Here is a 129,688-nt window from a genome sequence, read left to right as displayed (position 1 = left end):
GAAAAAAATTGCGAGTTTAAAACACGTGTTCGTAGTATACGTGTTTGTCATTTGAGGCGATCTAAAGAAAAGTTTTGACCAATAACGAAAATTTATTGGGGATCGTGACCAAAGTCGGTTGTTCAAGCCTCACTCAGAAGCTAAATAACATTCGAAAATGTGTTTGACCTTGACTTGTTCAACAATGGAGTCGATTTTAAATGAGATTCAATAAGTGTCGAGGTTTAATAGCCTGGTTCGTTCAAGAACACCAACCAAATTTAATTAGGGTGTTCAGTGCTATAGTTCACAACTGATTGGTCCAAATGCATGATTTCAAAGATAGTCTGTAGGCCTTGTTCGTTTTTGAGTTTCAAAATTTTTGTTCACGATCCCCAATAAATTTTCGTTATGCTCATTATTTCCAAAAACTTTTCTCAAAACCTAAAAACTTCCCTCAGAGCCCAACATCGGATTTACGGTAATTTTTATCTGTCTATTTTTTTAGGTTGCAGATTTTGTCACTCCTTTTTTTTGTTAACAAGCGTATTTTTGGTGTAAAAATACACTTGCAGTGGAGTGGCGTTAACAAAAAAAGAGAGTGGCAAAATCATTTTCTTTTTTTTATTAAGCTGTGACTCGTGAAAATGTTCAAATAGGTAGGACCCATAATTGAATCCTCTCTCTTCCCAATCTTTACGAACATAATACTGTAAACTAAAAAATCAGATAGAAAATTAATATTCGCGCTCTTTTTTTTGATGCAGGTGCTTCACTTTGTTCATGACACATTGAAAGTGAAGCACATGCATCAAAAAAGAGAACGCGAATATCAATTCCCAATTAGATATTCGAAAATGATATTGGTACCGATGGTACCGTAGGGAAAATGCACCGACGGACACCGGACGGCCGTCTCCGGTCACCGGACGGCTGATCCGAGCCGTCCAAAAATTTTAAAAAACAAAACCGAGTGGGCCTACTCGAGAATCAATGGCATCTGAGGTGTGTAGGGTACTTGATCCAAGTACCCCTTTTTCGTCTATATATGTATATACGTGTATATACACGAAAAAAGGATTCTCGGATCTAGCACTCTACACACCTCGGATGCCGTTGATTCTCACGCAAGCTCACTCGGTTTTGTTTTTTAAAATTTTTGGACGCCTCGGATCGGCCGTCCGGTGGCCGGAGACAGCCTTCTGGTGGCCGTCGGTGCATTTTTCTACGGTACCATCGGTACCAATAGCAGTACTCTTAGATATTTAGTAGTTTCCAATGGCAGCCGAGCTGTGTTTTATTCCTACTAGCCGGTAGCCACAAGCAATAATTAGTGATTTATTGACTTTTAGTCCCAAAGAGATTACAAAATTAAGTTGACCAAAGCAACCAACACAATGCGTCCGGAGTCATTCGATTCACTTTTGGGGTGTCGAGTGAGTACCACGTGGTGCCCGCTCGGTGCGTCCTAGCCGTCCATTTCATTTTTGGACGGCTCAGATTTGGAGAAAGAAAGAAAGGAAGGAGAGAGAGTGGTGGGGTGAGAAGAGAGAGAGGGTTTCAATCTGGGCTGTCTAACACACTTTTGGACGGCCTTGATGGGCTGGTCGTGCACCACGTGGTACCGGTACCCAAAAATTTCCACATGGGTCTACATGAAAAAAACTACCCATGATACAGTTGTATCCGGAATTATATTTTATAATTGTGGTAGTAGACTTTTTGAATTTAGTTCGTACTCCTACTATACTAGTATATAACTGAGAGTCTGCCATGCGTCATCTTGGAGCAAGTTGGTGTAAATGGTGTAATATTCCTCCTCCACATATTCCGCATTTTGCCTGGAAAAGTAACGTGTTGTATTTTCCAACCACCCCTTTGCCTTTCACCGTTGACCGCCTATGGAAGAAGATGAAGATAAGTTTTAGTGTCCCTCATTTGCGAAAAATTATTCAATGTCCCGCGGCACCGCGCATGGGTGTTCCAGCCTCTTTTTATCCACACATTTGACTTGGGCACAAGATATATAGGTTCCGCCCAGATATGGGGGTCGAAAGGACATCACGTGCCGGTGCCTCAAGAAAACTGAATAATCTCTCCTCCTCGTTTGCTAACGAGGAGAGATCAAAATTGAACCCAAATTGTTTATTCTATATGTCTACCTCAATGCATACACAATGAATGCATTATTGGTGTTTAAGAAGAATAAAAAATTGGTGGAAGGTCCACTATAGCATGTTTGTAACACACTAAGTCCACTTCTAAGTTTCATTACCCTTCTAGTCCACTAATATAATTATATAACCTAATAACTCCAATTTACTTTAAAAGACATATTTTTCAAGACCAAAAAATCATCCTATATAACATATAGAAAGAGAAACCCTAGATCACAAAACAGATCTGAGCCTCCCCTCTCTCTCTCCTCCCCTCCCATGGTGAACCGTCCGCCTCCAAGATTATTATCAGGCCGAGGACGGTGCCGGAATATAGTTTATACGATTTGTTTGATTTTTTGTTATTTGTGGCTGGCTTTCCACATCTCATTTGTTTCCTGAATTTGTCATGAATTGACTTTCGCCATTTATATATTCCGAACCTTTTGCTTGCCAGGCCAAGATTCCCATTCGTCTTGCATATAGGTATATATTTGGAGTATAAATTTGTTATTGCTGCGTCAAATTTGATTTAGTTTTTAATTTCCAAAGTTATCTCCTTTTTCTATTTTGATGCTCTGTGTTGTCTTTTGACTGAGTTTGTGAAATCAATTTGTGTTTTTTGTTTGATCGGAGTTCATTAAATCTCGTGAACTGGTTATTTGGATTTAGTTGTCTAACGTATGGTATCTCTCTCTCTCTACTGGTTTTGAAAGATCAGATTTTTTGTTATAATATATTTAGACATTCGATATACTTTTTAAGATTCTTTGCAGCTGTGATTTGTCTTGGTTTTGTAACTCTGTTTCCTGATCTGGAAATTTTATGCATCTATGTACGACATCACCAATTCACCAGGCTGCGAAGGGAGAACATAAGCGAAATCATGGAGAAGAGTCATTCACCCAAACCTCAGAATCAATAATATCATCTTATACATATCATACATGTTCATCATAGTAGTACTTGTTGTTCTGTATCTTGATCTCTTTGGTATTTAAAGTTATAGTCTATTTCTTGCACTAATCTTGAATGAATTTGGATTTTTGACTTGTTATGTGTGTGTAATTTATAGTTTCAGTCAATTATATAGCGTTATTCCGTTTTTTCATAAATGTGCTTTAAAGTTGGTTTGTCTATTATATTAAGAAAGTTGATCCGGTCTTTTATTTATTTTATTGGAGAGAAATTTGGAGTAGTAAAAATAAAAAATATAATATTATAAGAAGGTTGATCCGGTCTTTTGTTTGTCCCGTGTCCGGTTATCATTAGATTTGGAGGTTTTTGAATAAATATATAAGGTTATAAGTGTGCTTTTCCTAGGATTTGAGATCTGAAATTTTTTGAATAAATATATAAGGTTATATTTGTGTTTTTCATCAATCACTTATTGATTTGGTCTACGTAGCGGCCTCTCCGACTTGCTTCTAATCTATTTGGAGTTTTTTGAATAAATATATAAGGTTATATGTGTGTTTTTTCTAGGACTAGACATATAAGGTTGGAACAAGTTGTGTTTTTTGAACAAATATATAAGGTTATATGTGTGTTTTTCGTGTCACACAAAAAATATATTTTTGTGTGTTTTTGTTGTTATTTAATGTCATTTTTTTAAAACATTCTCAATTAGAGAGAGATATAATAATATATAACGTTATATTGTTACATATAACATTCTAGATTAGAAATATTTTATGTTATTTAATAAAGAGAACATATAACGTTATATATGACATTTTGTACCGTGTAATGTTATATATGAGCTTCTGTCATATATAACAGTATATGCTCCATTGTCGATCACTTATTAAATTGATCCACATAGTGGCCTCTCTGACTTATACGTGAAAATATGTGATTTGAAGCTCGGTTAGCAATGTGATTTGGTTATAAATGATCTTCTCTACTGAGACATATATGTTATATGTGACAATTTGCTCTTGGTACCTAATTTTGTCCTGTAAAACTCCAAAACATAGGAACTAATAACATTATATATTCTTTTATTGAATTGGTCAACGCAGCGGCCTCTCAAAAACACATATGGATATATCCCTATATATATATATATATATGAGCTTGTATTGACATAAAAAAAATATTTCAATTTGCGTAGAGGACATATAACGCTGTATATGAGATTTTGTCCTGTAAAATTCAAAAAAAAATAAAAAGAAACTAATAACGTTATATGTTCTCTTATTGAATAGGTTCACGCAGCGGCCTCTCAAAAGCACATATGGATATATCCATATATTATCAATAGCAAGTCGAAGAGGCCGCTGCGCAAACCAATTCAATAAGTGATAGACAACGAAGCAGATAACGTTATATGTGAACTTCTATCATGTGTAATATGTGCTTGTCCTAGGGTTATACATATAATATTATATCTCGTTTTTGAGATATATTAATGTTGTTTTGAATATGTATATATGTAGATTTTGATGAAGAAACGGTGAAAAAATGAAGCTTGACCCCCTGTGGCCTCATCAACATTTAATTTGGGATTTAATGCGCGACTGAAAATAAGGGATAATGGTGGCATGATATGTGAACATGTAATATTATTTTTTGAGATATATAATATTGTTGAAAAGATATGATGTTGTTTTGAGAACATATAATTTTATATGTCATGTTTTGTGAGACTTAGAGCTACAGAAGCTCAGATATAATGTTATATATTCTGTTTTTTTATGAGATTTAGAACTACAGAAGCTCATATATAATGTTATATGTTCTGTTCTATTTTTTTGTGAGATTCAAAGTTGCAGAAGCTCAAATATAATGTTATATGTTATGTTTTTTTTTTAGCGATATTTAGATATTAAAAAACTCACATATAATGTTATATGTTTTGTATGGACCAGCATATAACGTTAAAGACTAAAAACAAGAAAAACCAAAAAGAAATGTTGCATGTTAGAAAATTTTTGCCACACATATAATGTTGTATGTTAAAAAAATTTTATCACTCATATAACGTTAAAAAATCAATACAAGAAAAATAGAAAAAAACAAAAAGAGAAATTTGTTACATATATGACGTTAAATGTTAAGTGTAGTGGGTTCGAAAAAATACGTTTTTTGTTACACATATAACGTTATATGTGGCGTGATGGCAGCGGCGACAGTGGTGGTGGCCGCGGCGGCAGTGGCAGCAGTGGTGGTGGCGGCTTGATTGCAACAAAAACGAAAAAATGGAAAAATATATTTTCGTGTTAGTCAAACAAGACCCTTGTTTCTTAGGTGGGGTATTTTTGTCATTAAAATTATTAGTGGACTTAGTGGGTTATGAAACTTAGAAGTAGACTAGATTGGTTTGGAAAGTGCTATAGTGGACTTATGAAAAATTCTTCCTAAAAAAAATTGATTGACCAGCCATTGGTACTGGATACTTGATCGAATCGTATATATTCGTCTAATAGACTTTTATTCATATAGATCGAGATAGATACCGATGTCGTCGGATCAGCCACTATTTTGTATGTATAGTATATACACGTTGAGAAAATAATGCAGTCGGAGAATTGTCAAATAAAATGGGTCTCAATTGGAAGAATTGGATGTGAAATCCTCATGTGAAAGCATCTTGATTACGATAGCCAACATTCACGAGATTGCGTGGAAGGAAAACAGCTCGTAATTAGGGTCTTATCCAGACAAATTAAGGAAAAAAAAAAAAAAAAAGGCGGCTATCACAACACAAGTTGGCCAGAGTAGTTTGCCTTGTGATCGAAGTTAAGCGCGTTTCAGCTTGGCCGGCTATGAATTTTCCGCGACTCAAAAGCGAGATTGTAAAATGAGATCGTAGATCAGTTTTCTGGGAATTGAAGTGAGAGAGCAAAATGATATCTTTGGACACACTAAGGCCCCGTTCAGTTGCCAGGAAAGTATAGGAAATAATAGAAAAATCAATTTTTCCATAACCTTTGTAGTATTCAGTTGACAGGAAAGTAGTGAGAAACATGTTTTTAAATTTTCCTGCAAAATTTACTTTCTTGCAAAAGTGATCAGGCCAAAAGCATAGAATTTTGTATCACGGGAAAAGTTTCTTCATTGTGGAGCCAAAATAATTGGCGGGTAAGAAAAAAAGTGAATGACACCAATACCAAAAATATACGAATTAGGTTCTTAGAAAGACAATTTAAGATTTACGTGAGCAATAACAATTTTGACTACTATGGTGCTTTCTGAGATAATTGTTGTGGAAAAAGATTGGTAATTTATGTTTTTTAGAAGTATTTATTTATCTTGTCATTAGTCTTCAATTTTGTTTTGTACAAACTAATTTTCAGTGAGTTTTTGCATCAGCAACTAATCAAGCACGGTTGTTTAATATTTATTTATTTAGTTATCATCTACTTATTTTTTAAACTTCATTTGTACGGTTGATTATCAGATACTGTCAATTTTAATGAGGAATTTGCATGACCATTCAGAATATAGCAAATTGAATAGGGAATTGCAAGTTGATTTTTTCGTTTCATGTTAGGGCTTTGCATTAGATAAAATATATTTTCCGTATGTGTTAATTTTTGAAATATTATAGCCTATTTTTTAGCTCTCAAAGTTACTTTTGTTTAAAATTAGCCATGGGAATAAAAATAAAGAAGTTTCTCATAAGTGTCTTTTCCTAGTAAATGAACCACTAAACTTTAGTTTTTCTGCAAAAAAAAAAAAAATTGTCAAATGAATATTTACAAGAAAATAGATTTCTTTTTCCTTTACTTAACTTTTCCTGAGAATAACTTTCCGGTACAACATTCGTGGCAACTAAACAGAGCCTAAAAGGGAATTAAGAACATTAATGCTAGAGACATAGAAAATTTATCCCGAAAGTGTCCCGAAAAAAGCAACTAGTAGTTGAGATTCACTTTGATGTGTTGGACTCAATCATCAAAGTGAATCCCAACCCTGATTGCTTTTTTCGGGGTAAGTTTTCTTTGTACCTAATATTTCTAATAAAAATATCTTCTTTACGTACGGAGGTTTTCGTGAAAATGGGTTTACAGCAAAACACTTATCGTTTTAGCTAGATTGTTCTCTTGAACACCTCCCCCTACACATGGAGCCGTTAGTTTATAGAAAGGTTTGAATCACGATGGTGAGATCTCGGTAAAACGGACCCTCTTGTCCTTAATTTTGGCGAACTTTTCAGAGCCCAAGATGAGTCAGATGACCTAATCTAATTACCTCAGGTCGTGTCTGCATTTAAGGAATTCTATTTTGGATTCATTTTAGTACGAATTGAATATGTACCCGTAAAACAAGCAATGAGTTTTGTTTTGGTGGCGGGTCATCGGTACGTAGAGAGGAAGTTTCAGATTTTGAGGGTTATGATAAAAGTCAAACACTCAACGAATGGCTTGTTTGATGTTTTTGACTTTTGAAGATTAGAAAACGTGAGAGGATATTTATTGTAGTAGAAGCAACAAGGACATTTATTTGCCTTTATTAGTGGATTATGGAAATTTTGAAAAATAAAAAATATAAATTATCAAGATTTTGAAGTGGTCAAACCACTAAATTTCATCATAAATAATTAAAATGCATTTAAAAGAGTTTGGGATTATTCATGAGGTGCTTTTTTAGGAGTTGAACTTTCGCATGTCAGTAGCCAAAGCGATAGATTAACAAAATTACCACCACCCAAACCGATAAGAAAATCGACCAAAAAATAAAAAAGAACAAAAAGAAAACGTACGACCACAGGGCCGTATGCGATTAACAACTTCAATCAACCCCTGCTCTGGTCTTGGATATGGTCTACGTTTTTCTTACTCTAATCTTGGTTAGGGGCTAGCTAGAGAGCGTCTCCAATTGCGAGTTATTTCTCCTGTCAATGCGCATATTACTATCCGGCAACAAGTCTCGAGAAAAGACCTCCAGCCAAACAGAAGAAGGCTTTGCATTACTTGAGTCAAATTGGACGAAAGAAATGTCAAAATCATGTATTGTCACATGAACATTTGCGTGTCGCAATGGTTTTGCTTCAAATCTCTGAGAATGCTCCAAGCAATGCAATGGTCGTGCTAAGATAAGGCCCAGAAACAAGCTTTGACACCACAGGATCAATTTTGTCCGACTTTAGCAAAATGATATTTGGTCTTTCCTTTCCCCATTTTTACACAATTGCTCTGAGCATCAATAAAGCATTGGGATTGAAATGAAAATGAACTTGTATTGTATAAAGATATCCTTCTCCAAATGGTAAAGCAGTTTGATTCAACTTTTCTTATCAACTGGCAATGTAACTGTAAAGTGGTTAGAGAGATAATACACCAGTGCCAATACATTCTCGGAAAATCTTTTCCACCAATGTGATCTGATTCAAATTATGTCTTCCTGGTCCTCAAGGGACCGCTTACGAGCCCTCAGGTTAAAGTCGAGGTTTTCAGGTACAGGTGGAGTCCTCCCTCGGCGAAACAGAACTGCGAGAGCCCCCATTCTCCGGCAAAGATCAAATACCTGTGGAGAAAGTAACATAATTAGAGAGCATAGTGTATGAGGGAGATGTGATGGCATTTCTCACCGATGAGGCTTCTATCTCTGCGATGCCTTCACAACCTTGACCTCCTCCCTCCAGTAAGTCGCAGTAATTGGCAGCTTCTTTCTCGTCTTCAAACACCTGTTAGCAAAATTGTTGTGTTTGGAATTACAGACAGAGATGTAGAATAGAAACTATGACAAGACTATGAAAGTATTATGCATCGTGATCTCGTCGTGTCTTGTATTTTAGGCATAGAATAGTATCGTGATAATATCGTAATCATATCTCTTTGTAATCTTCTATTTTAGGTATAGAATTCTAGACTTTTCTCTATTTAAGTTTATGTTAGCATTGTAACCATTCACTCTCAATATTCAGTAATATAGATCAGTTCTCTCTCCCATACGTTTTGTCACAAAGAACTGAATTTCAAACATTTTGATTTGTCTAAGAAAGTATTCAGGTTTCCACATCATAATACCAGAGTGCTTCCCCGTTTCTATATTCACAAGGTAATCAATATCGAAATTAATACATGTTGTGCAAAGAGACCAGATATTTATCCAACTAAATTACCAGTTCCAGTAAGGTGTGGGGAAAGGAATATTTTCTAACCAAAGAAGAAGAGAGATCTAGTTTCTGGTCTATTTCTGAGACCAAACAATCATTTGTGATCAATTAAGATACTTCAATGATTTGAGTGTATGTGGCTTGACAGTTTCATAGTTCTACACCATAGCTGCTCTTTAACATAAAATTCCCTTCATTTTCCGAGAGTGTGATTTAGCCTACGACTTAGCTATCTAATTGCTTCTTCCTAAGTTCACAAACTATCCAAGCGGATCTTACCGAGTTCACAAATTTCAGAACAGGCTAAGAAAGGAACTTTCTCACCAAGCCATCCAGTTAGCCCGGCAGATGAAATAGCAGCGCTCCATGCAGAATGACAGTAAAGATCTGAAGTTGTCACTTCTTAAACTTAGCCCTTAGCCTCGGTTCCATATATTGCTGAAATCTCTTTGATAGGTGATTAGTCAATAAGTTCAGGTGCAGTGCCATATTGCATGGAGAAAAATTTATTTCCCTAAACCAGCCAAACACACCCCAAGTGGACAAAAGTTCTTCAGAGCTTAATCCAATCTTTTTAAGCACTAGATAGTACATACTATCTAGCCAACGCTTTCATGAGGGGAACCTATTACAGATCTAATCTTACTTTTTAACCTTATGAAAAGATGTCAGGGTCTTGGGCCAGGCATTCAACTTCCAAAAACCATACCAACACAACAGACCTCGTAACATAAGACCACGTGAAAGATTAAACCAAGAACAAGTGGTAGAACTTACTAGCACTCCCTCTCTAACATCCTCAACACGCATCTGATTTTCACCTTTAGAAAACAATAATCCAAGCTCTCTTTCAACTTCACTGCCATGAAAAATATTGCCTGAGCTGGGATAATAGTAACAGCTATGCAATGAAAGTGTTGCATAAAACCATGACAGACCTGTGATTTGTTCGGGTTTTCATTGTGCATAACTGGTTTTCCCTGTGGGTCAGTACATATACAGGCTTTGAAGTTTCTCTCCATGGGTTGGTTTCCAAAACTGAAAAAGATGAAGAAAGGACAAGAAATTGTAAGACGGCCTTTTGGAAGTTTGATCAGCACCTTTCAGATAAAAAATGAACATGACATTGTAAATTGATGAGCAGCCTCGCAACCATAATAGATGACTAAGACAGAGAGAGGGAGAGAGAGAGAGAGAGATACGACACCGCAAGAGACAGAACAAAGCATTTTAAACATCAAGGAGACAGGTGTAGATTGATGAAGCGATGCATCGTGGTATATCTGGCAATCTTATGCCGCAGATACCACGCAAAAAAGTTGTCGCAATAAGGAGTTATGCCATTAAGTGCCAGCTATGGGTGTAGTCATTGTTATAGAGGGAGCTAGACCATAAACAGAGAGGATACAACTCCGATATTTTGATGCAAGAAATGTGGCACTGAAATTCTAACAAGTTTGTTCATTTACACATGTCGTAATGAGGCTTCCAAAAACCAAGCACCTAAGAAAGGTCCATCTAACTACGGCCACCAAATATACAGAAAAATTCCACAAAATCTTCAAACGCCACTCCATGTAGAGAAACAACTTCTCAAGTGCAAACACATGGAAAATTCCATTTACAAACTTTGTAGTCCCTTTCTTGGTTACTAGGCTAAAGAGAACCATCTGCAAGAGAACATCCAATTTCTTTTCCTTCTCATATTATTTTATGTTTTCCTCTTGCAAAAACCATTCATATATAATGTATTATTTAACCACCGCCAACTAATACTCATCGGTCCAGAACATTTTCCATTTCAATGTTTAGAGGTTCTAACTTCTCCCCTGTGATGCTTATACCCAAACTCCGCATGTCTTTATGGAAGCATGCATATATACCAATGGGTGTTTAACTGACATGCCTGAGTCTCATCAAAGGAAAACCACTATTAAAGGTCTCACCTTCTTAACTTTACCGACTTGCTATCTGGAGCAAATAAATGTAAAATTACAAAAAGTTGAAAAAAAAAATCGCAGTAAGGAACTAGTTCCCAATACTTTAAAGCCGTTTTTGTAGTTAATAGTGAAATAAATGGATTCCTGTTGTTCTAAGATGGATTCCTATTGTTCTAAGGCAAAAAATCAAAGTCACTTCTACTTGTGGCCAATAAGGAATGATGCTTTGATTACTAGGAACTCATAAGATCCAAAAATGTTTCAAAAAAAAACTACAATCGACAGCAAAGAAAGTTAATGTATCTGGAAGGACCCAAGTTCAATTTCAACTTTCAGGTGACACAGACAGGACAAGGAACCCAAACTCGGCTGTAGACATTCACCAGGAAGAAAGGCAAAACTGGTAGCAAATTGGTTTCGCCAAATAATTGATACGTGGCAATATAGCATATCAAGAATGGTTCTCTCTAAGAAAAGATATGGCAGAGGCCCCACATAGCGAGAAATAAATCAGGTGTGCAGCCGCACAATCCCCAATCATATACATACATTGTTGAGTTCAGTGCAAATATCGTAATGCCAGAGGAATTCACTTTGTTGAGTTCACGTGACACAGACAAGACATGAAACCCAAACACGGCTGTAGACATTCACCAGGAAGAGAAGGCAAACTGACATATAGCAAATTGGTTTTGCCAAATAATTGATACTTGACAATAGCGTATCAAGAAATGGTTCTTTCTAAGAAAAGATATGGCAGAGGCCCCACATCAAGCGAGAAATAAATCAGGTGTGCAGCCACTGACAGCGCACAACCCCCAATCATAGATGTACATTTTTTAGTTCAGTTGCAAATATCGTAATTCTTGAGGTATTCACTTTGGTCTCCACCTTTTAAACATCAGTGTACACATCAACCACGAAACATTCAGCAACAGATACTGTGAGGCAATTGATCAGGTATGCATGGTTTGCAGAATCACGTAGATCGTCTCTTGTTCTTTTTTGTGTTGTCTCTCTCAAATCACTCCCAGTAAAAAAATTAGCACTCTCTCAAGCACTCAAATGGCTCGGATGACTTTGACTGAACATTGAGATTATCAACAAATAGAGCAATTCACCACCATAAACCACAATAAATCAATAGTTAAAAAAAGAAAATAATAGGCCCAAACTAAATGCCATATGCCCCGTTTGTTACTACTTACAAGTTAGAAGTTAGATTTTTAGATTATCGTTAACATGTATGGTGCAGCTTTTTGCATGCTAGAATAAAAACTAAAACTATTCCATAAAGGGCCCAGCTTCTTGGCAATTGGGCTACAGAGAAGCCTCTGCAATTAAATCTAGACCTTCTATCTCGGCAATCAATTGTCCTGATATTGAAAAGATTCTTTCAACCATTGAAAATACTTTTGGACGGCCCAGTTAACACAGACTTCTCACTGCAGTTGACCTCGGCTTGCAAAGAAGCCTAATTCTTCAATAAATAAGTTGTGTAGAACAGCTTATAATGAATTAATTTAAAGAACCACTCCTAATCGGACACAACAAACCAACAATTAAACCAACTGGGACGCTCGCATCTCACTAGAAGGTCAGGAGTTTGAATCTCTCCACCTGCGTGTGAGTGTTCTTCCCTTAGAGGGTGTTCTTCCCTTAGAGGGGCTTTTTGTTGCTTTGTTTGTTTCTTCTCTATGATGTGCTTATTTATAGTATTGTTTGACTTGTTGAGCTTGATTATCTCGTTAACTCTCAAAATTGATGAAGTGTAATGGATTTGTAATATACGATGCAAAATGTTCTCTTCTATTGATTGAAAAAAAAAAACCAACAATTAAATGCCAAAATTGCAAAATCAAATCATCAGCAATAACAAAATACAGTAGACATGATTCGTATACCATCATAGCTGCTGCTCTCAAACGTCTGCTGGAGACTCCTCCGCATGTCGTAAGCGCGCGACGACACTCTCTCCACGAACTCGTTAGACGTCCCCGGTATTCCCCCCTCCATCCGAAGAGCCCTCTCCACTTCCTCTACCTCCTCCTCGCTCTCGTGCTCTTCCTTTCCACTCTCCACACCGTCGTTTTTGTCCGCTGCCGCTCCTCTAGCTGTGAATCTCCTTCCAGATGGTTCAGGGGAGTAGGAAACGGAGAGGAGAGAGGAGAGAGAGGGGAGACGGTGGGGGATAGGGCTTGGCGAGACGGTGAACCGTCGCCGCCGGCGTTGGTGGCGGAGGGGGTTCGTTGGGGGGAGTACAATTGAAGGGGAAATCAATGAGAGAGAATCCATTGTGTGTTTTACAAATGCAACGGTAACTACAACAGTAATTTATACACAAATCAGTGACCGTATCTGTTTCTATGTGTATACACGTCTACGCAGATAGAGAGAGAGAGAGAGAGAGAGAGAGAGAGAGTTGGGGGAGCCGGGAGGAGTTCTATGCGTGAAGGCGTGAAGGTCTGAGAGAGAGAGAGAGAGAGAGATTTTTCTCTGGTTTTTATAGGTAGGTGGGACCAGAGGGACTGGGGAATCTTGTAGAATCAAACACGGAGCCTCATAATTTACCTTTTCAATTTTCTTATTTTCTGTTTTCTGATTTCCATTTTTTTTTTCTGGTGGAGAAAATTTTTCGTTTTTGTTTTTGATAGGAGGAGCAACTTACTACTATTTTTTGCGGATCAAAAAAAAAAAAAACTTACTACTATTTTTTATTGGCTTTGTTAGAGCATCTCCAGTTCACCGAACTTAGACTCAAACTCAAATTTGAGTAGAACTCATCTCCGGTCCTTCACCAAATCGAGAACCAAATTACGTTTTACTCAATTTTTTCACCAAATTTGGTGAGAACTAAATCCTTCACCAAGTTTCCACGACTACTTTTTTGGGTGAAGCCTCTTTCCACGGCCAGGGTTAAGCCAGTTCGAATTGCTCAAAGTTCTGCACCTATGCTAATACCGTGCCTGATTTGCTGGTGAAAAACTCAGACGAACCGGCTCACATTCTCTTGGCAGGTCATGAATATTCAGACGAACCGGCTCACATTCTTATCTTGGAATATCTCCACAAGAGTTGCTTAATAATTGACCGAAGAAAAAAGAACCGGCTCACATTCTTATCTTGGAATATCTCTACAAGAGTTACTTAATAATTGACCGAAGAAAAAAGAAAAAACTTAAGCTGTTTCTTGGGCTGTTACTCGGTTCTGTTTAATGGAGTATCATATATCCGGGTTTTTGGCGCTTGGCTCTGGCTACAGCTATGTAGTTTCCACGTTCCTGGATTTGTTGTGTAGGTGTTTTTTCTCCTGAAATTAAATGCAACTTAACCCCTTCGAAAACCCAGGATCCACGGACCAAAAGAATCACGAAATCCGCCACATTCAACAAATTTTCTGATGTCAATACAGCAACTAAGTTGAACACAGACACAAATTTCAGTGGGACAGAAAGAGAAAGTTATCGCCTCAGGAAGACCTTGTCCCAAAATCACTGTCACGGTTGCACAATGTGTTCAGAATCTTGCAATACCAGAAATGCAAGTACATTAAGACAAAGAAACAAGAAACCTTAAGGACAGAACGATCATCCCACCCATTTTGACTAGAGCAATCACCGTCCACCCAAATTCAGAGTTACACGAGATAAGCAGGGAATGGAGCAAATTCAGTTTGAACAAAGCCACATTCCATATCAATTGAACTAAAACAAATCTGATATCCCCAGTTCAAACTACTCTTTTGAATCCCAGCCAACTCCATCCCAATGAACATCCACAATTCACCTAGAGTACTTTTCCCAATGGTTTCAAAGCAAGTAGAATATGAAGCCACAGCTTAACCATATAATAGTTGAGAAATGAACCACCCATCAGTCAATGGTTTATAAGCTCATCAAAGATAAATCCGCACTAAAGCATCTTAGTTCGAAAAGCACATCAAAGATAAATTAGTTGTTCAACATCTTAGTTCTAAATAATTGAATCAATCCCCAGAAAACAAAGTACAAGTGCTTCCATCAAGAATATAAAAGATATCGCACCAAACAAACAAGTCATAGAAATGGCAGCTATTAGCTTGAACCTTATGCCATTATCTTCGCAGATCTAACATAAAGGCTATCCACGACCTTACCAATATTTGAAATAGTCTCCAGTGTCGCGGGGTAGATAGCATCTGTCTTGGGATCATCAAAGATGATGAGGCATCCAGCACCTTGATCTAAGGTCCCGGCAAACTTCTTATCAAGGATCATCTGAGACAACTTCTTCTCCACATGGTCCACTGGCAGTTCAATCAGCTCAGCAATATGCGCAATCTCCACCCTAGAAAATGGCTCAATCAACCTGCAAAGGTTCTGCTCCAGCAGCGTATCATAAAGGGACGACAGGTGGCGATGCACAATTGGGTCCTCCTCCAGCTGTGCCTTGAAATCCCTAAGCGCAGTCTCGAACAGCCTCAGAGACCGTTGAGCATGGGCGTGGGCCACGGCCTTCATTGCATCGACTTCCGGACCCTGGTACTGCAAACCCACCTTCGTGGAGGATAATATCCCTGCCACATCATCAGCTTGACTCACCATGATTTTGCACAATAACATATATTTGAGACTGTATACGGCCCTAGGATCTTCAAGAGCATTAAAACCTTCAAATGCTTCATAGAAATAGCTGTAAGCAGTTTTATAGTCCTTTTCTTCCGCGTGAAGAATTCCGCTCTGTAAATCTATTGTTCCCTGCTGATCTGGCGGCACGTAAATAGCATTGGCTGCAGTTCTAGCAGCAGTTAGAGCCGCCTTGGCTTTAGGAAGGTTTCTTAGAGAAAAATGGAGCTTACTCTCCAATAATTCTATGTCCACGAGGAGTAGCTTGTCATCTAATCTTCTCACTTCCTTGATTAAGCTAGAGAGAAGGGCTAGCGCCTCTGAATATTCCTTGCTCTCCATCAAAAGAGAGGCAAGCCTCGCCTCCACTCTCTGACGGAGAAACGTCCGCTTCTCCGTGCGGGTCCACTGCACCATCTCTTTGCAAAGAGAGATCTGGAGATCTGACGTGTTGGGTATCTTTGCTACCGCATCGATTATGCTTCGGACGATTTTGGCGGTTTTTGCCTTGGGGATCAAGGAAAAGAAAGGCCTTAGTTGGGTCAGGAGGCTTCTGAGTTCCTCCGCCCTGTTCTCATCTCTGAGAAGGTCTGCAAGATTCGAGATGGCCTTTTCTTTTATCCGCAGTGCTTCAGCAGAAGAAGAAGGATTCTCAAGTATGCGGTATAGGATGGAGATTGCGTCCGATGGCTTTTTTGCTTCTTGAGCCTGATCGAGTGATTCAGTAGTTGCTGGGAGGTATGATGAAGACATGGTCACTGCCTTGAGGTTCCTGAAAATCAGAAATAAGTGAACAATTAGGTACAGTATACATAACTAGCCTAACAAACTAACCATAACGAAAAACAGCTATCTTGTAAAATATACAAAACTCAGATGACACAGCTCCACTTCCCAGTTTTTCAACCAAAATGGAAGACATTCGCTGGTTTTGTTCTTCAGAGACGAATTCATACAAGGTGAGATACAATTTCCTATCAGAAATAAGTGGATGCATTGTCTTGTCTATACCGTTTTAATGATACAAAAGTTGGGAGCAACTCTTACTAGCGCCATGTCCCAATGATCAATACTTTGCATTCAAAGCTGATCAAATTGAGGCCAATCTTGAAAGAAGCATGCCAAAATCCTAAGTAGAAAAATCTACCTAATAATTATCAATCATCCACAATATATGCATCATCATGCAAATACAACCAAAGAGATAAAGAACACAGAAACTAATGTAGCAACGACAACAAACCAAATACATCACATAGACATTTGGATACAGATCAGATGTCCCCGAAGCATTATGGGAAAAAAAAAACCCTCCAAATTTCTTCTATTCTCTTTCCTTTTAACTCCTCAGCCATTAAATACAACATACACAAAAAATAGAGAAAATATCTCCTGTGAAAAAAGAAAAGTCTATGGGTGAATAACACAAAAAAAACCCTAGAAAAGCCACTGCTTCAGGCCCCTTAATGGTCAACACTTCTTTTTACTAGAGAACACAAATACAATGTTCAAACAGCTAAGGGGCGTTTCATAATACTTGCTCTTGGAGTGTCAAGTATCATTGTTTCAAGTTTGCATCTACTTTCTACACCTCACAAAAGCGAATGAATACTTATTCTAAAGTTTCGATGACACCTCTTCATGGACATTGAGGACTTTTAGGACAAGTTCATGGCCGGCCCCTTAGGCCCTTAACATCGACGTTCAACACTGTCTATGGTGTATCTACATGTTATTCTACTCATATAGTGCCAAACTTAGCAAAACCACCACCTCTTCCATCCTCGGAACCATTGTTAGAGTCAATAACAGGATACATACTATGGCCTGCTAAGGATTGTAACTAAAAATAGCAATTTCAGCAACAGAACTGTAGTTCAACAATATAAACAGCAGTTTCAGCAATAAAAATAACTGTTTCAGCAAAGTTTCAGCACAAAAACATCAGTTCCACCACGATTTCAGCCAAAAACACCTGTTCCAACACGATTTCAGCCCGAAAACACCAGTTCCAGCAGACTTTCAGTGAAAAAACAGAAGTTCCAGCACAAAAACAATAGTTCCAGCACACTTTTCACATAAAAACAGCAGTTCGAGAAATGGAAAAAAAAAAAAAAAAAAAACTGTTTCATCATCCAAAAATTAAACTTACAGGAGCATAAAACGCAATAACAAATAACCTATGAAAACCATCACAAAAAAAGGTAATGAAAGCAAGACAATTCAGTTCAAGTCCCTTATCAGGAGACAAAATTGTCTAAAGCATTGCTCACGAGTTCATAACAAACACAGACGAACCTCAAAATCAAATATCTTTATCAACTCCCCCAAACTACAAGCAACTCATGATGGTATAAATGTTTAGGTACAAGTGAATCAACCAGAATTGGATAGACAAAATCGAAATAGGTACCCCATGCGTGGCACTACATGAACAATCAAAACTATAACCGATCCGTAACGTGACAGAGATCCCACCCACCATAAACATGTGTTGTCCCTCTTATAACCACATTCAGACTGAAATTGGTGAAAATCAACAGTATAGGAGTCCACAATTACCCAAATACAGCTACTTGACTTGAACCAAAAGGACTGATCAACCAAATAAGGACAACTTGCAGTTTTGTGTCAAAAAAGACCTTGTGACAATACCATAGTAGGTTTAAGCAATGTTCTAAAGATCACTAGGTACTAGTCAGGCAGAAAAGGGGCACCTAGGCGGAGACTTAGGTGCCGATTGGTCTGCTGCCGAATCTAGGGATTGGACCACCGCCCTAGTGCCTAGGGGGCCGACTTTTAGAACAGTGGATTTAAGTCTAGCGATTACACAGTATACCGGCTGAGATGGCTAAACCTAGAGCGGCCAATCTAGGGTTACTCTTCCCACCCAATCCAGTGATTTAGGCAAAATAATCAAATTGCACCAACAGAAATTCAATATACAATTCGAATTAAATGCTCAATGTACCAAACCAATTCAAGTCCATACCTTGTTCTAAAAAGGGTTGAAGAAGGTGGGTATTCTTCAATTAATCTGCAAGGAAAATATAGATTAGAAACACGCAAGTGAAAGAGTGGGCTAAACACAAAAAACCCAAAGAGATTGTGGAGCTAGGGTTTCACACGCACAGGAAGGAGAGAGAGAGAGAGAGAGACAGAGACAGAGACCGTAGTAGCGTACCATGGTGTGAACTGATCGGTGCTTTCTTCGATCTCAAGTTTTCACTTTCGTTCTTCGGTTTTCCGATGTAACCAAATTAGGGCTGACAAATATATATAGCCGGTTTCACAAAGGAGGCCTCGAAATTTTCTAGTATTGCATATTTACCCCCAAAAGCTTGAGGAGTTTTTTGTTTTCACTCATCTTTTTAGTCTTTTTTTTTTTTTTTTTCCCACTCGATAAATGTTTAATCTAATCCCAAAAGAATGTGAAAGAGGTACCGCTAAGAGACAAATGGATGGGGCAAGCCGAAAGGCAAGTAACCACCACACCAAGAGCTCGCGCTCCTGGCAAGAATCTAACCATCACCTTTCATGTGGAAAAGGTCTCACTCAACTACAAGCGCGTTGGCTTTTTAGTGTGTGTTTAGAATTCTTAGAAAGGTTAGTTTGTCGCGTGGATGAGGAACTGAGAAAAAATAGCAGAAAGGATAATAGTACAGATACAAAATGTGGAAGAGCGCGCACAAACTCTTTTCGGGCCCATTTTGGGTCCCAAAAAATGATCGGAACCGCTCATTTTGTATAAAATACTTTGTTTACGGTTTTTACAAAAATAAGCTCAATCTAATATCGGTAAGGACGTTTAGCCGAAAGGCAAGTAACCACCACACCAAGAGCTCGCGCTCCTGACGAGAATCTAACCATCACCTTCCATGTGGAAGAGGTCTCACTCGGCTACAAGCGTGTTGGTGTTTTAGTGTGTTTGGAATCCTTAGTAAGGTTAGTTTGTCGTGTGGATGAGAAACCGAGAAAAAATAGCAGAAAGGATAATGGTACAGATACAAAATGTGGACGAGCGCGCACAAACTCTTTTCAGGCCCATTTTGGATTCCAAAAAATGATCGGAGCCGCTCATTTTGTATAAAATACTTTGTTTACATTTTTTACAAAAATAAGCTCAATCTAGTATCGGTAAGGACGTTTACGAAATATCCAACTTTGCTTTAAAATTCAAGCTTGAATTTTGGGACAAAGTTGTGACTTTTCATAGACGCCCTTGTCTATACCGGATTGAGCTTTTTTTTTTGTAGGAACCGGACCGTAAACAAAATAAGCGGTTCCGATCATTTTTTTGAGACCCGAAACATGCCCCAAAAGGAGTATGTGCATGCTGGTACAGATTTCATAGCCATACCAATAGCACATCTGATAAAATATAAGTATATGAACCTTATTGGGAAAAAAAATTCCAATACATCCTAAACATGCCTCCGTTAAAATTCCATACATGTCTCGTATTTTTTAGTTGTCCCATCACGATGGACTAACAAACAAAAACATTACATAAAGTCGAAAGAAAAAAAAAAAACTATTGCAGACGAAAAAAGTGTGAAAAAAGAAAGTGCATTTTGTTATTAGAAATTCTAAACAACGTTTGAGCCTCAATACTCAATAGTACTTATAAAACCCCAATATTATAGACAAATATCGTGGGAGTGAAAAAATCAATAGAAAGTCTAAACCCTGCATAAAAAACTTTTGTGCAACTGTTAGGGTATTTTATTTCCCTTGATGAAATCGAGTTTTATTCGATCTCAACCATATGAGTAAAGCATAGATAATCATCATCAAAGCATAAATAGTCATGTAGCTTGGACTAACGTAGCGAAGGCTTCTTTATCATGACCTAAAACTTGTGCAGCTAGCAAACGAAAACTAAAAAAGATACTGTAATAACCACCAAGTTGCATCACCATTGAGCAAATGGCAAACATGTGTAGCTCTTCTTGGCCAGTTTAAATAAGCTGATAGTATCAGAATAGTACTACAATGCTATCAGTTTTAATAAGGTGGTATCAGATTACAATGCTATCAAAACCGAGAGAGAGAGAGAGAGAGAGAACACAATCTTGAGTAGTCATGAATCATGATACGATTAATGGACCAACTCTGATCACTGGAACTGTGCGCTGGGCTGACAGTATCTCATTCATTTGGGCAATTTGAAGCAAGAGCTGGCTGATTTGCTGCAAATGTCAAGTGAGAAAAAACAAAAGGTAAGATGCGATCAGACCTATGCAATCAGGTATTCATTTGGGATGCAATCAGGTATGCATGTGTCAAATAACAAAAGGTAAGATGCGAGTTGTAGATTATATTGATAGAAAGCCAAATATAAGGATTGGAATCAAAACTTTGAAAAGTATAAACATATTTGGACATGCGTTTGTCTATGAGAGCGCAATCTTCCGACATATAAATATGCTTAATACACGGTACTGTTAAGCATGCTTCTTTAACTAAAATGGACTGTCTCACTCTCAGATCAAGAAACCACATTATTCTTGATATACAAGTACAACCGCATCAAATTTATAGGAAACCGACAATAAATAAATAGTGATCTTAATCTACAGTTCTACACATAAGACATGTATCTTTAAGTTACATGCGTCTCTGTAGTTTTACAGGAGAAGAACCGGCAATTGTGCCTCACTAGAACCACTAATCATGTCCCACTCTTCAATACAAAAAAAGTTGTGTTCATCCCCCAGTTGACACAAACGAGTAGTCAAAAAGAACAGCAAAAGACATGAGAACGAGACGGTGCAGAATCACAGAGGTAAATGAAACACGACAAGGTGTCCCAATTCTTCTCTTTTCCGCTCTCATTTACTCCTCTTTTTGGTGTTTCTCCCGCCGCCATAGGAATGCAGAAAAAAGAGGAAAGGATTACTAAAAATGACTACGGTTATCACAGCCCAATCTCAGGAAAATAGAAACGTGGGGGTTAATCAGGTATCAGTACTAAATGTAATTTAATTTGACCCATTTACCTTCGTGGTTTCTAACAGTGGTGCAGTCATAAAAAATGTCAGTCATCTGCGCAGCTTACTATTATGTAGTGGCCATTTCTTCAAAAAGAAAAAAAGTGAGCCAGATTCATGATTTTGTCCACACCATGGTGTGTTCACTTTTCTATAGGAGTATCAGAACAGAAGCTTGAGTTTAAAAACAAAGTCAAAATCATCATTTAATTTGATGAAACTGATTCTCCGTTGCTTGCTGCATCGAGAAAAAGCTTCCCATTCTGAATTGAGCCAAAAAGACCTTCCATCATTTCCAAGAGAATTTTATGGGGTACAAAAGCACGGGGGTCGTGCTCGAAAGGTTATGAATCAATTGACAAGTCCAGTACCATTATCTTGAGTCCCAGTGGCAATGCATCGTGTACCTTCTGGATCAGAAATCATACAGGAATTTACTAGGGTTTATTGGATTGGTTCATCACGAGCTAAGAAGCACACAAACGGACATGAGACAGAGATACAACACGATGTGGACACGCGGATACGTAATTTCTTCAAAATCTAGGACACGGACTCATTTGGAATACTACAATCAATTATATATATCAAATATATTATTATGTGCTTATATACCATAAGCAATTAAGCTTAGGTCCCAAATCATAGAATAGATGAGATACAAAAAGTTATCGGTCACAAAATCCTTAAAAATTAGACATGGGCATGGTAGGAATCCTCAAGAAATCCTTACAAGTTTTCAAATTGAATTTAAATATGATTAGCCATAAAAATTACTAATTTCCCTACTTTGCATATCATTATAAAATGTCAATTTCTGAAATTTTTGATAATCGCATGTTAGCAAGTGCCTAAGACATGTCAATAATATTTATTTCTTAGTCATAGACACCAAAGAAGTATCAGACACGTTACGAAGGAGCGTCGGACACGTGTCCAAGTTTAATTTCTAAAAATTACACGGAAAAAAGTGCATCAGACATGTACCCGGCGGTATCTTAGGAGTGTTGGTGTCCGACACATGTCGAATACAAATACGCTACCTTCTTTTAAATGTCTGTGCTTCTCAGATTAGGAGTGTTGATTGGCTCTGCGCCATTGATTCTACTATAATAAGTGAAACCAAGAGACTCCAGCCAATGAAGACTGAGAATATTGACTCAAGAGCAAATTTCATTGAGATCTCCATTGTCGAATGCAGACCTAACCATTGAACAAGAAGCGATAGGCATTATGGAATATTGATAGGCCTACCATCTTGGAAATAGGGCCTATCTTTTCTAGGTAAAAGTTTGAATATGAGGCCTTTATTTCCATGCCTTCTGACTACTTTATCGCCTACTTTGATTATAATAAGGGGTGGGTACGGTAGTTAGGAAGATGATTTAATATTTTCCAGGTTGTTTCCCTTGTTTGGTTGCTAGTTGAAGTGCTCTATGCTCTGATACTCTTCCGCATTTTGCCGGTCTCCCTCCTTGATTGTTCTTGGAAAGTTTTCGTGTCCATTGCTTTGTTTAGGCCAGGGGTATGCCCCTGTGGTTCAGGTTGTAATAATTGGTTTTTTCTTGGTATAAAATTTAGGAAAAAACTAAGGGTACTATAGACACAAATATTACTCGATTTTTTTGGAGAATGTTGCGCATACTTTGGGGGTATACTTCTGGCGTACTTTTATCTAATATTTGGTTAGATAGGCAAGTGTGTACCTTGGAAGTGTATGAAAGATGGTACACATAGTTTTGGAGGATGGTACAAATATATTTGGCGTATGGTACACATAATTTTTTACTCATATTAGTTACGCATTTTATGGTATTAGTCAAGTTACAAATAAAGGTGCACAGTAAAAAAATTACGTTTTTTTTTTTTTTTGTTAATTGTGCTTTTTTGGGGGTACTTGTTACCCATTTCTTTGGTGTTACGCATTTTTTTGCAACCAAAATTTTATTCACCATTTATTTTTTGGTGTGTAACATAGACTTCGCCTAAAATCTGTAATTCACCAAGAAAAAGTTCCGCTAAACTCAAGGTCCCGTATTAAATTTTTAAATTAAAGGTGAATGCATTCATAGAGAATAACATATCTCGTAAAGCACAAAATAAGAACCAGAACAGGCGAAACGGAGCCTCAGAGAAACAAAGTGGAAGTAGAAAAACTGAATTTAACAAAACCGAACCTTGTCTTTCTCTCTGAGAAGCAGCATCAGACCCTCCTCACTCTCTCGCCGTAAAAACCTCCTCCGCCACCGCTTCACCTTCCCATAAACCACCAACACCGCCAAAACTCCGCTCACCCACACAAATGACCAGAAACCCCCTCTCCACCCTCCACAATTACGAACCCCATACCCAACCCGAACCGCCCACGAACTCAGCACCGCCAAACCCGACCCGAATCGCCTCCCAACCGGGCCCACCCCATCACCTTCGTTCGAATCCGAGTCGGACGAAAACGACGGCGTTTCTTGAGCACGTGGGTCGTCTCGTGGAGGACTAGTAATTGGCAAGCCCTCGTGATTGCTTGGATGAAAAACGGAGGAGTTATCGGGTATGTAGTCGTCTATAATCGCCACCGCTGCGCCGCCGTGTTGTGTGCCGGCGGCGGCGGCGGAAGATGGTGATTGGATTTGCTCCCAGTCGTTGAATCCTTCGGCAACGTCGTTGGGTTTTTCCATATGAGATTGGAGAATGTGTGGATTCGGAGTGAGAGACAGGGATTATGTGGGGGAAGTTTGACATTTTCTTGTAGTGTTGTGTGATTGCTCGGTGCATACGGACAATTCGAATCTCTGTTTTCTACTGGGGTTTTGCTGATATTTTCCCCCCCGAAGATTCTTTTCTGATGATCTGATCAAAAGTTGCTGACTAGCACCACCCGTAGGTTTCTCCACAATTTGTTTGCTCGTGAGGTGTTTCGGGCAGCGAAAAATTTGTAAATTTCTATTTATGATTGAGAAGTTGTTAAGGTGCTTTCAATTGTGAATTTTTTTGAGAAAGGCTTATTTATCTTTTTGGTTCTTAAAGTATTAGCGAACTGTCAATTTGGTCCCCAATGTAAACGTTTAATCCCCAACATTTTTAATTTGTGTCAAATTGGTTCTCCTTTCCAACGCCGTTTAGGCTCTCCGTCAAAAAAGGAGGCATTTTTGGTATTTCACCCTCCTTTACACCTTTTCCACCCTAAAAATGTGAAACAATTTCATTACACCCACCCAAGTCATTACACCAGCCCTAATTCCTGACACCCATCCGTAATCTTGATATCTCTGACCAAAATTTTCATAATTTGGGGAACCTTTGCATGAATCTACTCGACCAACACTAAATATGGAACATCAAGAGTGGAATGAGAATGCAGAGGTATGCATTTACCATTGTAGCTCACTCTCACTGCTTTTTCTTTGCTCGATTAAGCTATGGAGTGCGGTTTGGGCCCCATTAATGGCTTTATACATATAAATCTGTGTAAAGATATATAAATATGGGGGTGTGTGCTTAGTGTATAATATATGCATGTAGTGTGTGTATATATATCTCAAAATTCATATGGGTTTGTGCACTTTACACGGATTTGGCTAATACAGTTTTTTAAAGGCTTTTGCATGTACCAAGTTTTTTTGGGACGCATTAATTCTAGAGGTGTGGACCACCATTTTTGTTCTTTTTAGGTATGATTTTGTGTTGTTAAATGGATGTACTTGGGCTTTTGTGTAGGGCCTTGCAGGGACCCTCCTTGTTATGCAATGGAATTCCACCATGGGGGTACATTTAGTTTTAGGCCCAAGATAGTGTACACTAGGCGTAAAATTGACAGTCCATGGGCTAGACCCTGACTATATTTCTTTACTTGAGCTTGATGCTTGGGCCAAGCAGCTTGGATACCATTTTGGTATGGACTTTTACTATAAGATGTCTAGCCTTGATTTGGACAAAGGGTTTGTGCCCCTAACCAACGACAAAGATGTTCACAATATGTTGGACTATTTGGACAAGAAAAGGACTGCTATAGTGTATTTGGAGCACATAGGAGGACTGAAGTGTCATGATAGTGCAGCCCAAGAAACTGAAAATGTAACCCAAGAAACTGACCCAAATATGCAAAACAACTATGAATTAGACTCCTTTAATTTTGATCCAGAGAGTGGATTAGACTGTATTGAGTTAGAAAATGTTAACTTTGAATCTACTGGGGATGTTTTGGGGAATTTTGAAGATGTTAATTTTGAATCTGCTGGGGATGTTTTGGGGAATTTTGATTTTGAGATTCCAGATGTGAATGTTGATGACATTGGATTAGTGGATCTTAATTTTCAACTTGACGTAGATGGAGTGCCAAAGGATTGTGTTGATGATGTTGAGATCATAGATGGAGAAGATTACAGTGATTCATCAAGTGATGATGTATATTACAGTGACCATTCCTACCAAGAAGAAGATGATGATGGGTTATATGAGACATATGTTGATGAGAATGAAGAATTTGTGGGGTTAAAGATCATTGCTGAAGAAGAAATTGGGTTTGATGGGAATGGTGATGGGTTTAATGGGAATGGGAATGAGATTTTGCTCAATGATGATGATTCCAAATATGGTTCAGAAAACAGTTATTACACCTTAAGTGATGAAGAAAATAGTCATAGGAGGAAACACCACTTTAAGAATTTTAGGCCTGAAACTGATATGGAAGATCCTCAATTCAAGGTTGGGATGTTTTTCGAATACCCCTCAGGAGTTCAAAGCAGCTGTTAAACAGCATGCAATTAAGCACCAAAGGCAAGTGAAGATGGTCAAGAATGATAAGAGGAGGATTAGAGCCAAGTGTTTTGGTTCAAATGATCCAGAGAAACCATGTAAATGGGTGGTATATGCAGCTAAAGTTATGACCAAATCTACTTACCAGGTCAAAACCTACAAGCCCATGTACAAATGTGGGAAAATTACTCAAACAGGAATGTTACCTCATAGCTAAGAGGTATATGGATGATTTAAGAATAAATCCAGGGATGCCTATCGTTGCCTTTAAAGAGAGAGTGAGAAAGGAACTAAAAGTTGATGTTTCTAGGAACCAATTGTACAAGGCAAAAAGAAAAGCTGGTAAGTTCATATATGGTAATGACATGGAACAGTATGGGAGACTGTGGGACTATTGTGAGAAGATAAGGAGGTCTAACCCAGGCTCAACTGTGGTAATGGATGCACCATTAGATGAAGTCACTCGGCAACCAAGGTTCAACAGGTTGTACATTTTCTTACCAGCTATGAAGAGTGAGTATCTAAGAGGTTCCAAAAAGATAATAGGTGTAGATGGCTGTCACTTGAAAGGGGAATACAGTGGGCAGCTCCTTACAGCAGTTGGTGTGGATCCAAACAATGCTATGTATCCTATGGCATGGTGTGTGGTGGAGGTTGAGAACAAGGACACATGGACATGGTTTCTTACACTTCTAAAGATGGACCTCAATAATACAGAAGCCAATGAAAATGAATGGACATTCATCAATGATAGACAAAAGGTAATCTAAATCCTGCTTTTTTTTTTTCTTATTTCATACTTGGCAGTTTTCAGTATTGTTGGATACTTATGTCATAAATACTATTTACAGGGATTGTTGCCAGCAATTAATGAAAACATGGTCAGAGCACAGCAAAGCACATACTAAGCAACTTTCAAAAGCAATTCAGAGGTCTATCCCTTGAAAACAAGTTCTGGGAATGTGCAAAGGCATCCCATGTAGCACAATTTCATGATGCAATGCAAAATTTGAAGGAAGAAGACCCTACAGCATATGAATGGTTAGCCAAAATACCCCTAAGTCATTGGAGCATATCACATTTCCAGAAAATAGTGAAATGTGACATGGTATGCAACAACTTGTGTGAAGCATTCAACAGAGCCATATTGGAAGCTAGGGATAAGCCAATCATAGAAATGTTGGAGTGGATTAGGTGTTATTTGAGCAAAAGGATGGTGATTAGAAAAGAGTGGATCAAAAAATTCAATGATGAGCTCTTGCCTAACTGTTATAGCAAGTTGGAGGCATTGAAGGATAAGGCAGCACCTTGTCAAGCTAAATAGTTTGGTGATTTCCAATTCCAAGTCAGATGTGGTGAAGGGGAACAATACACTGTGTTCCTAGATTTACAATCTTGTAGTTGTAGAAGGTGGGACTTGACTGGGATATCTTGTGTCTATGCCATTGCAGCAATCTAAGGGAGACATGAGAGAGAAGAAGAATTTATACATTCTTGTTATTCTAAGTCCAGTTACAGTAAGGCAAAGCACCATTGATCAACCCTATTAATGGCCATAAAATGTGGCCTAAAATAGGTCACACACCAGTTATGCCTCATGAGGGAATGAGAAAACATGGAAGGCCAAAGAAGAAAAGAGTTAGGGCCCCAGAGGAATATTTGAATCCAGATGACAAAACCAAGTTGAGGAAAATAGGACAGAATTCAGTTTACTGTAGAAGGTGTGGGAACCATAGGCATAACAGCAGAACTTGCACTACACCATTGCCTGAGGCTAGTGAAACCATTGAATATGCAAGGGGGAGAGGAACTTCTATGCAGGCAAGGGGTAAAGATAATGTGCAGCCAAGTGGCATGAGATATAGTGGGAGGGGAACTAGTGTGCAATCAAAAGGCAGGGGAACTAGTGTGCAGCCAAGAGGCAGGGGAACTAGTGTGCAACCAAGAGGTAGGGAAACTAGTGTAAAAGGCAGGGGAACTAGTGTGCAACCAAGAGGCAGGGGAACTAGTGTGCAACCAAGAGGCAAAGGAACAAGTGCAAGGGGTAGGGATCTGGTGTGAAGACAAGAGGTGGAGGAGTTCTAGTGCAACCAGTAGGCAGGGGATCTGGTGTGAAGACAAGGGGTGGGGGAGTTATAGTGCAACCAATAGGCAGGGGATCTGGTGTGAAGACAAGGGGTGGGGGAGTTGTAGTGCAACCAATGGGCATGGGAAGTGGTGTGAAGACAAGAGGTGAGGGGGTTGGACTGCAGCTTAGGGCAGGGGGAATGGTGTCAAGTTTAGGGGTGAAGGAGTTGGCATGCAGCCAAGGGGTAGAGGCATTTAGGTATAATACAAATCTTGTACACATTTAAGTACAATATGTTGAACAAATCTTGTAAACGATGGAATGTAAATGTTATTTTACTTGACCTTGCAGGTTAATGTCCCTTCTAATTATGCACAGGCCACATAGGGATCACAAGTTTCAAATATCACTACAGTTACAACTCATGGAAGCAGGTTTGGCAACACCAAAACAAGGTGCATGGACTGAAGTAGATGGCCGTAACTGGTTTTCTTTTTTTGGACAGAACTGGTAGTGACTAGTGGACATATATGACTAGTGGTGCAACTTTTTGTTAACTGCCTTGCTTTTTGTGACTAAGAATTGCCAGGTTATGGTTTAGTTTTTGTGATTAAAACATGTTCTGGCTTAGTTTTTGTGAACTTCTGCCTAGTTTAGTTTAGTAGTTGTGAACTTATGGCTGGTATATGCCTTTACTTAGTTATGGCATTTTAAAGTTTGGATATGGTTTATGCAATGGCAAGTGTTGTGCACCTTTTATATCAGTTTGTTTATGTTTTTTGGTATCTTATTCAGTTTCAAGTCATTAAAGTTTGTTATATACAGTTTTGGGTGTTTGGTGTGCTATGGAAATTGGAATTGGACACTGCAATACAATCATATAGGAGAAAACAAGGCCAATGGGGCATTATATTACACCATAACTTAGTTTGGCTTGCAGCCATTACAAAACAAAACCCATCTTGCTGGGTAAAGACCACAAAACACCATTCATCCATTTTACCACTTCCCTAAACCTTACATTTAGAGAGCAAACTACCACAAAACCTAGACCTACAGCCCTAAAATTCATAACCCCCCATCTAGTTAGTTAGTATGCCCCACTTAATTCTCCAAAGCCCTTCATTTGTTCAGCCACACCATCAGAGAACTAGGAACAAACAAGCACCAAGTTGTAACAACTGCCGCAAACAGGACATTGTTCATCTTTCTCAGCCTTTTAATCTCAGCATCATCCCTTATCTTCTCAGTTTCATGCCTCTCTAACGACCGCAACAGTCCAGGTATGACCACTATAGCTATATCGCACATTGGGGGATCAAACGAAATGAAATAGCCACAAGCACCCGGTTGGCATCAATCCAAGAAGTCGTGACCTTGCCCACCTTCCTGCAGTAGTAAATGGCCTCGTCCGGTGAAGGTGACTCCATGTTCTCTCTTTCTTCAGTTTTTCTTTCTTTCTGGTCAACTTTAGCGCTCTCTCTCTCTCTCTCTTTCTTCTAGTGTGCTCTGTTTTCTTTTGGAGTGTTACAGGGTGTTTGTGTATATATACACTGGCAGGGGATGGCATTTGGCAGGAAAAAATCCCTCCATGAAATATCGTTTCACGTTTTTAGGGTGGAAAAGGTGTAAAGGGGGGTGAAATACCAAGAATGCCCCCCCTTTTGATGGAGAGCCTAAATGGCGTTGGAGAGGAAGACCAATTTGACACAAATTTAAAACGTTGGGAATTAAATTGGTTAAATGTTTACATTGGGGACCAAATCGGCAATTCGCTAATACTTTGGGGACCAAAAAGGTAAATAAGCCTATTAAGAAATGTCAAGTTGTTTTCGGCAGTGAATAAGTTGTTGATGGGTTCGTGAGTAGAGTTACTATAACAAAAAGAGTTTTTGTTGATAACTTTTTTGTTAACGAAAATGAGATGGTAAAATGCTGAAACTTTTTTGTTAGCGGAAACGAGATGGTAAAATGCATTAAGTTTTTAGTATTTTTTGTTAGTGGAAACATCCCCTCAGTATTCCATTTTTCAAAATATTTTGCTCACTTTCTAAAAGGAAAAAAATTTCACACTTCCATTTTAGTCATTCACACTCATTTTTTTGTCTTTGTCCACATGAATTTACTATATTGCCCTTGCATGTATGAATAAATGTATTGAATAAAGGGCAAGATAGAAAATTCAAATTGATAAAGATAAAAAAAAAAAAAAAAAAGGAGTATGAATGACTAAAATAGGAGTGTGAAAATCAATTCCCTTTCTAACAGCGGCAACATAAATTTGGCAACCTACCAATTTTACCGTTTACACTCCTTTTCAATTTTGAATCGAAGTATGTATTCATTTTCACTTTTGAAAAGTTTGAAAATATGTACACTTTTAGAGGTTTTGACTTTGACTTAATAAATTGTGAGATTTCCATAGTGACCAAACAAATTATGACGGGAAGTATAAATATAATAAATAGTAAATTACATTGAACCCCCTCAACTATGATGTATTTTTACTTTATCTCTCTAAAGCTTAAAACTCAAGCGCTTAACCCTAAATATATGAATCCCCATAAAGTATATGGATCTCAGATGTCAAATATGGCAATATTGAAAAATCATAATTTACTATACAAATCTTCTATTTTTTTGTTCATTGTTCAAAAAAAAATGGCGCCATTGAAAAATCACAATTTATCATACAAATCTCTTCTTTTGTTCAGAAAAAAGATGGTGCCATTAAAAAAATCACAATTTACTCTTTTACCTGTCAATCACCATCCTGCAATGTTCTTTTCACCTTAACCTTTACTCCCTAAACTAACTACATTGGAAATCAAATCTAAACACGAGCTGAGAGTGAGCAAAGAACTGTAAAACTCGCTCTTGACTCAACCTAATCTGAAGGACCACAGGCGGTTTTGACCGAATATGCAATCGGACACAAGTTGGTTCCCTCACTGAAATTCGGTTTCGGCTCAAGTGTCAAATGGTTCCATCAAAACCAATAAAACCGACCCAATGCTATACGTGTTTGTTGCATGTTTTCAACCCTACACCTGTCAAGATCTCCCACTATCTAGCCATAATCTCAAGCCAACCTCTATCTTTTTCAATCTAGTTTTTAGACCAGTAATGGCCGTAGCCATAAAACCCAACCGATTTAATCCGCCAATTTGTTGTTTTTCTAGACAGGTTTACTTGTCGATACAGTCAATATCGGGTATGAAAATATGTACCCAACTCGATTAGATCAGGGTCGGGTAGCGGGTGGGTTTCCAACCCGACCCAATTAGACATGTGCACACCCCTGCACCACACTCCAACAACTATTTCAACCATAATCATCTCCTATTTCCCAATCGCTCGTGATTCCCCACAATTAACCTCGTCTAATTTTGAAAAATTACCCTTAGATTATGAGAAAAGGGTAATTTTGTCATAAAATTTTATATATCGTGTCATGTCTTTGCTCACATGACAAGTTTGGTTCAAAATCTTAATGTTTTACTAATGAAGTTTTTTTTTGACAAGTACTAATGAAGAAGTTTATTGTCATCAAATGAATACTTTAAGGGGATTAAGGTGTTTTCGATAGTGAACAAGTTGTTGAGAAAAGATTTTATACAATTAAGTTGTTAGCTGTTTCTAATAGTGAATAAGAAATGTCAAGTTGTTTCCAGTAGTAAATAAGTTGTAAATGTGTATGTGAGTGAAAAGGTTGAGAAAAAAGCTCTTCAATTGGGTAAAAAGGTCATTTGGATTTAAAATAAGTGTGAGTTGATAGTTTTTTTTCTTATTACTTTTTACGGTCCGGCTAACCAGTGCTACTATGCACCGGTTAATTTTCCAAAACTATCTTCCAATTCTTTTTCATTCTTAATTCCATTCTTATTCACATTCTATTCCATCCAACCAAACGCATCCTGAGTGTTTTTACTTTTTCAGACCATCAAAGGACGTAAACTTCTTAGTTCCCAATCAAGGAAGAAAGGACCGGCCATGTGCTTACCAATGTATTTTTAATTGACAACTTTGCCCTCAAACAATTGGTGACTTTTTCAGCTTATAATTTTTACCTTTTTTCTTTTATTGACATTTGTTTTTACCTTTTTAGCTTTTCTTTTGATTGACATGTCTTTACCCCTTCTTCTTTCTTTTTTTTTTTTCCGTAAAAGCGTCGGTTTTCAATACAATTCTGTATCTATTTCTCTCCACTCAAACCTCATTCAAAATCCAAAACGAACAAGCCAGTTTCCTTTAAAAAAAAATTTGACTTGGCATTTTGTATTGTCTTTATTTAAATTTTTTCGTATTTGTTAGTTTTACAATTTTTTAATTTTTGCGTAAAAGTTTGTGAATTAGTATTAGTTTGTCTCGACAAGCTAATTATCGAGAGTTGTATTCTATTCGCGTTATTTCATGTCAACGGGTTGACACGACAAGTTAAATAGTTATGCGAGTCTAACTTGTATTGCTGGTCCAACTAACGGATATCACGATTGCTTTTCTTTTTGAGGTGGTTGGCAAGTCCTATTTTGTTGTTGCTTGAATGGATGGACAAGTTTTAAGGGTGCTTTTCCTTCACATTGGCAACAAAAGTCACGTCTTTTAAGTTCTCCATTCGTCTTAAGAAAGCGGTCTCTGTGAATTGAAAATCCATGCCTAATTTTTATAGAAAATGAATGCTTCTTCTTCACTAAGAAAACATTGCCCAATGAAAGGATCAAATTCATTTCTCCCAAAATCACTTTTGGTTTGCGCACATTCGATAAATGTTGCATCTTCATCTGTTGGAAGCTCATTTAAATCAAAAGAAAACAATTGTCCATCCATTATCCTACAAATTAGAGATATAAATATGTCAACAATCGAAACATAACAGGTATATACCTGAATCACTCAATTCACCATTATCCTACAAACGAAAATCCTATACGTACCGACCAAAAACGTAGGGAAATCGTACCGACGACGGCGCCGGGCCGTCTCCAGCCACCAGACGATCGATCTGAGCCGTCCAAAAATTCTAAAGACATATATACACGAAGAAAATAGTGTTTAGATCAAGTACTCTACACACATCGGATGTCGTTGATTCCCGCGCTAGGCCCCTCATTTTTTTTCTTTAGAATTTTTGGACGTCTCGGATCGGCCGTCCGGTGGCCGGAGACGGCCCGACACCGCTGTCGGTACGATTTCCCTCTATACATATATACACGAAGAAAATGGTGTTTAGATCAAGCACTCTACACACATCGGATGCCGTTGATTCCTGCGCGGGGCCCCTCGTTTTTTTTCTTTAGAATTTTTGGATGGCTCGGATCGGCTGTCCGGTGGCCGGAGAGGGCCCGGCGCCGCCGTCGGTACGATTTCCCTACGTTTCGGTCGGTACGTATAGCAGTTCTCTCCTACAAATTAGAGATCTACCATTTTTTTTTAAAGAAGAAACATATATACATACACATGCATCCGCACACAACAATAATCAAAATCAAGAAATTGATACTACCAAGGTTGCACCAAATCAATCAACACCCATTCATCTAGAAAAAAAAATAAAAAATGGAGGCAAATATGTATCCAAAGGGAAGCAAATCAACCAGAAAAAATTAACAAATCGATCGGTCTTGGAGAAATTGATGCCCATTATCGAATCCACAAGTCTGAACTCCAAACCCTAGCCACTAGCCACCAGCCACTGTCTCGCCCTCAAATGCCTAAACCAGTTCGCCGTGACGGAACCCTCGGCGGAGAATCACAACCGAACTATTCTTCTTCCATTGATTAAGCTCCTTCGAATTTTTGATTTCTGGGGTTCTAAATAAAAAGGAAATGGAGGGGGAAGGACACAACAAGGGGAAAAGGACCCATGTAGGAGGGGTTAATCAAGAGTTTTTGAAGCACCGCAAGTGTAATAGAGAGCTCTCCGACCTTCCAATCAATCAAAACAAGTTTAGGAGATGGGAGAAAGAGAGAGTTTCAAAGAAGAAAAGGTAAAAAAGAAATACCAAGGGAAATGGCGTCTAAAGAGGAAAAAAAAAAAGAGGCGGGGAAGAGGGGAGGGGAGGGGAGGGGAGGGGAGGGGGGGGGGGGGGGGGGGGGGGGGGAATGCTTGGGAAATGGCGCTCATGTAATGCCTCGAATTTTGGGAATGTTAAATAGATAATTTCATTGAAAAACTAAATAGAGTCTGGCTCAATATTACAGCATAAATCTCAAAAAAGTACTTTCATTGAACAAAAGGAGGGGTAACTAAGGTTCCTATCTACAGCTCTGCCTGCTCCTCCATCCTAACCTACTCCTCGGCTCCGAAAGCCTCCAAGGTGTAAAGTTCTCCCTGTTCATCTACAAGGTCTGACACATTATACCAACGCCGCCCCCAGTATAATATGTCAGGGTTACCAAAAGGTAACACCATGAGCTACAGGAGCTCAATAGAATAATCCAACCCGCTAACTCTTAACTTACAACTAGTAGGTCACAAATTAATGATTTCCACATAGTACATACATAATTAACAAAATAGTTAACAATGACACATCCACATTCACTATTCAACTAACGTTGGTGTCCATGAGTTCTGAATTTCTCCTACACGATATTTCATAGACCGTGTCACCATTTTTCCACATTTCATCAACCATATCAACATTTTCAAAATCGTTTTTAACATACCCAACCTCGGTTCCACCGTTCCGGTCTCCCGAGTATCCTCACAATGGTTCCGCCGCACCGGGTTCTCGTTAGCACACTTTGCATTGGCTCCTCTCCGCGGATAACCAAACCACACACCCAACCTCGGTTCCGCCGTTCCGATCTCCCGAGTATCCTCACAATGGTTCCGCCGCACCAGGTTCCCATTGGCACACAAAACACACACCACACAATGGGCTATAACGTCCGGCCACATTGCAATTTTCAAAACATTTCTCATTTCCAAAACACGTCTTTTCATTAACCACACCCTAGGTGCCATGTTTCTACTTTCTCGATTTTTGTGTCTCATTCTCATGCAACGACTCCGCGGTAGGACTTTTCACATACGTAATCATAAATCATTCATTAAAATCTTGAAACTAAACTAGCAAGATCATCCATCTCTATATTACTAATCATGCTCAAATCACCACTTAAAACATAACGCCACATGTACGGACGCCTTTGGAGTGAAAATCACTTATGCTTTATCACACAAGTAATACAAACAATTTATGCTCATAACCATTCTAAAGATCAAAATACGAATACTTCTAATCAAACATTAAGTTCCTATCTTTCTAAATCTGTTCTTTTTTCTTTTGTGAGAAGTTCAAAACAACATATGTTTATTGAAGTAAAGGGCGATTATTCAATCATGCTCATTTATCTTTTAGCAAAATATGTTACTAGCCATCTTCCTTCATGCCTTTCAAATTATACAAACAATATACATACTTCGATTATACTTAGAGATAGGGGATAAGAATATTCTTCTTTCCAACATACGGTTCTACGTTATACGTTGAGTTAGTGGACAATAGACTCTACCTTTCTTCTTGGCGGTAGTGACGACTAGGGAGAGCAAGTACGTCGGATGGAGTAACTTCCTACGGTAAGCTTCTAGTAGCTTCGAAAGAGAACGGTTTCTCTCGAAACTAGTTCGTGACTAAAACTACTTAAACTTTATGGATCGAAAGGGTGGTGTAGGATGAGTTTCTTGAAAAACTCAAGAACAACCAAGAACAAAGAACAAATGCAAGAATTCTAGAGAGAGAAGTTGGAGAGTTCAAGGTGTGAGTTGAATGCTTGGACAAGGGTCCTATTTATAGCAAAATTTTGGACTCCCTCTCCCTCTCCATTGGCCGGCCCTCCCCTCTCTCTCCTTCTCTCATTTTTTTGCTCCATGGACTTGTCAAATCAAGTCTTTAATCAAAACCCTAGACTTCCCTCACTTGTCATTTCTTCTTTAAGCCATAACCTAGGTCATCATGAAGGGTTTAATGGCTTGTCTTGTCCTAGGAAGGGTTAACTTGTAATAAAAAACAAAATGATAAGGCTAGATTGTGGTTAGGAAGACTAGAAATGGGTTGTCATGTAGATGTTAGGCTCCTGGGCTAAAGGTAGCTTGTGGAAGTGTCCAAAACACACCACACACTTCACTCCTCCTCTCTCTCTCTCTCTCTCCCTCTCTCTCTCTCTCTAGTACTAGGTATACATATATATATATATATATATATCCTCATATATGGTTATATATGAGTACACTTAGGTACCAAGTAGACTTACTAAGGCTAGGAAAAGAGGAATGATGAGTGGTAAGGCTTCCAATGACAAGAACATTGTCTAATGAATAATAGTTTCCCTAGAAAGTGTATCTATGCAAGTATAGGCTCACATAGGTATGCTTAATATAGCTTATGAGGTATATATATACACACACACACATATATATATATATATATATATATATATAAGTATATATATGTATCTAGGAAAGTAACCCTAGAATAATTAGGTTTAAGGCTATAACCCTAGGTTTGCATGCATGGCATGCATAATGATTACCACTTTTGAAAGCATAATGAGGGCTTCTTTTGGTCCATGACTTGTCTTGTCAAAGCTTTATACACATTGGCAAGTCTTGTTTTTATTGTCCAAGGAATAAAAATTTCCCTAACACTTATTGACCAATGGATAAAGAGGTAATAATGATAAGTGTCACACCCCAATTTTCTAATAATAATAATTGCATTTTCCGATAATAGACCATCACGATAATATGATAATACTTCATAATGTCCCAAAATGTTTCTCATAATCCATCAGAGTGAACAACAAGTTTATGAGCTTACAATAATGGCACTCCGGCCCCAATTTTCCTAGACAATAATCCAAAGGGAGTGTAAGTCAAAAGAAGATAATTGAAATTACGATTACATCTTCAAAAGGGGTTTTACAAAAGATGCCATAGTAATTCCTCGGTGTTAGCTTTCAAAAGTATAGTCAAAATGCACAGCAAACACTCCATGTCAATGTCCCTGAGAGGTACCTGAAAAATAATAATAGGTTGAGCTACACTAGCCCAGTAAAGAAATCTTTGCTCAAACTATATGCTAATGAGATGGACAATGCACCGAGATGAACATTGATACAAGAAGGTTTTCCCACGTGTACAAGAGCAAGAGAATAATACTTGATAATCAACACCGTCCATATTCTTGTCACTTAATAATCTCTAAATTCCCCATTTTCATTATATCAAGAGTTCTCGATTTCCCTTCCGGGCATTTGGGACCCCGTGCATCCCGAATTCATTCCGGCATCGCACCATTCAGTGGATCCGTGGCTTTCTTGTGCACTTCCAGGCATTTGGGACCCCGTGCGTCCTGTTTCCATTCCGGCATCACACCTCATAGTGGATCCGTGGCTTTCTTCATTTCGTTCTATCATTCTAAGTCATGATTTTTCACTCAATATCTTAAAGCATAACTCATGTCAAGTCCATATCATTCATAAAACATGCCACAATGCTCATATAGCAATCCGAATGCCTAAACAAAGGAATGAGTAGCATATTCGTTTGATTTAACACTTTTCTTTGTTATAATGAGAGCCAAAAGAGTGGGGATGAACAACGAATCATTGGGACGCAAACAATAAAGTTTAGAGATGATTAGATTGTGATTGGATAGTGTTAGGAGTGACCGAGAATCAAAACAATCGAAGCGGGATAAGCAAAGGCAAAACTGTCTCGTAAGGGACTAGTATCCATACAATAGTTTTTGTTGTATGGATACGGGAGCGGCTGGAATTCTGATAAGCTAGCTGTATCCATACAACCATTTTGGTTGTATAGATGCCCGAACGTTAAGACAACAATTTCGGCAGATTTTTCAAGGATTAACTCCACAACAAAATACAACAATCTAGGGCACAAATAAGGCACAAAACCAACTTATAAACATGTAGAGAGAGTAAGAGTTCCCTACCTCAACTTGAAGAACGAAACCCAACGAGATTGATCGAGCCCTAGCCTTTGAATTCGAAATCCTCCGAGAACACTCCTCTCCGAGCTTGCTCCGACGAAACCCAAGGTTAAGAGCCCGTGAGGATGATGATTTAGTGAAGGATTTTGGTGGGTTTTGAACTTGGAGTGGAATTTTTGAGTGCCAGGGTGAGAGAAAGAGGAGAGAGCCAATGGAGAGAATAGGCATGGGGTGTGTGTGTGTTTGGGAAAGTTTATTCCTCTACACCACACACTCCTATATATATATATATACAGTCAGGATCAGGTTAGGAGGTGTGGACCGGAGCTCCGGTCCGCACCTCCCCATTTCTCACATTTTTCGATTGAATTTCGATGATCCGAGCCGCTCAATGTGATCAGAACGTGATTTTAAGGGTACCCGCTTGAAATCAGAAAAAAAAATGACCGAGAAGGGCTTGATCTGAGCAATTTTTTCCTGAACGGTTCAGGAAAAAGCTGCTCAAATCAAGCCCTTCCCGATCATTTTGTTTTGCTGATTTCTCACGGGTACCCTTAAAATCACGTTCTGAACACATTGAGCGGCTCGGATCATCGAAATTCAATTGGGAAAGGGGAGGTGTGGACGGGTGCGGACCGTAAGGGTGTGGACTTGATCTGGACTGTATGTGTGTATATATATATACACACACACACACACACACACACCTTACACTAGCACCCCTTCCACTTATAACTTTGTCACATTGATCTCAAACCAATTTAAACTCCACAAATTTCTTATTCTAACATTTATAAAAACTTTAAACGAGTTTCTGAAAATACGGGGCTCTACAATAAGTATGTCCTTGAATGACTAGTCATGGGTTTAATGATTACCTCTAAAAAGTCTAATGGTTCAATTAGGGTTGGGAGGGGTTCACAAGGCTCAAAGACGGTCAAAAATGTCCATCTAGGGTTAGGGAATTGTAACTAGGTGAATTGGTAGTTCGGTTTCTCCAACTAATCGGTTGAAAACTAATTCTACTTGCCATGTAGGATTTCTAGTCAAGAAATATAATTTAAAGGGCTTAAATCTAGTTATGAAGGATCATAAAAATTAAAAGAAATTTTTTTAAAAGCAATACTAAGTAATTAAAAAGAAATTCCAATATATAACGAAATTTTTATTCATTAAAATTCAGAGTCATTACAACTCACATTACTTTTTCTGATTAGGTTATTGGTTATTTTATTATTAGTTACAAAACTAAGGGTAAATTTGTAAAATATGTTAGAAGTGCTTTGTGATGTCATTATCTAGTACGGAGAGAATTGGAAAGCTGACCAACTGTACCCACATATCTGGTGTTATAGTGCACCCTTTAGCATTTGCCTACTTTTTATTACTAGAAAAGGGTAAATTTTTATATAGAAGTTACTTCTAACTCATTTTATTATGTTTTTGGACAGAAATTTATTGATATGGAAATATCGGTGAAATGCAAATACTAGAAGTTATAGGAGTTCTTTGCCGTTTCTCATATGTGAAGGAGATATCCGTCATTACGAAAAATCTCCCAGGGTATCATTGGAATTTACCCTATTTTATAGGGGCCCATTTCATAGCTATAGCCCATAGATATCCAATTGGAATAGTGTCCTTGTTCAGTTATTACAGGAGCAGTGTGCCCAACACCCAATACTAATTGGAGTCGTGCTACAGGCGTATATGTTGGAATAAGATTCGAACATAAATTTGTTAGAAAACTGTTCAATGTACATAGATTTCTCCTCTTTCACTTTGAGAAATGCTAGGTGCAAAGAAAATTGTCAAATAAAATACCCTTAAAGTGTACATGAACGGCTCAGATTTTTCAAAGAAAATATCCTTAAAGTGTACATGAACGGCTCAGATTCACTACACAGTTTTCTTTGTCCCTAGAATTGCAGTGCATCTGAGCCGTTCATGTACACTTTAAGGGTATTTTCTTTGCTAATTTTCTTTGTCCCTAGCACTCCTTTTCACTTTTGATGCATACGAATCTTTTCACATGCTGTATGTCCTTGTCAAAAACATTTCCCTTGTTAATTCGAGAGTCATGTTTTTCAGCTGATCATAGAAGCTCGTGGTGTGATTAGTCATTGTAAACTTCCGTCACGTGACACTACAGGATTTTTTTCCACCGTATATTGGTATGGACTCTAAGAGTCATACATTTGATTGTGAAGCCCATATCCATGTGTGGTATAGAGGGTGACATCCTTGGAGTCAGTGGAGGAGCCATGAAGGAATTCAGCACAGAGGCATCACTTACTAGTTTTTGTCTCAATTTTTTTCCCCGCAATCGAGCCTAATGGTATTTTTGGACTTGTTCCATATGTTCTGAGGATGATTTGTTTTCCAAATCGAAAAAAGTTTCTAACGCGACGGAATTAACAAAGAGATTAGTTGCGTACTAATCAAATGAATGATAGGTACTCTTAGTCACGAGCAGTTCTTGAATCCACAAGAAAAAGAGACAAAGTCTGAAATATTATTGATGAAAAGTTAAATAATTGAATAGGTTACAGCCCCTTTTATAAGACCCTAACCCTAGAAATCCTACTGAAAAAGAAATCATAAATCATTAAATCATGTCAAAACAAGCGGCATTAAATAAAAGATATTTTCTAATTAATTAAAATAAAATCCTAACTCTTGTAGACCAAGAATCCTAATAAATGTAGAAATCAAAATCAAACCGAATAGGAAAAGTTAATAATTCTAACCTAAACGAAAATATTCCTAGTCAAAATCTTATTCTAAAATAATAGAAATAAAATACAAAAACTCTCCATTTTTGTCCTACATCGGTCTCATTTTCGTCAAAAGAACTCGACCTTGAGTTCTCATTAGAAAATTACCACCTTCCATTCCAAAGAATTAGATATTTGAATACTTCAACCTCTCTTTCATCTTCCAAAAATCATTCAAAGAAAAATGTTCATGCAATGATATTTTCTCTTCATTTTTCAACTCGTTGACAACATGTATTAGACGAATGTTGGGAATCCATTCAAACTGTTCCACTCCAAGAAAATCTACGAAATTAACATGAGCTTCGTCGAACATGCAATCTTGCAATGAATCCGTTATTTGGATGTATGCTTCAAATTGATGGTTGGCCAATCCTCTTGAAGGAAAGAATAATTTTTTTAGCACCAACTTACCTTCGCATGTATCGCTAGCCAAACTATCCTCCTTGATACTGATATTAGTATCAACCAAATTCAATGGACAATTATTTTGGTTCTCAACAACTTAATCACTAACATCGATATCAATTTTTTTATTATCAACCTCAATTATAGCTTCCTCTTTTTTGCCAATATCAAGGTCAACTTTTTCTTTATCGCCAGCTTCAACGTGCCCATAATGATTGCATTCTACATCGACCTCCACTGTTTCTTCGATCTTAGGCTGAACAAATATCACCTCCTTTGAAGCAATCCCATCATAATCGAATTGTCGTTCGAGATCTAATTGTCTTTCGAGCATTGGACTTTCAAAAGTTCTTCTTTGTTATCAACTTCTTCTTCAGCATCACATTCAACCCGACCTCCTTGTTTTTCAATTTCATGTCGATCCAAAATATCTAAGCTTGAAAAATATGGACTGGTTTGTTGACTTTCAGAATTTTCTTGGTATGAACTCAAATAATTTGTAACTCTTTCTGAAAAATATTGCAAATCAAAAGTATCTTGGAAGGAATGTTTTGACTCGAGCTTCCTCCGATACTCTTGATACAACATTTGTCCATGATTTGTTTGAAGAAATCTATCACTCATCAATCGTCTCATCCTGAGCCATGTCCTAATGGGTTGTTTATATTGCCGTAGTCTATCGGACTACAATCGTTCCCACCACGTAGAAACATGGGGTTCTGACTGGCCGGCCCTAAAATGTCGCTCGATACCCGTCCAGCCCCACTTCGTGTCACGCCATTTTTGCCCAAGCCCCGTTTCAAGTGATGTTCCCAAAATACCCAACCTTCAGCGCTCTCCTTATAGATCTGCAACAGGATTGCCGCTGCGATCTACTTCCGCCAGCCGCTGCGACAAAGGCTATGCTGGAGGTGGCTCTGGAGATGAAAGCTCGATCCACCAGCGGAGGTTACGAGGTGGCTTTGGAGATGAAAACGCTATCCGACGGCCGAGGCTACGATGGTAGCGGCGGCGGGGACTATGGAGGCGGTGGTGGTTATGATGGAAGAGGCGATGGAGGTTACGGAGGCGGCGCCGAGTATATATCGATGCAGCTGCACGGCTGTATTTTTTACGGCGATGAGATTGGCGGCGACCTTGTTGTTAGCGACAGTGTTCTACTGTTCTTGCATGGCGGTAGTTTCGTCTAGATCGATGAACCAAAAGGCCCTTGAAGCCGAAGACGGCAAAGGAGTTGCAGTCGAATAGAAGAGAGAGTATAGCGTTATTGATTTGTTCAGGGGATGTGAATTCTTACTTTTTTAAAGGCTGTGTGGATTTTTTTTTTTAAAGGAGTTTAGGGCTGTTTTTTTCTCTATAGTGAATTTAATGGTTTGAATTATAGTAATTTGGTGGTGCAAATTGTGCAGATGGGGTGTGAATTCACACCAAGAACTCACCCAAAATTCACACCAAGAACTTGTCCAGAATTCTCATCCAGAATTTACACCAAAAATTCACCCAAAATTCACACCTCCTAAAAATTCTGAAAAAGAAAAAAATAAAAATTGTACAAACACCAAGAACTCGTCCAGAATTCACACCAACAATTCACACAAAAAATTCACCTAAAATCCACTTAAAATTTGTAATAAAATGAGCTATATTGTTTGTTTTCATATACATTGATTTTTTGTTCAATATTATTTGCATTTTGGATGTGAATTTTGTATTTATTGGTGTGAATTTACATCTCTTTTCAGAATTCACACTCCCGAGAATGAAACAGGGTGTGAATTCTAGAGGTATGAATAGTGCGAAGGGGTGTGAATACTGTGGGTGTGAATTCTGAAAAATGGTGTGAATTCTCGGGGGTGTGAATTCTTAGAAATGGTGTGAATTCTCAGGAGTATAAATTCTCAAGGTTGTGAATTCTCGGAGGTTTGAATTCTGGAAGATGTGAATTCTGGAAGATGTGAATTCTTGGAGTATGAAAAGTAATAGAGGCAAAATAGTAAAAGCATCTTTAAAAATGGTCTAGATGGGATAGCACTTTAATAAAGGGTTTGCATGAAACCCCATGTGAATTCTTAGGGGTGTGAATTCTCAGGGGTGTGAATTCTAGGAGGTGTGAATTCTGTGGAGTGTGAATTCTGTGAGTTGTGAATTTTTGCGGTGTGAATTATGTGGATGTGAATTATGTGAGGTGTGAATTCTGTGGGGTGTGAATTCTAGGAGTGTTGAAAAGTGACAAGGGTAAAATAGTGAAAGCATATTTAAAAAGGGACTGCACGGAATACAAAATACAAAAGGGGGTTCGGAAGGAACCCCAACTAAAAAATGGGGCCGACCGGTAATTTCCTGTAGAAACATAGCCATATAATTTACGAGTTGCATATTTGACCTCCTTCTCTTCAAGAATATCCGTGTAGAACTCAAAGAATTTATCTACTTTACGAAACCAATAAATAAAATTCTCAAGATGGCAATACCCATGAAAAGTAGGAATTATTGGTTCTACCTGAAAAGTTGAAAAGTTGTCATCTGTGCGATAAAACCCTTCAAACCTTGAATGTTCCTTCTTCGATTGATATCCATAGTAATCCTCAAATAACTCGTCTTCAAATTCATTCACATTATCAAGTAGATAATAAGAATATCCTCCGGAGACGTTTTGGCTAATAGGTTGGTTGCGGGCAAATCCCTCAACGCGGTTTTTATCAACTTTATGTTTAACAGATTGACCATGGGCAAATCCCTTGGTGCAGGTCCTGTTAAATCCTTCCCTACGATCATTGTCAATAGGGTTTGTGTATCTTTCACGGACGAATGCCATAGAGCCAGGCAAAACTGTGCTCTGATACCACTTGACGCAGCGGAATTAACAAAGAGATTAGTTGCGTACTAATCAAACGAATGATATGTACTCTTACTCACAAGCAGTTCTTGAATCCACAAGAAAAAAAGACAAAGTCTGAAATATTATTGATGAAAAGTTAAATAATTGAATAGGTTGAAGCCCCTTTTATAAGACCCTAATCCTAGAAATCCTACTGAAAAAGAAATCATAAATCATTAAATCATGCCAAAACAAGCGGTATTAAATAAAAGATATTTTCTAATTAATTAAAATAAAACCCTAATTCTTGTAGACCAAGAATCCTAATAAATGTAGAAATCAAAATCAAATAGAATAGGGAAAGTTAATAATTCTAACCTAAACGAAAATATTCCTAGTCAAAATCTTATTCTAAAACAATAGAAATAAAATACAAAAACTCTTCATTTTTGTCCTACATCAGTTTCAATTTTGACATGCAATATATCTACATATATTAATTAAATTAAAAAATCAAGAGCATGTAATAAACGATCTTTACGATTAACTTAGCAATCACAAGTTATGCCTTTCAAGAACGAAATATGAGTAATGGATTCAAATAGAAAATCGAGCAAGCAAAAGCTCAATTATAAAATACACACGTGTGCACAAAAAAATTATATTATAAAATTACGGGAAAAAAAAATAAAGGAGAGGTGATGTTTAAGAGAAAAATGGTGAACCGAATTACTTTAAGGACTTATCTTAGTACTTTTGGGGCTTGTTAGAGTTAATGGGTTTATATTTTTCATATTATGAGAAGGCTGGTGTAATTTGTTGGGTAGGTCAATGACAAATCGTCCAAGTGAAATCATATAAAACCCCAGGGGCACGTGACCCCCTCCTGGTCCCTCTTTATATCCACCACTGTTCGGAGTACGATTTGAAAATTATATATAGTACTTCCGAAGATAAAATATCGTCACCATATAATGGTAGATACTTCTCGTTTCTCAATTACTTAACAAAAGTGAATCTTATTATCTTTACCAAATAATTTGTCGCTGCGAGAATGGTTGAGAATCAAGATTAACACGTAGACCGTGGTAAATCCAGAATGACTGTGAAGCACACGTGGTGCTCGAGGACTAGGAAATGCCAGATCCGGAGAAGAGGGACGGTGTCAATGAGTAGAAGTAGTTTTTCCCCTGAAAAGACAACTGTACTAGTATAAAAAAAGTGGAAGGTGCTGGAATAGTGGAATTCCTTATCCACAGGACCACAGTGGTCGACTAAAACTTAACCAAACCAAACAGTCTTTCCAACAAATCTCGCTTCCTTGGCTAGCCGGTACACAACTAACCCCTGGGCCGCTGGTATGGGCATCTCTTTGACTAGCCGTTTTGTATCCCACATTGCCACAACCTCGGCGTCGGCAAGAAAATATTAATTGCTTCTGGAGTATCGTTACGTGGTGCTTTACGGACATCCACCACCAAACATTCACGCGGGACTCAAGAACAAGTGTATTAATCCCGTATGAATGTACGTGTAGCGGTGACGGTACTCTGGAAACAATGAATAGTCACTTGGCTAACATAGTTTATTCTCAATAAATGATTTTTAACAATATACTAGTTGGCGTTTTATGTTTTGAAAAACTTTTGTTAATTCTTCGTTAAATTTACTGAGAGTAAACGTATAAAAATATCAAAAAATGTATGCAAATATCAAAAGAAGTTGGAAAGCCTTTAGAAAAGAAGAACAAAACTACATTAAAAATGTATTGCTACAAATTTTCTCCTATTTAGTGAACTTTCTTCAGAATTTTCAGACTTCCCTGGTTGAGAGGAGTAGTAAATCTATACCACTTGACGCGAATCTAACAAATTTTCGAGAGGACAACAAATAAAGACACTTATAAAAATTTAGGAAAAACAGCCCTAAACCTAGTTATTTTTATTTAGATTTAAAAGCAACAGCTCCTTGGTGCTGGTCTCTATGTGGGTCTTTCTTAAGATCAATCATTCATGTTTTAGATCTCATTGGGCAATCAATCATATTAAAATTTATTTTGATTTGATACCAAAGAACAGATAAAAGAACAAAAAAAAAAAAAAGAGTTTTGATACCAAAAGGTGCAAAACCCTTTTATCTTTATTATTATAAATATAATTTTGATAAATAATTTTGTCCAAGTTAAGTACGTTAAAAAAAGATTAGGCCAAAAATTTCAAACATTGAAGTCGTGTAAGCTAATCCGAACATCTGATTGTAGAATAAAAAAAAGCAGGTCGATTGGTAATAATATGATGAGCACGAAATAGGTCAAAGATTCCAAACATTGAAGTCGTGTAAGTTATACGGATATCTTATCGATCCGTAATATGATCAGCACGAAATTTGACCAATCCTCAACCAACACTTAACCCGCAAGAAAATACTCCCAACAAGAAACATCCACGTTTGATTGTGGCCCCATAGGAACGAATCGAAGTATTCCAGTGTTCACAAGAGCAACTCTCGTCCCTTCTTCAACACAGAGTCCCTCGTTTCTCTTCGGCCAGTAGTACCCAGAAAACCACACCAGGTTTGTTCCCATTCATTTCACTTTCTTTGTTTGTTCTCTAGTCCTATTTCTGCTGGGCATTTATTGATTTCAACCCTGAAGTTTCTTGCTTGACTTCAACATTTCCCTCTCCCTAGGATATCTATACTTTGTCTTCTTTCTTGTCTGTGGAACTGTGTTGCTTTGGATTGAGTTATGAATTTCAGATGTGCTGAGATTTGAAAGTGCTTTTTGGACTCTTTAGTTTTGCTGGAGATTAATGATTGGGATAGCTGTTGTAGTTTGTGTTTAAAGAGAATGAGAGGGCATCCATGTTTTCCAGATGACTTTAAGTTAAACCCTTTATGTTTCCCCTGGTAGCACTGTATCATTGGTAATCACGGGCTATATAAATCTACCTATCTTTATCTATAGTATTACACTGTAGAAGTGTAGTCTATGTGCCAAGCCCTCCGTTTTTTCGGGAAAAGAAAAATTCAGGAAAACAATAAAAACCCACCTCACCTTCGCCTTAATTTTCGTTCTCTCCCTTCCCCATGCATTGCATCTCGTGTATCACGCGGGGTGCCTCTTATATGGACGTATGTGCGTGTGTAGACATGCATACAGTTATTTGTTCCTTCCATAATTCCATCACATTCCAAATGATTCCTTGGTGGAAAATGCATCTTGCCTTGCACTCGATTTGTGAGTAGCCTAGTTCTCAACTATTTGCAGCTTTGCTCTTGATTTTTGTGATTTTATAGCTAAGGGTTTGATGCAGTTTTTCGACAATCTTGCCTATTAACGCTTTGAGTTTCTGGACCATAATCATGTATATGTATGTATGTATGCATCAATGCAACTTGATTTGCCTATTTCCTGCATACAACTTGATTTGCTTCCAATGCTAGCTGTAAAACAGTTGTTTGTTGTTCTTTATCTCCTCTCGCTCCTTGTCTCTCTCTCCCAAACCTAGTCAACCTACTATGAGCTGATGTTGCAATGGTCTACGAGCTCTTGCAACATGCTCCCATCACAGAGCAAGAATTCAGTATCTACGGACTATGTGGGTTTAATGCTGGAGTCGGCACAATATATCTACAGAATTCGTTACTCCATCTACAGAATTCGTTACTCCATCATTTAGTTGCTACAAGGGGTGTTCTAGTTATTTATCAAGTGAAAATTGTGGCATCATTTACGATTGAGTGATAAAGGATATTAAAAAGCAGAATCGTAATGACAAAAGACAAGAACGAATAGGGTGATGTCTTAAATGATCAGTCAGTCTTATAACATGCATGCATGCAGGATGCGACTCTATGTGTTTAATTTCTTCACCTGCAACGTGCAAACACCCATCCAGTGCAGTTTAATTTTTTCACTTGTACTAGTCAATGTAGAGACTGAATACTGATGTTGGATTTATTTCACTTTCTTATGCAAACATTTTCTCTGTGCTAGGTTCAACTGAGCTGCTGGTCATGAGATTTTATAAGTTTACTTCACCAAGGTGTTGACGTACCTTTGTAGCAATGATTGTTTCTGCTCTGTTGACATCTGTTGGAATAAATTTTGGCCTTTGTGTTTTATTCTTCACTCTGTATTCCATCCTGAGAAAACAACCAAGTAATTATGATGTATATGTGCCACGCTTGTTGGCAAACGGGGAGTCTCATCGTAGAAGTCACTTTAACTTAGAAAGGCTAATACCTACTCCTGGGTGGGTCAGAAGGGCATGGCGGCATTCTGAAGAGGAATTACTTGCATCTTCCGGCTTGGACGCTGTTGTATTTATGCGCATTATCATCTTCAGGTAAGTTATCCGCATATTTTCCGAGGAAAACAAGCTTCAAATGTTAAATTGTACTTTCTCCAGGGACCTTAGTTGCAAGATCCTCTTCTCAAGGGGACAACCTTGCCTTGGAACCACGCTCTCACACATAGAGAGCTGGGATAGAATATGTAAAGCATAGGAATTGTAAAGAAAGTAAAAAAGAGAGCTGCTGAACAAGACAAAATATGCGGCAATTATACGATATTAGAAAACCGTTGTATAAACCAAATACTATTTACTTACTATTTACAGAAAAATGATCATATGCATTTGGCACCATTTTCTAGTACTTAATTTTCCTCAAATATGCCCCTAGAACAAACCAACTGTTTTGGAAAATCTATATTTTTACTAACTACAACATAGATATGCTATATGTAGAGGATCTGTACCTTAAATTTAAGTATGTCATCTTGCTCACCCGCCCCTTCTCCCGCCGCCGTACTTACTCCTGCTTCATGCAGTTAGCACATAAAAACTCAGCTGACTCATCTATTGTGGTGGAGGGGAAGGCCTAAATTGACAAGAATGTGGTTGTAAGAAAGGCTATCAAGTGTAGATTTAATCAGATATATGGCCCTCGGCAGAGCATAATTATGAAAAAAGACTCAGGGACACCAACCTTAGTTTCGTTTGGTTATCTTGATGATGTTTTTTCCAATTAAGAAAACTTATTTTCTCATGTTGGGATTACTACATGCTTTACTTTCTGTTCGTTTAAGGTGAACCAATTGAAAAAATAGTATCTTTTAGCTTTTTTGATCATAGTATCTTCTAACTTTTTCATTCTCTAAGAAAAAATAATCAGCATGCATTCTTGATAAACCTTATTAGAAGAGTAAAAGTATTATTGAGGAATGAGGACACAAGCTTTTCCATGTGAAGGGCACAAAAAATGAAAACTGGTCCTCTACTAATGTCAAGAAGATAAAAGGAAAAAACGGAAAGTGGTCATGGGTAGAGGACGAGCAACAGTTCCCATTGACTTTCCGTTCCTCTTGGGTGGTAACTGTTCCAGAATAGGCAATGTTGTGGATGCAAAAAACAAAGAAGAGATCCAACAATATTCAAACATTTTGCAAATTGGGGGGCAGGTGTCATGGCTACATTTCCTTCCCTGTAATTTGAAACCTGAGCCATAACATGATATATTTTTTCGCGGCATTAATGATTATAACATCCTTTCAAAAAATTAAGTTATAACATCAAAATCATGGACAAGATGAGACTAATCCACAAATGATATAGCAAAAGTACTCCATAAAAACCTTTTAATGTCATTCTCATCAAGACAGGTGTATGCTCATTAGTCTAACCAGAAGACAAAAGGTGTTGCCTACGATTTCCTCTTACAGCATTCCAACTATGTGATAATGCATAGAAAAGTACTATAATTATAGTACTATGGGACTATTGCATGTGGTCAACCTTCATGAATATACTATATGTTAACCTCAAGATTTAAGTAAATAGTAGATACCACGAAAACCTACACATACTCACACATATAGTTGTTCAGCTTGCTCTCCTACATTTGTTTTACCTTTTTCGTGACATGATGCACAAGAAAATACTGTTACATCTACATCAATTATAACTGGAAAGTTATTCAGCTGGCTCTCCTATACTTCTTGTTTTACCTTCTTTTCCATCATTGCATGGAATGTTTCATTGTCGTTATTACTTTGTTGCTGCTTCTGTTAGTAAATCAATGTTTTGATTTTTCTTTTCTTTTATAATTCTTTCCTTTTTATTGACTTCATGCAACTTCAACCTCTTCTTTTCATCTAACTATTGCAGTTTGAGAGTATTTTGTGTTGCTGGGATTATTGGGGTCTTTGTTCTTCTTCCAGTGAACTTCACAGGGGATTCGCTTCAGGATGTTGATTTCGCCAATCTGACAAATGATTCTCTGGATGTATTTAGCATATCAAACATAGAGAATGGTTCAAAAAGGTGACTATGATATCCATATTTGATCGAAATGAAGCGCGCTTCGTTTATGCTCATTTCTGATTGTTGAAACACCAATTTCCTCTTTAGAATGATTTACATGTCTATCTTGAGGAAATTAAGTAATAAAAGCTAGTCTCTGTTTGACAGATTATGTTTTTATATTCGTGTTGAAGTACATGACTCGGAAAGTATTTCTAAGGAAAATGTCAAGGGAACCTCACCATATATTTGGTATTTGTGGCAGGTTATGGATTCACTTCTGCGCTGTATATATTGTCAGTATCTTTGTCTGTTATCTTCTTTATAATGTAAGTTGTACTTCCTACCCAAAAAATCATTTCCTTTGTGGCGTCATTGGACTGCTGCCAGCACTTTTACCTTTATCAGATTTGACTTCCTCTCAATCTTTTATTTCACTAGTATGAGAGGTTGAAAACAATAGTTCTCATGGCTCAGATGGTAAATCCATTGCCGTCTTATCTTTTCGTTTCAGCTTTTTTCAGCACATATTTTGTGTAGCTTATGATTTTAGGAATTTATGAACACACCCACCCACATTTTTAAATTGGTGCTGAATAGTTGTTGTTTGTAGGAATACAGATATATATCGTCAAAGAGGGCGGATTACTTCTTATCGTCACAACCTCAGCCACATCAGTTTTCCATTTTGGTTCGCAGTATCCCTGTCTCTGTTGGGACCAGTATCAGTGACAGTGTTGAAAGATTTTTCACAGAATATCATCCTTCTACGTATCTATCACATACTGTTATTCGCCGCACAAGCAAAATTCGAAATCTCATTGTAAGAGCCTCGTCTGGATTCTAATTTTTCTTTTCACAAAATGTCTTTCTTTAGCAAATATAACAGTGTTCCAAAACAAGGAATTAATCAGGGATTAATCACCGATTAATAGCTGGCTGGGCCTATCCGATTAGGTCCGATTAACGATTAATCGCCGATTACTAATTAATATGCACCGATTAATCGCTCGAAGGTGGCCGACCACCTGACTAGCGCCGAGTGACTTTTAGAACATTGAAATATAATAATGTTGTTCATGTTTCTTCTTCTGGAAATAGTTCACTTCGAAACATCAAGTTAAATTATTTAATACAACTCCGTATCTTAAATGTGTGGCTTTCTCTTTAGTGGTTCTTTTCTATTAACGTTTTATGTTTAACGAATATACCTATTGATGGATACATAATTACATTTTTATTCTCCTTGAGCACTTTGATGTGACTTGTAACTCAAGAAGCAATTGCCTGATTATGGTTTGTTTTTTGTTTTCTGACAAGTAACTATTACCGAGGGAAGATAGTTTAGTCGACACAGCTTGTTTTTAAGCCTTTCATATGAGTTTCTATTCATAGTCAAAGTAATTGCGTTCTGACTTGGCAATGAATAGGATTGTGAATCACATTTAGTCGAGTGATTGTGAATTCTTGCAGTTGTAGTTATCTTCTAAAACAAAGGGATGAGGCCAAGACAACAATTAGCTAGTTCTTGAAGTTCTGGGGCCTGATATCTTTTTTCTCTGTTTTTTCTTTCACTTCCATAATGGCTGTGATGATATGGATCAACAAGCAGCTTCTCAGTACCCTTTTACTTTCACCCTAATTCCCCAGCATTCTAGTCCCAAAATTGTGTCTTTGCATCGCGGGGTAAATTTCTAGCAAGCTTTTCCTATTTATTTTGAACTGACATTAGACTCAATCCCAACAAATATAAAAGCCATTTCCGTCATTGCCCTTGATGATGATGTGCTTTGAAAATTACTTTCTTAACCAGTCAGTTTTTTGGTAGGGAGAATTTCGAAAAAAAAAACCTCCATCTACCACTTGAAATCAACAACTCCCCTCCGTCTACCACGCAAAATCAACGACCCCCCTCCATCTACCAATTGAATCAATGTCCCTCCTCCATCCTTTTTAAAGTTTCAATGTTCCACATTTTTAGGATGCTGTTACAAAAGCTAACGGTAAAACACCATCTCTATCAGAATATCCCTTAAATGCCCCTCTCCCCCATGTTCTTTTTTTGGGCAAGCAAATATATCTATCCAATATTTACACCAGAAACCTCCTCTCCCACTCTCTCTTACCCATCATCAATGATGGTAATCTCCATTACCGAAGACTACCTGGTCTCGCAAAACCACCTCAGGTTCACCATCGACTTTCACCGCAAAAACATCATCTCTCCACTGCAATCCCCGCCACCACCTCGTTGTTGGCCTAGGCATCCAGTGGCACCCCACCTACAACCCCGCCGCCCAACCGCTGGCCCCCATCCTCCAACTCTGCGTCGGCCGCCGCTGCCTCATCTACCAGCTCCTCCACTCCCCCACCTTCCCATACCTTCTCCGCCGCATCTTGAAAAACCCTAACCATACCGTCGTTGGCATGTGGAACCACTCCGATGAGAAGAAACTGTTGTACTGCTCGGAGCATTAGTTGGAGACGGGGCGCAATCCAGTGGATCTGAGGCGCCACTGGAGCAGGTCTTGTATGCTTCTGTTGATGCTTATTTTTCGTTATTGATCAGGAAGGATTTGAGGGCTTGGGTGCTCTAAATGACTAAATGATTAGGTCTTTTTTGAATATGTTCTCTGCGAAATGGACTTAAAGAAGATCAATGTACTGGTTGATTCACAGTCTACTATTATTGGGACTAATAGTTGAACCCACAATCATGGTTATAGTGGTAATATGGTCCTTTTGGTGTTTTTCATTAATGGCATCCTAAAAATGTGGGAAATTGAAACTTCAAAAAAGATGGAGGAGGGACATTGATTCAATTGGTGGATGGAGGGGGGTTGTTGATTTTGTGTGGTAGATGGAGGGGTTTTTTAAAAATTCTCTCATTGCGTGGATGAGGGAACCAACATGGGGAAGACTGTTCTGTTGTTTTATCAAGCTTTCATTCGATTCCCTTTTTGAAGGCTGTATTTGATTAGGGAATTGGGTAAGAAAAGGAGAAGGAAAATGAAAGATCTAACCATTGTGAGCCATTAGATCCTTTAACGTTTCCATTTCTATTTCCTTTTCCCTAAACCATATTCGTCATCCAAAATCCAGCTGAAAGGTTGTCCTGCGAAAAGGAGTGTCTTTTTGTCGTAACCTGTGACTGAACGTAAATCGTTATCGCTCTTGGTAGCTGAAACTCTTGTCAGATGAAGGAAGGAATTACTTATATGCCAACTTCAAGTGATCCCTCCTTCCTGTTGGATTTATCAGGTTTAGGCTACAAAATTTCTGAGTTGTGTCTTGTCATTTTTCTATTTCTGGATTTCATGTATTTGGTTCATTCTTCTTCAAAGTACCTGAAAAAGTGGTGACACAGCCTGTATGGTCAAGATAGTTCTGGATTATGAAATACAAATCTGAATGGTGAAATGCAATACACGGTGAAGCTCAGTACCTCATGTTTCTAGCACAAAAGATCAACTTGGTATTGTTGTCCTCTCAATGGTCTTGTAGACGGACTGCCTTTTTATTTGCCTGGGAATTAGAGGAGGAGGTCTTCATGCTGATACATGATTCATTTGTCCCAATTCCTAACTGTTAATTTGGTTGAAAAAGGGGATTGGTTTCTTGATTTCTCAGGAGAAACATTATCTACTATAGAATTTGTCATTGAGCATTGTTTAATCAAACTATTATATATGCTAAAAGAAGTTCATATGCTATTCAATTTTTTACATTTAGCTTTTACCATTAGTGGAGTATGTGTATCAGGTGGGAAACGCGTGATGGTCATAGATTCTTGCTCGCTTGACTTCATCTTTAAAGTGTTTTATCCTTCATTTATTCAGGACATATAAGTTTGGTAAAAAAAGCTTCATGCGCTTGTTAATTGAGCTTTAAGTGTAGGCAGTTGGCACAACTCCAATGCCTCAGTTCTTTCTTTGCTCTTAGGAATCGATGGTGCTAGTTTCTTAGTTATGTTTTTTTTTATTCAAGCACTTCATTATCTTTCATTTACTGCAATCTTCTAACTACTATATAATGTCATTGTCCAGAGCGACATGCAGAAACTGTATAAAAGGCTTATCCTCTTACGGACTGAACCAACTAGACCGAAATATGAGCGTTATGGCTTTTGTGGACTGTTCAGGCGCAGGGTTGATCTTGTAGACCAATATGAAAAGAAGTTAGAAGATTTAGAGGATAATTTGAGATTGGAGCAATCAGTGATTTCACTGGCAGGGGAAGTATGTGCGTCACTGTTTTCTTGGCTTTTTACCAGAATAAGAGTGTGCGTACGAGCATTCCTGCATTTTTTTCCTTGTATGGTTAACCTGCACTTAGTTTAGGCCACTTGGATATGAATGGCAAAAGCACTCATGCTATCTATGTAATGTGTCATTGGAATTTAAATTGTTCTCTTTTTGGATTTGAAGATGTCATAAGTAGACGTGACGTGAAGTATCATGATCACGATTCTAATTTGATTGCCTTCAGCTATAGATTTCTACCATTACCTGGCGTGCTATTATAGGCATTACTTTGTGACTTTGCTTTGCTAGCATTTCCCCATAAAATCAATATGGGGGGCTGCAATGTAAAACTTTCTGAGAGCAGTCATTTTGCACATTTATTGCCAAAAAGCTTAGGTGTGTCCACCCCTGCCCATACCCCTATTGGTTTGGGATTACATGGGTACTGTTATAGGTGTTGTGTAAATGCAATCAAGAAGGTATTCTTTGACATTGTATCTAGATCATGTCCATTGATGTAACTTTTCCTTCGACGTTCTAGGCTATCTTTGCCGATTATAATTTTATGAAGTGAGAGCTGTTTAAAGGATCGAGCCAAACGAGAGCCAAGAGAGTTTTTAGCTTCATATCTTCATGCAGAAAACTCATTATCTGTAAAGTACATTTAATGGTTAGGAATTCGGGTATTGCATGATGCACTAGACATGATTCAGCCTTATCATGTTTTGTGCACTCTGTCACGGATAAAGGGGTCCCATCGGAGATCTCTAACAAGGGCCAATGCTGCTGTAGCATGTACGTGTTTGGGGTATTGTAAGTGGTGCCAGGGTTGGTATTTTGGTATTCGTAATGCTGGAAATGAAATTTAACCTTAATATTTGAAATGTTTGGATGAGATGGAATATGAACCGAGGCATTGTAGGAACTTATGTATCATTAAACATATCATTGTCACAATATTTTTTGGGGAAAAGAAGATGAAGAAAACCGAAGTTATGTTTCTGTACTGCCCTTATCATGGTTGCAACAGTGGTCATAAATATACTTTTACCCACCCCACCCAAATAATGAAATCATGCATACAGTGGTACATTTTGGTTCCTTTTTCTATGTCAATAGCAGAATCTCAAGCTCATTTTTTTTTTTTTTTGAACAACAAAGAAAAATTTATTGTTCAATAGCAGAATCTCAAGCCCATGTTGTTGTTCAATTGCTTATTAACTGTCTTGAAAGTTGGGATTGATAGCTGTTCTCTTTTTGGTTTAGTTCCTATGTGTCAATGTGATAGCTTACTTATTTATCATGTTCTTTGAATCCAAGGAAGTTAGAGCTGCCTTTGTGTCCTTCAAGTCTCGGTTTAGTGCTGCAACTGCTTTCCACATGCAACAGTCGAACAACCCCACACATTGGGTTACGGAGCAAGCCCCTGAGCCTCGTGATGTTTATTGGCCTTTCTTTTCCACAACATTCATGGAAAGATGGATTTCTAAACTGATGGTTATACTTGCTTGCATTGTTCTCACAGTTTTATTCCTCATTCCTGTTGTGTTCGTGCAAGGGCTTACGAACTTGGATCAGTTGGAAATTTGGTTTCCCTTCCTTACAAGCATTGCATCAGTGTAAGCTGTCATTTTTACAATTTAAATTGTTGTGGTTGTTTCTAGTAAGGCTCTCTTGCGACTGCTATTTCTTAAGCTGTCATTTTTAGAATTTAAATTGTTGTGGTAGTTTCTAGTAAGGCTCTCTTGTGACTGCTATTTCTTTATAATTGATAACTGGCCTGTACCACAAAACGTTTAGGAAAGTTATATTGTCTAGCAGCTGATTTTGGAAAACAAGTTATCAGTAGGATAGTGCAAATAGCTCTGTTGTTTTCAGTTAACCAAACTAAACAGCAGGATTATTTTAATCTTGGCATATTTGCCCACAAATCATTTGCATGTTTTTTTTGGGTTTTGGGGGGGGTTAAATTGAGAACTTTATAAGCACAAACAAACTACAGACCAAAGGATCTAGTCCTTACAAGGAGTTACAATCCGGGAAAAAAATAATGGCAAACACACAGCAACTAAAAAAAGCAGCTGCAACTATTACCCCAAAACACTTGGGGAGGAAAAACATTTCTGGGAATTCTCCAAGATGTCACAATTGACAGATTCTGGGCAGAAGCACGAATCCCTCTCCAGGAACTGATACAAGCACGGACATCCTCAATAATTGACAGCTGCAAAAGAGAGCAATCCACACCTTTTTGCTAAAACACCCGCAAATTCCGTTCTCTCCACTGCCAATAAACTGTGGCTGCCAAAGACAATTTGCATATAAAATCATTTGCATGTTATTTAAGGCTAAAGCAATTAAAGCATGCAGAAAAATAAAGAGCAATTAATTACACAAAGACAAGCACGTATGTGAGAATCTTACACTTGGCGTAAAATCTCAGATGCTAAAAACGAACTAGTTACCAAGATAAAGTACACTTGCAAAACCCAGATCCTTCCTACTCTAAGATTATAGTTCAGATATTCAGTCAATGAATGTATAGAACTTCACTATACTTTGCCAATCTCCAGATTCTTCACTAGTTTGTAAATTTTCACACAAATGATGATCTTCAACAAGAAACAAATAATCACATAGACGTGTCTACCATTTTAATAATGCGAGCTTATTCTAGGAACCAGTCCTAATGCTTGCATGAGCTATTGAAAATTATATAGATCACCAATAATTAAGTCTCTCAAAGATAAAGATGAAATTAACGTATGGCTAAAGGGAGTTCTCTCAAGTCTCCCAAAGCTTAATCGATGAAGGCGCGTCACCCTAAAAGGCCGTCAAGGAAACTTTACATAGAGAAGAGAAAGCCTACGTGAACTAGAAAACTAATACCCATAGGATATAGGTTCATGTTCATCTATGCAAGAAAAATGTGAACCAGCATCCAAAATGTAAATCACCAATAAGTGCATCGTGTTGGTGAATACTATGATCCAAACATTTGTGCAATCAGTGTGCCGAAACAGTTTTCTGTGTGAATCCACAGTAAAGAGCATTTGCATTCGTGGGGTGTGTGCATCCAGAAAACTTACGATGCAACAACACCGTGTATGTTCAATTGGTACGTAAACTGCTGAGCAATGCATGAAGCCCAAATGCCAATCTATATATGGTTCTGAAGTCAAGCCCATTGACAATTCACTAATTCTGCCTATAGTCCAAAGTATGCTATCTATTGCCATGATACCATTAAACTTAACCCAATCAGACTAATTTAGATAAAGTTAATCTAAATGAATGCCAATGCACTTCGTGATTTTATTTTATGTATTCCCTCAAGGTCTTTGTGCAATAGTGCATACCGATGCTCTGGACTATCAATGAAGGAAGTATGGTAATGTGCACATAAATTGATTTGGGTCTCTAGGTTTGCCCTCTTTGATGCCATTTGGCTTTGACTTGGGGGCATGGTTCTACAACAAAACGTCCCTGTAGCTCCTCGGTTCTTGGAGGTTTAGGGGGGCTACTGTTTCAGTGGTATTCTGAGAGCAGCCATTTTGTGCATATATTGTCGAAGGTTAGGTTTGTCTCCAATCATCCCCTACCCATACCCCCAATGATTGGGGACTAGATGGGTTCTGTTATGTTGTTGTTGTTGTATTCCCTCAAGGTCTTTGTGTCTTGTTCTTCAGCTTTAAGAATCACCAATCCCATCAAGTTGTGTCCATTTAGGTTGATCTCTGTGAAGCTGTGGGTATTGTTACATGTCAATCAATTGGTGAGCTGGTAGTCATTCAGTACGAAAGAAAAGTTTAACCCTGAGTTCTCTGACTTTTTTTCTGTCTTGTTGACAGTTTTTCAGCATTGTCGAGCACAAAAACTAAGTCTCACTAGTCAGTATATATGCAGTGGTTTAGCTTTCTTTTTTCTCTCGCAATTAATGTGAGGAAATTTTTCGTTTTGCTTAAAATGATTGTTGATAATAGAAGATTCCTTTCAGAAGAATCATCAACCATCAGATGTAGTCGCATATCCGATGCTCCTATTATTAATGGTTATATTCGTGTGAGCTTTGTTAGAAAAATCGAATGGAAATTGCTCGTAAGTTTAAATCTTCTTGTGTTCAGTTCTTATCTTCGCTTTCAAAAATTATCATCAGATGACACAAACTGAATCTTCTTGACTTCTCTTGCAGAAAAATCATAAGTCAGGTAATTACGGGGTACCTTCCCAGCCTCATTCTTCTGTTGTTTCTGAAAGTGGTGCCTCCTATCATGTGGTACTTGTCCTCCATTCAAGGACACATCTCTAATAGCCAGATTGAAAGGAGTGCATGTGACAAAGTACTTTGGTTTACTATATGGAATATCTTTTTTGGGAACGTGCTTTCAGGGTCAGTTCTCACTCAAATATCCATCTTGCTCGAGCCCAAAAGTATTCCTGCAAAGCTAGCTCTTACCGTTCCAGCACAGGTGAGAACTTTCCATCCGTACAACAAAAGGAACACATTTTTGTAGGAAGTTGGTAAAAAGATGTGGGGAATGAACAGGTCATTATATATACATATATGTATACATATGTGTATACATGTGTGTGTGTGTGTGTGTGTATATATATATATTTCCAGAATCACCTATTAAATTTGCAATATGAATGAATGAGATAGAGAACTAATACAGTTTGGGTAGAAAAACTGCAATTCATGTTGAAGGTTTAAACCATTTAGAATATAGTTTAAGATCTTCGGATATGCACATTATGTAATCATTTTAGTATAACTTGGATTACCAACTTCTGGTTGATGTTTGAAAACGTATTCTTCCTACCTTTGTTCACGGGAAAGGGACTAGAGAAGATGTAAAGGGATATCTCGTGGGTGAGTGGAGTGATAGTATCATTTGACGGATCAGAAGAGACTTTGTCGATGCAAGGAGGTGCTTATACTGTTTCCCCGTTTTCTAGTGAAGTGGGTTATTCCGGATAGAGTAATCCATGGCAGTTGGGCGGGTGGGGTATCATTATAGAGGGTGATAAAGACTTGGACATCACTCATCAGCTTACCTTTGGGAGATGGAGAGAGCAGTACACAATTTAGCTTCAATTCATCATTTCTAATTTTGATAAATAGGAACTTCTATGACATCTGTTTTTCCCAAGGGAAACCCTGCGCAGTTCTAGTGCCACAGTTGGACATTCATCTGGAAAGCATGTTTGGAATTCGAATTTACCATGGACTTATGCGTAAAACCCCCATATTATGCGGGAAATAATCTATAGCATCTCTTAACCTGCATTTTACTGTAAACCAATAAGAAAATGAATATTTTTGTGTCTCCATGTATCTTTGAAATGAAGATTAAATCAATCTGACTCTTGCTTACCAAAACAAGGAATGTATCTGACTCTTGGGTACATATCCTTATGTCACTCCAGTGCCCAAATCCATGATAAATAGAAACCAACACAGGTTTTTCTTTGACGGACTTTATATAGGAGCTCAATTTGTTAAGGTGCTATATTTTTGCATGCTTCGCAGACATAATGAAACCACTTTTGAAAACCATTTGTTGCCGTCCCCAACAAATGCTGAGGTGTAAGGTAAGAGACTAAGAGGAGATTCAGTTTTGTCATCTTGGACATGTGTATAATGGACAGCTTATTTGTGCTCTTCAGACAGACCCATTCTGTATCCACAATTTTTTCTGGCAGACTAATAGAAGAAAGCCATAAAGTTCCATGAGAATATATCGCATGATAGTTAAATGGATGAAGATGACACTAACTGTGTATAGATTGCAAATTCATTGCCATATATGTACAAAAACATCAAAGAATTTGGTTAATACTTTCCCATCAGACAAATGCTTTTCATTGTCTTGATTCTCGGTTCTCAATGTTGAAAGTTTGAAACATAGAGCATTGGCATTGCAGGCGTCCTTTTTTATTGCTTATGTTGTCACATCAGGATGGACAAGTGTTTCAACAGAACTCTTCCGAATAATCCCTTTTTTTGGAAGTCTGATAACAAAACCATGCAAAAGTCCAGATGATGAATTTGAAGTTCCGCCTTTTCCTTACTACAGGGACATTCCAAGGCTTCTTTTCTTTGGACTTCTTGGCATAACGTATTTCTTCCTGGCCCCTCTAATACTACCCTTTCTCTTGATCTACTTCTGTCTTACGTACATCATTTATCGTAACCAGGTTAGTTTGATATCTTTCGTTGTGTTTTATTGATGTTTTTTCTTTTTTGTTAATTGTTTATCAGTTCAAGTTAGGCTCTCCTATTATGTCTAATTTTCACTGTGTATGTTTACGAGTAACTTGTGCAAAAACAGTAGTGAGTCTAGTGACCGTACATCCGTACAGTGCACAGACTATAAAGTTGTACTACATTGTGAGTTTTCTTGTTTACTTTTAGGCTCTGGTCATTTGTCAAGGAAATTAGCTCAGGAAAATCGATCCCGAGAAAATTAAAGTAAAGTGGAGAGAGGAAAAAGGAAAAGCATTTTTGTTTTTGTGTTTATTTGATAAAAGTAAATTGTCTAGAAACTACTGTAAAAATAGATTCCTGCAAAATCTTGTGTTTTTTGCTTTTTTGGGGGAAAGTTGATCCTAGTGGGAAAGTTAGGGACGTGGCTCCCACAAATTTTTTTTTTGGTAACCTAACACATTGTTTATGCAGGAAAATTTAGCATTCTCGTACTTTCCTTTCTTTGCAACTGAACGGGGCCTTAGTAGAAAGGATATTGCAAATATGTACTTTTTGATTGTGGTGCACGTGGTCAACACAGTTTTTGTAGTAATTATCTAACTTGTGGAAAATCATAACTGAGGTGTTAGGAAATGTATGATTTTGATATATGACTCAATAGCTTTTCCATACACAAATAGCAGAATATGTTACTGCAAAATAGAGGAATTAATAGGAGAGGGGAGACAATGTCACGATTACCTCTGCAATTTTGAGAATTCCGCAATGAAATAGTTGGCTAAATAGAAAGCCTCGTTGTTTCTTTCCTTTCTTTTGGTCTGTTAAGTACGATGGGAAAAGCAATTGGATGTAGTTCAATAAGTGAAGATTGAGTAGACTTGGAAGATGTGGATAGAATCTTTTGCTGATTCAAAATTATGCAAGCCTCTGCTGGAATTTCAGAATCTCAACCAACCAGCATTCAGCTTTCGTCAACGTTAATCATAGATTTGTCCTCCATCGATTTCACAATCATACAGACAAGCTATACTTCAGAGAAGTAAGAATAAGGAACTTCTCGGGCAACACAAGTCTGAAGGTTATATGAAGGACTGAAAATTAATAATCGAGAAATCATGGACTTAAGTCCTATGAATATACCACACCAAGTTTTGCATGAAACAAAAAAAGTAATATGAAAGAAGAAAAAGAAAATTAAAGCCCCCATGTCCCCTTGGAAACTAAAGATGCAGGCAGGAGAACACGTAACACTGAGCCCAGTTAGATGACAGATAAACACTTGGTTTTGGTATATCACTGTCGCAGCGCAAGAAAAGTGTTTATGTGAAGATGGTATGGATCAGCAGCACTTAGAGCAGATCCTTCTAAAATGGGTGCGCTCCCTAGATGGGAGCTCGAATCAGTGCTCCCAAGATGGGAGCTTGATGGGAGCTCGCTCCCCTCAAGACAGGAGCTCGCTCCTAACTAAGATGGGATCTTATCGGGCCGTTAAGGTAGTTATTCTCTTACTTTTAAGGGAGTTATGCCATTGTGGAAATAAGAATATGAGAATCATATTAGTCAAGAAGTTTTGCAAATTGAGAATATAATCTATATACGCTCCTTAGGTGCTCCCAACCTTAGGAGCTTCTAGGTGCCTCCGCTCCCCCGCACCCACTCTCGCTTCCGCTCCATTTATTGATAATCTTGAGGAAACAGTTGGGGTGCGGAGGACAAAAATGGATAAACATGGAAATATAAATGGAGGGACGAGTCACAAGACCGTTAGTAGAAGGAGAGGGAGTCAGTGGATATGTTTCTTAGGGTTTGGGATTTTGGGAGATCCTAGACTTGTTGGGGGATTAAGAAGGGAAAAGAAAAGGTATGGGTTCTACTTATTTCTTTTTTGTGAATGTGTTGAAGTAGAATCCCTTGCCTTTTCTTTTACCTCCAGAAGTCCAAGACCCAATGGAGCCGTGATCTGCACAACCTTGAGGGTCGAAAGAGTACTATGTCTTTGAAATCATTTCACGATGTGTTACTGAGATGTATCAGAAATCTTTTACTATTTCCATATTCTAGTATTTCTTGAGTTTGTATAGTGTCCTGAAATGCTGGTTTTCTAATGAAACATAGCCAGTGCCCTAATTCTTCCAAAACTTTGAATTGGGATGCGCTGTGAATATTGTTTGAACTACTTGTGCAGTTCATTAACGTATATGAACCCAAGTATGAAACAGCTGGGAAGCATTGGCCTTTAGTCCACAATTCAATGATCTTTTCCCTGGTACTGATGCATGCTATTGCAATTGGAATCTTTACACTGAAGAAGCTTCCTGAGGCAACAACCTTTATTGTTCCTCTTCCGATCCTCACGCTTCTCTTTAATGAATATTGCCGAAAACGCTTTCTACCCAATTTCACTGCCTATTCTGCAGAGGTATGTTCCCTCATGTAATTTTCTTACAGCCCTCCAGATTAAATTTATTTAACTGGTTATGGATTTGGTAAGGCAGAGTCATCGCCTAAAATATTGATTTTCTGGGTCCTAAACGTTACTTTTATGCTGGTATGGTGTAGCAGGATTTACCTAGACATCATTGCAGGTTTCTCTTCTGTGATAGACATATTATGTCATGGTTTAGTTCCTCATTGGTATGCCACATTTTGGATGATATTGTAAAACTGTCCCATAGACCAATACTAGAAATATGAACTTTGCCCTTTCAACAATTCCCAAATGTGATTCTGTTTTTGATTCCACTATCCAGAATCCCACGGTCACCCCTAGGTCCAACACCTAGTCAGACACACACCACACCCAAAACAAGTAGTTATCTCCCATAATTCTAGGTCTTCTAGGAAGCTGGGAAAAAATTTGGTGGAAAAGGTGCGCAAGTTCAAATTGGTGTCAAGTTTCAACTCATTCACAAGATGCAACATGTCTCAAGTAACTTCCACCGACACCACCCCTAGTTCTTGGGTTGTCACTTCCACTAAATTCTCTACCCTGATGTTTTCTTGGGTTTTGTGCTTTCAGTGCCTGGTAAAGAAGGACAGAGAAGACCACGATGATGATGCAATGGCCGAATTTTTTGAGAAGATGGCAACTGCGTACCAGGATCCAGCTCTGTTGCCAGTCCAGTTCTCCGTAAACCATGACAGCCATAGCGCTCCCCTACTATCTTCTCCTGACGGTTGAGGCGGAGAGATCCGGACGTCAGTATCACATCGAGCTCACTTTTATAGTGGCTGTGTTTTATAGCGTTCATATTTGATGCTTGATTTTTTCCATGCATCCATATAGAACAATTTTGTTTAATGAAAGTAGGCTTCTTTGTATTTGTTACCGCACCTGTACATGATCATGCACATCATTCATAAGCTGTGTTTGTTCATTTTTGACATCCCCCTGTTGGCTGTGAGTATCCCACCTGCTGATGTGCGTAGTGTAACCGTGGGCTATAAGGTTTTTGGTTATCTGCATTAACCGTCAACTGTTTGTTATGGACATTAAATAGTTTCCATTTGTTTGATGAAGTCCTTCATAGGATTCTCTTATCATTCCTCTGCAGTCTGCACACCAAAGATGCAAAGTAAGTCTATTCCGTTTGACCAAAAAATGAAGAAGATGCAAAGTAGTACAGTAGTATTTTGGAACTGCGTCTCTTTTTACCTGCATTTTAACGCAGATAAACACGTTGGAAGCCTTAATTGCAAAATATTTCACTTGTTTTTTATGATCATATTTTTTCCTCCATTTTCCCAAATTTTTGCTCTGGGGCAGAATTCAGATTCTAAATTTGTTTTACAAGAGGATTGACTTTCACGGGTTCGGTAGAACTGGCTAGTTTTCTGTCCTTTTGTCGATATCCCGGTACGTACGTTTTGATCTGGATGTAGGAGAGCCTGAACTTCTGGAGTTGTATTATAAAAATACTCCCCAGTAAATCCTAATTTCAGTCATTTCGATAATGCAGTTTTATCTCTAGCATTCTTATTGCCTATGAGTGTGTAAGTAACACGAAATACAACATGTGCGTCACAATGAAGTTCTGAAAAACGGGAAAAATAAAAAAATAAAAATTAGTACACAAATGGTCGTTAACAAATTAATAACGAGTTGATTCAAAGTCCACATGGCTATGGTTGGGTAATCTGCCATTGCCTCAATTAGGAGAAATTTTTGGGTGCTAAGCAGGTATCACGTGGCGATACCTATCGGCGATTCCAACCTTTCAAACACCTTTAGACAGCTCACCTTGTCTAACCACTCTCTCCTCTCACCTTACCACTCTATCTCCTCTTTTTCTCTTTCTAAAATCCGGAGCATCCAAAAAACGTTTGGATGGCTAGAATTACCGATGGGTAAAATTTTGGCACTTTTACCCAAGTATTTTTTAGAAACAACCACTTTTTACATTTTTGCGCTAAAAAGTGGTTATTTCTCAAAATACTTAGGTAAAAGTAAAAAAAAAATTTACTTTTCCGATTCCTCTTGTCGAAAACACAGTGCACCCGGTGCAAATGGGCTTATGATAGCCTAGATCAACATTGGAATTTTTAACAAATTAGGGTTAATTCAGTTTGCTAGGACTCTTGCATCTCATTAGGAGGTCAGGAGTTTGAATCTCCCTGCTTGGAAGTGGGGAGATTAGGATTTCCCTTTTTCCCTTGGAGGATCCTATAATGGGTTTATTTCTTTAAGTTGTTTGACCTAGTTATCTCGTAATAGTGGATATACTGTTTTATGACTACGTTCTTGTAAACTTATAAGTTATGAAACTTATTTTGATTTAATTTTTTGTAACTTTTGTTTAACTTTTGGGTTAATTTTTATAATTAATCATTCATCTCGAGGAGATGACTCGAAAAAATATAAAAAATACGGATCGATATTGAAAAAATTCAAATAGACAATAATTTAGACAAACAAGACAGCTCTTTGATACTTTTTTAGTCTTTAGTGAAAGAGCTGTCTTATTTGTCTAAACTGTTAGTCTATTTGAATTTTTTCAATAGAGACTACTTTTCCCCCCTCCCTTGACACCACCCCCTCCTCGACCCCATCCCCTGACAGAAATACCCCCGCCCCCTACCCCCTACTAAATTCTTTTATTTATTTATTTTCTTAATTTTATATCTTAATTTATTTAATTTTAATTTAGTTAACTCAAATTATATTTTTAATTAAATTTGACTTTATATTATTGTAATTAGTTAATTAATTTGTCTTAACAATAAATAATAAATAAATATGATTTCATTCGCTAGTTTTTTATTTTGGGTTTAAAAAATATGATTTAAAAATTAAGTGCTCCAATTTTCAGTCTGATTGAAGTGGCGCGGAGATCTTATTTTTTTGATCATTTTATTTTAAATGGTCATAATGAATTTTTGGCTCTAAAATCTTTCAACGAGCACCCTAAGACTCTTTATTTAGTTTCAAGGCTCTCTTAGGGTGCCCATTGAAAGATATTAGAGCCAAAAATCCATTATGACTATTTAAAATAAAATAATCAAAAAAATAAAATTTTTACACCGGTTCAAACAAATTGAGAATTGAAACATTTAATTTTTTAACTATATTTTTTAATATATAAACGGTGTAAAAAAATAAAGTGTTCGAATTTTCAATCCAGTTGAACCAGTGCGAATATTTTATTTTTTTGATCATTTTATCCTAAATGGTCGTAATGAATTTTTGGCTCTAAGACCTTTCAATGAACACCCTGAGAGAGCTCTGAAACTAAATAAGAAGCTTTAGAGTGCTCGTTGAAAGATCTTAGAGCCAAAAATTTACTACGACCATTTAGAATAAAATAACCAAAAAAATAAAATCTTCGCACCGGTTCAATCGGATTGAAAATCGGAGCACTTAAATAATATTAAATATATAAAAGAGAAAAAAGATATAACGGCAGACGAATCAACATTTTTGTTCCATTCTGTCTGCTCTTTTTTTTTTTGAACTAATAATAGGCCACATTTGTTAATTGGAATACAGATTAACATTTTCGGCTTCCCAAATTCAGTAATTAAATAGACTGATTTTTGCAATACTGTAATTATCCCGAGCACATTTTAAACTGTCCAAAATTATCAACATTGTCCGATCAAGTCCCGAGATATGTCAATTTTCTCATATCGGCATGCACATTACAATAGTGAGGTTGAAGGAAAAAAAGAAATAGATAGAAAGAGATAAATAGATAAAAAAAAATATTCAATAAATAAAAGAGATAAAAGATATAAAGAAAAAGTGAAAAATAAATAATTAAAAAAATGAATTAAAAAAATAAGATAAAAAAATTAAGAAATTAAATAAAAATAAAAATTAGTTTTTTTTTTGAAAATAATAAAATTTAGTTAAAAAGAGAGGGATATTTTGGACTTTGTACATGGGACCCATGGGGGTGTGTTTCAGAGGGGGTGGGAAAAGCAATTTGCTTTTACAGACTCATTTAGTCTGTTTTTTTTTTCAAAAAACGAAAAAAAACGCACAAAACGAGAAGGAAGGCCTTCCGTTATCAGCCTTTATCTTGTTCCCGACGAGCCAGGGAGCTCCTCCAGCTAACTGATTTTCAAACGCAACAATGGTTTCGGCCCTAACTCATTATTCCTCTCCGTCCTTTTCGCCCACACTATTCTCCCCTAAAACCCTAACTCCACCAACCTCCCCTGTCCTGTACTTCTCAGTAACCTCACCAATTCCTCTCATTCTTCACCACTTTCCTCGCATTATTCCAATAAAACTTCCAGTTTTCCTGCTGCGAATTCCGCGCCAGGTTCTAGTAGACCGCGCCGTTCAGTATGCTCTTACAAAGCCGGCGACGATAAATTTCCGCAGAAGGTATTGAGCTTCAACTCACACTTTTCCAATTCCGATAATTTTTAAGTTTGCACCGACGGCGGATGGGCCCACACGACCGCCCTATCCGCATGTCAAATTTTTGTTAGACTATGTAGATTGAAAATATATATTGATATTTTCTTTGTACTTATGTGTCCGGGTCACCTCACACGCACCTCAACTAATCATGAGCCTAATCCCACTGCCCACTTGCGGGAGCCCAATTTTAATGATCATGTGTTTGGTAGTGTTTTCATAATTTGCTGGATGGCATTGGCCTTTCATATGTCAGAAAAAAAATTAAATGTTCGTCCACCCAAACTTGAAGTCCTGCGTTCATCCGTGTATATCTTACATGTTTGAGTCTAAGAGTTAACAGAAGATGTGTGCGATTTCCTTTTAGGATAGCCGGAATCAACCACAAAAAAATAAGTTTTTTTGATGACTCTGAGCTCTTATTTAGATCATCTTTTTTGCTTGAGGGGTTTAGATTAGAAATGGTAACAAAGGAATCAAAACAGATAACTCTGATGTTTATATCACAACTTAGGCAAGAAACGGTGAGGAAGAAATGGTGAGAAATGATGAAGGCGGAAACAATTGCTGTGCATTGTTTTTTTTGTACCAAGATTGCCCGCGAAAATACTGAGTGAAAAAATGAAGAAACCTCCCCTATCTCGTATGATTTGCTTTTCTTATCTATTGATACGTGAAAACGAGAAAGAAAACTTATTACATCTTTTCTCACCCAAACAAGAGACCGCATGCTATTCTGCGCCCGTTCTAATTTCCTTCTTTCTCATATTCTGGATACTGAAATTGATCGGGATGCTTATTTCAGCCTCCTTTACTACAATTTCCTCGTCGAACATAAATAAAGTTCGTTGTAGGAATTATTATAAGCTGAGAAATATGGATATCTTAAATCATCTAAAATGGCATTATCTTTATTCCGGAACTCCATGTATAACATTCAAACAGAGTTGCACATAAGATTTCAGAACTAGCTGTGTAAATAAGCAGTGTTGGAGACAGTTCCCCATCATAACTTGATGAGGGAACGAAATGTACACATGTATTTATGGAGCTGCAAGTTAGGAGTGATCTCGACTCAGTCAACTCCAAGTGAGCTCTAATCAAGCTTAGATTACAGACCCCAGAACAAAGTACAGGAGCCGGTGAGCATTTTCAGCGTGCTCTTAATTGTGTTCACGCTACACAGCGTGTTCTACCAAAAAAAGCCCTTGCACTATCAGACAAAACACACACACATTCGTAGGACACGAACGGAAAGCATAAAAAGTCTGATAAGGGCAATATAGTAATCCGGAAATACTGCGAAATTACACAATCACCCCTCAAACCATCCACCCAGGACAAACCACCAAAGGCCAAAGGCAGAGGGGCAATTTCGAGAGAACAATGCCAAAATATGGACGATGGCTTACTTGCCAAAAGAGGCTCAACGCTCCTTTTATACAAGTGTGTGGATATATCAACACATGTTTTTCTGTTGAGAACAAAATTTGTTGTGGTACAACTTTTCATGAATAGCACGGGCACCCCGCTTTTGGGTTAAAACAGTTAGTGTAGTCCCTTTTGGAGTTTCTATCTCTGGAATCTGGAGGAGTATTGGGGGAAAATCTCCCTTAAAATTATTGCTTCCACGCCAGAAACTTTTGAGCCGGCACTGTGTAAACCAACACTTACCCCCGCTGTGCGAAGACTAAAATGCTTCAATGTGACTGACAATGACCACCTCATTCTGCAGTTTAGATTTTTTTGGGTAACTGTAGGGTAGATTTTGCCACGTAAGGAAATAAATTCCTTTCTCAATTGTGATAGTATATCAATTGGATTCATTACGATTATATTTGACATTTTTAGGTTGCTGTTGCAATGAAGGGGAGACGTTATAAGCTTTGTATACAAGTTTACATGGACTTCTGGCAGCAAGTATTCCATTACATAAATGACCTGTTCCAATGTACACATATACCTGTTTGTTGCTTCTCTTTCGTTCGCCTACATATCCAGCCTTGCATTCCGAGGGTCTCCCACTAAGTTATTGCTTAGGACTGATCAATAGCAAAAGATTAACATCATTTGATGAAGTTTGGTGCTTTTTTGCAGGTTTAAATTAAGAAGCATCTAAGTCTTTTGGTGCTGTGCAACACATAACTACTCCCCAGCAGCCTGAGAACCTCACAACTCTGTCCCGGTTTTGGTCCTGGACTAAACAGCTTGGGAGAGTAACAATAAGATGGACACTACTACAAGACACTTGGCAAAATCATCCTCCTGGTAAATACAAGTTTCCCCTCCTCATTTCTCTAAACAACTTAGGTCTAAGACCTACTTTTTCCACGTTTTTCAGGTTGTCAAAATCCAGATCCTCTTCACATATCCAACTGCATATACGCTGTGTACCCTTCATTTTGGACAGAGTAAGAATAAACTACCCCGCATCTTTTTTTCGTTCCTTTTTTGGTTGTAGAGAGGAACGGGGGAATGGTTTATTCCCATTACAATAATTTTTCTATTTTTCAGAATGTTTTTGGTTGTATGACATCCCAGGAACTTATGGCTGCAAAATCAGGCAAAATATTCAAGTTACTCAAAGAGAATCTGAGCGGAGACATCTCTCATTTACTGATGGACATCCCTACTGATCCAGAAACTTTTGAGCTAGTAGTGAGATTCTGCCATGGCCGTGAACTAAAACTGTCACCTGAAAATTGTATTCCCCTCACATGCCTTTCTAACTACCTTGGGATGACCGAAAACCACAGCACCAATAATCTACTAAAGAGAGCTTTAACGTACTTGCAACAGAGAATCCTCCCTAACTGGAATGATTTAGTTAACTCCCTTAAGGCCTCGGAAAAAGTTCTTCAAGAAGCTGTGAAACTAGGCTTGGTTGATGCCTGTTTTGAGTCCATTATCGAGATGGCACTGGTTAACCCTCACCTTCTTGGGGAACTGATAAGGAATCCAAGCAATGATGATGTTGATGATAGTGATAGTGAGGAAATGAAAAATGTATATAGGCCAAATGCAAGGAGGCGGCTTTTTGTTCTTGATCGGAAGTCAGAGGATTTAAATACACTCTCTCTCCAGCTTTATGAGCCCATCATTAGGGGAATGATTCATCGAAAAGTCCCACCGGAATATGTGGCTGCATCTATCTGTCAATACGCAAAAAGATGGGTTTTTTCTAGCAGCACAAGAGGGGATGATGTATTGATTTACAGAAGGAACTCACGGAGTGAAGTTATTGAAGCAGTGGAGAGACTTCTGCCCCACGAGCAAGGACTCCTTCCTTGCACATTCTTGTTTGAAATGTTGAATTCTGCTATAATATTGGAGGCTAGCTCCAAATGTAAAGAAGGGCTTGAGATTAGGATCGGAAAACAACTGGACCAGGCGACAGTCAAAGACCTCCTGATACCATCCCAAGGGTATGCTAAAGAAGTGGAATACGACGTGGAATGCATTAAGAGGATTTTGAAGAGTTTTTACGGCAACTATGTTCGTTCAGACATTTCGGGACTAATCACGGTAGCTGAACTGGTTGAAGATTTCTTGGTTGAGGTTGCAAGCGACGTGGATTTGAACACAGAAACATTTACATTACTCGCAGAGATGTCGATATCAGCATCTGTTGGAACGCAAACGAGCTCCGACGGAATATACAGAGCGATTGATGTCTACTTGGATACACATAGGTTTTTGACAGAGTCGGAGAGAGAAGACGTGTGCAGCATTTTGGATTGCCATAAGTTGTCCCCAAAAGCTCGTGAACACGCTTCACAAAACAATAGGCTTCCGTTGCGAGTGGTGGTGCAAGTACTTTTTGTGGGGCAGTTGAGCTTGAGAGAGATTTTGACAAAGGAAGCGGAGGGTTGCGACGATAGGTTGAGAAAGGTGGCGGCGAGGGAGGAAGAGGAAGAAGCGGTTAGGGTGGGTGGCTGTGAGGAGGAAGTGAGGACAGAGATGGAGAGAATGGGAAGCAAGGTGATGGAGTTGGAGAGAGAGTGTGATACGATCAGGAGAGAGATTCAGAGCAATTGTTGTGGGGGAGCCAAGAAGAAGGAGAAAGGAATGTGGAGGGACATGAAGAGGAAGTTTGGGTGCACCACTAGTGTGATCAACTGTGATTGCCACGTGAAGAGGCACAAGAAAGTTCATCCAAGACACTGACTATGCAAATAAATTTAATTGATTTATTCATTTTCTTGTTTTGCTTTTGCCTTCCTTTAATGTCATGTTAGACCACCAACAAATAGAACTGGTTTTTTTTTTTTCCTGTGTTTGCTCCAGGGATTTTATCTTCTTTGTGTATTTGAATCTTGAGTATTAAATTTTGCAGCATAACCTTTAGCAGTTGGGTCATTTTGTTTTTGGTGGTTCAGTATAGATGACAACGTTTCTATAGCCTTCAATTAGTGTGTAAGCTCGTTATTTTCTCTTACCAAGTTTCTGAGTCGTTTTTCTTGTTAGCGTACGACTTCTTCATGAACAAATAAAGAGGAGGGAGCCGTAGCCGGCTCAAAGATATTTGGGGCCCAAAGCAAAAGTCCTAATATGAGGCCATCTATCTCTACATATGCATGTTTGAACGAAATTTTGCAAAAAGTTGAGGAAAACCTAAGGGGTGGAGATTCAAACTCAGCTCCTACAATATCTGAAGAACCTAAGCTGTTACACCACCAAGAAGATGTTATTTGATGACAATTAGAATTCCTTATTATTCAAAACTATAAACTGTATATTTTGGGGCCCTCTTCGGGCCAAAAAATTGGGGGCCGGAAGCGACGGCTTCCTCAACTTCCCCTCTAAGCTGGCTCTGAAAGGAGGCACATCTAATGGACACAAGGGCACAAAAACTAGGTAAAGAGACTCAACCATATATATGTCATTGTCACTTACCCGTGAGCTTAGTAAACCACTTACACCCGAACCAAAAACATACAACTTGCTCAAAACCATGTCCAAAAGTGAATCATCTCTATCCATCCGCAACTCTACATGGATCTATTCCAAAGCCAAAAGCACAAGTTTTGTAGCTCATTTCAAGTCCAAGCGCAGATACGCAGCATCTCCAAACCCAAACTGACTGAGAACATCGACGACTTTGCAGAGACGAATGAGTTATTTGCACTCCTTAACTTAGTTCACCAACATCAGATTTTCATGGAAGCGACCGTTGCAGAGCAATGACGCAAATGGATCAAGTGAAATGAGTTCTTGGATGACCTCTTTTCAAAGGGCTTTTAGCCTATCTACCGAAGTGCAGCTTGGCGCTGCCGGATGAACCCTTCCATTCATTATGTTTTAGCCAAGTAAGCTAAGAAGTATGGATATCCATCAAGCTATGCTCTGGCTCAAGATAATCCATTGGTTGATCAAGGTGGCTGCTTATGTGTCGTAAATGGTCGTGACGCTTTAAAAATGGCTAGCTTGATCTGTTTAATAAGATGGATCAGGCCAAAAAAATCTCAGCCACGCACCATATTAAGTTTGTAGACGCCAAATATTTTCTATGGTCCAAAGAATATGCATCACTTGACATTTCTTACTCTTTGAGGGGCGCATTATTATTAATTTTTTTTATATATCACAAAGCCTCAGTCATCTCACAAAAGAATAGATATTGAATCTCAGGAATTGTCGCCATCTTGAGGTGCTTCCGGATCAGTTTGCCCGACACACTAGACATGTCTGAGTGTTCCGTTTTAAGATTGTATGCCCCAATGTCTTGCTAACCTCTTCAAGTCCTTAGTGTCTTTATTTGATATTCCAACTACAAACAACCATGCGCTCTCAATTTATTTTTTAGTGCTGCGAAGGCTTAGAAACATGAACATCTACACGTTTGTGAATAACTCTCCCACAGCGAGGCACCTCCGCCGGGCATCACAGAAAATCAAAGCCCTGAAACAGTAAACTATAACACTTGGGGAGGACGCTCTTCAGCAGGTGAAATCGACACAAATAGAAGGACACGACAAGATAATAGCCAAGAAATAACAGCAGAACAAGGTGCACCACTGCCTCCTCAGATAGAAACTTCTGTGCAAAGCTTGCAAATCCTGTGCGAAGCTTCCACTCCATAGAAACTGGGCCTCCATGGATTGAGCCCGCCCCTCCCCCCAATTGCCTGCGACTAACATATCTAAAGCAACTAAATAACGTATACAACTCTTTGATCAATGCAAGTTTCAGAATATTGAAGAGCGGACAAAGTGTAAAACTAAGATCTTGTGTTTGAAGTACATGAGACTCCAGTTAGAGATGGATTGAAAAGAACTGAATATTATTCTGTTTTCCCAAAGTTAATTTACTGCAGAAAGTAGAAATGGCCCCAGCTCACTTGCTTCGCATTTGATGAGATCCTTCTTTTTGGTTAAAATGGTGCATGTTCGATGAGATTTTGCTCCTCCTTGTTTTCTCATCTCTGTATGAGGAAACAAGTAAAGATTAAGGCTCCGTTTGATTGGATGTAAAATATTTTTGCTAAAAACATTTTACATGTTTTCCGATGTTTGGTTGTTGAAAATTCCGGAAAATGATTTTTTTGGAAAAATCTTTCACAACTTTCGGCGTAAAACGATTTACCGCCAAAAGCTCCATAAGTTATTTTACCCGATCGTCTCTACTGCTGGACTAGTTGTGCCCCTGTGAAGAATTCTATTCCACTAATGCGTGGCCACGTAAACACATTTGCAAAAGCTTTGCAGTGGAGGATTCTCTCTCTCTCCCCCCAAAATGAAGATTGATCTCCCTCCATCCATGTGCACCAAGCCAGGGCAGAAATGTTCATCTATCTACTTGCCTTTCCTCCAAGTACCCAATGCTATAGTAGGACAAGTGGACGAGTTATTGATTTGTGAAAATAAATTTTGACTTCAACTAAACACCAGAAAACAATTGTAAATTTTCTTTTTTCATGTAAAATGTTTTACATGGAAAATATTTTCAATTGTAAAACATTTTACATCCAACCAAACGGAGCCTAAGATTGAGACAACAAAATCACGATACATATAGGTCACGCAAGTACATAAATGACACCGGCTTTTTTGTGAAACCTCTAATGGAAATCAAGCCAAGTATGATCGTCCTGAACTCCTAGCTTACATCAATTAGTAGAAATTTTCTTCAAACATCAGAAACATCAACGGATTTCAATCAGAGTTAGACATTGTACAACAACAAGCGCACAAACACACAAGCACGTATCCTTTAACCGCAGTTCTACGTGCACAGATCAAAAAATGAACATAGGTGGACCCCACATTTTTTGTGAGACGTGCGCTTGGCCTGTGACCACAGCTTTTTATTTTTTCTGAATCGAAAACCGGGCACAACCAACATAATCAGGTCGCACAATGCTGCCACGTTACATGCAGGAGTCTAATAGCCGAAGGAACCCTTGATACCATCCACGCTCTCCCCAAGTGATAGCCTGCAAAACAGGAGAGAAACAAATTGAACCTTGTTATTAACTTCAAAGGAATTCACTAGGAAAAAGCAAAATAAGAAAAATAAAAATTTAGTAATTGTTAATCAAGCAAACTATAATCTTCATGTCTCCAGGTAGAGGAGTTTCTGTTGTTCCAATATGTGCTCTGGAATAACCCTTCTCTGTCATGCCCAAGTGCCTGGCAGCTCAGTTTACAAGTAGTGACAGAAGCATCAGTAGCAAATCAATTTTTGGCATAAATAGGGTTGTAAAAACCAACCAACCTACAGGAGTTCAGCTCGTTTCAGATCAACTCACTGTGTAAACATAAATAAGAGTTCTACCGAGTATATAAAAAAAAAACTTATACTCATTTTTCAAGCTCATTAAATTCGAATCCGAACTTGCACAACCCACTGGTCAGCTCGACTCGGCTCATTCACATACCTATACAGCTGACATACACAATTACATATAGCCATGATGCTGAATGTTACGCTGCTTATGCATCAATTTGAAACAGTTCCTAATGTTAACTAGTTTAATAAAAATAGCTGTAACGTTCAAACGAAAAAAGGACTACAAAAACATTAGACTAGCATCTTAAACTGAGCACATGCTTCAGACACCAAGGTGAAGAACTCTTGAATTCCTCTTTAACCAAACTCAGAAATTACACGAACGAAAATGCTATGTTTCTATATAATTCTAGACAAACTAAAAATCTAGTATTGGCTTCACCTTCTCGGTTCCTATATTGATGCAGACAATATAGGAATAAGGTTATTTTTTGATATGGACAGACATGGAACACGGGATTTCTTAAAAAATGGAAACATGGCAAAAATATTTTTTTACCAATGGAAACATAGTTATATGTATAAGCAAGAAGCATCAATATATAAACAACCATCATATATACATCATATTGGACTGCTGCACATGTTTCCCTTCCCTTTCTCCCCCTTCTCTCTCCATCTCCCTGTGGATTCAAGGCCCCTTGATGTTCAAGGGATGATAAGATACTAGGAAAATGTTAACTCAAATTTGCTCAATTACTTAGTTTAAACATGACATTTAATGATATTCGCTACAACAATATTTGCAATTGACACGAACTACCCCGTCCCCCACTTCGTGCAACTAAGGACTGACTTACCCTTTATAGACTCATCGAAGAACATATTTCTGAATGACCAACTGGACAAAATTTCTGGAGTAACCATTGACCTCTATTGCACAATCTAAATTTCTTCTAAAGCGTTTTCAGGCTTTTTTGCAAAGCTTGGAGGAACTAAAAGAAAAGAAAAGGTATGAAAGAAAAGTAAAGAGAAAAAAGAAAGGTTAGTGACATCCTTCCTCCTGAGTGGATAACTTGGGAGAGAGAACTAAGAGAAACGAATGTTTTATGCATTCCTCCTGCGTTGGAAAAATATATAGAAGATACTGTAAGAAACAAGTTTCATTTTGTGAGTAAGAGCAGCAAAAGAATACATAAAGAAAAGCACCATCAATCCTAACATTACGCAGCTCATTAAGTCAACCAAGGCAATTACGTCACAATTTAGCACTACGCAAGTAGCAATCCAAGACATTATCACTAGGAGCTTCCCCACAATAACAATGATGCCATCCATCTTGTGTATGGCTGATCGATAAACATACAGACCGACGAAATGATAACAACAACTGAAGCAAACTTGCAGTCAAAACTTGTAAGAATACAAAGAGTTATATGGAACAAAATCATAGTTCCAGTGCTGCTTTGCGACATTAAAAAATGTGCAGTGGAATACAAAGAAAAATACTAGCATTGTATCTTTTACAAGAGATGCTACTTACTTGTGCATACAGTATTTGTACTCTTGGCTCCTGGAAACATCTTTCTCTCCTTCTTCCAACTGATAAGAGAACACATACATTTACATTATGCGTACGAAAGATTACACAAGCAATAAATTAATGGGAATCTAACTGCAATTAGATAGCGTTCAACAGCGTTCAACCATTCTCTCTCTTACCGGATCCCCCTCATAAACCAGCTCATAACAAGCAGGTGAAAGACACCGTAAAGCACAATTCTCCTTGGCTATCATTGAAGACTTGCATTGCCCACCCCACAATCCACTGTTTACAATCAAATTGGCAGGCCAAGAATATAAGAATCAGACAGAGCCATCTCCTACACATTTGCTTCTCATCTCAATTGAAACACTAAATCAGCAATACCAACCAAAACCAATCTCAAACATTGTTTGCTTGGAGAAGGTTAAGGTAAAAACTAAAGAAAATGGTAGGACCGATTCATCTTCTTTACAGTTCATAGTGCCAAGTTCAATGTCACTCAAAATAGAAAAGAAAAAAACGAAATACCTTTCGACATCTGCATAGCACTGGTTTTTCTTTTCTCTGATCTCGGTGTCCTGTGTGCACGGAGAAGATTCAGGGTTGATACATGCATATCCACAGATATATGAGGGAGAGACGTGGAATCGGGGCGTTTTGGAAAACTTACCAAAATTGGGCGCGCGGATTTTGCGAGGGTTTGATTAGGAGCCATGGACAAGAAAATCATTGCCCCAATAGCGAAGGCGATGGATACCGAATTTAAATTAGGTTTTGATGTAATAGCCATTAGATCTTCGACAGGAGCAGCTTTAGCAGCAAGGAGTAGATAACATCATCAACAGCCCAACTTAGGCTGTGTTCCACGACCCAAATAAGAACTTATTTTTTTGTTGAATAAGAAGGTTTGTTTCCCAAAAAAAAAGAAGGAGGTGCTTATTTTTCAGAATTTATATAGGAACCAATGGGTGCCGGAGAGGGAAATCGTATCAGCGGCCGCGCCGGGTCATCTCCGGCCACCGGACGGCCAATCCGAGCCGTCCAAAAATTCTATAAAAAAAAACCGAAGGGGCTATCGCGGGAATCAACGGCATCCGAGGTGTGTAGGGTGCATGATCCGAGCACCCCTTTTCCGTGTACATATGATCATCACATATACACGGAAAATGGGTGCTCGGATCAAGCACCCTACACACCTTGGATGCAGTTGATTCCCGCGATAGCCCCCTCGGTTTTTTTTTTTTGAATTTTTGGACGGCTCGGATCGGCCGTCCAGTGGCCGGAGACGGCCCGGCGCGGCCGCCGGTACGATTTCCCTCCGCCGGCGCCCATTATCATAGCAACAGTCTTATTTTTTGTATAAGGCAACTTCAAGCTAAAAAATCATGTGTTTACGCAAATAATTTTCCTATCACTATGGATCTTGTTTGATAGATCTCATTGAGATCTTTAATACGGTGCAAAAAAAATTGAATTTTTTTTTTCATTTACATAATTTTTGAGTTTGAAAATGTGAAAGGAACTTTTTATTTGGGTTTTGTGGAATGATCCTTCTTATTTTTTAAGGAGAAGTGGCAAAATAAGTACTTATTTTTTAAGAAGGTTTCCGGAACGGGGCCTTAGAGCCCTATTCAGGAATTTGATCTTCAAATTTACTACTTTTGGGTCTTACAAATGGAGATTCTATTTTCATTTTCGAGACCAAATCTCTAAAAATTATCGTGATCCTTTCAAGATTCTCTTATAAAATATAAAAATAAAAAATAAATTATAAAATCTCTCCTTAATATGTTACATCCATTCTCTATTTTTGTATTTTAAAGCTTGATTGATTGGATATGCTCTTACAAACCCTGCTCATCCATGGCCATGGCTGTTACAAACTCTTCTTCTTTCAGTGCCGAGTGGGTAACCCGTGCAGCCTGCATAGCGCATCCGAAGCGTTCATTATGTTTTTAGATGGCTCGGATTTGGAGAAATAAAAATGAAAGAAAAAGTGTTAGGGTGTGAAAAGACACAGAGAGTTTTAATATGAGCTATCTACAAATATATTGAACGATCCGAATGTACCGAACGAACAAGTATAACATGGGATATAACCAACCAGCATCGAAAAATTTCTCCAATTTCAGGGGCCCTCTGGCTGCAATTCGATTTGGGCGAAAAAGTGGCAGAGCTTAATTGTTGTGTTTTTCGAAAATGGACTCTTTAGTTTCCCAATTTACAAGTCTGGTACTGAAGTTTTTGGGCGTTGCTTTGATTGGATTGCTTGTTGAGTTTTTATTTTATCTTTGGGTGGTCCTTTTTTTTTCTCACCTATATATATATATATATATATATATATATATATATATATATATATAATAATAAAAGAACATTGAAAGGGTTTGGACATTTTCAATTTGGACCAATTTGCCCCTTGATTTTGCCCTATTTACCTATCTAACCTAATAATATAATATAATATAATGATTAATATTAATATCTAAACATTAATTAAACCATCCACACCCGCGCCGCCTCCGCGGGTCCCATCGGAGTGCCGCCGGACACCGCCTCGAGATTTCGGAACCACCACAGCAATGTACGGACACCGTGCAACACTTACCCGAGCTTAGAATCGCGTTTGAGGTCGTTTTTCGAAAACCCGAAACCATAATAAATTATTGCGTAGATAAGAAGTTATGGTGGATTGTGGTATTGAAATTCATGTGCACGTGAAAAATTATGAGATTAATAAATTTATCGGAATAATCGTAGTTTATGTAGTAATTATATACTAATTAAATACGTAAGGATTTGGATTTAAAATGTAAATGAGGAGATATTTTCATTTATTGTATTTTGTTTTTAAAAAAAATAAAGTTAAGTAAATACTAAATTTAGTAATATGCACTTTCGAATAAAAATTAGTTTGGAAAATCTATGAATAATAATATGGTAGTTAAAGATAATATTTTAAATAGAAAATTAGTGGAAATATTTTATATAAATTCAGATTTCGGAAAAAACACCACAGCAATGTACGGACACCGTGCAACACTTACCCGAGCTTAGAATCGCGTTTGAGGTAGTTTTCCGGAAACCCGAAACCTTAATAAATTATTGCGTAGATAAGAAGTTATGGCGGATTGTGGTATTGAAATTCATGTGTAGGTGTAAAATTATGCGATTAATAAATTTATCAGAACAATCGTAGTTTATGTAGTAATTATATAATAATTAAATACGTAAGGATTTAGCTTTAAAATGTAAATGAGGAGATATTTTCTTTTAGCAAAAAAAAAAATGGTTACTACTTATAAGCTAATCTCAAAATATATTATCGGCCATATTAGTCTCATATCACCTCATTATAAAGATCTAATATTAAACATTTATTGTATTTTGTTTTTAAAAAAGATAAAGTTAAGTAAATACTAAATTTAGTAATATGCATTTTTGAATAAAAATTAGTTTGAAAAATGTATGAATAATAATATGGTAGTTAAAGATAATATTTTAAATAGAAAATTAGTGGAAATGCTTTATATAAATTCTAAATGTGAGAAGTAGACTTAATTTTAAGTGTAGTAATTAATTGTTTGACAAAATATTTATTTTTGTGATAATAAAGAAATAGAATAAATGGTTTTGAGAATACTGTATAAGTTGATATTATCAGTTTGGTAAAAGAAAAAGGAAAAACATTATCTTAAGACAATGATTTTATTCAAACCGCCGTATGCTTATTTTGGCTTATTCGTCAATTAATATTTAATAAATGAGAATATTATTATGTCAGATATTGTATTTGTGACTTTTGTATGCTGTTGATTGTTACTTGGATTATTGTAATTTGAATTACTACGTAAACGTAGAAATTGGACAATAGGTACCCTGGGGTATTCGTGGCCAAATTGAAACTGAATAGACGTTAATAAATCAATTGTCACAAAAGTGATAAGTGATTGGAGATTGTGCGCTGTGTCATGGTTGAAAATTATTGGGAGAAAAAGATTCTCGATGGAGGAGAATCGTAGAAACTATTAAATACAAGATAAATTCATTAAAGGCTACATGTGACTATTGAGATTATTGGAGTATAATTTTGTGTTATTTCATTAAAATTGCAAATTGTGGTATATAAAGCACTTCCACGGACACGAAATCTTCGTGCTTGCACGACGGAAAAAACCTAGTACTAGTATATATATACTACGTAAGACTACTACATTTTGGGGCTGGCTTATTGATATTTTTGGTCTCTAAAGTATTATTTGCGTGCCGTTTTGGTCCTCAATATATTAATTGCATAGATTTCGTCCCCAACGTTTGCAATTTGTAGGCCTTGTTCTGTTAAAGTTCTTATCTTTTACTCCTACTACTTATTTCCTGTATTACGAGTTATGTCATTCTTTCATAATACATCATGTTTAATTCAAATAATAAGAACTACTTATTTTAGTTAATGGAACACACCTAGTTTAAAAGGTTCCCAAGACTGAGCCGTCAGCCTCTTTTCGTTAAATTGATTGGATAAATTACAAATATCACTCTTAAGGTTTATATCTGCATAACAGTTAAACCCCTACTTAATTTCTACAAGGTTTAATATAATTTTTTTTTTGTTTTTGTTTGATTTCTGTCTTTTTTCTTTGGATTATCTCCACGAAAGGAATCCAAAATTAAAAAATTATTATTCAAACTATTTTTTCAATAAATTACAAATAGTACCCAACAAAACCACATCCAGTTTTTTTTCTTTAAATATTACTGACCTATAAGCACTAATGGCAAAGACCTCCATAATACCCATCAATTCATCGTCACACAATCACATAAAAGCATCCTATTCAACACCACACAAGGCACCAACCACCAATATCTTTCTCAAGTACAACACTATAAATCCTTCTCAAGTACAACACTATAAACCCGCACCCCCATGACCCTAATAAATCTCTCTCTCTCTCTCTCTCTCTCTCTCTCTCTCCTCTTCTTTAAACTCAACTAGCACATGAAAAATGTCTACAAATTTAAAAATATAAATAATTTATAACAAAGCCCCAAATTGCTAATACTATGGGTACCGATGAGAAGAATCTAAAAAGTAAGAAAATTATTCACATTTATTTGTTTTGCGTCAATTTTTGATTTGTCTCGATGAAAAGTAAGAAAATTATTAATCAAACTTTTTTTTTTGAATAACAAAAATTTTGGTCATAGTTTTTTTTTTTTTTTTTGGATTAATGGTTTATTCTTAGTGAACTTTTTAGAAATTCTGATCATAATATTTTACTTTTTAGATTTTTTCGTCGAGATGTACAAATAATCCATAAAAAAATGGATTCAAAACTAACTAATGCGAAAAAAATTGAATAAGAACAAAAAATCAATCCAGCTTTTTATTTGGCCCATCTTGCCCTAACACATGTATGTTTATTATTTTGATCTGCATATGTATGGTTATTTATTTATAAATCTTTTTATGTATCTTTGTATACACCACAGGAAAAATAAGGTACAAGACCATTTTATAACATATACATGTATATATATATATATATATATGCATAAATATAGACTAATACAGAGAGTGGGGTGGACAATGTCGGTGAACGGGGGAGACAAACGTGGAGGGTTACGTGGTCAATGAGGTGGTGAGTTGAATGGATGTCTATGGTGAGTTGAAGTGGTAGCAGCGGTGGATGATGACAGTGGGTGATTACAAATGTGAGTTGCTTATCGGTGGTGGATGATAATAGACAAAAATTTTGAAATATTTTTGTAATCCATTAGAAAATAGCTTGAATAATAATTTTTTAATTTTTGGATTCAACCAATAATCTAAGAAAAGTTTAGGCAAAAACTACTCCCTTCGTTCCTAAATAAGTGTCCGGCGCACAAAACTAGGCCTTAAAAAAGAAGCATTTGTTTCATTAAAAAAATCAATTTTTTTCCACGAATCAATAGATAGCAATGAGTTCTATTAGATTGTGAAAAAATATTAAATTTTTTAAAAAAAATATGCATGTTTTGTAAAGCTTAGTTTTGTGAGCTGGACACTTATTTAGGGATGGAGGGAGTAACATATATGAAAAATATTTGAATAAACCATGTAGAAATTGGGTGGGAGCCTAATTGTTATGCAAATATAAACTTTAAGTGTGATATTTGTAATTTATTCAATCAACTTAACGGAGAGAGGTGACGACGTGAATCTCAGGAACCTTGTAAACTCAAATTGTAAACGTTGGGAACGAAATTTGTGCAATTGATATGTTGGAGACCAAAACGGCACACGAGGAATACTTGTGTTCGAAAATGTCAAAAAGCTTTTTGGGTCCTAAAAATTTGCCTTTTTTTGGGATCTAAAGCCATGGCACCTTAGGTTTTAGCCCAACACTGCCTTTGTTTATTGGGGTTCTTCTCAGCTGGTCCTACTTGAGTGGATTGTGCCCTACTAGGTACCTACGCATAATTTTTTTCCCACCAAGTCCTGTCCCATGCGCGGCTCTTTCATTCTCTCTCTCGATCTCCTCTCTCTTCCCCTCACATGCACATATGCTCTCTCTCTCTCTCTCTCTCATTTTTATTTTAAAGCTTAAAGTCTTATAATGTTTAAAATTCCCTCCCTCCCTCCCTCTCTCATTTTTATTTTAAAGCTAGCTTAAAGTCTTATAATGTTTATAATTTTTTTTTGGTAAATATTCATTTTTTATTTATAAAAGTTAGATTTTTGAAATCTACTCATAGAGATCTAACTAATGAGACCAATATTAAACAAAATATTGAAGTAATGAACAAAATATTGAAGTACTGTTCAACTTTTTGTTGGATTTCCCTTTCACTCTCCCCGTTTTTTAATAAAAAATTTTCATATCAAAACAATGAGACCAATATTAAATATATAAAATTATGAAAAAGTAAGATTTTTATTTTTCAATGTTTATTTTATTTTTTAAAAATTTATAATTAATGGTCTAAATTCAAAATTAATTGTGTTAATTTTTGTCTAAATTCAAATTAATCTCATTGAGCAGGCTTCAAAAATATAAGTTTTATTAAAAATGAATATTTTAAAAAAATTATAAGCCCTATAAGATTTTGAATAAAAAAAAAAAGTTGGAGAGAGAGAGAGAGAGAGAGAGAGAGAGAGATTGGTATGCGCATGGGGTGGAGAGACTGGGAGAAGAGAGGGACACAGAAGAGAATTGAAAAAACACTGAAGATAGGTTCGCTACATTGTTTCACTACATGATGCGCAACATTTTGTATAGGGCCTACTCCGGATCCCACAAAAATTTAAAAAAATACTCATGAATTCTAAGATATTATTTTATGGAGCCCTGTAAAAAATCAACTCCAACGAAAATCCATAAGTATTATTTTTCGATCCGTATGGGCAAAACTGCTCAACTGCGTAGTTTCGCCACTATGAATTCATAAATAATACTTACCGATATTTGTTGGAGCAGATTTTTTACAAGGTGACAATATTTTTAAATTTACGGGTATTTTTTTGAATTTTTGTGAGACTCAAAGTGAGCATCTCTCTTGAAAAAAATATTGGGCGCGTGTGAGATGTTTTTTGGTATCCTTTTGCATGGGACCTAGTGGGCTATTGACTGATTTGAAAAGGATCCCAAGGACCACGAAGTTGAAAATTGGGACCGGCCTAGCATTTTCTCTCATTTTTATTTCTCTCCTGGAGTTTTATTCGCAGTGTGATTAAAAGAGGAGGGAATGCAAACATAATCTATACCGAACAATGATTGGGGTATCTCATTTTCCATCAATTTAGTGCAGCAGAATCTTGCATAACAAAACTAAAAGTGAGAAAGGCTGAGAAAATTGGCTACTATGGCCCCGTTCAGTTTCCAAAAAAAGGCCAAGAAAATCAATTTTTTTGTAAGTTTCTGTGTGTTCAGTTACCAAAAAAGTTGTAAAACTCGTAGCTTCTGTTTTTCCATTGGAAAACACTTTCCTTCAAAATAGGTTTTGCCAAAATGAAATAATTATTGTTTTCCTGAAAGATTTTCTTGCCAAGAGAACACATACAGCAAAATAAATTTCATTTTCTTTTACTTTACCTTACTTCATTTTTTCTAGAAACCAATTTCCCACACATGTTCGCGACAACTGAACGGAGCCACAGAAACCCTACTATGTTCATGGCTATAATTTCTAGGTAATCGAAATTAGACATAATTAACAAGGCTTATAGTCTACTTAAAATTCCTCTGGTTATATTCCAAGATTTCAATTTTGCATGACATCTAAGATCTGAATGGCTAGTTTTTTTTTTTTTTTTTTCCCATTCTAGATCTTAATGGCTAACTTGATGGTAACAACACGTCATAAATCTTTGTTACGTACGAATATCGATCACTTCACGCGCGCGTTTGACCAAAAGCGATTACGCAACTTTAGTGCAGCATTATCTACTAACATGATGGAATTGATAAATTAACCACAAAAATCTTTGTTTTGTACGATCGCTAATTAGCCCATTTGACCTAAATCTATCGCAGAACTTTAGTGCAGCATTATGCCATTATCTACTGAACAACTTGATGCAAATGACAAAATATCACTTCACCCATTTGTCCTAACTCCAAATCAGATCTCTATTGTATGTAATTCAAGGGCATCATCATGTGTTAGCTAGGCTAGTTTCTAGGCCACTTTTGAAGCACTTCATAGGTGATTTCTGGTTTTCACATCCACAATCTTCGCTTTCTGGATTCGCGACTTCATTAAATATATTTTTCTTGATTTTTTAATGATCCTAATCGAAAAACATATTTGATGATGTTGTCTTTGACTTGGGAAAGAAAATCTTAATCTTAATCTGTCAATTATGATATGACTTATCCTAGTTTTGTTGCAAATTGTCAATAAATAATGATTACTGGGATGAATTTTCCTTGTGACTTTAGTTACCATAGTCTGCCATTGTTTTAGGCTTTTTGGCATAGTTCTCTGAACTGCCGATGCTTTAGGCTTTTGGCAAACTTAATTAATTGCCAAAATATTACACGAATCCGATTATTATGGCCATTTGGTGCAATAGAACATACAGTGTGAATTGATGATCATCAGAGTAGGAAGGAAAAAAAAAAAAAAACAGCAGGAAGAAAACTATGAAAGAGAAATACATTTTACAACTCTAATTGTGAATGAGTATATTTCCTTCCATTTAATCCAATAGGAACAGGTTTGGTCTATTACGTCGTCACGGATTCGTATAAAAATATATGCTGTATATAATTCTATCTCTTCATCTTTCGTGCCGACATATGATTATCAGTTTGAACAGATCTGTTTAATTGTCATCTTATCAGATCGTGTCATTTTCATTTTCAGGTTAAAATATTATTGACGTAACGCATTAACTTCGTGAATGATTCATTCTTGGGAAAAATCCCTACCCTAATAGAGAACAGTGCACATGAGGAAATAATGACGGCCACACCAATAAGCATCGTCTCCAGTGAGATTAACCATCTTGGAATTACAAGTTTTATCAAACAATTGTTGGTTTTCATGAGTGCCAAAACATCGATGTACAAATTGAAGACGTGGGGGAAAAAAAGAAGCACTAGTCTCAATGTCCTTCACCTTGGTTGAATAAAACAATCATTCATCATGAAACTCACCATAATAAATTAACCTCAACGATCTGGCCAAATGATTATGAAAAAGCAAACAACTAAAGGGTTTGTCCCTCAAGAGGTCGCAAGTTTAAATCTCATGAAAGTAAAACACTCCAAACTCTTAGGGGGCCACGAGAAGTTTGTTCGACCGTTAACTTCATAGTTTCAGAATTAGTCGAGATGTACACAATCTGGCCTGGACATCCGGTCATAAAAAAGATATGAAACTCACTATAATGAGGATACGCCATGGGTATATGAACCAAAGAAACTAACCAAAGAGTTTTTTGTGCACTAATTTAATCTCATGAACAGTACTGGAATTGAAAATTCTCCCCAACCATTTGCTTTCTCAATGAAATACTCCGTACTAAACGAGGATTCACATGAGAAAGGAAATCGTAACATACGAGTGGAAAATAGGATTTTCTAGTTTCCATTTGGATCTTGAAGTACTCACAAGCTTAATTAATTAATTTGCTAGCACAAACTGGCTAAGGAACTTAAGAGATTTTCTTGGTTTTAGCCAAAATTTTGGTACCTGCATGATTCACGAGCATTGACCACATACCAATGCCTCTTAGGGCGTGTTTGATTGCAGATTTCGTTTTGGAGGGATTCGTAATGAGATGGGATTAGAATTGGGATTAAGAATGAGGTGGGATTATTAATGAGGGGATGAATCATTCATTCATGTTTGTTTTGCACAGGATTATGATTGGGATTGAAATTGAGAATGAGGTGAGATTGTAAATAACATGTTTGTTTTGGCTAGGATTAGGATTGAGATTGGGATTGAGATTGGTTTTTAAACTAGTCTTGCTCAATTCCATGGGGATGGGATTAATAGTAACCCCCCCCCCCCATGGTATTGCTAATACCCCCATTTTGGGGGATTAACAATCCCATGGGATAACTAATCCCCATCCACAAATGCCAACCAAACAAAAAATTAACAATCCTATCACCTCTTCAATCCCAATCCCTCCCTCCAAGAGGGTTATCAAACACGCCCTTAATATGAATATCACTTCTTTTTCTTCTTTTTTTTATAACCTGATGTTCGGGCCAGCTTGCACGCACCTCGATCAATTTTGGAGCTTTGAAAGCATCGACGACACGCCAACTCCTCTTAATATGAATATCACTTCCCCCCCTTCCCTTCACTTCCCTTCCCTTCCCTTCCTAACTGCACGTCCGGACCAACTTACATATACCTCAACTAGTTTTGGAATTTTGAAGTTAACAACCAAGCAAACCCTCCGGTAGTCTCAAGGTTTGAAATGCTTGGCCTCAGAATTTGAAAATGAAACCTCATAGAGGACAAGCATTTACAGAAATGATACAACCACCACATGCCGTCCACCGCACGCATGTGGGACCCACATCGGGCCCCACAAAATAAAGAAAAATACCCATAAAATTTTACAATAATTATTTATGGGGTCCTATAAAAAATTAGCTCCAACGAAAATCGGAATGTATGTTTTCTGAATTCGTAGGGACAAAACTTCGAAACTAAAAAGTTTTGCCCCTACGAATTCAAAAAGCATACTTACCGATTTTCGTTGGATTCGTAGTTTCGCTCCTACGAATTCAAAAAACATACCTATCGATTTTCGTTGGAGCTGATTTTTTATATGGACCCATAAATAATTATTTTAAGATTTATAGATATTTTTCTGTATTTTTATGAAGCCCGGGGTGGGCCCCACATGGCATGCGGTGGTCCTAGACTTCTTGAAGCGTTTATTGCTTTCTCATTCCCATTTCGCCATACCTTGGAGTTTTTCGAACTAAGGGACTGTGCTGTGCAACTTCGTGCTGCGTAGCCTCCGGCGAGGCTTTTTCGGCATCGGTCCGACGATCGAAGACGTTCACCGCGTAGAGCTCGTCAAGTTCTACATGTGCACTAAAAATCAGCTTGATTAAATATCGTTAAGTGCCTCATCAGAACATATATAACTTGAAAAAAATGGATTTAGTGGTTTTGATCCACTGTTTTGTATCCATTAGGATTCATTTTTTTCAAGTTATATTCCGATGAGGCACTTAATAATATTTGATCGAGCTGATTTTTGGTGCACATGTAGAACTCGACGAGCTCTACGCGGTGAACGTCTCCGATCATTGGACCGATGCCGGAAAAGCCTCGCCGAAAGCTGCGCAGCACGAAGCTACACAGCACAATCCCTCAATCCGAGTTTTTCACTTCTTGTTTTAGGGCTCATATTAGGCTAAATAAGCCATTTGGCTTTTTTTTTTTGTCTTTATTCAATTTTTTTTTGCATTTGTTAGTTTTTCGTCAATTTTTTTGAGGATTATTCCTTTATCATGACGAGAGGAATCTAAAAGGTAAAAAATTACGATCAAAATCTAATTTTTTTAATAAAGACAAAAATAAGCCAATTTTTTCGTCTTTATTCAAAAAAAAATTGGATTTCAATCGTAATTTTTTACTTTTTGAATTCCTCTCGTCATAAATCGACGAAAAACTAACAAATACGAAAAAATTTGAATAAGGACAAAAAAAAAAGCCAAATAATTTATTTAGCCGAATGAGTAGTATAGCCATGCAGGTCATCTATAGTTCATTAGGTTCCGTTTGGTTCATTACTTGTTTCCCCATTTGCCTACTACCTTCATAGATTTGAAAATAAAAATTTACAAAATTTTTTGGCTGCTATAATCTGGAGACAAGTTCTAAATTCACTCTCGCGCACTAATTAAGCATATAAGCAAATGAACCAAACGGGCCTTAACTTGAGATGGCCGGGCTTGTGTTCTAGGAGTAGTATTTTCCTTTGGATGTTACTAATTTGTTCGGTTTAATAATTCCTTTTTCTGTATCATATCATTAGTTTTCCTTGTGCGTGTCAGGAACCCATTCCAAAGCCTGTTTCGTTTACCCATAAAAGAAGTTATAAGAAATTACAAAAGCAAGAAAGAAAATCAAAACAGAGATAAAAAGACATTACAAAAGGATCAACTATAATGACACCACTCATGATTGGGAGCGTGAGCGCAGTGCTAGAATTGAGAGCACGAGCGCAAGGCTATTTGGAGGATTATGTGACGTCTAAAGTCTAATTGCGTCAAGTTCGATAACTTTCCTTTCGCCATTGGCTGGTAAGTGTAAACTCAATGGAGAGATGCACAAATTGCAACCATATGAATGTGAACTATTTGGATTGTTGTCAAAACTGTTGTGTGCTAGATCAGTACTAATCTCAAGTTTCTCTTGTCCACATGCTTAGAAATTTCATAAACAATGAGAGGACCAAAACTGAGTGGTCCAACTCTAAAATGAGTTGAAAAAACCCTAGGCCTCAAAGTTAATCATATTGTCCCATCACCACATTCCAATAATGTTTATCCTTAAAAATATAAGAGGAGACCCACACCTTCCCAAGTGCATGAATATCAACCCCCCCTCCCTATTCCACTACACCATGTGAAAACATGTCAAGGAAAGATGAGGCAAAAGGAAGGCGAAAAGTAGGAGTGGGTTTCTATTGCATGATGTCTTGGGAGAAAGGATAACTTAGGAACATGAAAGAAAAGCTTTTTCATAGCTTTGTGTCTTGTTTGAGAGGACGATTGTGGTCATGACTTTGGAAAATAGATTTTGATTCACTTTAAAATATTTTGGTGAATGAGCACTTGTTTACCTTATGGGGGATTGGGCCAAATATATTAATTGAAAGAATTTCTTCCCCCCCCCCCCCGAAAAAAAAAGACTATGCTTTTAAGGTTGCATTATATATTTGACTTGTAGTCTCACCGGCCACATACTAGAACTATGAACAGTAAAATCATACGTGCATGAAAATTAGTCGAGGTGGAACCACAGACAAAATCAACATCACACTTATTAAATTAAAAGACGGTCTTCATTTGGGCCGCTATGTGGGAGCCACATAGTTGTTCTGTGGTTCCATGCTGTTATAAGAGTTGAGTTCTATATGGTGAAAGGTTATTCAATTTTTCTTTGGGTGGGATAGAAGATACTCTTTTTAATTTTTAACCTTAACCTTATGTCAAAGAGGGGTGGTGAAGGAGGGGCTTTCACTTTTAGACACCTCTTTTTTAGGTGGGGTTTTCAAAGGAAAACCTAAAAGACAAATAAAATTCTTAGCATAAAGCAACAAAAAAAACATTTTATTATTAATAACTAAAAACCTAATGTGGGTTTTAGCCCTTAGTATAGCTCATTTGAAAAGGTGGACCAACCTAATGAAGGTCTCCTCAAGACCTAATTATCCTTAATCATCACTTACAACTTCTTGCCTTTGTTTCCAAGTTCTTGTTGACCCACCTACCTAACTAAAAAGTTTACATAGTTAGTTAATTTGCAAATTCCTTTGCTTCGTGTATTTTAAATGAATTTCATAAATAGACCTTTAAAAAGTTCGAAAACGACGACGATGACGAGGATGATGATGCCTGCTTGCCTAATGCTAAACAAAAAAATTTGTCAAAAGATTTGGACTACTGGGTATTAATTAAACTCCAATCACAATCAGCATAATTATTATTATAGTTTAAAGCAAATTAAGCCTTTCCCTTCTCCTTTGACTTCCAAGATAGGAATATTTTACTCCTGAATCAAGGAGAAAAAAGGAAGAAAGAAAGAGATAGCCTTCTACTAGTAGTGTTTGACAATAGTATCAAAAAGAACATAATCTGCATTCAATATTCCAATAATCTCTTACAAACGGAATGCATAAGTCCAAAAGTATACCCTTCCAAAAGGTAATCCTGGCCCCCCCTTGATTTTGCCCTTTGAATATCAGTAGCACCAAACCAGTCTTCTGCACTGGACAGAAGAAACCAAAGGGTACTCTTAAATAGTAAGTAAATTATAAAAGAGAGAGTCGTAAGTTTGTCGTGCAACTTGTGAAAAGACTACTTTGCCCTCTGAAAACAAGGTAAATCATACGGTTCAAAATGTGACGAAATAAATCATTAAAATGGGACTCGTCAGGCGAACAACCTCTAAACCTTGTTATTGATGTCCGATTTAACCTTTTTATTGTGATGATCGATAAACATCTCTAAACATAACTTTTTTTTCTTTTCCGTTTTGTGTGGTTTTTTTTGTTTTCTAAATGTTCGTTAAATTTGCCTGATATTTTCTGAATTAATCATCAATCACGACAAGAGAAGCCTAAAAAGTAAAATGTATGACTAAAAACAAAAAAAAAAATCACTAAATAAGAAAAAAAAATTAAGCTGCCATCTTTTTTCGTCTAAAGTATCGTTTTATTTTTTCAATATCTATCCATATTTTTATACGTTTTCCATTACTCTTGTCAAACTGAATGATTAATTCTAAAAATTACAACAAAAAGTTATAAAATAAAATAAAAAAACCGAAAAAAGTTATGTACAAAAAAATTGACAACAATGCAACCTAAACATACAAAATAAATAAGTAGTAACTTGAACATGAGGTTTATTTTGCATCAAACAGAGACCAAGCAGAAGATACTCATTCGTAAACTCACCTCCTCTTTGTCTCTCCCCTCTCTCTCTCTCTCTGCACTACTGCAGTCATCAGCAACAGAAACATATTCTCCTCTTCTCCCTCTCCAGCACCAAATACTTCTCAACTGACGTATCCAAAAAAAAAAACCCAAAGGGAAAATCCTCTCTCTCTCTCTCTCTCTCTCCCAAGTCATGGAGGAAACAGAAGAGTCCAATACCACCAAGAAATGCAATCCCAAAACAAGGAGTTTCAACGGGAGGCAGCATAACAACCCTCACAACAATCACCAAAACAGGATTTGGTATTGTAACAACCAAAACCAGTACCAGTATTACCCTCCTCTTCTTCCTCTGCCTCCCACCATCCCTCTGCATCTACCTCTAACTCCTCCACCTCTTCTTCCCCATCATCAAAACCAGACTTTCAGACCAAAAACCCATTTCCAGAAACCGCCATGGAATCAGAATAACCCACCTCTGGCCACCTCTTCGGATTCGGAGCCCCGAAATTTCGCCTTTTCACAAGGTAATATAGTCATTTTGTAACCCCAAGGGGTTGGTCCGGTCATGTTGTCCTGACACTTAGGGGTTTGCTCCCACCTAAAGTTTTCTGTTCGATTCTCCTTATTGGTAACTTTTGGGGCCACCTGAAAAGGCAATGAGAGGTGCTGTAGGATAAGTCCGAGGTGCGTCCAAACTGGCTTGGGACGCCTTTTTTTTACTAAGAAATGTATTAATCTTCTTGTGTTTTGTGTTTTTCTGTCTTGTTTAGTGCATATGAAGAGGAGTCTATTTTACCCATCACTTTTATTTAACCAACAACAGAATAGGTTGGATTGATGAGTATTTAGTTTGCGAATAATTTACTTTTTCCCTTCAATTTTCTCACCCTACTGCTTATTTATTCATGACTGGAATTATTGAATGCAGTCTCAAAAAGTTAGAAAGAAAAGAGGTGTTGATGCTTTATTACCTTGTCAATGGCCACTATTAGGTCCTGTTTGGCTTAAAAATTTAGGAAACTGTGTATCATTTGAATTTATATTAGGTTCGTTTTTTTTTTTGGATTAAATAACTAAAAAATTATTACCTGAAGCAAAAAGGCCGAAGAATAAAGTTCGAGAGAGGTGTCTTAGGGTCGTCTTATCTAATTTTTTCTTCAATTTCGGTTCATATTATTATACTTTTTCAAATGCTTCTCATCGAGACAAATGATTAACCTAAATAAAACTGACAAAAAGCTAAAATAATTTACTAAACACCAATAATACCAACTGGCTTTTAAGGATGGCTAATTTAGTCAAGCTCACCCTTATGATAACCCAAATCGAAATTACTGTTAGTTTCACCTCATATATTCCTTTTTCTTGGTTCCTTGAAGTTATGGGTATTGTACCTTTTCTATTGAATATAGTCCTTGGTCCTAAAAGTATGATATTCTTGTCCAGTCAATAGAGAATCTAATTGCCCACTATGCTATTCTTGCTAGTTTCGCCTCATATATTCTCAATTTGCTTTCATTTTCCTGGTTCTGTGGAATCATTGGCATTGAAACATTTTTAGTTGATTGAATGCCCTTCCTCTTTTGTAATACTGATTCATTGATACCTATTTTTATCTATTCCACTTCTTAACAGCTCCAGAGGGGCTTCAACAACAAACAAGCACCATACCCTTCAGAGGAAAGGATGGAGGGAGAGTCATGAGTGTCAAACCACAATCACTAGTGGTGGCAAGGAGACCGGACTCGGGTGGTGTAGAAGGGCCGGTAATCTCTCTCCTTGCCAATCATTTCCTAGTCAAATTCGATCCGTTTCATCGAATTTTCCATTATGATGTTGAAATCTCCCCCTATGCTTCAAAGGAAGTCGCTCGAATGATTAAGCAGAAACTAGTAAATGACAACTCAGTTGTACTCTCCGGTGCTCTTCCGGCCTATGATGGCCGGAAGAATCTTTATAGCCCTATTGAATTCCAAAGTGATAGGCTTGAACTCTTCATTAGCCTCCCAATCCCCTCAAGCAAGTCATTGTTACCATCCGAAAAAAGCAGTGATGTTCAAGAAAAGAATCAACAATCTAAGCTTTTCCGCGTGAACATCAAACTTGTGTCCAAGTTTGATGGGAAGGAATTGAGCAGCTATTTGAGCAAGGAGGGGGATGATTGTATACCCCTTCCGCAGGACTATCTCCACGCTTTGGATGTGGTTCTGCGCGAGAGCCCAACAGAGAAATGCATACCCGTCGGGCGATCACTATATTCGAGTTCAATGGGAGGGACTAAAGAAGTGGGTGGAGGTGTTGTTGGATTGAGAGGTTTTTTTCAAAGTTTAAGACCAACCCAACAAGGACTTGCTCTCAATGTGGACTTTTCCGTTACTGCTTTCCACGAAAGTATAGGCGTGATTCCCTACTTGCAAAAGCGTCTTGAGTTTTTGCGCGATCTTTCTCAGAGAAAGACAAGAAACTTGACAGGAGAAGAAAGGATGGAAGTGGAGAAGGCATTAAAGAACATTAGGGTTTTCGTTTGCCACAGGGAAACAGTTCAGAGATACCGGGTGTGCAGCTTAACTGAGGAAGCCACAGAGAATCTGTGGTTTCCGGACAGGGATGGGAAGAAATTGAGACTAGTGAACTATTTCAAGGAGCACTATAACTATGATATACAGTTCAGGAATTTGCCTTGCTTGCAGATTAGTAGGAGAAAACTCTGTTATCTTCCTATGGAACTTTGTGTGATTTGCGAAGGGCAGAAGTTTCTTGGAAAGCTCTCAGATGATCAGACCGCCAAAATACTAAAGATGGGCTGCCAAAGACCAAGAGAACGGAAGGCAATAATCGACACAGTCATGGCAGGACCAGTTGGTCCGACAAGGTAACTTTTTTGCATAGCTAGGCACTCATTTACAATGATTTTGGACTGCGACAAGTGGTTAAGAAAATAAATGAGAATCATAACCCTTGATCACAGAGGTGGAAATGGTGAGAACTGAAAACATATTTTAAATTTTTATTGGTCCCTTTTGTTTTTCTTTGTTCGTGAGACTCGTTGAGAAACTCAAATCCTTTCCCTCTCTCTTCCACCCCCCGCCCCATTTATCACCATCCAAATAGGCAGTTATAGAGTCTTGGATTCCTGTAGCTATTGTTCTCATCTGTGCCTTTCTTTCTTGAACAGTGGAGTTCAAGGCAGGGAATTCAAACTCAATGTTTCAAGAGAAATGACGCGATTGACTGGGAGAATTCTTCAACCTCCTAAGCTAAAGCTTGGCAATGGCGGCTACATAAGAGATCTAATTCCTTCACGCATTGACCGCCAGTGGAACCTTTTAGACAGCCACGTCTTTGAAGGAACTCGAATTGAGAGGTGGGGTCTAATAAGTTTTGGTGGAAGTGCTGACCAAAAATCCAGCATCCCAAAATTCATGAACCAGCTATCTCAAAGGTGTGAGCAATTAGGCATTTTTCTCAACAAAAACGTGGTTCTTAGCCCCCAGTTCGAACCGATCCAAGTGCTTAACAATGTCTCCACTTTAGAATCCAAACTCAAGAAAATCTACCGTGCTGCGTCCAATAATCTACAGCTTCTCATTTGCGTAATGGAGAGAAAACATAAAGGGTATGCAGATTTTAAGCGAATTGCTGAGACGAGTGTTGGGGTTGTCACTCAGTGCTGTTTGTACCAAAACCTTGGAAAGTTGAGTTCACAGTTTCTTGCAAACTTGGCTCTGAAAATCAATGCCAAAGTCGGTGGTTCCACGGTTGCTTTGTACAATACATTACCGTCTCAAATCCCAAGACTTTTCCAGGTTGATGAGCCGGTCATTTTTATGGGTGCTGATGTGACTCACCCTCACCCATTAGATGACTTCAGCCCATCTGTTGCTGCAGTGGTTGGGAGTCTAAACTGGCCGGCGGCAAACAAGTATGTTTCACGAATGAGGTCTCAGACGCATCGACAAGAGATCATTCAGAATCTTTCTGCAATGGTGGGGGAAATTCTTGATGACTTTAATCAAGAACTATCCAAACTCCCCAAGAGAATAGTCTTTTTCCGTGATGGGGTAAGCGAAACCCAATTCTTCAAAGTGCTCCAAGAGGAATTACAAGCTATTAGAACAGCCTGCTCAAAATATCCAGGCTACAAACCCCCTATAACATTTGCAGTGGTTCAAAAAAGGCACCACACTAGGCTGTTTCCGAACGAAAATGACCAAAATCCAAACCGAAACCAACTGTCTGATGAAAACATCCCTCCTGGAACGGTTGTAGACACAGTGATCACTCACCCACGGGAATTCGATTTCTTTCTTTGTAGTCATTGGGGGGTGAAGGGAACAAGTCGGCCTACTCACTACCATGTGCTGTGGGATGAGAACCATTTCACTTCTGATGAACTTCAGAAGTTGGTTTACAACCTTTGCTTCACATTTGTCAGGTGCACAAAGCCTGTTTCTTTGGTTCCCCCGGCTTATTATGCACACCTTGCTGCATACAGAGGGAGGCTCTATCTCGAGCGATCAGATTCCTCTGCCTTAACAAGAAATGCTTCTACAATTTCTCGTGCCGCCCCTCCAAAGGCGGCTCCTCTGCCTAAACTCAGAGAGAATGTTAAGAACCTCATGTTTTACTGCTGATTTTTCCTTGCATTGGAATATTTAGATAGTCATGGAAATCAGTGAATTTGTAGTTTTCAATTCAATGCAGTAGTCAAATGTTGTATGATCCCATTTGACAAAGGTGGGTAGTTCCTTAATAGGAAACCATAGACTAAACCAAGTTGAATTGCTAACCATATTAATGAAGAACCTGAATTGAGAAGTTTGTTAATTTGACTCTCTTTGGAGCACAATGGTGTCGTGTAAATATGGTGCATCCAATCAGTAAGGCCAATATGAGTGGGTCAAATTTGGCTGCATTTATCCCAGATTCCCAGTATCTATGCTTACTGCTCTTGTTGGTTCTGGAGGGAGCTGTGCTCACTTGGGCCTCGTTCCGAGCACGAAAACAACTTGATTCCAAATGTTCGCGCATGAAGCTTGACACGCAGAACAACTCTGCAAACATTCATGTTGATTGGTCATCTGTAGCTTGGTGAGCGAATCAGATTTGTCCAGAACAAACGAACGATAAGCATGATTTTGAAATTTCACTTGCAAGAGAGTAACTCGGTGATTGTTGGTAGAATATAGGAGTAATACAAATACAGTAGGTGAGAAGATAGCATCTAACCAGAACCGTGTTACGTTGTTGGGCCTCATTGGGTCCACTTAAGCTACCTTGATGATTCGAATCGTTCATCTCTAGAACCACCCAAGTAAATCATCTAGGCATATATAAGGATGATCATATAAGCGAAACCGTAAAGTTGTCTATGTTTTGAGACGTGATTTTGATAGTGAGCAGGTGGTACGATTGTCTTGATGCTGTAGTGCACCTCTCGCACTACACGACCGATCCAGCTGTCCATTTTTGTACAAGCGGTTTGGATTTAGTCTGACCTCATATAAAAATAACTGTCTGTTGCTCGGATTAAAAATCTAAGCCGTCAATTACAAAAATGAACAGCTGAATTGTCGCACGACACCGTGTAGTGTAGAGGTGCACTACAGCATTCCTGGTCCACTTCATTTGTGCAACATAAATGAGATTCCGGTTATACGTTTGCATGGTTCCACGGAGCAGTTGGCCTCAATGAGCGCATCACGAGGTCCATCTTAATTATTATCTATATATTTCATCTGTGGCATCTGTTAAACATATTGAAGGTGTAGTGCACTTCATGTAGTGCGGGAGGTGCACTACAACACCTTCAAATTCCAAACGAAGGTTCTAGTACTATTTATATGGTTGTTATAAGGGTCAAACCAAAGGAATGGGCTATTGTCTAAGTTACAATAAGACGACATGAATCATGCACAACAAAAATGACGTGACATGATAAACAAATAAAATTTTAGGTCAACTTTATCTCGTCTTCAAATCCTTTGTACCAATTTGTTTTACCTATTTGTCTTTTGTCGTTAGATCGTGCGAAAATCTTAGAAAATAATTAACGGCCAACAAATAGACTAGAACAAAAATACCAAAAAAAAAAAAATGTAGGATTTGCACTTGTCGAGTCAAAATATAAAATTTTAACGAGACTAAAATTTAAAATGACATGAAAACGACATATTAGTATGCAATATACATCTCTATGCGTAGGGTTTCATTTTCCACCAGAGGGGTACTCTGGGGAATAAAAAACTGTGTATTGGGGTGTGACTAAAAGCTAGTACTACATTGAGAGATGCTACAACCACACCTAAAATTACACATTCAAATACACATCTTCTCACAAAACACAGGGCCGGCTCATAAGTTTTGAAGGCCGGAAGCGAGCCTCTTGAATGAGGCATTTCTATATTTTCTATACAAAACTTGGTTTACAAAGAGTTTCATAAATAAATAAAAAGCATTACAAAAGATTTACCTTTACAAAATATATGCATATAGTTATCCCAAAAAATGCCACCATTATAATATCGCAAAATCCATCATTTGAAAATTAGTCTTCTCGCATTTTTTGCTGCAAACGTACTAATTAGGTCTCCATAGTCAAACTGCTTCACCAATTCCTTCTCAATAGATAATATATATATAGTCAATCCATTTAATAAAAGAACTTACTTGATAGAGGTGGAGAGTTGGAGATGGAAAAAAAGAGGGGCCTCAAGGTGGGACCAGATTCCCTCAATTTGCCTCGGACCAGTTTGGTCCATTTAGTGCATCCGAGCCATCCAAAAGTATTTTGGATGACTCTGATTTAAAGGGGTGTTTTTAAAAACAAAACAAAACAAAAACACCCCTTTAAATCTGAGCCGTCAGCCAAATTGACCGGATCCAATCCCCCTCAAGGTATGCTATTTCCGTCCACGGTCGTTGGATGTTGTGTCCTTAATTTCCCACAAGTAGTCAGACGTCAAGCAATTTTTTTTTTAATTGACTCTAGTGTTTCTCAGTGTAATGCCTTAATGAGTCATGAGAGTTGATAATCAGTGTTTCAACAGTATTTAGTAATTTCATCGTTGGGCCTATTTTGTGACTTTTAAATTTCAATTGGACCTATTTTGTGTAAAGGTGACTTAGTGCAAAAACAATTTTGGGCCACACACACACACACACACACATATATATATATATACAGTCCGTCTCCCGTAAGGACCACCTCATTTTAATAAAATGCGGACCTCCCTTTTCCAATTGAATTTCGATGATCCGAGCCGCTCAATGTGTTCAGAACGTGATTTTAAAGGTACCTTTTAAAAATCAGCAAAAAAAATGACCGAAAATCCTACAATTTTAGGGGCCTCATTTTTTTTCTTTTTTGGGGGCCCGAAGCCCGTGCTTCCCTTGCCTTTCTCATAAGCCGGCACTGAAAAAAAATGTGTTTGGAACCCTTGTGTTTTATGAGCGGGTGTGTATTTAGGTGTGATTTTGAACGTGGTTGTAGAATATTTGTACTACATTTACGTATTGTCGTATTTTATGTAGATAGCTGTTGTCAGCGTATATTATCCTATCCTATATACTACTTGTACCTGTTTTCCATGCATGCATGAAGAATTAATGGGAGAGAGAGAGACAATTCACAGAGCCAAAGGGAAAGGAAAGGGGAACGAGAACTACTGCTAGTTTTTTGGTAGGGATGGTACCACCTACTACAACAGTGTCTCAGATGCTGCTGCACAACCTATTGTCCCCCAGTGCAGTGAGGCCACCACAGACGAATCAATGAACATTGCGAGGCATCTGAATCTGAAGAGAGAGAGAGAAACAGAAGGTACAAAGAAAAAGCCTAGAAAAGATATAGGGCAAATTTCACTGACCTCCTCTGAGGTTTCTGAAATGACACTGCCCTCTCCTCCTTTATCTGACAATACCAAGGGACCCCGCCCCCCTCTCCGTTAATTGCACGTTAGAGGAAAAGGTGATTTCATTGAACTATACTTTTTACAATACATATACTACCATCACCAGACTCTTTACCCTTCTCATTTATAAAAAATAAAATACAAATATTATTACACTTTGAGCTCGTTTCGCTTTGAGATTTTGTCTTTATTTAAAAGGATTCACATTTGTTAATTTTATATCAAACTTTTGTGAATTATTGGTTCATCTTAATAAGAGGAATTTAAAAAGTAAAAAATTAAGACTTTTACCAAATATTTTGAGAAATTCAATATTTTGGGTAAAAATAATAATTTTATACTCTTTTAATTCGGCTTGTTGAGACAAGCCAATAATCCACAAAAATTTAACATCAAACTTGCAAATACGAAAAAAATTCAAATATGAACAAAAATCAAAAAGCCTAAAAATCCCACCAACAAGCCCGTACCCTCCGTTGCCAATAGTTTGTGGAATTTTTAGGCTTTTTGATTTTTACGAGATTTGTTTGTGAAATTTTTAGGTTTTTTAATTTTTGTTCATATTCGAATTTTTTCATGCGGACTTGTTTGTGGGATTTTTAGGTTTTTTGATTTTTGTCCGTATTTGAATTTTTTTTGTATTTGCTAGTTTTGTGTTAATTTTTGTGAATTATTGATTTGTCTCAACAAAAAGAATCAAAAGAATATAAAATTATTACTTTTACCCAAAATATTGAATTTCTCAAAATATTTGGTAAAAATCTTAATTTTTTACTTTTTCAATTCCTCTTATCGAGACGAGCCAATAATTCAAAGAAGTTTGATAAAAAATTGACAAATATGAATCATTTTAATAAGGACAAAATCTCAAAGTGAAATGGGTACAAAGTGTAGTGATGTTTGTATTTTATATTTTATAAATAAGAGGGATAAAGAGTTTGGGGAGAGTAGTATAGGTATTGTAAAAAGTATAGTACAATGACATCGATTTTGTTTGGTTGAAGTTTAGTTTAGTTTAGTTTTAGTAGTGGGTGGAACGAGAAATAGAGTAATGATTGAAGAGAGGGGTAATAATTGGAGAGAGATAGAGAGAGGAGATGAGAAAATAATAATTAGAGAAATAGGATAATGATTAAAGAAAGAAGTAAAGTAATGATTGAAAAATAAAACTAAAACAAAATTAAACTAAGGACCGAACAAAGCCGATCACCTTTTCCATCCGTTTTCTAACGTGCAATTAACGGAGGGGGGTCCCTTGGTATTATCAGGTAAAGGAGGGGATGGCAGTGTCATTTCAGAAACCTCAAGGGAGATTTCTGTTCGTGTCAGAAACCTCAGGGAGGTCAGTGAAATTTGCCCTAAGATATAGGGCTGTTCAAGTAACCACTGAGCTCTGACATTGAATTTCCCTTTTTTTTTTGTCTCTCTTCAGCTTTCTCTCTCTCTTCAGCTCTCTCTCTCTCTCTCTCTCTCTGACAATTTCTCTCTCTAACTTTCTCTGTGCAAAACAGCGGGGATACCTTTACCGATAGTACTGCACGGCCGTGGCCAGGAGTAATGATTCAGTACCACCTGTAGTTGCGAGGGTGAAACTCCCTCAAACGCATGGTGGGGAGGCGAATCCCGCTTGCCGATAGTAGCTCTGCAACATTCTACTTCGAGTTCAATTCAATCTTGTCCGACCGTCTTCGCGAATTTGCACAATCGATGCCACAAAGATAGCCGAGTCTATTATTGAAGAAATTAATCAGGAAACGGGCGATAATTTGACAGAAAATATTTGGAGATGTACGGAGAGCAACTGTGAGAAACGGAAGAATCATCAACTAATGAAAATTGTTCGTGACGGTTTCTACAGAAAAAGCCCCAAAAGGTGTTTGAATTATGAATTATTCTAACCTTTGCCTAAAATGTGTAGAATAATAAGTAAAATGTGCATTGATATCCGAGAAAGTATATTAATATTTGTGAAAGTGTACTAATATCCGTGAGATTTGCATTGATATCCGAACTTGTTTAAAATTTTGGTACATTATCCTCTGCTTAGTGGACGGATGTCAGCAAGACTGTTGTCCGTGGTTCTTAAGCATCACCACTTGCCATCCAAGACTCTTACAACATCTATAATGGGTTTAGCAACTAGTGTTTTAATTGCGTGTATTAAAAGCCTTAGCAAATAAAAAAGTATTTTTTGTGCCATAATTTTTGTATTAGTTTGTGTGTTAGAGTGTGGTAAATCTTGTAGTATGCTAACATATGTATCAAGTTTGGCAAAGATGCTGGCAAACAATAAGTGGGTCACATCTCTATAAATCAAAACTCCAACCATAAATGTCTACTACTTCTAATACACTTGTGGGACCCTTTTTTTATCCTAAATAGATATTTTAACACACAAATTTATCAAACTCATTCTAAATGTTCTAACACACGTCTACGTTAGTAATCTCTAACACAGACTTGTGGGACTCATTTTTTATCCTAATACACATTTTAACACACAAGTATAACATACCCATTGCGGATGCTCTAACTACCACACTTTTGAGGTCATAAACCTAATATTAAGCTCGCAAATAAAACTGTGTCCATTTGTCCAAATTTACTTATCCATTACTGTGTTCTAATCGAATAATCAAATTATGTAGTATATCTTAATACTTTTATAGTACATTATATATGCATAATAGATACAAATATTGTTTGACAAATCTCGAGTAGATATATTAATTGAAATTTTGAGAATATCATAAATAAACAATAGTCTATGAGTACGTAAAGAAGCATAAGCCATAAATAACACGAATATCAAAAAATACTAACAAAACGTAGGGGATAGTAAGAATCCTGAGCCCTAAAGGCAGGCTATGGCCAGGACCACTGAATAACTTTCCTTACCTCTGATTCTCCTCCCATGTATGGCCCCACCAACACTGGGGACTGTTCTTTTCTCTAGGTTTTGTTTTCATTAGATGTCCCTTCGATTTATCAAATCCCAACCTCCTTTCCAGCATCTCACGTGATGTTTCGGAGTTTCTTTTCCACTGTACATTTTTGTGGATCTATAACCAATTGTGTTGGTCCCATATCAATGTGGGATTGAGAAAGCCCTTAGAGAACAGCGCGACGATGTTCAAAGAGTACTGAATACAACATAGTTTTACTTCAATCTATCACTCAAAAAATTACCATACTCACACAAATTAACGGTGTTTACTCTATTAACCATGAATTGACGGTCCGATCATGGCTTCCAGTCGTGCAGTATGATGACCACTGTAGACAAACAAAACACTAGTATCTTGTAATTTTTTGTTGTACCAATCTTAGTCATATAATGCGTGCATGTGAAAACGACCATGAGAACGTCTTTCAAAAATATCTTAAACTACCAATTGCGTGAGAACTGATTAAAAGCGAGAGTGCAACGCTAAAATTAAGAATGAAAGTAAAGAATAGTCAAGAATTAATTTGAGCTGACTAGGCATGATGTCTTTGCTGGATGTATCTGCACAGTCAAGAAAACCTGCACCTCCCTCCTTCATACGATGTCTGCCATCTTAAGAATTTTGAAAAACCCATTTCAACTTCAGGCCCAAAATGATTAAACTAATTTTCTTTGGGCTAATAGTTTCCCTTCTTCTGTTTTTTTTTCTAAACATTTGGGCTAATAGTTTCCCTTTTTTCTAAACATTTAAAATGTTTTGCAGATATTTGGCTCATTGGAGCATTGGGCAAGGAATTTTTCTGGACTTTCTGAACAGTGAAAATTACTTTTCGCGCATGCCTTTGGAAGATTAGAAATGCTATTAGCAAGGAGAAAAACCAAGAAGACAACAATGATCCTACATGGACAACAAAGATAGAGGTTTTATTATCAAAATTTTAAGTGCAAATGTATTGAGTAGGACATTTAGACACAGTTCTTTGACACGGAAATAGTATAAACGTAGGCCTCACAAAAGATGAGGCCTTATCCGGCCACCTCCTTCACCTAGGCGCCGATGGAAACCATAAGTTTGTGCCAGTCGCAATGATAGCGATGGTGGTCAGGTGGTCACAGCAGTGGTATGCCACTGCAAAGCAAAGTCGACAGGGATGTTCGGGGTTGAATGGTCCCAGTGGTGGCGGAACAATATTGCTAATCAAGAAATCGTTTTCCACAATAGTGCTAATCAAGAAATCGTTTTCCACTTTCGACAAGTAGAAAACATTTGCCACGAAATCAATTCATTTTCCATTGACCCAAAAACATTTTCTGGGGGCTTTCATTTTCCGTTGCATTAAACTCTAAAAACACAAATAATACTGAACAAACTACATTTTCCGACTAAACAAACAAAGCATATATACATCTTTTTTCTGCACGTTTTCCTTTCCTTTACAAAACTTTTCACACAATGTGTTCAGAAGTTCAAGAGAACACAATTGCATAGGTCACAAGCCATTCCAAAAGGAGCTGTGCTACGTGCACAGCAAGCCTAAATTCTGAAGTGATTTTGGGTGTTTTTTCAACGCCTCTAACGATATTGAACGAAGCTCATTTTTTACAGGGACCTTAAACGACATATTTTGAACAAAATGAGCGGCTCCGATCATCTTTGTGCAACCCGAGGCGGGAGAAAATGGGCTCTGTGCACAGCTGCTGTGCACAGCTTGCTGTGCACGTAGCTTTTCTGTTCCAAAAGCATCCAGGTAGGCAAGTAGAGCAGCACAGGAAACGCGATTGAACCATTTAAATGATGATACTCGGTAGTAACTTACATACAACTTACTAACTGTCAACTGCCGAACTAAAACACTGTTTCTTGCATAAACAACAGAAAAGTAAGGCCTTATGAGCTCGTTAATCACCGCTGTCATCAGTGCAAGAAAATTCCATATGGACACATTACCGTGATTTTGTATCGTTTTCTCCTCGTTCTTCATGGTGCAGATGCTGGCAAAGCAACGGTAGGAACTTGGGCGTTCATTCAATTAACAAATTAGTAACTCTGTCATACATGAGCCCTCCTTTAGTAAGACCCCTATTCGGGCAGTTGGAGTAATTCCCTAATCCCTTCGCAAACCTGCATCCAAAAATTGAAGTGGGTTGTCGAGTTTAGATATTGAGAAGTGGAGGGTGGAGGAATGAATATAATTCATGGTTTGCATACCATCTTAATCTGGGCTTTGATTGATGCAATTAAGCGAGTGTAATCTTCTATTTGCCTGTAGAGTAGTATCCAGTAATAATCAATTTATGTATAAGGATACCGAGAAGCAAGATAAGGAAACGGTAATAATAACATAAGGAGGCCTCTTTTACAACAAACTCGTTGAACTCAGGAAAAAGAGAGAGAAGTGAACAGAGAATTCTCATTGCATGACCGAAGAAGGCTAGTGTCTAATTGATCCATGACATATTAGTAAAGATATATCTAACAAAGACGAATTACTTTGACTCTTATCTCACATCGCATGAAGAACTCGAAAAAGGAAGGCATAAACCCTCTTCATCGTAACAAGTAGGGCTGAGCAAAAACCCACACTCCCTATCCAAACCAACAGATCAGGTCCGACCCATTGCCTTGCAGTCAGTTTCCTCCATAATTACAGCCGGCAACAAAGGCTTAGAATCTTGGTTTTCAGTTTGACCGACTATTTTTGTACGTATGCGGCGGTCTACTCTTCCCTCTCTCCTCTCCTTTTCATTTCAATTTGGGCATTTCATGAAACAACACAGTGCCCAAAAATACAAATATCTACTCTCTCAGACGTGGTGTTGGTCCCAGGATTAAGAAGAATGAGTAAAGATCCAAGTTCTAACGAGTTATAATAGGGGCAATCATTAAGAATCATAACAAAAATGGAAATTACCTGGCTAACTTTTCTTCCCTTGCTGCTATATAATTTAGAGCTTCAGACCACGTGAACTCCACATGAAATCCAAGTCCAATATCAACAAATATACTTCTTGTATCTGGCCTGTTAACAGGCAGAACATCAAATCCCCAATAACCCACAATAAACAAAAAGACTGCTATTGGATTAAAGTGTTGATATTTTTACAACTACTAAAAGCATTGAAAACCATATGTCCCGCAGAATAGTCTGAATACACAGAGCTTAAGAACTGATAAAAAAAAATTCTCTTTCCAACATTTAAAAGAAAGTTACGCATCCCAATCAGTAACGGAAATTTGTATATGCATACAAGAGATATTATGCACATGAACACTGTAAAAACCTGATGTAACACAACATTATGTGGGAGCATAAGTACAGAATGTGAACATGAATATGGCACACTACCATTATGCATATAAAGCAGAAGTAGTCCCATGAGGCACCAGAAAATAATGAGATACGTACACATCGGCTTGCATGTAAACTTCAGAACCGAGATTCACTAATGTCCTGAGACTGGTCACACTGTTCTTCTCTAAATTCTCGATATTCTTTTTCAAATCTGAGCTATAGGATCAACAAGTTAAGAAAAAACTACATATAAACAAAGATCACCAATGTGGGTACAAAACATGAGAGAAGAGTAATGGCTACAAGTACAACCAAGCACAATTGCGAAAGAGGTATTTATTATTATTTAATAATAAAGCTTGAATGAATGGAACGGGAAACTATCCATGTAAATCAACACAATTAGATGTGGAGGAGGGAATTAAACAAGGATACAAGACTTTTTGTTGCTCGAACACCTTGTCCCTGCAATGTATAACCAAAAACAGTTACTTTCTTTAGCTACTTCAGAAGTCTCAACTCATCGAAGCAACATGCAATTATCCCCTTTCCTAGGTCAGGCAGAATCTGACCAAATTGATGCCAATACACCAAGATCCACATATAAGTATTGCTTGAAATAGTGGTGCCTAGAGATATCATCAACAGGAAAACTGGCCAAAGTAACAACAAGAAGAAAAAAAGGAAAAAAGAAAAAAGAACAATACAAGGGTGCTGGGCATCCGTCCCAAAAGGGGAAAAAAATTTGTAGATCGCTGATGGTCTACAACATAAACTTCCGCCTGAAAATTAGCATCCAATGTTCATGTGAAAGTATCTTCTATGTATCTTTTTGTATCGTTTTAATTAAGGCATAGATTATGATATCATATCTCATTGTATCTCTAATTAAGGCATAGATTAGGCGTATCTTTTTCCGTATCCTTTCGAGGATTAGTTTTTCCTCTATTTAAACGTTTGTTAGCATTGTATTATGCATCTCAATAAGCAATACAGTTTTGTTTCTCTTCTCTCTCATCGGTTCTGTCACATGGTATCAGACCCTAAATCCTAGGCTGTTCCGTTAGTCACCCACAGTCAATCTCTCCCTCTCTCCCTCAGTCTAACCCTAATCAGTCACCTTAACGACCTGTTCTGAAAGTCAGTAACTTCAGACCACCGGCAACCCTCTTTGACCCGATAAACCTCCGTCATTCGGTATTCAGTCCTGTCCGAACCATATCTGAAACTCAGCAGTTTCTAAGACAACTCCGACAGTTCTTCAACTTCAAACTTCGTCGCCAACCATCAACGAACTCTGACAGCCCTCAAATCTGCCTCCTCAGTCTTCTCTAGCCTTCTACAGACTTCACCCATCACCTCTGGCGACCACCACTGCGCTTTGTCTTCTCTCTGCACTCTCAGATCAGAGCAAGGTTGAGACCTTGGTCATATATCAGTCAATTGTTCTACCTCAGTTGAGTGCCCTTCCACTCAAGCTGATCTCTGCCTCTCGTCTTTCTCTGTTACAAAATCAGAAACCAAGAAGCTTCACCACCAACCAACATTCGGCAACCAGCGCCACCACTCCGACAACCACTGATGACCCTTTCCCTATACTCGCCGACCACCGGAAATTACTTTCCGGCGACCGGCAACCCTCGGTTGACTATGAACCCTCAGATCTGTTAATTATCTGCAGTTTTGGACCTAAAAACTTAACCTCAACGTTGCCAGTACCTTCCCTACCACCGATGATCTCCGGCGACCCACCTGGGACCTCCAGCGACCACTGTAGCGACTCCAGCAATTCTCTGCATGTGTGGTAATCGACAAATTTTGTGCACTGCTGCGCATTGTTTGGACTGTGTTTCATTTTTTGGTATTGTTCAGCACCATTTCGTTTTATTTGGGTAATGTTCCACACTGTTTGGTACTGTTCTGCACTGTTGCACACTGTTAAGGTGCTGTTTGGACACTGTTCGGCACTATTCTGCACTGTTTGGGGCTGTTTGGTACTAGTCAGCACTGTACGGGTGCTGTTTTGCTCAGTTTGGGACTATTCACGACTGATAGGGCACCTATTTAGCACTATTTGGGTCCTGAATCATCTGTTTTGGCATTATTTTGTCAGTTTCTACTACTGGTAGTGTTCCATCTTCCCTCTTATTTGAGCAATTTGAGCAGTATAAGGTTTTAATGGCAGTCATTCAGCAGGATCCATCACAAGCTTCTTCTATGGTTACTACTTAATCAGGTTTGCATGGTTCTTATACCACAGGTATCTCCGCACTACTTGGATTATTCTGGTTCCTCCCATCGTATATGACTCCTAATTTGTCTCTCCTTAGTAATTGCATTTCCCCTGCCTCCCCTATCAGTATTGCCACTGCAAATGGCTCCCTATGAATGTTGTTTCCATTGGTTCCATTCTTCGTACCTCTGGCTCTTTCTTGTCGATCTCAAATGTATTCTATGTTCCTCAATTGTCTTTAAGTCTTCTTTCTATTAGTCAATTGTCTGATTCCGGGTTTGATGTCCTATTTTCCTCTTCTGGTTGTGTTGTGCAGGATCGGGTATCCAAGAAACAGATCAGGACCTGGCGTAGAGTTGGTGATCTCGACATTCTGGAGAGCTTGCACGTTCCTATAGAATCTACATCCACAGCCATGTCACTGTTTTCCCTAGATAGTAATTTCTCCCCCTTTCATCTTTGGCAATCTAGGTTGGGACATTTGTCTAATGAGCGTCTGAAACTTTTGGTTAAATCAGGTCTTTTGGGAAATATTTATGTTAGTGACATTTCTGAGTGCAGTAGTTTTAAGTTTGCAAAAATGTCCGCTTTGCCATTTAGTAGAAGTACCTTAGTATTTACTTCTCCTTTTCAAGTCATTCATATTGATCTATGGGGTCCATCTCCAGTTGCCACTAAAGGTGGTTCTATCTATTATGTCTCTTCTGTTGATGACTATAGTAGGTATTCGTGGGTTTACTTGATGACGCACAAGTCTGATATCTTCCAAATTTATCGTACTTTTCATGCCATGGTTCAAACCCAATTTTCTACCACTATTAAAATTCTTCATTCTGATTTGGGTGGAGAATATTCTCTCTCTGAGTTAGTTGCATTCTTAGATACACATGGGACTATTCATCAACCATCTTGTACTGACACTCCTTCCCAAAATGGTAGGGCTGAAAGAAAGCATTGTCGCCTTCTTGATACTGCTAGGTCTCTACTGTTGTCGTTCTCCGTGCCTTCTATTTTCTGGAGAGAAGTTGTACTCACTAGCCGATCTTCTGAATCAGATGCCCACTCCTCTTCCATCTGGTAGTTCTCCTTATGAGCGGCTCTATGGTCAGGTTTCTAATTACTTTCTCTTTCGCATGTTTGGTTCTACTTGTTTTGTCCTTCTTCCCAAGAAAGATCGCACTAAGCTAAGTGTCTGTTGTGTCTTATGTGTCTTCTTGGGTTATGGCATTAATCAGAAAGGCTATCGGTCTTATGATCCTGTCTCCAAAAAGCTATATGTCTCTAGGCATGTCACATTCTTAGAGCGTCTCCCATATTTTACTCTTCCTCCCAAAACTGCTCCTCTAGCCAAAGAGGATTTGATTGGTATTGACCCCTTCCCTATGGATGTGCCTACAGAAGAATATACCTCCACACTTGAGGTGTCTGATATTTCTGTAGCTCCTTCAATTTCACCTCGCCGAGCTCCTATTTCCCAGTTCCCCACAATCTACTCCCGTTGTGCAACTTCTCCACCTCCTTCTCCCAGCTCTCTTGCCCCTCAATCTGTCTCGGCGGATCCTAATCCTCCTACTCGCCAATATCCTACTCATGAAAATCGCCAACCACCGGTAAAATATGGCTTTGCTAATACTTGTTTCTCAGCTTCTTATTGTTCATTTCTTTATCGGATTCACACTTATTTTGAGCCTAGGTCCTATAAAGAAGCTTGTAATGATCCCAATTGGGTGGATGCCATAAATGTCGAGCTCACTGCTCTTGCTCAAAATCACACTTGGGAGTTGGTTCCGCTACAAGGCGGCAAAAATCTTATTGGTTGCTCTACAAGGTCAAGACTCGTTATGATGGTTCTTTGGAGAGGTATAAAACCCGCTTAGTTGCTAAGGGATTTTCTCAGGAGTATGGGATTGATTATGAGGAGACCTTCACTCCTGTTGCCAAAATGAACACTGTTCGCACCTTGATCTCTGTTGCTGCTGTGAACCAATGGCCTCTTTATCAATTGGATGTGAAGAATGCTTTTCTCAATGGGTATCTATCTGAAGAGGTTTATAAGCGTCCTCCTCCAAACTTCTCTCATCCTTTTGGTCTTGTCTGTCGCTTGCATCGTGCTCTATATGGCTTGAAACAATCCCTTCATGCTTGGTATGCACGATTTCAGGATGTGGCTCTTCAGATCATTTTCGGCCTAGTATGCATGACTCTACTCTCTTTCTCCATCACACATCTCATGGTCTGGTTCTTCTCTTATTGTATGTCGATGATATGATCATCACTGGTTCTGATCCGGCTGCTATTAATGAGGTGAAATGTCATCTATTTCATGAGTTTGAGATGAAAGACTTAGGCCTTCTTCGGTATTTTCTTGACATTGAGGTTGCTTCCTCTCCTAAGGGGTATTTTCTGGGACAATCTAAGTATGCTACTGATATCCTTAACCATTCTCGTCTCACTGATACCAAAACTGTCGACACCCCTCTTGAACTTCATGCCAAGTTTTCTGCTTCTGACGGTGTCCCTCTTGAGGATACTACGGAATACCACCTCGACCAGATATTGCCTATGCCGATCATATCGTTAGTCAGCTTGTTTTTGCCCCTCGGTCTACACATTGGGGCAGCCCAGTTACGTATTTTGCGTTATGTTCGTTGAACTCTTCATCAATGTCTTCTACTTTCTTCTACCTCGAGTTTGACTCTCCAAGCTTATGCTAATGCTAATTCGGCCGGTGATATTAGCAACCGCAAATCCACCTCTGGCCTTTGTGTCTTTTTGGGAGATTCTCTTATCTCCTGGAAAAGCAAAAAGCAATCTGTTGTTGCTCGCTCTAATGCTAAAGCTGAATATCATGCTATGGCTCACACTACCGGTGAAAAGTGTGGCTTTGTTGGCTTCTATCGGATATGGGTGTCTCTGTTTCCCTTCCTACACATCTTTATTGCGATAACAAGAGTGCTATTCAGATTGCCCATAATTCAGTCTTCCATGAGAGCACAAAGCATATTAAAATCGATTGCCATTTTGTTCGTCAACATCTTCAGTCTGGCACCATTAGCTTACCTTTTGTTTCGTCTGCACTGTGGTTGGCTGACTTCTTTACGAAGACCCACACCGCTTCTCATTTCCGCTTCTCTATTTAAACGTTTGTTAGCATTGTATTATGCATCTCAATAAGCAATACAGTTTTGTTTCTCTTCTGTCACGGTTCAAGCTTAAAATCACAAAGTACAAAGTTTTGATTAATGGGAAAAACATGGGAAGCATGGCAGACTAGGCTTAAAATCAGCATGATATTTGAACAGCAAATCACCTAAACACTAGTCTATTACTAGGCGTAAAGCTCCAACCAATAAATTAGCAAAACCAGTTTTACGAATTGCAATCCTGCAAGAATTTCCTGCCTGACAAAGCAACATCTTCCCTTAGTTGCAGGGAGCTCCTAAAGTGGTGCCGCTCCCACCTTGGGAGCCCACTTTTGCGCTCCCAACTAAGGAGCTTGACGGGAGCCCGCTCCCATTGAGATGGGAGCTATTGGATGATCTTTGTATAGAAAAATAGGATGTTATCATCTGGCTTTATTAATTGGTCTTTGATGAACTCAAATATCTAGCCCAAGTGATGATATCTTAAAAAGAAAAGCATACTATATTGTAACACTATCCCATTTCTTACACTTATGGAGGACTGGCCCATATTTTTACTTCCTAAAATGATTGTACTTTTAAAGTGAATACTCTATGCTACATTATTTTCATAATCTATGTACACACTCCCAACCTTGGGAGCTTCTGTATTCCCTCGCTCCCACACTCCCGCCCCCGCTCCCGCTTTGTGAAACTAAGCATCTTCCTGCATATATTTTCAAACTACAGTATTCAGACCAAATTATGCATGTGCTGGGTCAAGGTAAAAAGAGGGTTTTCAAAATCTGACCTGGAAAGAAGTTACTTCCCATTCCCGTTCAAGAAAGGGTAAGTCATAATTGACAACTGACATGCAATAGAGTAAGAGAATTGGGCAACGTACCTTTCAGCTATAGCGCGAACAAGGTCTGGTTTCAAGCGACGATCTACAAATTCCTCAAATCTCTGTACCTTTTCCTGTCTGATGCTGTCCATTTGAATCCTACAATAGGATGATATCAAAGACTCACACACATAACCAATAAGTTAAAGCTCAAACCATATTTTCTACCACTGTCAAACCTGAACTTAAACCCATACATAAAACTGCATATGAAGCTATTACCTAAGAACATATGTATTTCCAAGATGTGTAAAAGTTCCATTAGAAATGTGATGACAATACAAATTACCACACGGGTGGCTATAAGAATTCCAGTTAAACCACATGTTGGAAAGAAGCATCTACGTATGCTTAGCTCATGACTCAGTTATTAGAAAACTATATATCCCATAAAAAGTCACTAGTCTGTGGTGTTAACATGCCTGTATATTGTATAATACACAAATCTTTACAACTAGCCAGAATCAGCTAGCAGCAAAAACTGTCTCACTTTCCCTGTGACTTCTGAGAATCCCACATTCTTTGAGCTTTAGGCTCTGTTTTTTTCTCATAGCTACTTTACGTGAAAGATTATTTGACGTAAAATGTTTTTAGTAAAACCTTTACCAGTACTTTTATTTTCCATTGTTTGGCTGACCTTGAAAATTAGTTTACGAAGAAAAGCTAAAAAACCAACAAATACCTGACCTAAGCCAGCAACACTTACTTTTCAGAAGAAAAGTCCATTGATTCAGTCCTAAAAGGTCCAAAACTTCACAATGCGACTCAATCAGAAAAATCATACTATTGAGCAGCAAACTGAATGGTTGTAGGACATGACAGTGAGTGAGTGATTTTTTCCAGAATTTAATCAGCCCCCACTGGTTAACAGTGGAATTGGTCCCCACTAGTCAAGGTGCAAGTAAGCTGGCTCCAACACCTCAATTATAAAAAAAATACACACGAGTGATTCATTTTGACAGGGCATATCAAGAAATCTACCTTAAAACATCGCCACTGACTCACTTATAGCTACTATAGAAGGACTGACAAAAACGAAGAAATAAAAGTGAACGGACAGGTGCTGCAATGGCTCTGTGTGGAGAAACCATTGCAAATTGGCCAGTACAGAAGTCATATAATCATAGGACCCTCCGCTCTCGCTCTCATTTCACGCTCTCAAGCAAATTTTGGGATGATTTTAAAGACGCTTTCATGATCGCGCTCACACACGCATTAAATCAGGGTTAGGCCGAAAGTTAATAACTTTGTGGGGCCAAGCGAGTGAAATTGAGTAAATATATGTTTTGCAAAATCACTAAACACTATTCATGTCCAGTTGGATACAACATCAAAGAAACCAAAAATTTACCTAGCATTCATCCATAATATGAAAAAAGAAAACTCCTCAACAGCTAGCTTTAAAGTTGTGGTGTGATACAGTATTAGGTCTCGTTACCTGATCTTTGAATGGACAGAAACGGAAAGAGGGTAGACCAATCGAAGGAGTAAGAGGAGTCGAGGGCGCGTGGTGTTTGAGTAGAAGACGAAGCAACCAAACAGCACAGAGAGAGAGAGGGTTTATCGTACAGACTACAGAGAGAGACTGAGGAGAGAACAGACGAGATGGCAGAGTCATGTATGTACCGGGCCTACCGGCTTAAGAACCAAATCAAATCACAAGTTCAACTAACCCAACCATCAAATAACTAAAGTCTTATTCTAACAGTTCATTTAACATATCTTCGTGGCTATTAGAGGTTTGAACGGAGCTTTCTGTGGGGTTTGCTGGTTTGCAGGGGGTGGCACCCAAAAACACATGTCCTCATAGCTTAACCATCAATCAACACAAAATTTAAAGTTTAACATAAGCGCAAAAAATGTGGACTACAACTTTTTTGCTTTGTCCTTACTAAAAAAAAAATCGCGTTATTAAGTTTTGCGCCAAGTTTTTATGTATTATTGGTTCATTTGGACGAGAGGAATCGAAGAAGTAAAAAATTATGACCTTTACCCAATTATTATCGAAAATATCCAAGAAAAAGCTCAAAAGGCTGACTTTTTGTTGGATATTTTCTTTAAAAATTGGATAAAAGTCATAATTTTTTACTTTTCCGATTCTCCGCCTCGAGACAAACCAATAATACATAAAGTTTGGCGCAAAACTACCGAACGTGAATTTTTTATGAAGGAAAAAAAAAAATGTTGTAGTCCACAGCTTTTAGGTTGGTGGAGACGCTCCCTAACTATTGAACCCTATGGACATCAGTGCAAGTGGTGAATAAGCAATAATTTGGGAAAGAGCATATGCAGTGATGTCTGGCCACTGGGCTAGTCATTTGGCCTATTTTTCCATTTTGCCTAGGCTCTTTTCCCCCTCTTCCTCCAAAAATACTAGCTATAATTCTTCACACTTGATTTACTACTCTTATTTTATTCATTGTGAACTCTTCGAGAAGTATTTCACAATACCCAGTCGATCTAATTGGCATTTTATCGAACAGGTTGTGAGCATTACATGTAACTTCTACACATTCAGTAACCCAACAACTAGAACTCCCCAGAATCTGTTTAGCCTTCTTTCACAAACAAATTTACACCCAAAACTCTGAATACATGCACAGATATACACGTATACACTAATACACACACATGTATATATGGGTGTATAAACACACGAGAGAGAGAGAGAGAGAGAGAGAGAGAGAGAGACTATATTCATACCTGAGAGAGAGGAGGCGAGTGACGGACAGGGAGGAGCGACGGCGACCGACGGACTTGGATGAGGTAGGGGGACCGACGGACTGATGGGTCTGGTTTCGTCGAAGGGAAAGAAATATGTACGCTGGTTTTGTCGAAGGGGAAGAAAGTGAGAGGCTAACTAGTGGGCTTGGATCCAGTGCTCTGCCATTTACTTCTGTACATTGAAATTGGCAAGCCGGGAAAATTATTCTGTGTTGTAGGAGCACCAACACGTGATTCTCCAAATCCATTTGTGATCGTTCATTTATACAAGATCTGATCGTACATTATTTTTGTTCGGGCTAAATAATAGTAAAGACAAAAAAAGTTCCTAAATAAGTTTTATTTTTTAATGAAGACCAAAAAAAAAGAATTAGGAACTAAACTTTTTGTATAATTATTTTGTGGTACAAAATAGGAAGTGCAGATATTGAAACTGTCACCTCCACCAGGAAGTATTGCCCCGTCACACCATATCACTACACTATTTGTAAGAGACCTCACCGCATCTATGTCATGGCCGAAGCTGAGGTCACACCATGCATGTATAGTGTTAGGAGTATATTTAGCCCCAATAAAGGTTTATGACTCTATGAGGACTCAAACCAAGGCTTTGTCTAACAAAGTCCAAATTTTCAACCACTGAACCAACCCTTCATTGATTTTGTATTTTTTTTATCTATATTCAAATAAAAAAAATGTGTAGTAATTTGACAAAAATTATACAAAAAATTTAATTCCTAATTCTTTTTTTTTTTATCTTCATTCAAAAAAAAACTTATTCAAGAATTTTTTTTATCTTTATTCCTAAGACTTTTAGATTTCTCTCGTTAACATGAACCAATAATACAAAAAATTGACGCAAAACTCATAAATGAGAATTTTGACAGAAAATAATTTGGCTCAATTATTATAGTCAGAACACCCTTTACCATCAGATCTTGTACAAATGTACGATGACAAATGAATATGGAGAATAACGTGTTGGTGCTCCAATAACACTGAATAATTTTACCAACTTCCCATGCAACTGATGAATCTACCGAAGCAAATTGTAGAGCACTGGATCCAAGGCCAATGAACAAGAGATTTTGAACAGAGTCTCACGTACGATTCCCACCGTGTAAAGGAATTGATGTTTGATTTTATTTTATTTTTTATTAGTAACGACCCCGTTTGTTTTAGGGTTTTAGATTTTGAATTCTAATCATTACTTTCATTCTTTATCTTTTTTCAATCATTATGCACATTCTAATTAATTATTCTATTTCTCTCTACACTCATTACTTACAAATCCAAATCCAAATCTAAAATCTCAAAACGAACAAGGTCTTTGATGTTAATTGGCCATCTGCACAATCATCCTACACAGAGGAGCCATGTAAAATTTAAACTCTTTTTTTTTTTTTGCTTTTTTTATCAGCAAAAGTAATATTTTATTAAGGGGATGAGGAAAGGGATTTCCAACCAAAGGTTGAAAAGTACAAACAAATGGGACAAACCCATACACTCCTGAGGTCAAAGTCCAAAACACCTAAAGGCCTCAAAGCCCAAATATGCAAATGAAACTAAAAGCACCAGATGGCCTAAAAAGCCTAAATTTTACAATTAAGCACAATCAAAGGAACCTAACCCACCAAAGTGGGCCAAGCCCAGCCCCAAAAATCCAAAACAAACCCTAATATTGAAAATCTTCAACCCGTCGCCCACAAGGCCAGCCCAAGGTATTTGGGTGCCCTAGGCCTGTTCTAAGAATGGTGCCATAAACGCTTGACAATTTTTACGAGAAAAAAAAACAATCAGAGAAAGTCAAAACTATAGTATTAAATTAAATCCCCTTAACTAACACACACACACACACACACATTTCAAAATTTGAAATTTTCCTTCAAAACAATTTTAATTTTAATTCCGATACTTGTTGCCCACGTGTTGCTTTCACGAGCAATCACTCTGTGAGCAAGTGGAACAGGTGGAGTAGAGGGCTTTATAGGTGAACACTATGTCAATTGAGCCTTTGCTCTGTCGATGTGGGACAAAAAAGTTGTAAAACAAAGCCTCCCACTTGTAGTCTTATATCACTAGTTGAAGGCAACAATGAAGGCAAATAATCTTTTATAAATAGAAAGTCCTACTGCCTCAATACCAATGCTCAAGAGACTGGGCCTTACTTTTGAAATTTGGACCGGATCTTTTCTAAAAAGAGTCTCACCCAATTCAAATATTAAAAAAAATTGAGGTACCCCCAAAATTGGGCATTGAGGATGGCCAAGGCCCAGGCCTTTGTGGGCCTTGTGCCTGGCTGGCACTAGTCGCCCACCAATGCACAAGATCAGCCAACAACCAAACCCAAACCGCCAACCATCCGCCTTCGATCACCACATTGCTGCCTCTGGCCACCCAAACGGATAAGGAAAAACTGGCGACCAAACACCCAATCCAGCCGCTGCCGCGGGAGTTCAACCTAACCGTGAGGCAAGAACCATGAAACCCAACAGTTACTCTTTTCCTTTTGGTGTAATACGTAGGGTTACCTGTCGCTCAACTAATCGGTAATTTGTTGTAATATATCGTAACATTTTAAAAGGTCCAAATTATTTTTCAAGCATCTAAGGTAAAGAAAGAAGGTGCATTTATGGTAGCCTTTCCCTAAATTGAATTAGTTAATAAAGTTTTTTTTGTAAAAATAAGAAAATTGTATTGATAAATGCCCAACGGCACATACAAAACGGAGATCATTATAAAAAACTTGGACAAAGTCAAACTAATCATCTAACAATTATAGAACAAGGAAATCACAAGGCAATCGATGTCTTTCATCCTAACCCAGACATGACCTGACGCAATAACGACACTTTTAAACTACCTAACATCTAATTAGGAGTCTCAAACGAGAAAAAGTGCAAAGTTAATGACAAAAAACACCAAATACCTAGACGATCAGATGCACGTCACCCAAGTATGAACGCACCAATGAACTCCCAAGAACTATAGATCTGCCAAGTCGTCACGGGCTGCCTCGCCAAAGACATCTTGTAGGGATAAAACACTGAAGCATAAATATCATTGTGAAGCAACCTCAATTGAGAGAACCTAATCTGTAGACAAAATTCGTCCAAAGACGAAACTAATAACTCTCGTTGAACGAGAGACAAAACTCTCAAAAATTAGACGACAAGTCGTTGATCTGGAGAGACAAAAGGAAAAAAATAAAGAAAGGGAGTCAGTAGTACCATAGCCTCCCTCTCCCACCGCCGCACACGGGTATGAAACCCACGGGAGGAAGGGGAAGGGAGAAGATCGAGGAGTTGTGGTGGTTAGGGTTGAGAGAGAGGGAGAGAGAGATAGGGTTGAGAGAGTCTGTCTAATTAGCCACTCCTTAAAAGACTAACCATTAATTAGGTTGAAGTTGCCTCTTGCCTTAGCTCCTTAGAGCATCTCCAACCGGAGCATGCCAAATTTGAGGTGGATGTTCAACGTAAACTTTTGACAGCTTCCTCCGTTCCAATCAAGCTGCCTTTCCTTAGGTCAAGTCCACGTGTAATTAAAGTTTGCTCCAAACATGCCAATTTTGGCATCAAGCTAGTGACATGCCAATTTTTGAAAAATATAACCGTTTGAAAATTTCGGCTGTTTAAATTTGAGAAATGCCGTTTGACATAAAGGTTGAAAAGGGATAGCTTGATGTCAAATAAAAAGAATTAGGTATAAGGGTTGGAAAGGAGGCTTTAATGTCAAATTGGAGATGTCAAAATGCCACATAACCCTTCAAAAAAAATTTGACATGTCCAATTTGAAGTCAAGGGTTGGAGATGCTCTTACCTCAATTGATACGGCAAGTAATGGTATTTTATTCAATGAGGGTTCAAACATCACCCCAATCTCCTTTTCCCTAGTATAGATTAGGATTTTTTTGAATTAACAAAAAAAAATTAATTAGATCTATCAACCTATATGCTAAGGGTTCTTGTTCTAAACAGATCCGAACCGTAATTTTATATTTATATAATAACCAAGCTCAGTTTTTGAATATTATATACATACTTAAATCTAATGGTCAATAGTGATCCCTTGAATCCAATGGTTGAGATCCTAGGGCTAGCCATTTTTGGGAAGAATTCAAATCAATCTCTCTCTCTCTCTCTCTCTCTCTCTCTCTCTCTTTGAAAAATAAATTGCCAAACAGAAATTTCATAAATAATATGAGGTTCTCATAATAACCCCTATAGGTATTTGTTGATTGTAAATTTAAGATCGTCATATTAACTAGGTCTAATTGTGATCATTGGTTTGTTCGGTAAAGCGAAATCTCAAGAATACTGTAGCCATTCGTGTTTTCATTTTGTTGGTTATGTCATATAATTCATCTAATATAAAATTCTATTACTGCTTACATGTCGTAAGGGTGACGCTTATTAAAAAAAAAAAAACTTTTGGGATGAGTCGGGTTTGTTTGTGAGGTTGTTAAATAGTAGGGAGGGAAATTCATCCAGGTACGGACAGGCAACGGAAAATCATACGCTTGAACGTGGTGTTTAATTTCTGAAAATTATATTTATTGTGAACAATTGATGGTTAGGATTCACAATTGCTAATTAGTGCGTAAATAAGTTGGACGATTCATTTGTTGCAAACTCAATATCAAGTTGCGCCGGGCCTTTAAGTACGAGCTATTTACTCAAATTTTACTTCGGACACTCGAAACCAAATCGAATACTGAATTCTTCGAGCCTGCGATTGTAATTAGGACTCTATCATATTGCATAGTTTGAACAAACCGCAGCTTCATAAGCATGCGATTGTAATTTTTCGTCACCAAAGCCTTGTAATTTTTCGTCACCAAAGCCAGTCACCCTCTCCGTGCAAGAGGCTCAATAAACTAGCCATCTGCTTTGAAGGTTTCCCAGTCTTCGTTCTTTCGGTCCATACACATACTGTAAAATTTAGGACTCTGTTTTGGGTTGGGGTGCGTCAGGCCAAGGCAGTAGTGCAACGCCTAGGCGACGAGCGAGAGACCCCAATAGCAAGTTATTGTGACGGGTCCTCCTCCTCAAGAAATTAATTTCATATCATGTGAGCCAATGGCTCACGTATCATCAAATATTAAACTGAAAAACAAATTCTACCCTTGATCTTAGCCAAAAGGCCGAGAAAGTTATGAGTTCTCCTTTCGTCTGCATCTTTTATTAGTCGTGTTATATCTATCCCTTTTGGTGCTTAGAGTCTTAGACGATGTGGGAAGCAAAACAAAAACAAAAACTGGAGCCTTCTTCCTGTGGCACTGCTAGCTCCTTGTACCTAAACAAAAACAAACAATCATTTTAGGTTTACGAGAAAGAAAACACCCTTTGAAAATATACTCCGCCCATAGATGTCAACTATTGAGACTTCTGGTTAAATGGGTTTGGAAATAAGTTTTTAAATTAACTTTTTATTCCTAATTTTTAGTGAATCAAATTATTTGTAAATATGATTCCTCATCTTGAATTGAGCTACTGTATTATTCAAACTCGAAATCAAACCAGAAATCAAACCGTAGTCTAACTTTTGAGTTAGTCCGGTTCAACGAGATTTACTTTTTCGCTTGGTTTACATAATTTTCGAGCCTACGAATTAATTTAGTTGTAGTTTAACACAAAGCCGAAACCGAACCAATCCTGTCCTTTAGTGAAGAATGCATAGTCCAACCATAGTTTTGAGGAATCAGAAACATATATTCATAACCATAAACAAGCATATAATCTGTGTGGTGAACAATAACGAAGAAAATGGCATCCGCGTATCTGCAGGTTCTCTTGACAAACTGAAAAAGACACCACATCTACAGAGACCTGTCCGGAGAATGGAGGTTTTTGTAAGCAGAACATAAGCGTAAGCAATCTCAACCGCCGATTCATCCTAATGGCAAGCAACAGTAAAAACAAAGTTTGCAAACAAGCGCAACTGAATTTTCTGCAAGATCTCAACGCCAAACAATCTTGACAAATACAGGGAGAAAATCTTACAACCTCTACAACTAACCGGATTCAAGCAATCCCACAATAAACATCAGACTGCATTTCATCTTGATTTAGTGGATGGATATGGGGAGAGAGAAGAATAGCTAAGGGGAAGCGGAAAATATTAGAGGCCCAAATCTGGATCAAGCCAATCGGAAGTTAGTAAACTGTAGACCGTGTTTAGATCTTGGATTTACGGAACCGTATAGGGAGAAACATACTATATTAGATGCACATATCCCTGGCATTTTTTTCCGGCTACAAGTCCCTTTATATATCCAAGATCCAAGCACAGACTAATTTTCAGTAATTCGTAGTGTTAGCCCGGCTAGAGGATATTGAATCCTTCAGTCTAGCGACCCTCTCATCAGTGTCTGGGCCAAAGCGAAGGTTACTCCAGTCTATTGACCTCTGCACAGTCCTCTGCACAGTCCTGGACGGAACTCGGTCGCTATCTTCCCCACCAGACGCTTCGTAACCACCACTAGTTGACCTTGAAAGCGGTATTATTCCCTTTTGAAAAGCTGATGAGGAGACCTGGAACGGATGGACAAGGTCAGGGGAAGCCACACTGCTTTCTGAAGAGGAACCAACGAAAGCAGTTGAGCTCGCCATAGCTTGATTTGTTCTGAAAGCACTTAGGGCTTCATGCTGTAGAGGAGCCAAGGTAGTTGAAGCCTCTGACATGAAACCATTTCCATAGCTTTCAGCAGCTCTAGCTTTACTAGCTTGCTTTCGGTTATTGTTCGTGAGCTTCGGGACCATTCGCCGGCTACTGCTGCCAAAGCTGCTTTCTGTTTGGAGGCCAAAAGGAGCTTCCTGTCGCACCACAGGCCGCAGGATTTTAGACTTTTTTCTTGCCTCAGAGGCTGCTTTTGAAACCTCTTCTGCGTTTAAGCGTGCCAGCGTCCATGGACTGATCTTTACAGCTGCAGGATTCTTTTTCTTGATTGGCACGTCTACCGTTTTCTTGATTGACTCTTCTCCCGTCATCTTTTTGCCTGATGAACTAACAGAGCCAGTATCTGGAGGAACCACGTCAAACTGAGAACCAGAAACAGCAACATCAGTATTTCCTGTTAGGTGTATATTTTCGTGAATCGGTGCATAACCAAAGTGCCACACCAATAAGAAGATACATTGTGAAAGTGAAATGTCATTCCACATCTCTCTTGCTTATCTGGTAAAATGACAGCAAGGCTTCTCTACAGTTGGCAAAAGGCTTATGAATTTAAGGAAGCACACAACAAACTCCCTCTTATCATTTGATTTCCAGGACATGTGGACAAGAAATCCAACTTTCGCTGATTTCTCACTCCAAATAGATTGTATTCAGTAAAATGGAATGACGACATTGCTATTTCGCAAATTCTGGGCCCATAAGGGCCTCCTATGAAAGAAATTACTAATAATGAGATGACATTAGTATTACTATTTTGGTCATTTGAGCAGTTGGCATATGAATCTCCTCATAAAGATTCAATGGCGATTTCAAAGAGAATCAGATTGATTCATCATTCTTAACACCTGAAGACCTTAGATATTGCAAACAGACAACAGTTAGAACTTAGACCAGTCCAAAGAGGAAAGCATCAACCCAGTGAATTGACAGCAAAAGACTCAAAAAGCCAATTTTCAGGATAGGAGGTGTGCTAGGGGAAGACAACAAGCCCAGTAACTAAAGATTACTAATCCACCATACCAAAATCTCTTCTCGGAATGAGCCATAAATGGAATCTACTCCTTCACAAGTTTAATATCCCAGCTAGTGTTAACAAAATCTGTATGTGTCATACCTGATCTTCAAAAAATAGCCGTGGAGGAGTACACCATGCTCCTCGCTGGAAATTATTAAAGGAACTTGCAGTGCTTAACCCAGTGAGGGAGCTGGCAATCGACATCTGAGGACTTTGTTGACTTCCAATTCCTTGTTGTTCTTGCTCTCTCAAAGCTATGATGTAGTCATATGTACTGATCCCCTGTAATACAAGTAAAGGGTACAAGAAGGATTAGATGAGAATCTCTCTCATTGGATTTATTTATTATCTAGGAGTTATCTTATTTCGTTACTCAGATTTGTCTTTATTGTTCGTGATCTTTACTGTTGCAGCCCATATAAAAGACTTTGCAGCTAGTGTTCAGTCGAATGAATTAAATTTTGAGTAGGGTATTGATACAGGGATGCGGTTACTTCCTTAGGCACGGGGATGTCTATGGGCCCTTAGGCATAGGATGCATCAGCTTCAGTGTCACAGCCAAGTTAATCTATTCTTCTTCTTCTTTTCTTTTCAGAATGATTCAAATCTTGACACATGAACAGTAGAAAACATACTGGTAGAGTGGCAGGTAAATGGAAAACTGACGATCATTTAAGTTCTGGTAAAAGAACACGAGTAAAGAAAATACAGCAAGTATTGCAAGTACAATGATTTTATCCAGTTTACCTTCCTTATGAGAAGAATATGAAAGAAAAATAGCTGAGCTAGCGGCAGGGTGGCGATCATAGCCAATATGGTGCACACTGCCTGCACATTGTGAATTTACACAAGTTACTCACAATTAGGATAAACACTGGATATCTCAACACTCAGCAAACTGTTTTTCTTGACTTTCATTCAACTCTGTCTCAGACAAATGCTTGGCAAATTTAATAGCATTGACCAGTATAAGCAAACCAATCGATATAATTAAATAATAGCCGAGAAGTCTTAATATGGATGGCCATGATAAATAACAAACTGCTCACCACTGCAATAGAAAAGGGTATCACAGTGAAACTGCTACCCAACTTGGAGGTGATGTCTGCAGAGAACTTCTTGCGCTCGAGGAAACAGCAGACCATTACTAGGATACCAGTTGACCATTGAAGCATAAGCTGCAATCGCATGTCCAAGGTGGACCAGCCATGTATATATTCGCATCAATTATCGTTGAAATAAAACATGGCACTAAAATAAAATGCATACATCCAGGACATCTCCAGGTTATGGCATGTCACCTTTCGTTAGCTAATCACAAACCTACCAGAACTACTGTAACAAACATGAACAGTGGTGACAAAATCGAGCAGTAAGAGGGACAATCTGCCTTGAACAAGAATACAAAATTCTGCATTGCAAGCATGCTTGCCAAAATGACCAGAACAAAATTTTGGACTTATCAAAGTTTGGAGCTGTTAACAAAAGGGTGAAAAAGAATCAGGCTCTTTTTGGATTCTGAAACGGAGTGGACTAGGGCACCAATAGGAGAAGGATAGTAGAAGACCGTTCATGCACTATGAGATATCCAAAGCAAGTGATGGTGAGCTATGCTTACCAAGAGAAGGGAAGAAGCCATGAGGATGAAAAACTGCCGGTAGTTACGTTTGCCTATACAATTGTTGAGCCACTACAAAAACATAGATGAAAATGTGTAAGAGATTTCTCAAAATAAAGAGGAAAAAATTCACTGAATGAGAGAGACAGAATACCCTGCAGTGATGATCAAAATTGTCAACACATTTATCACACACCCTACAATGCTTGCTATTCTTGAAAACCTGCAAGAAAACCAGTTTTCAATTGTGGCAATTTACGCAGGAGTAATGGAGGTACAAACAGGATCAGGCTATATCTCGCAAGGAGTAAGTATTATAGAATTCATGAAATGACACATTCATCTTGAATGCTATGCCATTAAAATGACAGCTCCAAAAGAGTTATTTGACAAGTAGCTAGCTTGCCGCAATTGTATGACCAGTGGCAAATAAAGCATTTTATGATAATAATTTAAAGGCACCTAAACACCGTTTATTTGTCTGATGCATCTGGGTACCTCTACTTCACACAAACTACAGTAGAACATGCCATCTTCGCTCAGTTGTTGCTCGGATGATTCTTCAGGTGGACTCAAGCAATTGTAAAAAAATGCACAAGGCATAAAAACCCATAGAGCAGTAAAATATGATGAATGGTGCGACGAGGCATGCTTCTTATTTTCATTAGTACACTCTTCTTCTGCTGTATCCACATTCGTAGTGCCCCCATCCAGAGGTTCCCCTCCAATAGTTGCAGCATTCACGTCCTGTTTTGATGAAGTCGATTCCCCAACTAGTTTAGATTCCTTGAGCTGTGCATGTTTTTTACTGTCTGAGATCTTAAGATACTTTTTGGACTTGAAAACTCCGGAGTCTGCAGGATCCGCTGCTGCACACCAAATATATAGGCTGAAGGCACATAGTATCTGCATAAAAAGCATGAAAAGTTTCACAAAGAGGAAAAAGAAGCATCCAAATGGGGGACAATTCAAGAAAAAAGGAATAGTTTGAGCAGTGCCTCGCGAAGAAGTTAAAAGCAGAACTATCTTAGAAAAATTCAAGAAAAAAGCATCAAAAACGCCTCGACAACTGATATTAAATGTTTGTCAGAAGAGACACCAGCAATAGTCACAAAGAGGTTCAGGACCCTGCCTGTTGACTAAAAATTGAACATACATGAGCAAATCTAAAAAAATTAAGCAGCATAACATTCAACTGAAAAACAAGTATACCCATATAAGTCCCCATTCAGATAAAAAAAAAAAATAGAGTCCCCATTAATAGAGGTCATGGAGTAGATTGCGTGGAGATGTAACGTTTGGTACTACATGCACAAACCGGATGCCGGCAGGCTCAAAAGTCAAACCTAAAACTTTAAGTTTTACTAGATCGAGTTTGAACCACTGAACCAGCATAACGTGCAACAGATTATAACTACTAAATAGGCAGTTTGAGTAAAGTGAATGGTCACATAGAAGATAACACACTCAACCCTATAACTATCAAATGCACAATTGAACATCTATCTTACATACCATGATTTTAAAGTATTTGCAAAGCCTAACTCATTTGGACATTAACTCATTAAGTAACATGCTACTCCCTCGCAACAGTGGTCAGACAAACTGAAGCTGAATTAATTTGTGCATTTTGTATAGAATATGACTACTTATCCAATGTCCACTATAGTTTACGGCTTCACGCTCACATACATATTAAGTCCAATTTTCTCTTTTAACATGGTATCGGAAGATATGTTTCCTTTTCTCCGGGAAAAGGCTATTTTTCTGAGACCTGAACTTTAAGGTTTGGGACCTTTGGGTGCAACTTGCAAATTTTGTTGGGTAAAAGAAGATACTTAGTCCTTGAAAACCCAACACACGAATCAGGAACACCTTTACCTCCTGTGAAGAAACAAATGGACCGAACGAAATTGACGAACTTAATGTCTTAATTCAAGTTGTTTTAACAACAAATGTCTGCAACTAGAGTTCAACAGTCCACTAGAAACAAAGGTTATACTTTTGTCAACACAGGGGACACGGTCCGATAATTCAATTAAATCAAACTGAAATTCAGTATGTCTGAAACTAGTTGCTATAAAGCTGTGCAACAAAAAACTAAAAAAGACAAGCAGCCATTTTCCTTCATCGGCAAAAGTGTTAGATTCATGTTATATTCGAAAGAATCTCAGGAAATAAGTTACCCGAAGAGAAAAGAAAACAGAAAATGAAAAAAAAAAAAAAAACCATTAGAAACAGACTAAAAAATCATAACCCCACAGGAATAGAAAAACACAGATCTCAGAAATTCCCCTACTTAACAAAAATAACAAGCTTATATAAACAGCAAAATAAAGTGCAATGGCTTACAAGAGGAGTGTAGAGCCCGATTGCAATATACTGGAACAACTTTTTCCCAACAAATGGAGCAAAAAATACATAGTAGGAAAACCCCAATGCCAGAAAAACTGCAACTGCTACCACCTGTAGATATAGACATTAAGACCCAGTACAGGCATATAAAGTATAGGCATTTGGAGAGAGAGAGAGAGAGAGAGAGAGACCTGAAGGGGATGGTGAGGAAGCTGCCATCCATGCTTCCTCATTGTGGGTAGAAAGCTTTGTCTGTTTCACTCAATCATAGCCCACCCAAGTAATGGAGAGAGAAAGAGAAGGGTATTGGGTGAAATGGGATTGGGTTTCTTGATTTCTTCCTCTTGTTGCTCTTCTTGAAAAGGGTATTTTTACAGGTAAGAAAGATTTGTGACTGACTGGGAGGAGTGAGTGACTCTGGAGAATGAGAGCGAGAGGAGTAGGTGTCAGGTAGTAGAATTACATATTTTCTTTCTTTTGCTTTCTTTATCACCAGAGGTAGAGCTACATTGAAATCCACATATTTTACTTTACAATTTTCTTGTTTCTAGCACTGCCCTTTTCTGCGGGAAGATCATGTTCTTGTGTCACGGATCTCAGATGCTAAAGCCAGTTTTTTTTTTTTAACTTTAGATCGTCAGTTGTTAGGTTTAGTACAGTAGTAATTTCTAACCACCCTTTATCACTTCATTTAATTTTCTTGTTATCAAGTCAAGATTGATGTGAGTTAAATTTAGATATATTTAAATTCGTTTAGTTAAAAAAATATTTTCCCATCAAATATTTTGGAGTTAATCGATGAGACTTGAGAGTCGAGAGATATCACAAAAACATACAGCTATGAAACAAAATTGGAAAAAAGTTCAAATACGGCTAACGAAAAAACAGTGAAACCGTCATTTTTTTTTTTTTTTTGGGTGCAATTAAATGGAATTTGCAATCTCAAAGAGTTAGTTGACTTTATTTAAGCCAAATTGTTCCTTAACTACAAACCCAAAGTTAACGACGAGAAAGACTTATGTCATGTTCAGTGGCGATTTCAGGATTTTAAAACCATGGGTCATTTATAAGCACATATTCTCTTACCAATTATAAATAAAAAATTCAATTCTAATTCATTACAAAAAAAAACTAATAATCTAATTTTGACAAAAAAACACATCCAAAAGCTCAACAAGCATTTTCAACTAAAACAATAAAAGATATCAAAAGGTATGTTTGAATAATCTTATTTCAGTTTCACCCAAAACAAAATAAACTAAAAAACTTCTACAGTTGAATTCAATTCAATGGGTTCCGCATTTTGAAATGTTGCATGATAATTTCTTTGTCGATAACATCAAGTACTTCTTTTACGCTTGCGTTTTATTCTATGTGGTGTTTTAACTTTTAACTAAGGGTTACAAAAAGGAGTAATTTTTCAGTGGTCTCGGGCCCAACAGACATATTTGCCGATCCATACACTTACCGGTGGATTCCATGAAAATGTGTGGTATTTAGGGGTGTTGATCCACCAAATAATGTTTCTCCAAGGAGGGGGTTGGTTTCAAGTGGGAAAATAATTTAGTATGGTGTCATCATCAAATTGTTATGAGGTCATTTATTAATTTAGAAAAAAATTCAGTATAGTAATAGTAAAAAAAATTTCTCCATGGGGTCGCCCGACCCCACTGCTTACTATGTGGCGTCGCCACTGGTCATGCTCTCAATTGACTAACCCAAAGAAAATTTTCACATCACGTATTCTATTGTCATCTTTCAAAACTATTCTAGACCGTTAGATTGATGAACGTACATAAGATTCAAACACTGAGCTTGGTTATTATATATAATAATATATGTGTTATTATATTGACAAATATGTAGCATAAAGCGCGTGGTAGGCTTGTTGGTCAATAGTTTCTACTAAGGCTCACCGCTAAGGATTTGTTTGCCACTTAGGAAAAGAAAGAGAAAAGTATATAAAATAATGGAGAAGGAAATGGGAGAAAAAAATTAAAGAGGGACTGGAAAGAAAGTTGAATTAAGATTTGAAATTTTTTCTTTTTTTTTTAAAGAACGAAACAATGAAAGGGAAATTTTTTAAATTTTCTTTCTTTTCCAATTCTGCATATATATGAGTTGGTAAATTAAGTCGGTCCTTGTGGGTCTCTCCCTTATTTTCCTATTTAACATTATTTTTGGTGGTGTAAAAGTTTATACTTGGAATGGTCAAGGTACATCCAAGTAGGGAATGCGGTTGCATTTCCCGTTTATAAGTGTTGGGATATGCCCTGGCTATGGCAAGAAGAACTTGTGTTTGTCTTGCTCGATAAATTTTCGAGAATG

The 129,688-nt window shown here is 37.9% G+C and overlaps 10 protein-coding genes and 2 non-coding genes across 26 annotated transcripts; 5 read left to right on the top strand and 7 right to left on the bottom strand.

Annotated features, from left to right (window-relative positions):
• Positions 1–8,302: 8,302 nt before the first annotated feature.
• Positions 8,303–13,625, bottom strand: LOC131311368 (uncharacterized). The gene is made up of 5 exons (XM_058338800.1): positions 13,046–13,625; positions 10,140–10,239; positions 9,979–10,060; positions 8,674–8,769; positions 8,303–8,609 (listed from the first exon to the last, which is right to left on the bottom strand). The coding sequence occupies exons 1-5, from the start codon at positions 13,434–13,436 to the stop codon at positions 8,472–8,474; spliced, it is 807 nt and encodes a 268-aa protein (XP_058194783.1). The 5' UTR covers positions 13,437–13,625; the 3' UTR covers positions 8,303–8,471.
• Positions 13,626–14,994: 1,369 nt separating this feature from the next.
• LOC131310651 (26S proteasome non-ATPase regulatory subunit 11 homolog) lies at positions 14,995–19,044 on the bottom strand. Of its 6 annotated transcripts, none has more exons than XM_058337798.1 (3): positions 18,930–19,044; positions 18,738–18,782; positions 14,995–16,517 (listed from the first exon to the last, which is right to left on the bottom strand). In XM_058337798.1, exon 3 carries the CDS (start codon positions 16,496–16,498, stop codon positions 15,227–15,229), a length of 1,272 nt encoding a protein of 423 aa, XP_058193781.1. In that variant the 5' UTR covers positions 16,499–16,517; positions 18,738–18,782; positions 18,930–19,044; the 3' UTR covers positions 14,995–15,226. The 6 variants fall into 6 exon arrangements, with proteins under 6 accessions (XP_058193781.1, XP_058193780.1, XP_058193782.1 ...); XM_058337797.1 differs by having other exon boundaries at positions 14,995–16,507; positions 18,930–19,031; XM_058337799.1 differs by having other exon boundaries at positions 18,917–19,023.
• A 1,605-nt stretch (positions 19,045–20,649) lies between these two features.
• Positions 20,650–24,611, bottom strand: LOC131311684 (uncharacterized). The gene is made up of 2 exons (XM_058339227.1): positions 23,916–24,611; positions 20,650–20,937 (listed from the first exon to the last, which is right to left on the bottom strand). Exons 1-2 carry the CDS (start codon positions 24,411–24,413, stop codon positions 20,836–20,838), a joined length of 600 nt encoding a protein of 199 aa, XP_058195210.1. The 5' UTR covers positions 24,414–24,611; the 3' UTR covers positions 20,650–20,835.
• Positions 24,612–26,521: 1,910 nt separating this feature from the next.
• On the top strand, positions 26,522–27,814 carry LOC131309408 (uncharacterized). Its single transcript, XM_058336050.1, has 4 exons — positions 26,522–26,638; positions 26,688–27,251; positions 27,342–27,371; positions 27,506–27,814. The coding sequence occupies exons 1-4, from the start codon at positions 26,522–26,524 to the stop codon at positions 27,812–27,814; spliced, it is 1,020 nt and encodes a 339-aa protein (XP_058192033.1).
• Positions 27,815–46,840: 19,026 nt separating this feature from the next.
• On the top strand, positions 46,841–64,793 carry LOC131310834 (CSC1-like protein HYP1). Of its 5 annotated transcripts, none has more exons than XM_058338055.1 (11): positions 46,841–47,092; positions 48,518–48,869; positions 50,691–50,846; positions 51,091–51,154; positions 51,439–51,648; positions 54,872–55,063; positions 56,390–56,688; positions 59,262–59,538; positions 60,998–61,270; positions 63,466–63,699; positions 64,300–64,793. In XM_058338055.1, exons 2-11 carry the CDS (start codon positions 48,589–48,591, stop codon positions 64,459–64,461), a joined length of 2,148 nt encoding a protein of 715 aa, XP_058194038.1. In that variant the 5' UTR covers positions 46,841–47,092; positions 48,518–48,588; the 3' UTR covers positions 64,462–64,793. The 5 variants fall into 5 exon arrangements, with proteins under 5 accessions (XP_058194038.1, XP_058194039.1, XP_058194041.1 ...); XM_058338056.1 differs by having other exon boundaries at positions 54,872–55,067; positions 56,394–56,688; XM_058338057.1 differs by lacking the exon at positions 46,841–47,092 and adding an exon at positions 47,132–47,758.
• LOC131312254 (small nucleolar RNA snoR100) lies at positions 58,445–58,552 on the top strand. Its single transcript, XR_009195821.1, has one exon. It is a non-coding gene; the product is annotated as a small nucleolar RNA snoR100 (small nucleolar RNA).
• A 2,966-nt stretch (positions 64,794–67,759) lies between the features above and the next one.
• LOC131311772 (BTB/POZ domain-containing protein At5g17580) lies at positions 67,760–72,614 on the top strand. 3 transcript variants are annotated; one of them, XM_058339343.1, is made up of 5 exons: positions 67,760–68,112; positions 70,000–70,099; positions 70,246–70,416; positions 70,490–70,559; positions 70,690–72,614. In XM_058339343.1, exons 3-5 carry the CDS (start codon positions 70,376–70,378, stop codon positions 72,313–72,315), a joined length of 1,737 nt encoding a protein of 578 aa, XP_058195326.1. In that variant the 5' UTR covers positions 67,760–68,112; positions 70,000–70,099; positions 70,246–70,375; the 3' UTR covers positions 72,316–72,614. The 3 variants fall into 3 exon arrangements, with proteins under 3 accessions (XP_058195326.1, XP_058195325.1, XP_058195327.1); XM_058339342.1 differs by lacking the exon at positions 70,000–70,099; XM_058339344.1 differs by lacking the exon at positions 70,000–70,099 and having other exon boundaries at positions 70,228–70,416.
• Positions 72,615–75,136: 2,522 nt separating this feature from the next.
• LOC131311380 (uncharacterized) lies at positions 75,137–78,297 on the bottom strand. The gene is made up of 5 exons (XM_058338817.1): positions 78,096–78,297; positions 77,954–78,003; positions 77,602–77,707; positions 77,423–77,481; positions 75,137–75,583 (listed from the first exon to the last, which is right to left on the bottom strand). The coding sequence occupies exons 1-5, from the start codon at positions 78,213–78,215 to the stop codon at positions 75,532–75,534; spliced, it is 387 nt and encodes a 128-aa protein (XP_058194800.1). The 5' UTR covers positions 78,216–78,297; the 3' UTR covers positions 75,137–75,531.
• Positions 78,298–92,526: 14,229 nt separating this feature from the next.
• Positions 92,527–97,383, top strand: LOC131311207 (protein argonaute 7). Of its 2 annotated transcripts, none has more exons than XM_058338550.1 (3): positions 92,527–93,082; positions 94,194–95,430; positions 95,734–97,383. In XM_058338550.1, the coding sequence occupies exons 1-3, from the start codon at positions 92,749–92,751 to the stop codon at positions 97,190–97,192; spliced, it is 3,030 nt and encodes a 1,009-aa protein (XP_058194533.1). In that variant the 5' UTR covers positions 92,527–92,748; the 3' UTR covers positions 97,193–97,383. The 2 variants fall into 2 exon arrangements, with proteins under 2 accessions (XP_058194533.1, XP_058194534.1); XM_058338551.1 differs by lacking the exon at positions 92,527–93,082 and adding an exon at positions 93,113–93,242.
• A 7,799-nt stretch (positions 97,384–105,182) lies between these two features.
• LOC131311043 (uncharacterized) lies at positions 105,183–115,838 on the bottom strand. Of its 2 annotated transcripts, none has more exons than XM_058338358.1 (7): positions 115,674–115,838; positions 112,971–113,069; positions 107,147–107,176; positions 106,826–106,927; positions 106,331–106,438; positions 105,628–105,682; positions 105,183–105,540 (listed from the first exon to the last, which is right to left on the bottom strand). In XM_058338358.1, the coding sequence occupies exons 2-7, from the start codon at positions 113,060–113,062 to the stop codon at positions 105,499–105,501; spliced, it is 429 nt and encodes a 142-aa protein (XP_058194341.1). In that variant the 5' UTR covers positions 113,063–113,069; positions 115,674–115,838; the 3' UTR covers positions 105,183–105,498. The 2 variants fall into 2 exon arrangements, with proteins under 2 accessions (XP_058194341.1, XP_058194342.1); XM_058338359.1 differs by lacking the exon at positions 115,674–115,838 and adding an exon at positions 114,409–114,431.
• A 4,814-nt stretch (positions 115,839–120,652) lies between these two features.
• LOC131312210 (U2 spliceosomal RNA) lies at positions 120,653–120,850 on the bottom strand. Its single transcript, XR_009195781.1, has one exon. It is a non-coding gene; the product is annotated as a U2 spliceosomal RNA (small nuclear RNA).
• A 767-nt stretch (positions 120,851–121,617) lies between these two features.
• LOC131310970 (probable protein S-acyltransferase 22) lies at positions 121,618–127,902 on the bottom strand. 2 transcript variants are annotated; one of them, XM_058338255.1, is made up of 9 exons: positions 127,552–127,902; positions 127,358–127,471; positions 125,504–125,911; positions 125,160–125,228; positions 125,006–125,077; positions 124,437–124,565; positions 124,135–124,215; positions 123,487–123,669; positions 121,618–122,734 (listed from the first exon to the last, which is right to left on the bottom strand). In XM_058338255.1, the coding sequence occupies exons 1-9, from the start codon at positions 127,591–127,593 to the stop codon at positions 121,994–121,996; spliced, it is 1,839 nt and encodes a 612-aa protein (XP_058194238.1). In that variant the 5' UTR covers positions 127,594–127,902; the 3' UTR covers positions 121,618–121,993. The 2 variants fall into 2 exon arrangements, with proteins under 2 accessions (XP_058194238.1, XP_058194239.1); XM_058338256.1 differs by lacking the exon at positions 124,437–124,565 and having other exon boundaries at positions 127,552–127,849.
• Between the last annotated feature and the right edge of the window lie 1,786 nt (positions 127,903–129,688).

The sequence above is a fragment of the Rhododendron vialii genome, chromosome 12a (genome assembly GCF_030253575.1).
Source record: "Rhododendron vialii isolate Sample 1 chromosome 12a, ASM3025357v1".
Classification (NCBI taxonomy): Eukaryota; Viridiplantae; Streptophyta; class Magnoliopsida; order Ericales; family Ericaceae; genus Rhododendron; species Rhododendron vialii.
Note: the sequence above shows the minus strand (reverse complement) of the source record. Positions and strands in the feature narration are given on the sequence as shown.

Bases quoted from the DNA above. Each gene is read 5' to 3' on its own strand.
- LOC131311368 (XM_058338800.1), bottom strand. From the start codon at position 13,436: ATGGATTCTCTCTCATTGATTTCCCCTTCAATTGTACTCCCCCCAACG. The intron at 10,061-10,139 runs GTCTGTCATGGT...TTTTCATGGCAG, and splicing joins AAAACCCGAACAAATCACAG to TGAAGTTGAAAGAGAGCTTG. The intron at 8,770-9,978 runs GTAAGTTCTACC...TTTTGCTAACAG, and splicing joins ATGTTAGAGAGGGAGTGCTA to GTGTTTGAAGACGAGAAAGA.
- LOC131310651 (XM_058337798.1), bottom strand. From the start codon at position 16,498: ATGTCTTCATCATACCTCCCAGCAACTACTGAATCACTCGATCAGGCT.
- LOC131311684 (XM_058339227.1), bottom strand. From the start codon at position 24,413: ATGGAAAAACCCAACGACGTTGCCGAAGGATTCAACGACTGGGAGCAA. The intron at 20,938-23,915 runs GTTCGGTTTTGT...TGACATTTGCAG, and splicing joins TTCTCAGAGAGAAAGACAAG to CAAATCAGCCAGCTCTTGCT.
- LOC131309408 (XM_058336050.1), top strand. From the start codon at position 26,522: ATGGTCAAGAATGATAAGAGGAGGATTAGAGCCAAGTGTTTTGGTTCA. The intron at 27,252-27,341 runs GTAATCTAAATC...TACTATTTACAG, and splicing joins TCATCAATGATAGACAAAAG to GGATTGTTGCCAGCAATTAA. The intron at 27,372-27,505 runs GTCAGAGCACAG...CAAAATTTGAAG, and splicing joins CAGCAATTAATGAAAACATG to GAAGAAGACCCTACAGCATA.
- LOC131310834 (XM_058338055.1), top strand. From the start codon at position 48,589: ATGATTGTTTCTGCTCTGTTGACATCTGTTGGAATAAATTTTGGCCTT. The intron at 51,649-54,871 runs GTAAGAGCCTCG...GTCATTGTCCAG, and splicing joins GCAAAATTCGAAATCTCATT to AGCGACATGCAGAAACTGTA. The intron at 59,539-60,997 runs GTGAGAACTTTC...TTGGCATTGCAG, and splicing joins CTCTTACCGTTCCAGCACAG to GCGTCCTTTTTTATTGCTTA.
- LOC131311772 (XM_058339342.1), top strand. From the start codon at position 70,376: ATGGACACTACTACAAGACACTTGGCAAAATCATCCTCCTG. The intron at 70,417-70,489 runs GTAAATACAAGT...CACGTTTTTCAG, and splicing joins TTGGCAAAATCATCCTCCTG to GTTGTCAAAATCCAGATCCT. The intron at 70,560-70,689 runs GTAAGAATAAAC...ATGACATCCCAG, and splicing joins TACCCTTCATTTTGGACAGA to GAACTTATGGCTGCAAAATC.
- LOC131311380 (XM_058338817.1), bottom strand. From the start codon at position 78,215: ATGGCTATTACATCAAAACCTAATTTAAATTCGGTATCCATCGCCTTC. The intron at 78,004-78,095 runs GTAAGTTTTCCA...CCGTGCACACAG, and splicing joins AATCCGCGCGCCCAATTTTG to GACACCGAGATCAGAGAAAA. The intron at 75,584-77,422 runs GTAAGTAGCATC...CCTGTTTTGCAG, and splicing joins TACAAATACTGTATGCACAA to GCTATCACTTGGGGAGAGCG.
- LOC131311207 (XM_058338550.1), top strand. From the start codon at position 92,749: ATGGAGGAAACAGAAGAGTCCAATACCACCAAGAAATGCAATCCCAAA. The intron at 93,083-94,193 runs GTAATATAGTCA...ACTTCTTAACAG, and splicing joins AAATTTCGCCTTTTCACAAG to CTCCAGAGGGGCTTCAACAA. The intron at 95,431-95,733 runs GTAACTTTTTTG...TTTCTTGAACAG, and splicing joins GGACCAGTTGGTCCGACAAG to TGGAGTTCAAGGCAGGGAAT.
- LOC131311043 (XM_058338358.1), bottom strand. From the start codon at position 113,062: ATGGACAGCATCAGACAGGAAAAGGTACAGAGATTTGAGGAATTTGTA. The intron at 106,439-106,825 runs GTACGTATCTCA...GCCTGTTAACAG, and splicing joins GTTTACATGCAAGCCGATGT to GCCAGATACAAGAAGTATAT. The intron at 105,683-106,330 runs GTAATTTCCATT...ACTACTCTACAG, and splicing joins AGGGAAGAAAAGTTAGCCAG to GCAAATAGAAGATTACACTC.
- LOC131310970 (XM_058338255.1), bottom strand. From the start codon at position 127,593: ATGAGGAAGCATGGATGGCAGCTTCCTCACCATCCCCTTCAG. The intron at 127,472-127,551 runs GTCTCTCTCTCT...CTATATCTACAG, and splicing joins TTCCTCACCATCCCCTTCAG to GTGGTAGCAGTTGCAGTTTT. The intron at 125,912-127,357 runs GTAAGCCATTGC...CTTTTTATGCAG, and splicing joins TCGGGCTCTACACTCCTCTT to ATACTATGTGCCTTCAGCCT.